This window comes from Sminthopsis crassicaudata, chromosome 3 (assembly GCF_048593235.1).
Source record: "Sminthopsis crassicaudata isolate SCR6 chromosome 3, ASM4859323v1, whole genome shotgun sequence".
NCBI classification, from domain to species: domain Eukaryota; kingdom Metazoa; phylum Chordata; class Mammalia; order Dasyuromorphia; family Dasyuridae; genus Sminthopsis; species Sminthopsis crassicaudata.
Window position 1 is genome coordinate 512,022,492 of NC_133619.1, and position 144,179 is coordinate 512,166,670.

The window sequence follows — 144,179 nt, forward strand, 5'->3', positions numbered from 1 at the left end:
TCTGTCCTTCTGAATTAGCAGAACTTTCCAGCTGAGGGATAGAAGCTTAGTCTACTGAAGTAGTAGTCAATAGTTCAGTAGTAGTCTACTGAAACTTAAAACAGGGTGAGCTCATAGGTATATTGCTCAGCCCCAAACCGAGGTCAGGAACCTGCAGAGATCAGATTGAGTATGGAGAAACAATCAGACATTGCCATGGATTTAACTACTTTGGGAGCACTGAAGGCTTAAAGGTCCTAAGCCTAAGGTATTCCTAAAACCGGAAAATAATTCAACATTCAAAGATTAAAGAAAGCACCATCAAGATTAGCTCATCTATTTTCTCTATCAGTGTGGGAAGCTTGTTCCTAACATAAAATCTAAAATCAGGAGGTATAAAGAAGCTTGAAAAAATGAACAAATAGAAAAAAAAATCCTGCCACCAAAAGTTATTGTGTTGTCAGGGGTATCAAGAAACAAATCTAGAGGAAAAAAAAAGCATGACTTCAAAATACCTTTATAAGCAAACCCTTAAAGAAATTAACAAGTTGGGCATAAATTCATCCAGAATTCCTGGAGAAGATATAGCAAGAGTTAAAAAAAAGAATTAGACATTTTTTATAAATGAAATGAAAGAACTAAACAAAAAATTGGGGAAAAATGAGAGCTATGAAAGAAAGAATTGGAAAGGGAAGTAACAGGTTGGCACAAGAGCTACCAAAGTTTACTCAATCAACAAAGTTAGTAAAAATTAGAATTAACTAAATAGAAGCTAAAGATTCCATGGAGACAACATGAAATATTATAAACAAAGCCAAAATAGAATAGAAGAAAATATAATGTATTTTATAATGTCAAAACAGCTGGCTTGGAAAATAGATTGAGGAGAAAAAAATTAAGAATTGCTGGACTACTAGAAAGTCATGACCAAAAACCAGATAAAAACCTAGACATCATATTTAAAGAAGTAAAATCAAGAAATATTAAATTTTAAGAAAGAAACTTCATATTTCTTAGAACTAGAGGACAAAGTAGAAATAGAAAGAATCCACCAATCACCTCAAAGAATCTCCAAAATTAAAATTTCAAGAAGATTATAGTCAAAATCCAGAATTTCTAGATCAAAGAAAAAAAAATACTACAAGTAGGCTGAAAAAAGAAGTCTGACATTAAGGTGCCACAGTCAGAATCATGACTTTTTTGTTGTTGAATCATTTCAGTCATGTCTGATTTTTTGTGATCCCTTTTGGAGTTTTCTTGGCAAGAATACTAAAGTCATTTGCCATTTCCTTCTCTAGCTCATTTTACAGATGAAGAAACTGAAGTAAATAGAGTTAAGTAACTTACCCAGGGTTACAAGCTAATAATTGGCTGAAGCTAAATCTATTTACTTATTTATTTGTTTGTTTGTTTGTTTGTTTTTTATGAAAGTAAATTTAAATTCAGAAAGATGAATCTTCCTTACTTCAGATCTGACATTCTATCCACCTCATCACCTAGCTGTCATATATGACTTAGTAGCCACTATTATGTAAGAGGAAAGAACTTGGAATAGAACATTTCAGAAGGCAGGGAAAAACTAACTATAATCCTGTAGGGGGAAAAATTGAATGTTTAATGAAATGAAATAGATAAAAGAGACTTCCAAACATTTTTCAAGCATTAGGCCTTGAGTGGTTAATTTTATTGCTTATGAAGGAAATGAGGATTTGAGTTTTCTCATATGAAATATTTCATATTTCTCACATGAAATATTTCATATGCATATGAAATTGTTAAAAATAGTTAAGAGTTACTAGAGCTTTGATTCTCAAACTTTTTGTTCTCAGGACCCTTTTACATTTTTAAAAATTATTGAGGACCCCAGGGAGTTTTGTGTATGTTGTTATGTGGGTTACAACTAGTGTACCATATTAGAAATTAACACTAATATTTATTTATTAGTCAAAATAATAATAAACCTATCACATATAACACAAATAATATATTTTAATGAAAACTATATATTTAAAAACTAGTTAGAATGGCATTGTTTTGCCTATTTTTTCAAATCTCTTAAATATTTGGCTTCCTAGTAGACAGCTGGATCTCATACCTGTTTCTTTATTCAGTCTCTTGCCATATGTTGTTTTGAAGAAAAACTGACCTCACACAGACATGTAATTTTAAAAGGCAGGATTTTAATAGGTAAATAATATTTTAATATTATTATGAAAATAATTTTGACCTCTTAGCCCCCACAAAAATATCTTGGATACTCCCAGGATTCCTCAGACTGCACTTTGAGAAGAATTGACCCTGGGGTAGCAAGTCAGGAAAATAAACTGCAGAGGAATTTCTGACTTGTTTTTTGCATCTTGTAAGTTGAATAGGAGGGAGATTTTTCTTCTCATCAGCTGTGGCTTTCTGCAGTAGAAGCAGCTGGCAGTAGGAAGGTTTGCAAGGAGACTGAGAAAAAATTCATGGACATTGTTTCCTGAACTCCAACTTTTTATGGAGATAGAGATTTGATTAAAGACAGATCAGCATTTGAAGAAGGTTGCTGCTGAGATTCTGAAGAACTGAGTGGCCTCCCTCTAGTTGTACAGGAAAGAGTTTGTCAGTGAGCATGACAGCGGGATAACAGATAAATCAACCACTAAAGCAAGGACCTTTTATAGAGAGCAATGGCAAGTAGAAGCTTTGAACCTGAAAAAAACATCTCTCCTTAAACGAAGCATCTTGTTTCATGAAGAGCAGCAATAAAAAAATCACAAGGTCTGTAGCACTTGAGGCAAAGGCTGCCATTTTTCTGCTTTCCTCACATATTGGTCCCTCCTCAATGATCTTAGTATTTTTTTATTCCCTCTATTGGCCATATATACATTTATGGAGTGGCTTACCTTGGGATTGGGGGGAATGCTATATTACAAATTCTTTTACTATTCTACTCTAATAAATGTTTTTGTCCTGAGGTAATGGTATGCTCTGGCTGACAGCCGAAAAGCAAATGCATCAATTATAGTTAATGAATTATAATTTCAGGATTTTTGTCCAACAGAGTACAGGAAACTTGGAATAGTAATTCAACAGGGGACTTAAGTCTCTCACCATCCTTGTGTTCAATTGTTTAAGTCACTTCTGACTCTTCACAATCCCATTTGAAGTTTTCTTCCAAAGGTACTGGAATGGTTTGCCATTTCCTTTTCTAACTAATATGACAGATGAAGAAACTGAGGCAAATAGGATTAAATGGCTTGCCCAGAATTACATAGCTAATATATGAGACCATATTTAAACACAGGATAATAATTCTTCCTGATTCCAGGCTAATCACTCTATCCATTGTGCCACCTACTTGCTCTTGCAATTTTCCAGAAAAAATTGCCTTTAACTCCTTTATATTTAAGAACTATCCTATTAATGTAAGCTCCTTGAAGATAGGGACTGATTTTGCTTTGATATTTTATCCCAGTACTTAGCACAGTGCTTGTCACATAGAGAATGCTTAATAAATACTTTTGTCATCATTCATTTAAAATATAAATTGATATATTTTATATTTTCAACATTCCCTCATCCCTTTCCCTTCCAGAGAGCTGTTCATTATAACAAAGTATTTTTTTAAAAAAAGGAAAAGGAAAACAGATAAGCAAAATTAATATATTAAAAAAGTCTGGCATTATTTGCTAAATTCCACTCCCATGGTCTCCTATCTTATGCAATGCTCTTTCCCTTACATCACAGTCTAGAACTGGTAAACTGTGATGTTCAAATTCTTCCTCAGTCTCTTACTTAGATGCCCCTAGGAAAAGTGACTGAACCTTTTTTAGCTTCATTTTTCTCATTTATAAAAAGGGACTAATGATGATGATGATGAAGATTATTTACATACCTCAGAGAATTGTTGCAGGAAGCAAAATAAGACCATTGTGCTGGTATATGTTTAACAGAAAAGAGAAAATGTATTTATGTAGTATTTTTAACTTTAATCTGCCTTATTGACATTTTCTTTATCACTTTCTTAAACTTAGACAATTAACAAAACAATCAAACCCTGATTTGTTGTGTTTGCCAATTTCTGATATGTAAATGTTCCCACTAAAAATTGCACAATTGGACCCTGCCAGTCTGAGATATCTCCAGCAGGTCCCTGCATCATACCATTGTATAAATATGCATGACAACAGTAATAATTCATTTTAATCAGATTTGTTTTCTATACCAGAAACTTCCTCTGCAAAGGAAGAACAATACCTTCTCTACAGCTTGCAGTCTTGGGAAATTACCTGGGGTGTTGAGGTGAAATGACCTGAACATGTTGTGTTAGAGATTGGACTTGTACCTAGGTCTTATTGTCTTTGCAACCAGTCATCTATATACTACGGGCACACTGATTTTAAATAATAATGATAATAATAATAAATAATGATATTCATATAGCATTTTGAAGTTTGAAAAACACTTTTCAAATATCTTATTACAACCTGGGAAAGCAAACATTATTTTTATCTTCATTTTACAAATGAAGAAACTGAAGCAGACCTGATGTTAAGTGACTTGCTTAGGCTCACATGATTTGTAAGTGTCTGAGCGTGGATTTGAATTCAAGTTTCTCTGAGTCCAGGCCCCGTGCCTCTTATGGAATCAGAATTATTCTAAATGATATAGCAGATATTTGACAGCCCTTCCAATCATTGAAGCCAGCTGTCACGGTCTCCATAAGGCTTCTCTTCTCCAGGTTCAACACCTCCAATTCCAGCTCCCATTCAATATGACTTGATCCTATTTTGGCATAATCTCAAGGCCTTTCACCATCCTAGTGCATTCACTATCTTATCAATGTCCTTCCTAAAATGTGGTTTGCAGATATGATATGTCAGGTATGGGGCTAGGGCAAAGCATGACAGGACTGACAGGACTGTTACTTTCCCTTTTTTTCCTCTAGATATTCTATCTTTCTTTTTTGAAGGTAGCATCATTAATCCTTAGTTCTTTAGGCTGTCACCTCACTTGGCTGACTTCTCTTAATGACACTCTAGATAGTGTCAGTATCACTATTCTCATTTAGCAGATTGGAGGGGAGTAGTCCTAGGGCCTATGATTCCATTGGTATAAGAAATTACTTCTGGTGAGTCCCCAGGTAAGAGTTTCAGGCATGAAAGGATTAAGTTCCTGAAGATGGCTTCCTTTCTGTTTTGGGGAGAGATGATAAAAAGTTGCAAAAGGCTAGAGGCTCCGTAGGAGAACTATCTAGCAGTGAAGGCTCTGTATAGACAGATCAGTGCAAATAGATAGATTCTCTTTTAGGAGAGCAGCAGTTCACTTGATGATACCACCAGAGGACATCAATTGCTCAAAAAGATCAGAAGTTTGGATTTGAATTCAGGTATTCCTGACTCCAAGTCCACATTCTATTCACTGACAATTGTCTAACTCTGGCCTGGTCATTTAATATCTAAATATATTTTTCATATATAAAATCAGGATGATAATCCCTATAGTACCTACCTTCCGGTTTGTTATGACAACCAAATGAGATAATGCCTGAAAAAGTGTTTTGCAAATCTTAAAGTGCTCTGTGAATGTCAGTTAGAATTCTGATTGTGACCAATCTCCGCCCTCAAGGACCTTATATATTTTTTTAATCATAAAATATAAAACTATTGACAGAAAACTCTTAAAGAAACATGCAAAACAATGGACAAAGTCATAGCTTTTAATGAGGTGAAACTCAATGAACTAAAAACAACAAATAGGCAAATAAAATATTTTAATTACATATCTTCTACCAGATTTGATCAGTCACTTGCTGCCTATGACCCTGTCTTCCTTTAAAGAAAAGAAAAAATAATACATGGACAATTGTGGTACAAGATAGAATGTTCTAGGGATGAAGGGAAGATTGAGATCAAGTGTCCCCAGAACTATAGGGTCAGAAGGGGTACCTTCAGCTGGGAGGATCAGGAATTGTTTTACTGAGTAGAGTACACTGACTTGATTTTACAAGAAAAAGAGAAGAGGAGAAAAAGACAAGGCAAGCCTGGAATGGAAGGCCAAAAATGAGATCATAAGAGATGTTATGCTAAATTCTGCAGGAAGAGTGAAAGGCACTAATGAGAAATAAAGCAAACCAGCTAAGGTACAGTCAGAACACATAGAGACTTAAAGCCTGTCAATTATAGTTTATAGACAGTAGGGAGCCAGTGAAGGTTTTGAGCAGTAGAGTCCCATAGTCAGACCCATGCTTTAGAATGGGTACTTTGTCAGATGTGTGATGGCTCAGTTGGGGAGAGGAAGACTAATTAAAAGATCTGGTGAGAAGGGATAACCACCTGAATTGGAATGCAATGTTAACAGAGAGAATGGGGCAGACGTCAGAGATGTTTGAAGTCACAATAAGACCGTGATTCTAGGGTGTGTGTGTGTGTGTATGTGTGTGTTTGCTGAGGGTAGGGGTGAAGGAGAGAAGAGTCACAAGTCTGGCTAAGGTTTTGAGCAAACCAGTAACTAGCAGTAAGCAAAAGTGGATTACCCCAGGGTAGCAAGAAGACTCAACTCTAATAACAGAGCCCATCCATATGGTTACTCCCTCTGACAATAACAATTTATCCCTGCTTACCTATCCTGTGCCATTCTTGCCCATATACTGCCATAAGTTCATAGTAGAAGTTAAGCCACCATTCTGGGGATTTTTTTTTTTTTTGTTTTCTCTTAACTTTATGAGGAAACTAATGGGCACATGGGCTATCTACTATTATCCTTTATTCTTAATATGTAACCAGCTCCACTTCTTTTACATTCATGTATTTCTTTGATTATATGCTTTATACCATTTCTTCCAGTCATCTATGTACTGCCATTTGTGTGATCATTTTCAAGACTTCAGAGACAATTGTGTTTCATGACTCATAGTAACAATGGATCAGAGTGTCATAAATTTAAAATTTAGAGGGACCTTATAGAACATGCAATTTTAGCTCCTTCATTTTACATAGTTGGAAATGAAAACAAAGATTAAATAGCTTCCCTTGTGAAATCAAACAATTACTGTTTGAAGCAGAATTTGAACTTAGAGGCAGAACAATGATAGAGCTCTAGGACTACAGTTCAGAAGAATTGAGTTCAGATATAGACTCAGATAGTTCCTAGCTGTGTGACCCCAGACAAATCATTTAATCTCTATCTGCCTCAGTTTCTCCAACTGTAAATTGGGGAAAATAATAACACTTACTCCCCAGGATTGTTGTGAGGATTAAATGAGATAATATTTATAAAGTGCTTTGTATGGTGCTTGGCACATAATAGGTACTTAATAAGAACTTGTTTCCTTCCTTCAAGTCTAAAGCCTTATTCACTGTATCATGTTGCAAGATTTTTTGTTAGGGTGGGTCAATAGTGGATTTTGGATCTGTGACTTCATTCGAAGTATATAGAACACTCAATGTAGAAATTTCTTTTGATACAAACCAACAATTCACCAGAAAGCAATAAATAGACAAAGTTCCCAGGGAATGGGGTAGGCAGGGGTGCGAGGGCAGGGAAGGAGTGAGACATGGTCTTGTCATTTGGGAAGACCCTGTGGGTAGGATTTGTAACATGCTTAACTCTAGGAGAGGAAACTACAGAATACTCATTACATATGGATCTGTGATTCTAAAATTTCATGGCTCTAGGATTCCATGCACTGAAATGCTATTCTTTTTTCTAAAATTTTATGTTTCTAAGGTATAACAGCTACTGACCATAATCACAACTTTAGGCCATCTTGAAAATAACCAAACCAGCTAAGATTCAGTTCTAAAAGCTGAGAGTTTGTATGGTAGCATTTTCCCTGGGCAAAACATCTAACATAATCAGTGTATTCTATTTCTTAGAGTGCCAGAACATTCTATTATATCAACCCATTTCACATTCAGGAAAGCCTAGGGCTCTTCCTCCCTGAAGAAGTTTCTCTTGCGCCTACTTTTTCATTTCCTATAATTCTGCTCTGGCTTTCCTATGAATCTTCTATTGCTCTAACTTTTAAATTCCTACCTAGGCCCCAACTTGTGAGTTGAGTGACAAAGTATAGACTTCCTCTCTTCTGTCTCCCTTCCCCTAGAATCCAATTTTCTTTTATCTCTCAGCAGCAGGAGTGATTCCTCTAATTATCATTCTTTTATACAAATCTATTTTAGCCAGAACTTTACCAATAGCCATACTCATCTCACTAGTCTAGTCTGCTCTAGTCTCTGATAATCAGAAATTAATCTGTCTCTCCTAACAAGCATTATAGGGGAAAGGACAGAATATTCCTCTCTGCTTCTCTCAAAAACCAGGTATATGATCTGATTTTATTTTTAAATAATATTTCATTTTCTCCAATTACATATAAAAATAATTTTTATCATTTAAAAATGTTTTTGAGTTCCAAATTCTACTTCTCCCTCTTCTAACTCCTTCCCACCCAACCCCTCTGGATATAGTAAGTAATATGAGGTAAGTATCATCTGACTCGATGTGCTCTGACTTTGCTCACATGCATTTTGCCCACCTCAGCTCTTTGGACATTAGCTTCATAAACTGTGGGTCACGACCCTATCTGGGGTCTCATAACTGAATGTGGATGTCACAAAACTATGATTTGTTATCAGTAAATATTTTATTTATATACCTATTTTATATACCTATATACTCAGAGTCACATAAAAATTTCTCAAGTGAAAAGCAGTCCCTAGGGGAAAAAGTTTAAGAAGCCCTGGCTTGACTATTTAGCATTTTGGTCAGTGTAACATAAAGTACTATGATTCTATGATTCTTACATAAAGGAGAAGGTTCAATACACCCACCTCAATCAATTGACAGACATGATAAGGTTTAAAAATTTTTATGTTTCTATATCTGTATTAAGGCAGCTAGGTAGCACAGTAGATAGAGCTCAAGACATCATATTGAGTTCAAATCTGGCTTCAGACACTAGCTGGGTGATCCTGGCCAAGTCACTTAACCCTGTTTTCCTTAGTTCTATAAAGTGAATCAGACAAGGAAATGGCACTCTAGTATCTTTGCCAAGAAAACTCTCCAAAAGTTAGATTGACACACTGGCTACCAATATATCTATCCTTTGTGTTCCCTTTATTAAGTGTGAACTCTTTAATTTAACAGAATTTTGGCAAATCAAAAGGCTAATTGTGTCCCTAGGGGTTTTAAACAATATGAAGATTTTAGCAGTTGTTGAATCTAGTTAAGAAGCAGTCCATTGATGACAAACTTCAGGTCTAGGCCTCTGAGACAGAATTATTGTTGGGAGAAGAGAGCAGAGTTTCTTTTTTCTTTTTCTTTTTTTCTTTTTTGCTCACTCCTCATTGACCATGTCATTGGAGAGAAGAAGCCAATAGGAGACAAAGCATCTAAATGAGAACAGAGACCCATATTAAAGCAAACAGACCCCCCCAAAGGAAAGTCTATGGGAGCAAAGAAAGACTCACTGAGAACAAGGACAATGTAAACAAATGTGGAAAGATTGCCACTCAAGGGAAAAAGCAGCTTTAAGAAGCATTATTGCTCATACCAGTAAAGAATGCCAGCTATGAACTCAAAAAAGGATTTCCAATAACCAAGAAATGGGAATTTAACCTTGGCCACATATATTTTCTATATGAGTGACTCACTGCCATCAAATGATCCAAGTTTAAGCCTAATGTCCCCCTGGATTTTTTGTATCTTTGTGTTAGTGTTCTTAGTGTACAAACTCTCTTTACTATACTATCTTGATGAATACCTTTCTAAAATCTAATTATTTCTTGCCAACCATCAGTGAGAAGCATACTAGTGGGGGATTCATGAGTGACAGGACAAGAAATCCTAAGTTGTCCCTAATTGTCAAGCTACCCTCTGAAGATGTGTTGGGTCATTGAGAATGTGAGTGTGAGAAGTAGCTCTTGAGATTCTCATAGGTGAGTAAACTAAGACTGAGAGAGAATTACAAGGTAGTAAAATAGCAGAGATGGAATTCCAATTTTAATCCTCTTGATTCCAAATCCAGTTTGCTTTCTACTGTCACATTCCTTCTGAAGAAGGGTCTATCCTCCCTCTTGTTTTTTGTTGGAAGTCACACGTGCCAGTCTACTACCTCCTACCATAGTTTAGACTTCATTCGTGTATCCTGGGGTCCCTGGAGGTAGGCAGGATAAATTCAGAAAGAGCAGGATGAGGAGTTAAGAGGGGAAGTGATTAAACCTTGAATGAGGATCTGGCAGGGGAGAAGTCAAGGCCAGGATGACCTTTTGGGAAGGCTGCACAGGTGGGGGCCAACAGCCCCTTTCACCAGGGAGGAAGAAGGAAGTTGGGGGTCAGGAAGGACACTGATGCTTCTGGCCATGAGAGAGAGGTTAGGAGTCTAAATTAAGCAAAGTGGAGGGAAAGGGGGGAGTAGAGTTGAGGAGGACAAAGAACATTTATATACTTTCATGTTGCCAAAACAAATTCTTCCGAACTCCTTCCCTAAAATAAAAATGAAAAATGAAATGCCCGTCACCCAGCCCTCTTGCTCAGATCCGCCAAGGGCGACGTGAGCAGAATGAAAAAAACAAAGGGATTTTAGAATCCAGCTGCCAACGGGAGATTACACACCGGAGCGGACATTGCCTTTTTTTTTTCTTTTCAATTATGAGTAATACCTTGCCCGCCCGTGGGCACCTTGCCACCATTTGGAGAACCGTGAGAAACTGTGAGATATGTTCCCCAAACACTATGGTACTTAGGTCACAAGAGATCTTTGTTCTCCCTGAAGGAACCCCAGGCCAAAAGCAGGAGTAGCTGGGAAAGATGATGATAAACTGGAAAGAGACCCTTACAGTCCTAAAAGCACAAAGCTAGAAAGCACTATAGCATATAGTCTGTATAGAATATTAGAGTTGAGAGGGTCCTTAGAATGCAGAATGTCAGTGTTGGAGGGAACCTTAGAATATAAAGTAAAGAAAATCAAAGGAATCTTAGAACATAGAATATCAGGGCTGGAAAGGAATTTAGAACTTAGAATCTAAGAAGACAGGATTAGAAGAGACATTAGCAAATTGGATATAGAATTTGGAAGTTGGAAGGAATACAGCACCCAGAATGCCAGAGCTGGAAGGGACCTTATAAAACCAAATGTCAGAGTAAGGATCTTAGGATATAGAGCAAAGAGTCTCAGAGTCATTTGGGACTGTTAAACATAGAACATGGTTGAAAGGAACATTAGAATATAGAACATATAATGTCATCATTGCAAAAGAATGTAAGATGTAGACACAGAATGCCAGAGCTGAAAAAGATTTTAAAACACAGAATGCCATAATTAGAATGCATGGCTCTTAGAAGGAGAACACAGAATATAAAACACAGGACATGAAATGTCACAGATGAAAGGGACTCTAGAACACAGAAGATTAAAGTTGGAAAAATACATTTAGATATAGAATGCCTGAGTCTAAAGGGATCTTGAAACATTGTAAAATAATGTCAGAGATGGAAGACACTTTTGAATACAAAATACAGAATGTTGGAGTTAGAAGGGAAATTTGAACACAGAATATGGATTTGTCGTTGGAAAAGACTGTAGAATATGGAACAAAGAATGGCAGAGCTGGAAGCCCTTCTCCTCAATGTTGATATTGTTATGTATCTCTCAATCTTGCAATACTCTAATCTGGGAAGAATCCCAATTACAGATGATCCATAGACCAATGGAAGAGTGTGTGGTGGTTATATTCATGTGAGACCAACAATGACTTTTGCACAAGAAGTCGCCCAAAGGATATTATCATTGAAGTTACTGAGGAGAAAAGCAAATACCACTAATAATGTGTATCAGGAGGAAAGCAAGTTTGTGCTAAGAACTAGAATATATATATACATTTACACATATGCATATACATAAGCATATGATAGAGTTGCCCTTCTCAAGAAGCTAATAATCTACTTGGAGGATCAATGTTATGACATAACAACAAAAATAAGCTAAGTATATTTTAGACTGCATTAATAGAAATGTCTAGATTGGCACTTGCCCTATCAGGCCATGCACAGATTATTGGTTTTGATTCCAAGGCCATTGAAGAAGTATATTTGTTCTGTGTAACCCCAGAAAGTCAAACTAGGACCAATGGTAATTAGTTGTAGGGAGAGAATCTTGGAATCAAGGCTGCCCAATATATTAATATTGTACCTCACATTTCTTTAACATCTTCAATGTTCTTAAACAAACCTCTGAGAGAAACATTTCAGTTCAACAGGCAACTGTTCTCTGGCACTATGTTGGCCATACACCTATATCAACCTGATATAGTGTTGTTGTTGAGTTGTATTTCAATCATGTTCAATTCTTGATGACTCCATTTGGAGTTTTCTAGGCTAAGATACTGGAGTCTTTTGGCATTTCTTTCTTCATTTCATTTTTTTTTTAATTTACAAAATATATGCATAGGTAATTAAACATTGACCCTTACAAAGCCTTCTGTTCCAAATTATCCTCTTCTCCCCTCCCCCTCCCCTAGATGGCAGGTAGTCCTATATATATTAAATATCTTAAAATATATTTTAAATCCAATATATGAATACATAGTTATACAGTTATCTTGCTGAACAAGAAAAATAAGATCAAGAAGAGGAAAAAAAACCTGAGAAAGAAAACAAAATGTAAGCAAATAACAGTGAGAATGCTATGTTGTGAACCACACTCTGTTCCCACTGTCCTCTCTCTGGGTGTAGATGGCTCTCTTCATTTCTTAACAATTGGAACTGTTTTGAATCATCTCATTGTTGAAGAGAGCCATGCCCATCAGATTTGATCATCATATTACCATGCTATTGCCAAGTATAATGATCTCCTGGTTCTGCTCATTTCACTCAGCATCAGTTCATGTAAGTCTCTCCAGGCTTCCCTGAAACCATGCTGCTGATCATTTCTTATAGAACAATAATATTCTATAACGTTCATATACTATAATTTATTCAGCCCTCATTTAATTTTACAGATAAGGAAACTGAGGCAAACAGGATTAAATGACTTCCTCAGACATAGCTAAGAAAATGTCCGAGGCCAGATTTGACTCAGATTTTGAATTAAAGATTTTTCTTGCAGACTCCAGCATCCTGGTGATATAATAATGGCAAACATTTCCATAGTACTTTTAATATTTGCAAAGTCCTTTATAAATATCATCTTATTTAATCCTCACCATAGTCCTGGGAAGGAGATGCTATTATTAGCCTCTCAGACATGAAGAAACTGAGGCAGAGTTAAGTGACTTACCCAAGATCATATGAGCTAGGAAGCATCTGAGACTAGATTTAAATTCAGGTTGTCCTGATTCCTGGCCCAATGTTCTATTCACTGCCATCCCTCACTGCCTGATAAAATCAAAACAGTTACTGAAGTCTATTGAGGGAAATAATGGGTACAAAGAAAAGTAAATACAAGATCTATACAAAGTAAACACAAAATAATTTGGGGGAAGGTAGCTTCATGAAGGATACCATCTTGAATGGAGGGATTCCAGTTCACAAATGGTAAAATTGAAACTTGGAGAACTTTTGGGATTTGGCCAAGGATACATAGTGAATTCAGTGATGATACTTAGTCTCAGGCCTCTTGAACTCCAAAAGTTTTGCAGTGATACCATGCTTCCCTCTGCAATATAGACTGACCTATGTTAGTAGGAAAGAATTCTATAAACACGTGAGTATTCAAATGGAAGTTAGAGGAATATGTTCTCTCACTGGAGGTATTCAAGCAGAGGACAGACAATTACTTTTTGTGACAGAGATTATTACTTCAGATATAGATCGGACTAGAACCTTCTAGGAAGTCTTACAGCTCTAAGATTCTGTGCTAAGGATCATATGAATAATCCAGATTGAAATTCAGATGCTAAATCTGAATTGTGTGGGCTGGAACCAACAGGGAGGTAATGAAAGAATTGAGATTTAATCTGGACTTTCATGAATGTGTAGAAATTAGATAATTGGAAAGGAGCTGTGACGGTAGAAAAAACCATTTCATGTATTGAGAATTGTATTCACAAGGACTAGTGGAATTGAGTCAGAGTCTAAATTTGAATCTTAGCTCTATTCATTTTCCTTACATATATAAAAAGGTTGGTCTAGATGGGAATAAGTGGGTTGAAGAGAGATGAGTCTTAATCTAAGGAATCTGTCAATTTAAAAAATATATACTTTGATAACTATATTTCAATATAATTAGTTTCCTTTGTCATGCTATGCATTTTATTTTATTCATTTAGCAACATGATTCTCAAGAGGGGTCCATGTACTTCACCAGATTGCCAGAGGGGTTTAGGACACAAAAGAGTTTAAGAACCCCTTCCCTTGATTATCCCTAAAGTCTCTCTAAGCCCTAGGTCCTATATCCTATGCTTAGCCATTTCTCTGTGCCCAAGAACCTTGGGGATGTCTGAAGGATATTCCCATTAGCATGGTGACAGTGACGGAAGCAAAGAGAAAAGAGGAAGTCCACTTTTTGGCCTTCTCTCCCAGCTCTGTGCACAAGGGGCTGCCTGGAGGAAGTCGTTAAGGAAATTCCCTGGAGTGGTTGAATTGTGTAGGTTGGCCAGAAGTGTGGATTTCCTTGTTTTTCTTTGCTTCTCTCCACCACTTTAAATATACTTTCCAGCTAGTTATCAAGACTCATTACTTTATCACAGGCTAGTGTTTTTCTAGGGCCAAAAAGTCCTGACTTCCTGGTTATGATCTGGTATGGTAGAAATAAAACTTGGCTTTAAATTGGGAGATTTTGGTTGGGTTGCCTCTTTCTTACCTGTGTGACATTGGGCAAGTCCCTTCGACCTTCTCAGCCTCAGTTTTCTCTCCTGAAAAATGGGGTGGGGGAATTGGATTAAATTTTCCTACTATTTATCTTACAAGTTTTGAGTCATACCTGTGTCTATGCTTTGGATTTTTTCCTTAGCATTGTATGTAAAAATTGATAAATATTAATAATCATATGGTGTTATTTGGGATGTAAAGCCTATGAAATAGTTGTTTTGAAAACATGGAGTTTCAAAAAATAAAGGATTAGTCTGTAACTTTCTGAGTTTTTTTTTTAAATGTAAATATACTGTGTGTGATTTGTACCACCTCTGAACTTTGGAAGCAATAATTTTACCATTATCTTCACTCTCAGGTTGTTTTTTTTTTGTTTTGTTTTGTTTTTTCTTTTTAAAGAAAGTAAGTAGACTTGTGATCATTTAATTTTAACACAATTTGAATTTTTTTGTTAAAATCCCAAGTGAAGCATCTGTTTAAAAAGGGGGGGGCAGGTAGGTGGCGGGTGGATAGAGTACTAGCCCTAAAGTCATCAGGATCTGAGTTCAAATTTGACCTCAGACACTTAATACTTCCTAGCTGAACACTGGGCAAGTCACTTAATCCCAACTGCCTCAGGGAAAAAAAAAAAGACTATGAGAACTATATATATAAAATTCCCAAATTCCAACTCCATCCTCCTGTGGTTTGAGAAAATCATTGTCCCAGGATGAGGGCAGGAAAGCAGCAAATGATTTTGATGACTGGCTTTGTTAGGAGAACAGGAGGGCCCTTGATGTGACCCAGCTTGCACTGCGGGAGCCTGGACACAGCCCATTCTTATTTCAGCAGGCAGCACAGTGTGTACATTCGATAACCTAAACTGAACTTGAGATCTGAATTGGGTTCCTGTTCTGGCTCTGTGATCCATGAGCCTTGTACACTTGGTAAAGTCAACTAAACTCTAGGAGCCTCAATTTGCTCAGCCAGAGAATGAGAGAGATGCTTATTTTCCAAATCCCTTGACCTTTTACTGAATTTCTATTTTTTCATCTGTAAAATGAGGTTAATAGTTCATAACATCAATTTAGACCAGAAAGTGACCTTAGAGGCCTTCTATTCCAACTCTTCATTTAATATTTGAAGATAAAAGGATTAGAAGACTTGCCTAGGATCACACTGCTAGTGAATAGTTGAGACATAATGTGAACCTATTTCACAAAGATGTTGTAAGAATCAGATGAGATCATAAAGATAATTAGCAATTTTTCTTTTCTTCCCTGGGATATAATAGAAAATATACTAGCCATTGAGTCAAAGGGTTGGGTTTAAGTCTCTGCTCAACTGTTTTACTCATTATATGATTGTAAACAATTCAATAGACATTTCTTAAGTACCTGTGTGTTGCGCTTAGTAGTCTGTTTTGGCAAATCTCTAGGATGAGTAGTTCCAGAGAGGGTATGGGGCTGCATTGGTGGAAGAAATTCTTCACACCAATAAAATCCTAAGTCCAGTCCCTTTTCCTTTCCCGGCTATATACTCTATAAAACACTGTCTTAGGTATTGTTGATATAAAATTAAAAAAAAAGAAATTATCTCTACCTTCAAGAAGTTTATAATTTAATTGAAGTAAATCACCTCTAAAAACCTCAATTTCCTTAATCTGGAAAATGATGATAATATTTATATTACCTGCTCCAGGCAAACCAAACACAAGACTCAATACTGGAACATTTTGGGCATCCCTTAAATTTCCTTATCACTTTTTGGACCTAACTTTTTTTGCAATAGCTAACATTTGTATAATGTTTTAGGGTTTGCAAAGGATTTTACATATATTATCTTGTATATTCACAACAACTCTATGAGGTAAGTACCATTATTACCTTTATTTTGTCTTTGATCTTTCTTTGCCTAAACAATAGATTGCTGTTTTAGGCTTGGAGTATTCAGATACAAATATATGGATGAATAAGGATGTGAAAATCCCAGACCCATGGAGTTAGTGCACTGTTCCGGTGTTGGAAGTCTAGGTTCTCATTTCTTTCACAGGGATTAATGTGTTGCCTTGGAGGAGGAGAGGAGATCCCAGCGATAATTTTTGTATATTTGGAGGAATAAGTAGAAACCTGGATCTAGGCTAAGAGTATAATCATCCTTGCATCCTTTTCTTTCTTCTGTTTGGCCCATAGATAAGCATAGCCTGGTTAGATACTTTTCTTCTTGCCCTTGCTTTCCTTCCTGTGCTTTCTTCTCATTCCCCTTTAAGTCTCAAATTTTACCTCGAATGAGTTAAAATGAGCAAATTGTTCGTTGTCTCTTATTTTTTGCATCATTATCCTATTTGGCTGTTTAGGGAAAGACTACTAAATCCTCAAAATTCCTATAACGAACCAGCCTGTATAATCAAAATTCTGGTTTGCAGAATACTTATTGGGATTAGTTAACCTATTGGCCAGATAATTTTGACATGAACCTGAATCCAACTTTACTCATATCCTATATAATGAGGATAGATCACATTCCACTTTTTTTACTTCTCTCTCCTCTCTCTCTCTCTCTCTCTCTCTCTCTCTCTCTCTCTCTCTCTCTCTCTCCCTCTCTCCCTCTTTCTTTCTTTCTCTCTCTCTCTCTCTTTCTTTCTCTCTCTCTCTCTCTCTCTCTCTCTCTCTCTCTCTCTCTCTCTCTCTCTCTCTCTCTCTCTCTTTCTTTTTCTCTCTCTCTCAATGGTAACTATTCACACGTGACATCCACTATATGTGACTCTGAGAATGGATCTCAAACTGCTTTAGGTTTCTTTCCCTGAACAGATGATTGAATAGAAATCCTTGGTAGGTCTTCCCAACTTTGGGAGCAACCTATGAGTTTGAGAAGTTAGGAGCTCCTATCAGTTGGTGCCAGCTGTACTGCAGGAGTGTTCCTTGAAGTTTCTACAATGCCTCTTAAGGGAGTCAAGAAGATACACCCATGCCCTGTCTTACAAAAGATATGGACTTAAAGGAATTGTGGAGAGTAAAGATGGGTTGGTCATTAGCCTCATTGTGCCATCTTAAAATGTTTAAATGTCAACTTCCTGGTAAAGTAAAATAGGAATTATGGGCTAATGTTTCAGTATCTGTCCAATAATTTCAGTCCACCAATGCAGGGAGGTAAAAAAGAATAAGCATTTATATAGTGCCTACTATGGGCTAGATACTGAGCTAAGAGGTTTTTTTTTTTAACAGTGATTTCATTTGATATTCACAACAATGTTGGGATGTTGGTGCTATTAATTTCCTCATTTTAGTTGAGAAAATCATGTAACAGATGTTTTGAAAGTGCCTTCGTGGAGGAGAGGAGACCCTAGCCATCACCTATGTAGAAACCTGGATCTAGGCTAAGAAGTTTAATGACCTTTAGTGAGGAGAAAATAAGAATCTATCCTATGCACCATGAATATTGAGTTTTTTTTTAAGTTTTTTCAGGGAAGCCCTAGAGATGAGCCATATTTAAACTTTAATGATTATTCACCCCTCCTTGGGATTGTGGGGTGGGTCCTTAAAGAATCAGAGATAATCAGGGTTTGACTTATTTCTTTAGAAGTCATGCTCCCCCAGGATTGAATATGGACCCTTTGTAGTAAAACCTCTTAGGGGGAGAGAGTACAGGGATGGCCCTGTAGAACACAGAACATCTGAATTGGAAGGGTCTTTCACACAAAACAAGAAATGTCATAGTTGAAGAAGGGACTTCAAAACTGTAAGAGACCTCTTTTTGGTTCTGTATTTTGCTCAGAACTAGGATTTCACTGGTATTGGGAATCCTTCTAATGTATCTTAGCATCTATGGGGACAACATCTGATCTCAGAGATTTGCTTGAGACAATAAGAGGTATTATAGCCAGGGTCCTACAACTAGAATGTATCAAAGACTGGACCGAGAAAATCATGTTGTTCTGACTCTAGTCATTATGCCAACCTACCTCAGGAAGGTCTTCAGAACATAGAATACCAGAGCTGCAAAGGATTTTAAACCATCAAACAAAGAATGTTGGCTTAAAAGGAGGTAGGAATATCATATATGGCATGTTAGAACTGGAAAGGATGTGAGAAGATAAAACACAGAATATTCAGGCTGGAAATAATTTATTCCAATAAGATCATTTTATAAATGGGAAAAATATATAAAAGGATGAGGTGGGAGTGGAGGAGCTGGGAGAGGGCAGAAGGCAAATGGACTTGCCCAAGGTCAAACAGTGAGTTAGTGACAGAGCTGTGGTTCCTGGTTGAGTTTCCTTTCTAGACTGCATTGCTATCTCTGCTTCCGTCCACCCATCCATCCTGGAAGCCCTGCCGACGTACACGGATGCTGTTTGTTTATCCAAGCCAGGAAGTCCCCTGTGTGGCCCCCCAGGGGCCAGGAAGGCCTAAGAGGAAAAAACAAAGGATGAAACCTTCAGGAAGGCCTCTTGCTTTCAAGTCACCAGTAACACCTTAGGCTTGAGGATTCCTTTGGCCTATGTGCTTCCAACTCACACACACACACACTCATACATGCCATATCCCCAGGCTTTTCCTAGGAAGCCAGAAGGATTTTGAATGACATGCAAGAGGATAGAAATATTGTGAGCTTTGGGGCAAGAAAGGGATGCATGACATCCCTCCCTTCCCCTTCTTTTCACCCCCAATCCCCCTGCAAAAACCAACAACAATAAAAATTTTTTAAAACTGAGCCTTTGACTATATGAAAGGGAGTTTGAATTTGCTGAACTAAAACAAATACAAATATAGCACCCATATCCAAGGTTTTTAAAGATTTATTAAAGGCCTTTCCTTGCAATTTTTTTCTACAAGTTAGACCTCATTAAGCCTCAGTTCTCTATCTGTAAAATGGGAATAACAATACCAAGAATAGCTACTTCACAGGATTGCTGTGAGAATCAAATGACATAAAACATTTTTAGGGGCAGGAATAGCTTACATTCTGTACCCTCTAAGTGCTTTGTCTCCTCTCCCCTGGCAAGACTCCAACATATACTTGTCAAGAACAAATTGCTTCTAAGAGATGGAAAGCCAGGTGAGAAGCAAAGAAAACAGCAAATATTTATTACCTCTTCAAGAGGAGAGGACAGGGCTGGGAAATGCTCAGGATCTCCTGCACCCATCTTTCCACTGTTCTGTATCTGATTCTCATACAGCCCCAGACTCTATGTGTTGTGATACAAGAGCCACCTACCTGCCAGTGGCTGCTGGAGGTCTAACTCAGACCTGTAGAATGGATCTCTTCATGTGAGAGGATGATAATGATAGAAGGAGACTGAGAGGCAGTTGCTGTTCTCTGACTTCTTCCCTCTTGCCTCCAATTTATTTTATTCCCAATCCACAAGGAACATCTGTGTAAGTAAAGGCTACTTTGCAACTCCTTCAAGTATTATGATCCACAGCTTTGGAAACTTGGAAAATTGACCTGCCCCTTCACTTAGGCATGGTCCTTAATATCTGTGAGCTAGAAAGGACCTCAGAGTTTATCTTTACAGCCTCCCTAACAGAGGAAGTACCAGATTCTCCTCAGTCACATGCAATAGGGGGTTCACTCCTGGAAGGAGAAGGTAGGGACAGGAGTCCGAGCTGAGCTTAGCTCCATCTCTCCACTCCATTCATCTCTACTGGGTCTAGAGAAAAAAGGTCTGAGATTTCTCTCTCAACCCAAAGTTTCCAGCAACTTTTCTCTCCTCACTGGAATAAATCCATGAAAGAAAGAGAGAATGGCTGGGCCAGTTAATGCCTCTTGAATGATTTCTCAAGTCCAAGTGAGCAGCCAATCTAAAGACTCCTCTTCTTCATGTGGAAAGCAGACCAGATACAGTAAATGAGCCTGCTTCCATTTATTTCATCTGGTCTGCTTTCCACATGAAGAAGAGGAGTCTATCAGTAACTAGAGGTTTTTGTTAGAAGCCAGATCTACCATTAATTAAAGGTCTTCTGGCAAAAGTTAGACAAACACTAGAAGAGATTCGCTGAACCTGCTTCCTTAATGGGTGATGACATGTAGTCCTGCTCCCCAACTTGGACAACTTTTTCTCTTTTAAAGGCCTAAATCTGGGATGGCATTTTTAGAAATTTTAGAAATCCCCAATCATCCTGGAATGAGATCTTTCCCTAGCTTATTCTCCTGGGAATCTCAGAATACCAGTGCTTATCTTGAAGTGAGGAAGACCTATGTTCAAATCCAATCTCAGAAACTTAATATATGTGGGAAAGTCACTTGACCCCCGTTTGCTTTCCTCAACTGTAAAGTGAGGATAAAAACAGTACCTTCCTCCCAAGATTGTTGTGAGGATCAAATAAGATATTTGTAACCTGATAGTACCTGACGCACAGTAAGCATTATATAAATGTTAGGTGCTACTATTATTATTATTCAGAACTGACTCCTTAAGAAGAAAACTGATTCCATTGTGGAGCAATTCTGATTATTCTAAAGTTCTTCCATATCTTGAGCCAAAATTTCCCCTCTTGATTCCTCCTACTGTTCCTGTTCCTGTCTTGTAGAATCACATGGAATGTTAGCATTCTTTGACTTTTTAATCTGGGAAGACTGAATGTCAGAGATGAAAGGTCCATAAAAAGGCTTTTTAGTTCAACTTGTCCTAAACAAACATTCCTTCTATGATATCATCAACAGTGTTTGTCCAACTTTTTGCTAGAAAACTTTGAGCTACTGATAACCTGTGAGTTGATTAATCAATAAGCATTTATTAAGCATCTATTCTAGGGATAGATGGTAGGCATAGAGACAAAAAATGACAGCCCCTGCCCTCAAAGAGCTTACATTCTATCAGGAGAAAGAGTATGTACAGGAATAGCTTTGTGCAAAAAGGAACTAACCAAAGCCCACCTTTATGAGCATATGCAACATGCTCTGTAACAATGTCCCTATACAGAAGAGACTGGCTGAGCCTGCTCCTTTAATGAGCTGATGGCATGCAACAGAAAAGTTCTGCTCCCAACTTGGAGCTTGCCCATTTATTATACCTGGTCTGTTTTCCACATGAAGAAAAGGAGTCTTTAGATTGGCTGCTCACTTGGACTTGAGAATGCATTCAAGAGGCATTAACTGGCTGAGCCACTCTCTCTTTCTTGCCTGGATTCACTCAGTGAGGAAAGAAGAATCTCTGGAATCCTTCGGTTAAGAGATCTCAGACCTTTTTCTCTAGATCAAGGTTATCATTCTGTGACTTATAAGCCCATAGCCTCACCCTAGTTTGTGTCTGTTTTGCCTTTTCTTTCCTGATCTTAGGTAAAAGAGTATTGGACTAGTCTATAACCTAGTGACTTTCAATAGGTTGGGAGAGTGGGTATTCAGGGGTCTGAGAGATGAAGTACCGGACTCAGAATCCAGGTTGTAGTCCTCTAGCTCACCCCCAAGAACAGATTATGATTTAGACCACAGTCTATGGGATGCTGAAGCCAAGAGGCAGGGTCCTAGAGAGGGAGGGGCTCACCCACCATGTCACATTGGGAAGGAACTAGTTAGGGCAAGTGCTTTGTAGAAACTGTTTTGAATTTGAGCCCAGTGTGCCCAGGAACTGAGATGGTATAGAACAGAATGTACCTCCAGATGATGGGGAAGGGACATATGTTTAATTTTGATGTTACTACATCTTCTCAGTCAGTATTCCTTTGTAAAAGCTAATAAATGTTAATTGGCAATATGAAACTGAGGTGCTAGTCACTGGTAATTGATATTGAGGACAACACATGGGAATGAATCTTAAGCTGAAAGCAAATGAGACCTGACCCCTCAGGGATATCCCTAGAAACCCAAAGGGAATATGTAACCTTGTTCAGGGGAGCCTGACTCATACTGAGTATTTCCAGAACTTTATGTGGGATAATATATTCCAAATATATTATTCAATATCCAAATATTTATTCATCTAAAAATATCCAAATACATTCAAAATAAGCATAAGGTAAATTTTTGTGTGTGGCGGCAGGGAGGGAGGGAGGGGGTTGGATGGGTGAAGAAGACACTAGCAACAGCAAAGTTTTCTTGTAGAAGAAGGCACTTGATTAGATTTTTAAAGAAAATAAGGAATCTTAAGTGGTGGAGAAGAGGTGAAAATGCATTTCTAGACATGAAATCATTCAGTGCAATGGTAGGTCAGAGACAGCCGATGGAGTTTCATGTGAGGAAGAATAAGAAGGCCAACTTGGCTGAACTGTAAAGTGCAGGAAAGGGAATAATGTGTCATAAGGTTAGAAAGGTAGATTGAAATTAGGATATAAAGGACTTTAAACATTAAACAGTGGAGTTTTTGATCTTAAGAGTAAATAGGGAGCTACTGGAGTTGATTCTCTGAGGCATCCCTTCCCCTTTTTAAAAGCTCTACTTGTCAGGAAATTTTTCCTTCTCCCATTTTATGTTCTATACTTTTAAGACTTTTTCTGTTGTCAGCCTCACTCCTGTTTCTTCCCCAATCCAATATTATAAATGGGCTTCTGAGGACTCCTCTGCTTGTAATGCTTTCATTCTCCTCTGTCTTGATATGAAGTTAATATCTATGGAAGCACCGCTGCCTAAGAATCAAAACATTAATTTAATGGAGTCAAGTTGTTTGGGTCCAAAAGGCTGAATTCTGCTTTTATTAAAAATAAAGCACAAAGCACAAAATCAAAATGTAAATATTATGTGGGAATATCTTAATCACCTAATATAAACGATAACGTTTTTGTAAAATGAAAAAAAAATTAGGCCTATGAATTTGTCATTGACACTGTCCTTCAGGGATGAATAAACTAGGACTTGATCCAGACTTTTCTGAGGAGATACATTTTGCTGGATTACAGAGTTCACTTGTTTGGCATTTCCTAAGTTCTTAAACAATCATCATTCATTTGTGGTGTCCCTACCTCATTCCTCATCCTTCCCTTCCCTTGACCTTTCAACCATATCCAGCTTTGGGATTCCTTGTGGTCCAGAAATTCCTTCCTTAGTGTTTGAAATTGTATTTGAAATGTTTTTCTTTCATGAAAACTTATCCATATCTCTGCCAAATACCTCATTCAGATTCTGTATTGACTTTATATGCAGAATGAAACAGTCATTTTCCTTCCCTGAAATGTAGTTTGCTTCTCTGAAAAATGAGAAGAATTTTAAGACCATATATTACAAGGGGAATACCTTCCTGTTTGGCAAGAACTCCTAGAGAACTTTGAAAGAAGTTTGACCAAAATAATGGTTTAGACAGGCACCTTACATGCTACATCCACAATATATTGTTTATAAGATGTAAATATTAAAGATAATATAATTTTTTAAATTATAAAAAAAGAAAGATTGTATCTTTCAAAGTTGTGGTTATAGGGAGAACCCATAATTAGGCAAGGTTTAGAGGAGATTATAAAAGACAAAACAGTTCAAATCATACAATACTAAAAAGCTTTTTCACAAACAAAACCAACATAAAATGAATATAAAATAGGATAAACATTTAAGTCATGAATTAGGGGGAAAAATCCTCAAGTATTTCTGAAAATTGTATCTAAAACATGACAGAGAAACTGATATTAGTATAAGACTAGAGTCCATTCTATATTTTAGACAAAATGCTCAAAAATTATGATCAAACAAATTTCAAAAGAATAAATTCAAACTACAAAAATCAAATAAAAAATGTCCCAAATAACTAAAAATGAGAAAAATGAAAATTAAAACAACACATAAGTATCATAGTTAATGTTGGGAAACCTTTGGAAAGATAGGTATACTAAGCTATGAACTGGACCAACTATTTTGAAAAACAATTTGGCATTATTCAAGAAAAGTTACTAAATTGATCATATTCTTTAAATGAGGAATTCCTCTATCGTGTATAATCTGAAGAGATCAGTGGCAGAAAGAAAACTCCTGTATATAAAAATATACATTGCTATATTTTTATAGTAGCAAAATACTGGGAATCATATGAAATCATCATATGAGGAATTGCTGAAGAAATCATTTGTATTTGAATGGACTGGAATTATTGTGGTACTATTTAAAATGATGGGTATGATTAATTCAGAGAAATATGGGAAATATGGACCGATTCAGAGTAAAGAAATCAGAATTGGGAAAATAATATCCAGACTACAATATTGTAGTAGAAGACAATATCAATATCAAAAGACAATAGAATTCAGATCATATCAAAGGCAATGACCAATGCTGGTTCCAGGTAACTGGTATTGCCTGGTAGCTTATAGGTGAGGAATTTTACTTATAGTCAATTGTAGTCCCTGATGTTTAACTTTAAAAAAATAAGGTAGGATACAGTGTGGAATAATGTGTGTTAAGAAGTGATCATTAGGTTAAAAAAATCCTAAGGGTATCAAGAAAACATGTAAATAAAAAGAAAAAAGACAAAATAAGGGAGTGGGATTGGACTTTGATGCCATTGTAGCCACCTTCCAGTTTTGACTTTATTTCTTCTACATTCAAGAGACCCTTTTCATTCTAATGTTGTAGATTCTATATTTTAAGCTTCTTTTCAATTCTGAAAATCTGTATTTTGTGTTCTAAGGCCTCTTCTAGATCTGAGATTATTTTCATATTATTATTATTATACTAAGGCAGAGTTTGCTTGACTCAAGAAGCTAAAAAGATTATGCAATTCTGCCATCTGCTGTTCATTTAGGTTATATATTAATCCAGCATTTATTTGCCATTAATTTTAGGATAATGTGGAAACTGGTTCATGTGATGATAGCCAGGTCCAGGATATTTTCATAGTTGAAATAAGGTAAGCTTAAAACCCAGAGTGGATGGATCAAGATTATCTCCTGCAAGGCGAATTTTGATGCTCCCCCTCTCCTTTCCCCAACTAGACTGTGAGTTTCTTAAAAGTAAGGGTTTGTTATTAGACTGAATAATCCCTAAAGAAGATTTACAGTCTTTGATCTGAACAGAAGCTGGTCTGTATATGAAGGATCACCTGTTGAGCAGGCCCATTTCTCTTTTGGGTCTCTCTACTCTCCTGCTAGTAGAGACTGATTCTCTGATGGTTGTTTTTCTTGAACCACTTTAGGGAAAGCAGACACCTTAGAAAATGGTCTGCAGGGTTATTTAGGTGTACTCCTTTGTCTGGGCTCTAAGACAGCTTTCTAGGAAAAACTTGTTTCAAAATTTCAATATTTGACTTTCCCCTAATTATATGTAAAAACAATTTTAACCACCCCCTGCTCTTGCTCCTGTTCCTCCTGGTCCTCCTCCTTCTCCTCCCAATTTTAAGTTCCAAATTCTTTACTTCCCTTCTACTCCCCTTTCTCTTCTCATTGAGAAAGCCAGAGATTTGATGTAGATTATACTTTTGCAGATATGCAAAACTTATTTCCATTTTAGTGATGTAGAGAAAGAAAACTGGTCAAAAACCAAGAAATATAAAGAAAAAAAGAAAAAGACTGCACGATGCTGCAGTCTGCATTCAAATTCCAACAATTATTTTTTCTCTGGAGGTGGATTGAATTTTCCATCTGAGTCCTTCAGAATCGTCTTGGATCCTTGTACTGTTAAGAATAGCTAAGTTATTCACAGTTGATTATTGTACTCTATTGCTGTTACCATATACAATGTTCTGGTTCTGCTTGCTTCACTTTGCTTCATTTTATATAAATTTTCCCAACTTTAGGAAAAACTTCTTGAATCTGGTTGCTGACTGATTCCTTAATAAGAATTTCCTGGTGTGAAGGAACCTCTATTTTATACTGAGAAATAAAAGTCATCATTTGTTAGATACAATACATATACAATTATATGTCAAAGTTAATCATAAGTGTATTTGTGATCTCATTGATATGAGGAGTTCCTTCAACTAAGCAGATCACAACCTATCTATACCTTTCCAATCTATGCTACTCTTATCCCTGTCCTCCCAAAAGTTCACCAGAGTGGGCCCACTCAATGCTGGAGGATTTTCTCACTTTCTCCTGACATTGCCTTTAAAGGTTTAAGTATAGCATTCTATTCACCTACCATGCATTGCTCTTTCCATGTGATTTGTTCATCTTTTCCTTCTGTTTTATATTTATGGTTTTTTTCCTGAGGCAATTGGGGGTAAGTGACTTGCCCAGGATCATACAAACAGGAAGTGTTAAATGTGTGAGACCAGATTTGAACTCAGGTCCTCCTGACTTCAGGACTGGTGCTTTATCCACTGCACCACCCAGCTACCCCTGTTACATAATTTTTGATAACATCCTTTACCCCTGTTCTATATCAGCATTTTGTTATTAGTTATATATTAGAATTTGTTCATACCCACTAATACTTTTTGTGGCATGTTCATTTTTAGTTCGCTAGGGGCAATGACATTCAGGTAACAACATTGATAAAACGTTTGTATTGGAAAGTAGAGCCTTTGTAATTATTAGGAGGTTCTTCTCCTCCTCACCCCCCCAAATCTTTGCAATTTTCCAAAAGCAATTCAACATGGTTTCCTCTTCCTTTTCAATTTGGGGCTGTTTGCTGTCCATATGTATTGTCTGTATACTGATTAGTAAAGGATGTGTTCAGCATTTCTGCTTTTTATACATTTGTTTGTGAGGTTTTTGTGCCAAGATACATGGTCAATTCTTGAAAAATTTTTTCACCTGAGAAGTATATAAATTCCTTTCTGTTTTCATTCAGTAATTGCCAGAAATCTATTATACTATTTTCTTAAATTCTATTCAGATAATTAACATCTTGCTTATAATTTTAAAAGATTTACCCAGGTCTTACAGTAAATGGAAAAGTTTTGAATACTGTGGACAAGTTCACTTACCTTGGCAGTATACTTTCCAGAGATGTAGACATAGGTAATAAGGTTGATGCACTGCCAGAGTTAGCTCAGTGTTTGGGAGACTCCAAAGGAAAGCATAGGAGAGAAGAGAAGATCTGCAGAGCCCTTGCGCTGACCTCATTGTTATATGCTTGTGAAAGCTGGTGCCCCACTAGGAAACTGAATTGCTTCCATGTGATTTGTGATAGGAAGATTCTGAAAATGCCCTGGCAGGATAAGATACCAGATGCTGAGGTCCTTTCTCAAACTCAGTTGCCAAGCATTCCACCTCTACTGCAGAGAGTGCAACTCCATTGAGTTGGCCACATTGTTCAGATGTCAAATGTACACATGCCTAAAATTGTATTTTATGGAGAATTCACACCAGACAAATGCTCACATGGAAGTCAGAAGGAACAATACAAAACCATTCTCAGGTCTTAAGAACTTTGGAATTGATTATCGCAGGGCCCAAGAGACCCTGGCATAGGACCACCTAGCATGGTATGACCTCATCAGAGAAGGTGCTGTGCTCTATAAGCAAAGCTGAAGTGGAGCAATTCTGAAGAAATATGAGATGTGTGAATTTAGAAAATCCATCCTAAATACTTACAAATGTTTACAGCACATTTGTGGGGCCGCTAGGTGGCTCAGTGGATAGAGCACCAGCCCTAAAATCAGGAGGACCTGAGTTCAAATCTTATCTCAGACACTTAACACTTCCTGGCTGTGTGACCCTGGGCAAGTCGCTTAATCCCAATTGCCTCGGCAAAAAGAAAAAAGTCAAAATGCATTTGTTCCCAACCTATAGTAGAGTATTCCAAACTTGTATTGTTCTGATCAATCACAAACACATTGTATCTTGATTCCAACATACCGTGTTTCCCCGATAATAAGACCTATCCTGAAAAATAAGACACCCACATACTCTTTAATATTCCGCTAAAATAAGCCCTCCCCCGAAAATAAGCCCTATCGAACTTACTATGAAAACGGTCATCATGGTGATCCCCTGCGCTATATGCTGCGTAGCGGTACCTTCAGTAAGCAGCGCCGCCCTCCCCTCCCGGGTGAAACGCACGTCGCACTCCGAGCTGCATCCAATCAGAGCTGCAGCAGTGAGCGCGTCATCCTCTTCTTCCCTGGTGATTTGCTTGCTGGCGCTACTGAGAGCAGCGCCGCGGAGTAGAGCTGAGACAGGACCATCTAAAAACTCGGTAAGTTCAGTAAGCGATGGAGAATAAAATAAGCACTCAGGGGGCATGATGGAGGCTAAAAGGGGCATGATGGAGGCTAAAATGGGCATGATGGAGGATAAAAGGGGCATGATGGAGGCTAAAATGGGCATGATGGAGGATAAAAGGGGCATGATGGAGGATAAAATAAGCCCTCCCCTGAAAATAAGCCCTCTGGTGTTTTTTAGTCCCAAAAAAATAATAAGACAGTGTCTTATTATCGGGGAAACACGGTAGTAATGTGTTCTTCTAGAGTGAAGGACAACAACCAACTAATTATGTCTAAAAGTGATACATTGAGTTTCCACATGTAGAAGAATGTTAAAAATCTCATTTTTAGTTTCTCTAAAAATATTAAGATATATATATTTTTTCTTTTTTTCTTTTTTTTTTTTTCTCCAGTTTAGCAAAGCCTTTCCCATACTTTTTTGGTTAGAGATGGGTTAGGTCAAGGACAAAAGGGAAATGGATTAAGGGTGATAACCAAACCTTGTATAAGTAAGATTATTGTCTTTCTTACTTCCAGAAGTGTTTGATTTGATGATTCATTCACCTAAGGGTGTCTTCTTCACATTCAAGATTAAAATACTGATTAAAGGGATGAAACCTTTTTCAGTTCTTGAGGGGGAGTGTGGTGACTGCATTAGCACCCTGGGTACCTTAGAATCGGCTGGAGTCAGGATAAGCAAAAGTCTTTATTCTTGGTCTTTAGTGGTAGAAATGAAGAGAGTGGACAAGTAGGATTTCTGAGACCTCACCTCTTCCTCTCCTGCCCAGAAGTGACCCTGGCTAGTCTCACTGCACTTCCTAGTCCTTTCCACAATTCTCTGTATACACCAAACGATTGGGCCAGCACAGGATAGTGAGAAGGGCCATTTTCCAAGCATATTCTAATAGAGTATTGTCCAATCAGTAATTAGCCTCAAGTGCTCTATTGTCCGACCTCAGTGCATTAACTCAAGAGTTTCAGCTCTTTACAGGGGAGTAACCCAAAAAGGAACTGAGTGGTGATTGTTGTTTTGGAATAACCTGAAATTGTATTTTAATTTGTGATGACATTTTCTTTGTTCAAGTTTCCTATAAATGTTCCTTCAAGTCATCTTTGGATAGAAAGTCATGTCCAAGATCTAAATGTTCCTTTTCATGATTAAGAAAGGGTTGATGAGAGAAGGATTATGCTTAATACCAATGAGTATAGTTGAAGAGATCTTTTTCCTTTCCCTTCTTCTCTTCTCTTTCCTCAGTCCCTAGTCATGAGTTTTCACTTTATCCTTTCTTTTAATTTCTCCATCATGCTTTACCCTCTAATAGTGGAATTTGTTTTGCTTATCACAATACCTTTAACCTACCCTATTTTCCTTCTTAAATTTTCCTTTCTTTTCTCCTTATCTTTACTTCCTTGCTGAATTTAATGAATTTCTACACCAAACCATGTGGGGGTGGGGGGAAGGGAAGAGTGTAAAGGAGAAAAGAAAGAGGGGAAAAGGAGAAAGGGAAAGGGAAAGGGAAGGAGAGAAAAGGATAAGATAGAGATAGACAGAGACAGAGACAGAAATTATTGAATATTCCTTTGTGTGGTTCAAATTAAAATTATGTTCATGGAATTCTGTTTCTCCCAATCCTTATTCCACGTCTATATTCTATATTTCATGAACCCTATTACTTTTTTCTTCCTTTTTTCCCCTCCCTGATATTTTTCCTTTATTTCCTATTTTCTTCTCCCAAGACCATCAAAACAGAACAAAATCTGCCCAACCTTGCCCCAGTTTTCTGTCTTATTTAATATTCATTACATACCTTGAAGATTAGAATTCCAGGAAAGGACTAGATTACAGTCTAGTAGTAGAAGAATTGTTTATTCTTCTACTACTAGACTGTAATCTAGTCCTTTCCAACTGGCCAAATAAATGTACTTCCCTTTTTATGTTTCTCCTGTTTATTAAATGTGTTTTTCAAAGATTCTACTCAGTTCTGGTCTTTTCTTGAAAGTCTTCTATTTGATCAAAGCTCTATTTTCTCTCGGTAGAATGATACTCAGTTTTGCTAAATATGTTATTCTTGGCTGTAAATTTTTATCATCCTCTTCCTTTTCATATATTATATTCCAAGCTTTTCTCTTATTTAAATGGCAATTGCCAAGTCTTGTGTGATACCTATTGTGTCTCACTGGTACTTGAACTCTTCTTTTTAGATACTTTCATTATTTGTTATGTAATCTAAATGTCTTGGATTTTACTTATAATCTTCTTGGAACATTTTTCTTTTTGAGTTTGATTCAGGTGGTGATTTAGGGATTCTTTCTTTTTTAACTTTGTCCTCTGTTTCTAATTTATTTGATATAGTACCCAGGCTTTTTTTTTTTTAGCTATGATATTTAGATAATACAATGACTCTTAGATTATCTCTCCTTGCCCTATTTTCCAGGTTAGTTGTTTATTATGATATATTCCTTATATTTTCCCCCTTTAAAACTTTTTGATTTTTTAAAAAAAATTCTTGTTGTCTCATAGAGATACTGCTTTTTTCTTGGCTCTTTCTAGTTTTCAGGAAGACTAATTCTTGGGTCAAGTTTGCCATCATTTGTTCTAAGCTAATAATTCTTCTTGACTTTATCTTCCCTACTTGTCATTTTATTTAGCATTTCATTCTTCTAAGTACTCTTATAGTCATTGCAATTATTGCTTTCTTTTCACTGAGTTTCTACTTGGACTTGCAGAATCACTCTCTCTTTTGGGGCTTTTCTTAATCCATAGTATTTCATCATTCTATTTGGCACTTTTCCTGTATACTCCTATCTGTACCCTCAGTTTCTGGTTTTGGGGGCTTTCTGCTTTGGTCACATTCTGTTTATTCCTGTACTATTGGATGGAATGGACAAGTCCTGCTTAGACCTAGATGGGGTGGCTAAGACTAAGCCTCCACCTTCTTCAGGAATTTCTGGGGTTTGGCTGGATCTCTTGGTGGCTTGACTAAAATTTTGGTCTTGGCCCTTATTTCTTCTTCTCCTTCCACAGTCTGAAACCTGAATTTGGCTCCATTTCTTTCTGTGACCCTGTCAGACCCCAATCAGATGTTGCTAAGGGCTGGTAGCATTGCTCTTGTAAGGCCCCAGATACTTTTCTTCCCTGGAGCTGCTTTGGTCCTTTTTCTCACTGTAATTCCTGACATGGCTTCAGGGTGGGCTGCCTGAATGCTGGCTTGGCCCTGTCTCCTTTACTGGCTTGCATATGTATTGCCTGTGCTCTAGGTTTGGCATGGGCTGCTTGGTCACTGGATTGGGCATGGGTTGCCTGGGCATTGGGTTAGCCTCTGTCTCCTTCTGTGGCTAGAGCCTAGGCCGTAGGGCTATGTGCTGGGTGCTCTTCTGGCCCTGTGTCCAGCTGTGGTTTTGGCTGTTGTTTTGCTTTCCCCCTTCTCTGGCTTCTCTTTGTTTGGAGCCTCTGCTAGAGGCTGTCAGTCTTTTTCTGAAGTCCTGGATAGGATGGGAGAGCTTAGAACTGTTTCTCCTTGGTTTTCTTCTTAATTGTTCTTTCTGGTTTATTCCTGGGAACTTTATTAGTGGGTGTGTGTATAAACATGTGTGCATGTACACATGAGTGTGTATGTGTATATGTGTGTGTGTTGGAGGGAGAAATTTGGCTTTCAGTTATATCATGTTTCCATGTTTTCAACACTTCCTTTTCAGGACTTTTATCTGAGGGACTACTCTCTCTCTCAGATTCTCAGAACTCTATATCTCTGTCCCACTCCTAAGTCTACTTTTCTCACAAAAATGTCTTTTTTAAAAAAACTTTTTTTTTTTTTTTTTTAAATCACTTTCATCAAATAAAAATGTCCACATAAAAAAAGACTGCCACCTAATGGGAACCAACACTCTGTGAGAACTGTGCAGAAGTTGTCTAGTGCTACTCATCTAAGCAGGACCAGCTGAGTTTGCTTCCAGTTTTCAGATCACAGAGAAAGGTGGTCAAGCCGCATAATACTACAGTGTTATAGTGCTCAAAATGGAATGAAATCCTTTAGACATGGTCAGATTGGGGCAGAGGAAAAGGGGACTACCGACTCTCTCACTCTGAACACTATAATTTTATTGGCTAACCTTAAGGTTGAGGAGAAAGGAATAAGCATTTACACATACTATGTGCCAGCCATTATGCTAAGTACTTTAGAAATATTATCTCATTTGAACCTCACAACAACCCTGCAAGATAGGTACTATTTTGTAGTTGAAGAAACTGAGGCAGAGAGAGGTTAAGTGATTAATCCAGAGTCACATAGCTAGTGTCCAAAGCCAGATTTAACTCCAGTTCTAGTGTTCTATTCACTATATCATCTAGCCACCTAATCAGCTCATGAGCTTATTATTATTATCTCATTAGTTTTTTTGGTTGCCATCTCATGATCCTGACATATTCAGCTATGTGAGTAAATTCAGGGGGGAAAAAAAGCATGAGCAGAGGCTAGGAGCATGGTAAGTATGGGGAAGAAGCTGGCAGTCACAGAGCATATTGGGGAATACAAGGATACTTTCTATTCTCCCCTTCACTTTTACCCTCATCCCATCAAGGGGCTGCTCAACACCTATCTCCTTCATGAAGCCTCTGCAAATACTCTGCCTCAAAGAACAGGAATGATAATTATTTTATTGTTACAGAAGGAAATTAATTTTGCACTAGAAATTGGTGGAGGCAGAATGGAGTAGTGGATGGAGCAGGGGCATAACAGAAAGATTTGGTTAGAGTCTGGTCTTTGATGTACTCTGGCTGTGTGCCTAAGCAATTCAGTGAAGTCCTCAGTGTCCCAGGCAACTCCCAAAGTTTCCAAGCAGATGCTGATTTCCACTTTTCTATGTGTTCTCTTCCCATGTTAGAATGGAAGTTCCTTGTGGGCAGGAACTATTTTGCTTGGTTTTGAGTAGGGTTTTTTTTTTTTTTTGAATTTTCAAAATTTTAAATCCCAGGTCCAGTGCCTAGTGATTTTTCATTCATCAATGGGGAAATGAAAGACTGTCACAAGCATGGAAAACTGTGATAGCAAAAGTACAGATATAAAAGAGAGAGTGATGAAAACTGGACTTTTGAAGAGGGATATAGAATAGTTCAATGTGATTAGAATATACTACATATGAAAAAGGGCATGTGGATGAGATAAGGCAGGAGCAAATGGGCTAAAACTAAATTAAGGAGGGCCTTGAATGCTAAGGTGAGAGTTTTATTGTATCAAATTGGAACGATGAAATTTAACCAGCATAAAAATGTATTAGGTTTAGAAAATCAGCAAGTTGTGTAAAGGTTTAAGAAGAAGCAGGTTTAGAATACTTTTATATGAAAGAGTTATGGAGAGTTTAGTTGACCAAAAATTCAATACAAGTCAAAAATGTGACATTCAATTCAATAGATAATAGGAAAGATTTTTGAAGTCAAAGAGTGACATGAAGACAAAGAGTGCATTATGAAAAGTATTGTAGAAGCTAGATGAAAAAGGAGATACTAGCAGCAAGAACAATCGCAGTGAGCAGTGGTGAAGAGGGGGTGCTTAACGTGTTGGAGGAGAGCAAGGTACAGGCATGACATAGACTAAGTAGGTAACGAGAACAGGATTTTGTTTGTTCACTGGATGTATATTGTTGTTGAGTTGGTTTTGAATCATGTTCAACTCTTTGTAACTCCATTTGGGATTTTCTTGGCAAAGAGACTGGAGTGGTTTGCCATTTCCTTCTCCAGCTCATTTTACAGATTTAACAGGGTTAAATGATTTGTCCAGGGTCACAAAGGGAGTAAATGTCTGAGACCAGATTTGAACTCAGGAAGATAAGTTTTCCTGACTTCAGACTCAGCATGCCCTCCATTCTGTCATCTACATAGATGTGTACAGAATTATTTTTCAGACTTAAACTTGTTGGCAATTTTACTTCTTAGATTCTGAGCTTTAGCTCAAAATGTACTCCTTGCCCTCACCCTAATTTTTAATCTCTGAATGCCAGGCTGTATATTTCCCTGAAGGCTGCCACAGTTGAGCCTCATCCTTTGAACCTGAGCTTTACTGAATTATCTTATCAATGCTATAAACCTTGGCCATTGATATAACAGTCAGAGTATTGGATGGGAGATCAGTCAAGTCTTTGAACTAATAATGTTCTTTATAAGCCTTTTTGCTAAGCAAAAAGTACCTTGTAGATCCTCTAGTACAGTTATTAGGCAAAACATAGATTTCATTCATTTCTATTTCTAGAATGTTTATTGAGTATATATTATGTGCCTACTCCTTTGATAAGTACTACATGGATAGAGCTTAAAGTTTGCATTTGAAACTCTATATAGTTCAGTCTGAATACTTGTTCCCAGAAATTGTGCCTGTAATTGTGGTAAGTGAACAGTGGTGTCTTGGTTATGATATGACAAACCAACTGTATGGGCAACTGTAATTTAAATTATGAAAGGTCTTAAATGGAAGAGTTTGGAGTTAATTCAATGGGCAATAATTTATGGGCATAATAGCTTCTTAGACAGGGCAGAGAGGTATTGGAAATAAGATTTTATTACTGTAATAGGCCTTTTGGCCATACTCACAGGGGAAAGTGTTTGAAGAGACTTGGAATGAGTACCGCTACTGTTGGCAGACTGCACTGATCTTGATTCTCAACTTCTCCATCTTTGGATTTATGGGAGCAAAAGACAGTACAGAAAGTTTGAAACTGAGGAGAAGGAAAAAGTGGGCAGATTACACAGCTGAATTATCTCAACATTATCATACAAACAACTTTAAAATAAGACTCAAATCAAATTTTGGAGTGGCAGAATCAACAAAAGGCCAGAATGAGAAATTTTTCTACCCTAAGAAAAATTAGGACTTTGGCAGAAGAATTCTGTGACAACACAATTGAGGCCTGACCAGAGCACATATATGTAATATCAGAAAGATTGACCATAGTAACAGTAGTACCAGCTTTAAGAATTCTCAGCTCAGAGATGGTAAGGATATTGGACAATTAGAAAGAGATTACAGGAGATCTGTTCTGGCACTGAGTATAGCTGGTACTGATTGGCAACTCTATTGCCCATACACAGTTCTGGGTTTTAGTTCCAGAGCAGAGAGGAGCACTTGTTATTGGTCACAAGGGAACAGGGGATCTGCTCACAATTCCAGGATTAAGAGGAACACCCATGCTTGTGCCTGCAGGGAAGCAGGGGCCCTTTCTGAGGAGAGACTAGAGCACAGACTAGGAGGGCAATGACCATACCCCTCCCCATATCACACCACCTTGGAAGCAATGAAAACTTGAAGATCCCTAAAATTTAACTCTGAAAATAGCTACATGAAAAAGTCTGAAGCTCAGGACAGCTTCCACACCTCCAGATGAGCAGAGCTCAACTTTAACAAAAAGTTCAAAGTCAAGAAATAAACTGGAACAACAAAAAAAGAATTTGATAACAAAAAGCTATGGTGGCAGAGAAGAGCAAGACACAAACTCAGAAGAAGACAATAATGTGAAAATAGTTTTGAACAAAGCTGCAAAGAAAAACACTAATTGGACTCAAGTCCACAAAGAATTCCTGGAAGAGTTAAAAGAAAGAGATAAGAGTGGTAGAGGAAAAATTGGAAAAAGAAAGAAAATGATACAGGAAAATTATTTTCTTTTTAAAAAAGAATTAAGTGTTCTAAAAGAGGCACAAAAAACCCAGATAAAAATGATACCTTAAAATACAGAATTGATCTAATGATAAAAGAGGCACAAAAACTCACTGAAGAAAAGAACTCCTTAAAAAGCAGAACTGGTTAAACAGAAAAAGAAGTACAAAAACTCTCTGAAGAAAATAATTTTTTAAAAATTAAAATTGGGCAACTGGAAGCTAATGACTTCATGAGACATCAAGGAACAATAAAAACAAAGTCAAAAGAATAAAAAAATAGAAGAAAATGTGAAATATCTCATCATAAAAACAAATGACTTGGAAAATAAATCAAGGAGAGAAAATTTAAAAATTACTGGACTACTTTAAATCCATGATTTTTAAAAAAGAGCTTAGGCATAATATTTCAAGAAAGTACAAAGGAAAACTGCCCCAACAGAAGCTAATGATTCCATGAGACATCAAGGAATGATAAAACAAAGTCAAAAGAATGAAAAAAATAGAAGAAAATATCTCATCAGAAAAACAAATGACTTGAAAAATAAATCAAGAAGAGAAAATTTAAAAATTGCTAGACTACTTTAAATTCATGATTTTATTTTTTTTAAATTTTTTTAAAATTAATTTTATAATTATAAATTTTTGACAGTACATATACATGAGTAATTTTTTTTATAACATTATCCCTTGTATTCATTTTTCCAAATTTTCCCCTCCCTCCCTCTACTCCCTCTCCTAGATGACAGGCAATCCTATATATATTAAATGTGTTACAGTATAACCTAGATACAATATATGTGTGTAAATCCAATTTTCTTGTTGCATGTTAAGAATTGGATTCCAAAAGTATAAGTAACCTGGGTCGAAAGACAGTAGTGCTAACAGTTTACGTTCAATTCCCAGTGTTCCTTCTCAGGGTGTAGCTGTTACTGTCCATCATTGATCAACTGGAAGTGAGTTGGATCTTCTTTATGTTGAAGATATCCACTTCCATCAGAATATATCTTCATACAGTATTGTTGTTGAAGTGTACAGCGATCTTCTGGTTCTGCTCATTTTACTCAGCATCAGTTGATGTAAGTCTCTCCAAACCTCTGTGTATTCATCCTGCTGGTCATTTCTTACAGAGCAATAATATTCCATAACCTTCATATACCATAATTTACCCAACCATTCTTCAATTGATGGACATCCATTCATTTTCCAGTTTCTAGCCACTACAAAAAGGGCTGCCACAAACATTTTGGCACAGATAGGTCCCTTTCTCATCTTTAGTATTTCTTTTGGATATAAGCCCACTAGTAACACTGCTGGAATAAAAGGGTTTGCACAGTTTGATAACTTTTGGGGCATAATTCCAGATTGCTCTCCAGAATGGTTGGATTCTTTCACAACTCCACCAACAATGCATCAGTGTCCCAGTTTTCCCACATCCCCTCTAACATTCATCATTATTTGTTCCTGTCATATTAGCCAATCTGACAGGTTTGTAGTGGTATCTCAGAGTTGTCTTAATTTGCATTTCTCTGATCAGTAGTGATTTGGAACGCTCTTTCATATGAGTGGATATAATTTCAATTTCATCATCTGAAAATTATCTGTTCATATCCTTTGACCATTTATCAATTGGAGAATGGTTTGGTTTCCTATAAATCAGGGTCAGTTCTCTATATATTTTGGAAATGAGACCTTTGTCAGAACCTTTCCTTTTAAAAATATTTTCCCAATTTGTTACTTCCCTTCTAATCTTGTTTGCATTAGTTTTGTTTGTACAAAAGCTTTTTAATTTGATGCAATCAAAATTGTCTATTTTGTGATCAATAATGATCTCTAGTTCTCCTCTGGTCATAAATTCCTTCCTCCTCCACAGGTCTGAGAGGTAGACTATCCTCTGTTCCTCTAATCTATTTATGATCTCATTCTTTATGCCTAAATCATGGACCCATTTTGATCTTATTTTGGTATATGTTGTTAAGTGTGGGTCCATGCCAAGTTTCTGCCATACTAATTTCCAATTTTCCCAACATTTTATTTCAAATAATGAATTCTTATCCCAAATATTGGTATCTTTGGGTTTATCAAACACTAAATTGCTATAGTTGTACCCTATTTTGTCCTGTGTACCTAATCTGTTCCACTGATCAACTAGTCTATTTCTTAGCCAATACCTGATGGTTTTGGTGATTGCTGCTTTATAATATAGCTTTACATCAAGTACAGCTAGACCACCTTCATCTGACTTTTTTTTCATTAATTCCCTTGAAATTCTCGACCTTTTATTCTTCCATATGAATTTTGTTGTTATTTTTCCTAGGTCTAAATTAATGATTTTAAAAAATAGAGCTTAGGCATAATATTTCAAGAGAGTACAAAGGAAAACTGCCCCAAGATTTTAGATCTTAGATCAAGAATAACCTATCCAGAAAAACTGAGTCTAATCCTTTTGGGTGGAGGGCAGGGAAGGGAGAGGAGGGAATTGATATTTAATAAAACAGAGGACTTTCAAGCATTCCTAATGAAAAGAACAGAGCTGAATAGAAAATTTAACATTCAAATACATGACTCAAGAGAAGTATAAAAAGGTATATATGAAAGAAAAATTTTACATTATTATGGGAAAAAATGATACTGTAACTCCTAAGAACTTTTACTAGAATAATTAGAAGATGTATCATCTGGACTAGCTCTCTGGAGGATCTTGGTATTCGCCCAAGTCCTTGGTCTTAGAAGAGTAGTGAAGAGGCAGGAACTCATGTGGATTGTTAAAAATGGAGTCCCTTTATTTCAAGTTCTCTCAGCCTTAAATACCTTAGTACAATTACATCACTACAACACATTGCACATGTGCTAACTATAAGCACCTTACAACAGTAAGGTTATTATGTAAATGTCTCTTTGTTGCAAGAATCTCTGCTTCAAGTAGAATACAGGTTGTCACACGCCCTGACTTCTCAGAAAGTCTGAGATGCCTCCAAGAGGAGATGAGAACTGAACCAGATATCATCAGCAGGTTACCTCTGGGCTGAAGGGTCTTATACCTCACCCAGAGTTCTCCCACTATCTGTGTCCCTCTACATCTCCCACTTTCTTTTAATTGAAACAGATATACATAAATCCATCAGCATGGGAGGAATCACATAAGCAAGTAGTAATATAACAAACGATATGAATTAACATATTATAGAAGACTTCCATGAGTCCTAGAAGGAGACATATGCCTCCTTCAGCAGCCAAGAGATAGTCCAAAACCAATCTATTGTCCTTCACTCCATGTCTCAGAGAATCCAATGATTTCTACAGGTTTTGAAGTTCTGCATTAGTCTCTTTAGTCATGAGTCAATAGCCATACACATAAGGTTAACTGCCATGTTCTTTCAGTGGTAGACATAGACAGAGATGGAACCACCCAATGTTTCTTGGATTTTCCTCTTTGTTTTGAGAGTCTTCTCTTTTTCTGTTTCTCTCTGATGGACAAGGCAGATACAACTTGTTGGCACCTTATTCCTTCTCCTTCTGTAGAGATACAAGCAAACCCTCTCCCCCCAAGCAGTCAACCTATTCGGTCCCTTCCATTTATCACTTGCTGGATCTCTCCACATCACCTGGCGATTATCTAAAGATAGTGGACACTGCCCTTCCAGCTGGTTATAAAACCTGTCTCCCAGAGTCAATGCATCTCCATCCAAAATAAAAAAATTAATAGCATACAGAGTTAAGTTTAGAAGTTCTCTAGGGTTACCTGTGGCTCCCCCTTTCTTTTGTTTTTGGAGGAGTGTCTTGATGTCTCTGTTTCTCCTCTCTACTATTGTCTGTTCTTGAGGATTGAAGGGTATGCCAGTAGTATGTGAAATCTGATACTGGGCACAAAAGTGTGCAAAATGTTTGGAAATATATGCAGGTCCATTATCTATTTTTATTGCTTGCAGCACACCTGTATTGTTCTCTCTAAAATGTAATATTCTCTGTTGAGATTTTCTTGGGGTCTCTAGAGGCAGCCTTAGTTTCAGTTCAGTAATCACCACAAGTGCAGCCAGGGATTAAAGTCCAAATCCTTTATTGTTTCCTTCAAAGTCCTATCTTCTTCACTTGGTACTCAGCTAGCTTTCTTAGAGGCCTATCTCTCTCCTTGGTTCCAGAGCTTGATTCTTGCCTCCTCTGTCCCCTGAATCTCTCCAAATCCAAAGGTTTGTGCTCCAGACTTCAGCCTCCAGCCTTCTGTCTGCTTGTCTCTGAATTTCTGAATTTCCTTGGCTGAGACTTCTAGCTTATATACTATACACTGAGTACAAACCAATCATTATATTACTTGGAAACCATTATTTGTTGTAGGATTAAATGAATAGTAAACTAGATTTAACCATTGTCTCCTCAATTACACTTAATACCTAGTTTCGAGTTCTGGCCCATAACTGTAGTAAGCTGTCGTCTCTAGAAGCTGCCGGATCACTCTCTGGGAAGAGATCTGCTGTGTCTACTCAAATCTTTCAGACAGATTCTTCTTCCTGTAACGAACCGTTGTTTCCAGGTAGTTGCTGTTAACTCTTGTCCTTAGAAGTGACTTCCCTTCCTGCAGAGAGCCCCGTCAAGCCTGATGTAATGCAGAGAGTCTTCTTCTTTCTCTGAGAGCTCTCTTTTATTCTCCCAGAGAATGGGCGTGGGATAATGCAAGGGCTTCTGGGAAGAACCACCCCAGCCAATGAGCTTGCCCCCTCTATCAAGTCAACCTGAGTTCTCACCTTGTAATTGTCCAGAAAACCTGAATTCTCACCTTGTCACTGTCCAGACAACCTCAGTTCTCACTTAGTAATCCTAACATCTCCCCCTTTCTTTTGATTTAGAACATAGGACAGTCATGACCTTGAAACATAAATCCATCAATATGGGAAGTATTACAGATAATTACATAAATGACCTTGAAACATAAATCCATCAATATGGGAAGTATTACAGATAATTACATAAATTACATAAGCATATAGTAACATAGTAACATAACACATGCTAGAAGTATATAACATAATCATAAATTGAAAATTTATAAATGTCCATAAGTCCATTGTCCATTAGTCTCATCTTGTATGAGGAAGTCCAATGATTCCTGCTGGTTTTTAAAGTTCTTTAACAGTCTTCTTATTATCCATGCTCTTTCAGTGTCAGATGTTTCTTAGATCTTCTCCTTTATTTTGAGATCTTTCTCTTTTTCTGTCTCTCTCTGATGGACAAGGCGAATATGACTCGTTGGCACCCATCTGATTCCTTCTCCTGCTGAAGAAATACAAGCAAACCCTCTCTCCCAGGCAGTTAACCGCTTTCTAAATCTCTTCTCATCATCTGACAATTACATTGGAGTTGTTTGCACTGGGCACAGCCCTGTTGGTTTAAAAGGCCTGTATTCTCCCCAAGTGTAATCCATTTTTGCAATCTGATTACCTTTTGACTGACTTATCAGGTAATCCCTTTCTGCCATGTGATTGCTTCTCTGCTGATTGATTAAATCAGAGTCCTGGCCTTCTAAAGGCTCTTTAGGTGTAACATCAGCTGCCATCATGCCCCAAGTCTTTTTTGCCTGGGGCCCTGGACCTGGGCCCCTCATCCCGTTTCCCTGAATTAGTTTACACTCTGATGCCCAATGGAGTCCTCTGTTGCATTTTGGACATGGGGTTTTAGGTCTTCTTTCACCCTGTCTTCTCACTGTATCTCCATACCTACACTGAGCTCTTAGATGCCCAATTTTTCCACATTGAAAACATCGCCGAGTTTCTCTAGAAGTCCCTTGCCAGGAGGGACCCTGCCTTTCCATATTCATCATTGTCCCGGTGTAAAAAGCATTTGTTCCCACTGTAGCACAGCGTCTTATGATCTCCTCTAAAGGAGCATCTTTGTCTAATCCCCATATAATTCTTTTGCAAATCTCATTGGCATTTTCCTTAGCCAGATGTCTGGTCATTATTTCTGTAGCTGAATTTTCTCCAATAGTTCTTTTGACAGCAGTTTGCAAACGTCCCACAAAATCTGCAAAAGGTTCATTGGGACCTTGCTGTATTTTAGTGAAAGCCTCTCCGCGATCTTTCTGTCCAGGGAGGACACCCCAAGCTTTTATTGCAGCCTTAGCAATTTGTTCATATATTGTCATGGTATAATCAGTCTGTTCTGAATTCTCTCCATACCGACCTTCACCAGCCAAGTGCTCAAAAGTGAATTGTGTGTTAACTCCTATTTCCAAATTGCATCTGACTTGAATTTTACATAATTCATGAAATTCTGAAAGCCATAATAAATTTTCTCCAGGTTCCAGGCATATCCTTGCTATGGATTTCCAATCATTCGGGGTTAGGACTTCATAAGACAAACCATCTAGTAACATTTTAACATAAGCTGATGTAGCCCCATAAAGGGTACAACCTTTTTTCAAATCCTTAATTTTATTCAAATCTAAAGGTGCATATCTTCTCCTTTTTTTACCTACAGAGTCAGTATTTTCAATCACAGGATATGCATGTATAAAATCACTTATATCCTGTCCTTCTCTCTTAGCTTTAACCAATGCTTTTTCTAATCTTGTCATAGGCTTAGGCTGCTTCACAGGCAATTCTGTTTGTGTTTCTGCCTCTTCCTCTCCTCCTTCTTGCTCCACCCATGAAGGGTTAATTGAGGGAGGAGATGGGAGGTGCTCCTGTTGCTCAGAATTGTACTTAACTTCATTGTTATCTGATTCATCCTTTTCACCTAGTTTAGTTGACACCTCCCCATTTTGCTCCTTCATCTCTTCCTTTAGAATAACATTTTTTAAAGCCATTTGGATTAAATTGTAGGTATGAATTGTATCTTTGGAAACTGAGTTTGGTCTGGAACCAAAGGGCAAAATGTCACAAAGGCAATTGTAGTGTTCACCTAATTGCTCTCCTACTAATTTCCACTCATCTGGATCCAATTCTTTTTCCAGAGAAAAAGAAGGACATATAACCTTCACAGTTCTTAAAAGTTCAGTAATCTCCTCTAAAATTATAATCAATCCTTGGCTTTTCATAATCTTGATGATGCTCTCTAAACATTTTCCTTGAACAGAAGGTGTTTGCCCCATTTCACTATAAGAGATTCCTGGTTTAGCCCTTAACAAGTTAAGTTCCTTATTTATCTATTAGCACACTCACTTAATCTTTAACAAAGTTTCCTCTTTACTCACGGTTCTGGGTCAGAGAGACTGAGATCTGGATGGGAGGCTTTTCTACTGGAATCAGGACTGTGTCTGTCCCTGTTCGGGTGCCAAATTGCGAAGGTCTGGTCTAGCTCCTCTTGTCAGGATAAGCAAAAGTCCTTGCCCCACGTGTGGACGCCAATTGTAGCGAGCTGTCGTCTCTAGAAGCTGCCGGATCACTCTCTGGGAAGAGATCTGCTGTGTCTACTCAAATCTTTCAGACAGATTCTTCTTCCTGTAACGAACCGTTGTTTCCAGGTAGTTGCTGTTAACTCTTGTCCTTAGAAGTGACTTCCCTTCCTGCAGAGAGCCCCGTCAAGCCTGATATAATGCAGAGAGTCTTCTTCTTTCTCTGAGAGCTCTCTTTTATTCTCCCAGAGAATGGGCGTGGGATAATGCAAGGGCTTCTGGGAAGAACCACCCCAGCCAATGAGCTTGCCCCCTCTATCAAGTCAACCTGAGTTCTCACCTTGTAATTGTCCAGAAAACCTGAATTCTCACCTTGTCACTGTCCAGACAACCTCAGTTCTCACTTAGTAATCCTAACACATAACATCTCCTTGTAGGATTAAATCAATCATACTGAACCATGCTAAATTAGATAACTATTGTCTCTATCAATTCCACTGACTTAATACCTCGTAAGAATCCTTTGTTTCAAGGTCAGAGTTCTGGTCCATAACACATGCCCATAATTGCAAATGCTTATATAAGGAATTCAGAGACCAGTTGGGCTGTCTCTTTTGCTGCTAGTATTGCAAAAGTAAATCCTGAAAAGGTGTCCATTACAACATGGATAAAAGACAGCCGACCAAAGGATTATAATGGATCATATCCATTTGCCAAATTTCATTACTTTAATTTTTGACTGGGTAATTGAAAATGGGCCAAATTGACATGAAATGGCCAAGCCGGGAGACTTATGAAAAATGCTTAGTAAAATTGATAAAGAAACAAGGGCTTGCAATAACCAGGTAACAAATTTTTTTAATGTTATTTATAATTTTTTTTGACATTATATATGTATGAGTAATTTTTTTTAACATTATCCCTTGTATTCATTTTTCCAAATTATCCCCTCCCTCCCTCCCCTCCCTCCCCTTGATGACAGGCAATCCCATACATTTTACATGTGTTACAATATAACCTAGATACAATATATGTGTGTAAATCCCATTTTCTTGTTGCACATTAAGTATTAGATTCCAAAGGTATAAGTAACCTGGGTAGATAGACAGTAGTGCTAACAGTTTACATTCACTTCCCAGTGTTCCTTCTCTGGGTGTAGTTATTTCTGTCCATCATTGATCAACTGGAAGTGAGTTGGATCTTCTTTATGTTAAGGATATCCACTTCCATCAGAATACATCTTCATACAACATTGAAGTGTACAGCGATCTTCTGGTTCTATTCATTTCACACAGCGTCAGTTGATGGATGAGCTCTTCTCTATGTTGGAAATATCCACTTCCATCAGAATACATCCTCATATAGTATTGTTGTTGAAGTGTATAACGATCTCCTAGTTCTGCTCATTTCACTCAGCATCAGTTGATGTAAGTCTCTCCAAGCCTCTCTGTATTCCTCCTGTTGGTCATTTCTTACAGAACAATAATATTCCATAACATTCATATACCATAATTTACCCAACCATTCTCCAATTGATGGACTTCATTTTCCAGTTTCTAGCCACTATTAAAAGGGCTGCCCATTCCTATTTAAAACAACAGCAACAACAACAACAAAACACAAGAAGGGGCAGCTAGGTGGCACAGTGGATAGAGCACCAGCTTTGAAGTCAGGAGAACCTGTACTCAGACACTAAAAACGTGTCGTAGCTGTGTGATCTTGGACAAGTCACTTAACCCCAATTGCCTCAGCAAACAAACAAACAAACAAAACCCCACTAGAAAACATAGAAATAAATGGAGTTTTCCTTGAAATTATAAATAACATCTATCTAAAACCATTAGCAAGGATTATGTGTAATGGGGATACACTAGAAGCTTTCCCAGTAAAATCAGGGGTAAAAAAAGGATTCTTTTTTTCTTGTTGTTCAATATTGTACTAGAAATGTTAGCTTTAACAATAAGAGAAGAAAAAGAAATTGAAAGAGTTAGCAAAAGTAAGAGGAAACAAAACTATCTCTCTTTGCAGATGATATAATGGTATACTTAGAGAATTCACTAAAAAATTGAAACAACTATTTAATAAAGTTGCAGGATATAAAATGAACCTATACAAATCATTAGGATTTTGATATATTACCAACAAACCCCAGCACCAAGAGATAGAGAATTTCATTTAAAATAACTGCAAGTAAAATCAAATCTAAACAATTAGAAAAATATAAATTGCTCATGGATAAGCCAACTTTATATAATTAAAATGACAATTTTACCTAAATCAATTTACTTATTCAGTGCCATATCAATCAAACTACCAAAAATTATTTTATAGAGCTAGGAAAAATAACAAAGTTCATTTAGAAGAACAAAAGATCAAGAATTTCAAGGGAATTGATTTTTTTTTTAAATGCAAAGGAAGATGGCCTAGCCATACTAGATCTAAAATTGTATAAAGTGGTAAACTGTTTGGTACTAGCTAAAAAAATATACTGTGGGATCAGTCGAATAAGTTAGGTACACAAAACATAGTAGCAAATGATTATAGTTATCTACTACTTGATAAATCCAAAGACTTCAATTTCTGGGATAAGAACTCACTATTTAACAAAGACTTTCAGGAAAACTGGAAAATATTATGGCATAAAGGGTTATACCATAAGAAAATTAGGAAAGCAAAGAATAATTTACCTGTTAGATTTGTGGGAAAGGGAAGAATTTATGAACAAATAGGAAATAGAGTACATTGTGAAACATAAAATGGATGATTTTGATTATATTAAAGTAAAAAGGTTTTGCATAGACAAATCAGTGCAACCAAAATTATATGGAAAGCAGAAAACTGGAAAACAATTTTACAGCCATCTGATAAAAGCCTATTTTTCCAAATATATATAGAACTAAGTCAAATTTATAAGAATACAAGTCATTACCCAATTAATAAATGGTCAAAGCATATAAATAGGAAGTTTATTGATGAAGAAATTAAAGTTATCCATAATCATATGGAAAAAATGCTCTAAATCATTATTGATATCCATGTATAAACATATGCCATGTTTATAGTGGCTGTTTTTTGTTGTGATATGGGAGCCAGTAGCTGCTGGAGAGCTAACTCAGACCTGTAGACTGGTTCTCTTCATGTGAGAAGATGATGATGATATGAGGAGACTGAGAGGCAGTTGCTCTTCTCTGACCTCTCTCCTCTTCCCTCCAATTTATTTAATTCCCAATCCACAAGGAACATCTGTGAAGGCTGCAAAACCTTCAAGTTTATGATCCATAGCTGTGCAGGCTCTGTAGGAGAATTGACCTGCCCCTTCACTTAGGTATGATCCTTAACAATTCCCTGTTTTTTGTTTTATGGGAGTGTGATTATCCCCCCTCCCCCACCCCAGTATAGTAAGTTTATGCATTAGTTGTTATCTAAGTTCACATGCTAAGATATCTGAGTCCATGCAAACAGCACTACAGCAGGTGTTAAATCTTGTGAGATATCATGGAGGCAAACTTTCAAACAGAGAAGAGGACTATAGTCAGAACAAGCATTTTTCATAAGTCTTTCATCAGTCTGCAGGCTTGGCCCTTTGATGTGTTGGCCCATTTAATTACCCTGACTAAAAAAATCCTTCTCCCAGGTTACCGAAGGAACTCTGGGAGGATCCTACTCACGAACAGTCTTCAAGCGCTGCTACTTCTTTGTTTTTTGTGTTTCTTATGTCCCATGTTTGGACGCCATATGTTATGATACGGGAGCCACCTGCCAGTAACTGCTGGAGAGTTTTTGTGGCAGCAAAGAATTGCAGATTTAGGGGATAGCCATCAATTGGGGAATGGCTAAACAAGCTGTGCTATATGAATGGAATAAAATACTATTATGCTATAAAGAAATGAAGAGCAATGGGCTTCAGAAAACTGAAAAACTCACATGAACTGATGCCGAGTTAAATGAGCAGAACCAGGAGAACATTGTATACAATAACAGGCCCTGTGCAATGATCAGCTATGATAGACTTAGCTCTCCTCAGCAATATAATGATCCAAGACAATTCCAAAATATTCATGATAGAAAATGCTATCCACATCCAGAGAAAGAATTATGGAGTCTGAATGCATATCGAAGCATGCTGTTTTCATTTTTTTTTGTTCTTTTTTTTTTTTTCTTATGGTTTTCCTCTTTTATTTTGATTCTTTTCACTATATGGGAAATGTGTTCAATATGATTGTATATTTATAACTTTTTTTTTTTCTGAGACAATTCGGATTAAATGACTTGCCCAGGGTCACACAGCTAGGAAGTGTTAAGTGTCTGAGGCTAGATTTGAACACAGGTCCTCCTGATCTCAGGACTGGTGCTCTATGCACTGCGCCACCAGTGTATCCAACAATTCAGCCATCTACGCCCCTAACAATTTTATAGGAGGAATTTTTTTTTTAGATCAAGTTATAGCACATGGCTACCGAAGTTCTTGTGATTCTATAATCAATCAATAAGCATTTATTAAATGACTGTTATGTATTAGACTACCATTTTTAGTATAAAATCAAATAAATTATGAGGGCAATTGCCCAAGGTTGTATTCTAAGTAAACACTAACATGAAAACTTCAACATGTTTCACCAAAGATGGAAGTTTGTCTGGTGCTGGACCGCCAACAACCTCCTATTGGCTGGACCTGATCTATATTCATTAATAATGAATCCGACTCAGCATATTACTAAGATGGCAAGGCAAGAAGTGAAGTAAATGAAATCATTCTGGATGTATAGAGGTCAGCTTGCAGGTAGCTTCATATCCACAGCACACAGTAAGTGCTTAATAAATGTTTTTGGATGGATTGATTCATGAAATATGCAAAGACACAGAGGAAATTCTTCAGCAGCTGTCCCAGGCTGTGGCAGATGTATGTCATTCTCTTAACCCCTCACCATGTCTAGAGGAGAGAGTGGGATGATGGAATCAGAGTTAGAATGGATTTCAATGGCCAGGAAATCCAATCCTGTAATACCCTCTACAATACACCCATTGAATGTCATATAACATTTATTTAAAACTTTTGGAGCCTCCAATTTCACTTTTAGAAAGGTTAGGAAGCTTAGAACACTGAATGATAGTTTGAAGTTGAAAGTTACCCTTACTCGGTCCTCCTCATTTTATGCGTGCAGAGCCTAAGGCCCAAGACAAGTGTGATGACCCGCTCAGAGTCACAGATATTAAATGACCGGGATTGAAACCATTCTATGGCTCTAAATACGTTAATATACTCTTAGTAGCTATTTTTTCTACTCATTAGTCCAATTTCATAATTTCAGAGATAAGGAATTCAAGTCTGTGTTCTGACTGAATACTGGACGGGGTTTCCACATTTTGCACTTGAGTGGCCTGGACCTGAAATCAGGAAAGCAGGAATTCGAATCCTGATGCAGATACTAACTAGCTGTGTGATCCTGAATGAGTCACTTAATCTCTATTGGCCTTAGTTTCCTCATCTGTAAAATGGGTATAATAGCACGTTGCTTGTGAAGCATTTACAATGCTATAGAAATATTAGCTACGGTTGTGCAAGAGGAACTTCATGGCTGAAATTTTTCTATTTTTACGAGGAAGAGAAACTGACATTCTGGCAGCAAAGTGGAAAAGGGATGAGAGAAAAAAGGGAAGGATCATCCCGGGCCTCAGTTTTCGGTCGGAAGACTTCTATTTGAAGGCACACTCGGTGTGCCTTAGCTCTCTCCTCTGTAAAACGAGGACGGACTGGACAACGTCTAAAATCTGTTTAAGAAGTGTTGGGCCATAACCTCTGACCTCGGGCGGCTCCCTTCCACTTTCCTACTCCTTGGCTCCGCCTCTTTCAGGTTACGTGCACACGTTTCCTAGCCAGTAACAGTCGGTCAACCCGGCCTCCGGTTTGAGCCCTCGCGGCCGCCGTAGTGCTTCGCCATCGTTGCCTGGGAAACTCTGACACCCGCCGGAAGCACTAGTTCTGGATCGCTGTGCTCGGAGACTCGTTTCCCGCCGGCGGGAGCTGTAGCAGTCGTGGCGGCGGCTGTAGCGTGAAGGGAGAGAGTTGGGGACTGATCAGTCCCCGCGCCATGGCGGACCAGCTCTACCTGGAGAACATTGACGAGTTCGTCACGGACCAGAACAAGATCGTGAGGAACCTGGGGCGGCGGGCAGAGGGAGGGGGAGGAACCTCTGCCTGGAAGGGGCTGGGCAGGTAGCGGCTGGGGGACTGCGTGCCGGAGGTTTGCGGGAGGGGACGTTTGCGTTTTGAGTCCCGGTGGCGCCGGTCACGCGCATGCGGGGCCTTCGCCTGCACGCCGTGCTGGGGAGTGGAGGAAGTGGAGCCGGGAAGCTGGAGTCCTCCACCTGGAGGCTATGACAGGGGGAGGGGTGGAAAGAGGAATCCGAGGGTCTCTAACTGAATTCGCGTTTGTCTCCTTAAGGCCTTAGTCTAGGCTTGCTTAATGTGCCATCCCCGTGGCTTCCCTAGTGACTCGCCCTCCCCGCAGAGAACCTTTGCACGGCCCGCCCCTCGTGCCTAAAATGCCCTCCCATCTTTGCTCCTTGTCTCCTCGTCCCGACTCTAATACTTCCTCAGTTCCACCGTCGCGCCTGTCCTAGGCCGGGCGCAGTGCTGAGCGCTGGGTCGTGGAAGAAAGGCAAAAAGTCACCCCTCTCTGAGAGTCAACCTGAAGGGGAGGACTGCATTCAGTGTGTAGAAAGCATACACTGGAGCAACCAGCTCCGAGGAGATGCTAGAACCTAGTAATGAAATAGAAGGAATGAGGGGGAAGGGCAGCAATGGGCTTGTTTGTTTCACGTGGCGCTGTCACTTATCACTGCCTGATACTGAGTCTTTCTGGGATGGATTTTGAAGAGAGCAAAACTCAGCCGATATTTACTACAATAAAAATAAGTTTATAAACACACAGTTATAGTTTATAAATACACACATAGTTATATTTTTAAAAAATGACAAAAAGCACCAAATGATTGCAGTTTAACTCTAATACAGTATTTCTCAAACTTTTGGTCTCAGGATCCTTTTACGCTTCTAAAAATTATTGACAATTTCCCAAAGAGATTTATGTATGGGCTATATTGATTGACACTTACCATATTAGACATTTAAATGGATGTTTAAAATTTAAAAATATGTATTCACAAACAAATAACAGCAATAAGCCGTTTATACTTTACCAACATTTTTATAGAAAAATAAGTTTTTCAAACCGAAAAAAAATAGTGAGTGAGAAAAGTGTTGTCACATATTTTTGCAAATCTCTTTGATGTTTAGTAGAAGACAGCAGTCTGTTACAGTTTGTTATTTTTGTTAAAATACATGAAGAAAATCTGGCTTCACACATCTAGGTAGTTGGAAAAGGAAGGAGTATTTTTTTTTTAATTTAAATTTTATTTTTTAATTTTATAATTTTAACCTTTTTTTCACAGTACCTATGCATGGGTAATATTTGACAACATTATCCCTTGTACTTCCTTCTGTTCCGATTTTTCCCTTCCTTCCCTCCACCCCCTCCCCTAGATGGCAGGCAGTCTTATACATGTTAATTATGTTATAGTATATCCTAGATACAATATATGTGTTCAGCACTGTACAGTTCTCTTGTTGCACAGGAAGAATTGGATTCAGAAGATAAAAATAACCTAGGAAGAAAAACAAAAATGCAAGTAATCCACATTGATTTCCCAGTGTTCCTTCTCTGGGTGTAGCTGATTCTGTCCATCACTGATCGATTGGAACTGAATTAGATCTTCTTTGTGGAAGATTTCCACTTCCATCAGAATACATCCTCATACAGTATTGTTGTTGAAGTGTATATCAATCTTCTGGTTCTGCTCATTTCACTCAGCATCAGTTGATGTAAGTCTCTCCAAGCCTCTCTGTATTCCTCCTGTTGGTCATTTCTTACAGAGCAATAATATTCCATAACCTTCATATACCATAATTTACCCAACCATTCTCCAATTGATGGACATCCATTCATTTTCCAGTTTCTAGCTACTACAAAAAGGGCTGCTACAAACATTTTGGGACATACAGGTCCCTTTCCCTAACGAAGGAGTATTTTAATAGACAATGTCTTAGGATTATTATGAAAATAGTTTAGACAGTGGATTTCCTGAAAGGTCTTGCTGGAGCACTGTTTTTATAAGACATTAAAATAGTCACATTTTAAGAAACAGTAACTTGTGATTAAACATTTAATTTCTCTAAAACAACCAAAACTGGGTAGCATTTGCCTAAAACCCAGGGGATTTTTCAAAGTTAGTATGTGTTTTGGTTAAGAACCTTTTTACTATTTGGGATGCCCTTAGTCTAATAGCCTTTGTTTACTAATCTAGGTAAATGCCAACTTTCTCTTCCCATGTCTCCTGGATACTTTGGATAGTTCCCTTGACTTTCTCACATTCTAGCAATGCTTGTTAGTTTTGACTTTATATTTCCAGTACATATTCCAGTATGAAAATAATACTGTTATAACTTAATTTTGGTGAATTGAAATGTGATTGAATATTTCAAAAGGAAAGGTGAAGCTTGTTTGTGTGAAAGAGAGAATCAAAAGTAATGATAAAGAATATGTGTTGAGTGTAATTGAAAGCAGGGATATAAATTTTGTTATACATGCCCTTCATCCATTAATTTATATCTTGAGATTACTATTTCCTTCCCTACTGACTGCAAATATGCCCATGCCTCTCCCATCCTCAAAAACTCCTTGCTTGAGATCATTCCATTCCCTGTTACAGTGTTATTTTTTCTGTCCTTTATAAAGACTGTCACTTTTTTCTTCTTCCTGTCTTAGAATCTGACTTCTGACTTTATTGTTCTGCCAGAATTTTCTCCAAAGTTACTAATGATTTCTTAATTACCAAATCCAATATGCTTTTCTCGGTCTTCATCCTTCTTGACTTTTTTCCATCCTTTAACACTATTGATCATCCTCTCTTCCTTAATGACTCTGTTTTCTTCTTTCAGCTCCCTTTTTTTCTCCTTTGCTAGATTTTCTATCATATCGTGCTCTCTAACCTTAAACATTAGGTAAAGCCTTAAGTAAAGCTCCCATGTCTTCTTGCTCTATAGTACTTCTGTTGATGATCTCATTAGCTTAAGTATTATGTCTAGGTTAACAACTTTCAAATTTGCCTTTTCCACCCCAATCTTTCTGCTAACCCCCAATCTCACATCTTTAAATGCTTTTTAGACATTTTTAAGTGGATGTGTAGTAGACATCTTAAACTCAACTCATCTGAAAAGAATTTATGATCTTCTCCTCAAGTCCTTCACTTATCTTCCCTATTATTGTAGAAGGCAGTAACATCTTTGTAATACTTCTGGCTCACAATTTAGCTCTCATCTGGGATTCCTCATTCTCTCATCTAACTCTTGTCAAGACCTATCAATTTGACCTTTGCAACAAATCTTGCTTGTTCCCCTTTGTCTCCTCTGACATGTCCACCACTGGGATAGAGGCCTTTGTCACTTGGCCTATTGCAGTAGCCTGATAGGTGGATCTGTCTACCTTAATTCTTTTCTACTCCAATTCATTCAGATACTAAAGAGACTTCCCTAGAGCTCAGTTTCATCCATGATACACCTCCCACTCATAAACTTCAGTTGCTTGTTATTGCCTTCACAATCAAATCCAGAATCCTCTACTCAAAATCCTTCAAATCTGGTTACCTCCTTCCTTCTCCATCACATATTCTTCCATCTAATAACACTGGCCTCCTGTCTCAATCTCCAGGCCCCAGGCATTTTCTTTGGCCTGGAATACTTTCTTCTCGTCTCTGTCGTTTCAGTTGTCTACTACAACAAAATATTCAGGATATATATACCCAACCATATTCAGGAAAAAATAAGAAATAATTTAAAAGGGTAGTTAATATTAGAATTAAGAGAGGCTGGGAATGGCTTTCTACAGGTGAGACTTTAATTGGGACTTGAAGGAAACCAGGGAATCCTTCAGATTGACAGGCTTAGGTGACTCATGGAGGTTCACACAGCAGGTCAGTGTCTGAGATAGAATCTCAATTTAAGCCTTGATTCCAAGTGTGGCACTGTCCAAAGCATCGCCCAACTGTGATGCAGCCCAGTACTCTTTCTCCTTCTTGGATTCTCCCAGAAATGATTTTGAGCCATTTTCCCATTTACCTTCAGCTTCTTTCAGTAACTAGAAAGTGTGTAAGACTAGCTGGAACTTGAGTCTTTCTGCCTCTAAGTCTAACACCTTGTCCAATATGCCACCTAGAATGGGAGCTCCTTGAGGGCAAAGACAGTTTTTCTTTTTGCTTCTACTTGTAGAGTTCATAGGAGCCTATTCTTGGGGCTAACCAATGTTCTGCCATCTGCACATGATAACATTTTGAAAATTGCTTTCTCTTTTAGGTGACCTACAAATGGCTTAGCTACACACTAGGTGTCCATGTCAACCAGGCCAAACAGTAAGTAACCAGATTGCTTAAAAACTTTTGTAAATACTTTTTTTTTTTTTTTTTTTTTTTTTTTTTAAATAAGCTCCAGGTTTCTTTCCCATTTAAAAAAAAAAAACTATAAACAAACAGTTACTGTTATGAATTGTAACTTATTAGTGAAAAAGAGCATTGGCTTTTTTTTTTTTTTCTAACACCTCTTCTGTTACTAGTTCCTGGACTATAACAATATGTAAGTGAAAGCATTAACTCATCAATTGTGAATTATCTAATGCTGTGGAATGTCACCCATCCATCCCTGCTTTCTTATTCTTTGTGCCTTTTGTCCTTTTTTCTGTGTAAATTTTCTATATGTTATTAGTTTTTCTGCAGTAAAAATATGTCTGACATTTATGTGGCTCTATGCAGTTTGCAGATTACTTGATGTTTACATAGATTTTCTCATTTGACCCTCACAACAATTAGGTAAGGTATAGATAGTATAGGCATTAATTATGTTTTGCTTATGAGGAAACTGAGACTTAAAATGATTAATTGATTTGCTGAAGTATCTCACAGTTTGTAAAAGTTTGAGATGGGATTTGAACCCAGTTTTCCTGACTTCAAGTTCAGCACTTTTTCTTTGACATTCCCCCACATTCTCTAAGTACTGCTGATTTCCCAAAACATACATTTCCTGAATATCTTTTACTCTCCTAGGTAGCTTCTATAAGTTATTAATGTCATTGTAGACATATTTCCATTATCCTTTGGGTAACTACAAATTTTGATTGGAGATTGTTTCATGATTTGTAGCTAAATGCCATGACCAGAAGACTATTGATATTTAAAAAAAGGTGGGCTTTTGTGACAAGTAGTACATTAGGATTATTAAATTCAACTTGGCTTTCTTACTTTCTTTGGTTCTGGACTCAACTCATTGTCCATCTGCAGTGTCCTCCAAGATAGATGTACTGGTGAACTACCTCAATGTAATTGCTAGCTAGATGCAATTCATTGTTTATACATCAGGCCTTCCCATAAATTTGATTTGTCCTCTGTGGATTATTCAGCTTTTCTCATTGAGTGTTTCTTGGAATTCTTTGAGGAGGTTTGTGGAGGATGGTTTCAAATGAGCATCAGGTAGACCAATATTTCTTCTTAGATTCTGTGAAAAGCATCTTCTGTATCAGAGATGAATGTGAGTGTTGGCAAGCAAATATCTCTCTTAGTGCTTGTCAGAGGATTATTGACCAGTGTTCATTTTGTTGTTGCATTTCTCAAAGAATCTTATGTAATCTTAACATTTTTGTGGGAGACAATTTGTTAAAGGAGAGTGTTTGATAATCATTTTGTCTCCTGAATTAAATGCCTTTTTATTTTATTTTTAAAAATAACAGCAAATAATGAGATCTTTTACTTCCTATATCTTTCAGGTAGTTGGAATTTGAAGATGTCTAGAAGTCTGTTCACTTTTAATTTGCCTCAAAGATACTGTTGTTATGTATATAGATATTTATTGTAAAATTCTTTAGCTAGTAGAATTTGGCTTATGGATCATTAGTTAATGATGTTACCCTAATCATCTTTAGGGGAATATTGATTTATAATTTTTTTCCAGTCATCTGTTATCTTTTCTTTTTTCAGATATTTAAAAAATTTGATCCCTCAATGCATTTTATCATTGTGTTTCCTCCATTATGGACTTATACTTGTCCTTGATTTGATCAACCTGCCTTTTTTTTTTTTTTTTTTTTTCAGGAGAATAAAAGTTCATTACATTTATATGCCATAATTTGTTTGACCGTACCTCAGTCGATAGGCATCCCTTGGTTTCTAGCTCTTCACTGCTACAGAAAGAATTGCTATAAATATTTTTGTATCATAGGGCCTTTAAAACCTTTTTGTATTATAGTCCCAAAGTTTAGTAACACAGTTCAGTAATTTTTTTTGGACTTGTTTTCTGGAATTGCTGGACCAATTCACAGCTTTATCAGTAGTGCATTAGTATTTTGGTTTCTCAGTCCCTTCAACAATTGTCTTTTTCCTTTTTTTTTTTTTTTTTAATCACCTGATGAATGTGAGGTGCAGTCTACCAGTTCCTTTAATCTGCATTTCTCGAATTATTAGTAATTTGAAGGAATTTTCATAATAATTTGGATTTCTTTCTTTGAAAACTGCTCATTCATATTCTTTGATTATCTATTGGGGAGTTATTCTTGTTCTTATAAATTTAAATTCATTCCTTATATGTTTTGATATAAGACTTTTATCTGGGGATAGAATTAGGAGTAAGTCAGAGACTGAATTGATACTGTTTCTCCTTACCTGGACTGCATTAGGGTAATAATGATCAGATTATGTTAAGTTTTGATTATTTCAGTTAATGGAATTATCTCTTGAGTTCACCTTTAATCCCTGAAAAGATCTTTAGAGGGAGTGGTCAAAGCTGGATTTAATAATTTTAGGAAAATGATTCTTCTAGGTTCCACTGATGTTTTAAAAATTTTTTTTCTAATTATTAGCATTATTATTTGTTTTGCTTCCCACCTCCTCCACACACACCAGGGAAGGGGAAAAAAACCAAAAATCCTTGTAACCAAAAGGCAGTTAACTTGGCCCTTTTTCACAGTAAAGTGATTCAGGCCAATTTCTATAGACTTGTGATGAAGAAAGCCATTTGTATCCAAAGAGGACTATGGAGACTGAATGTGCACCACCACACAGTATTTTCACCTTTTTTATTGTTTACTTGATTTTTTTTCTTTCCTAATTTTTTTTTCCTTTTTGATCTGATTGTTCTTGTTCAACATGACAAATGTGGAAATATGTTTGGAAGAATTGCACATGTTTAACTATATTGATTGCTTGCTGTATGGGGAAGGAGAATGGAGGAAAGTGGGAGAGAATTTGGAACATGAAGTTTTGCAGGGGTGGATGTTAAAGACTATCTTTGAATGTATTTTGAAAATAAAAAAAAATTTATTAAAATTTTTTTTTTAATTACAAAAAAAGTAACAAATAGGCAGTCAAGCAAAACAAACTTCTAATTTAGTTGTTCCTTATCTTTCGTTTGTTTGAATCAGGATGCTGTATGATTATGTTGAAAGGAAGAGAAAGGAAAATTCAGGAGCCCAGCTACATGTCACCTATTTGGTATCGGGGAATCTTGTACAGAATGGAAACTCTGTAAGTAGCTAAAATCTTTTAGTTAGTTGAGATATGCTTGAACTATGGGTGTTGTTTAGTCATTTCAGTAATATCTGATTGTTCACGACCCTATTTGGGGTTTTCTTGCCATGGTTTGCCATTTCCTTTTCTAACTAATTTAACAAATGAGGAAACTGAGGCAAGCTGGGTTGAACAATGACTTGCTCTGGATCACACAGCTTGTAAGTCTTAGGATGAATTTTAAGTCAAGTGATCTTGACTCTAGGCTCAACTCTATCTACCCCACCATATCTAGCTGAACTATGGATAATCTGTAGTTTATGGTACACATTATAAGATTGCCTACTAGAACACAAAGTGACTGAAAGATCAACAGATCCAACTTATTTATTTGATTTCTTGTTTCCTACTGAATTGTATGTTTTCTCCGTCTCCGTTAAATTATAAACATCTTGAGAGAAGGGACTCTTGGTCTTGTATCTGCAGCACTGGGGCCAGGGCCTTGAACATTGCAGCTGTTTAATCAAGGTATGAGGTATCAGAGAGGAGAAGGAGCTCAGCAAGTTGGGCCAGCTCCGATACACAGAGCCAGGAGGCTAGTGCTCTTATATGGGGCTGCACTGGTTCTCATGCACAGAAGCATCTTGGATTTCTAGATTAAATTTGATTTGTTATTAATCATAGTAACTTATTTGCAGAGTGCTTCACATATATGTTCTCAAGTGAGCCTTTATCTCAGTACTAGTAGGTTGGATTACATCATTGCTATTGATGAAGAAGCTGAGGCCTAGAAAAGTTACATGACTTGGCCCCCTCCTGTAGTGAGAAAATGGCAAGGTAAGGGGTCATGGCAAGTACTTATTAGGCACTTAGTAGGTGCCAGGCATTGTGTCTTCACAATTATTATCTCGTTTGGTTCTCATCACCCCAGGAAGTAAATGTATTATTGTCCCCATTTTACAGTTGAGGAAAGTGAGGTAGACCAGTGAAGTGACTTGCTCAGGGCCTCACAGCTGGTATATGTCTGATACTAAATCTGAATTCAGGAGTTCCTGACTAGAGGTCTAATACTCTATCCCCTGTTCCATTTAGCTGAGATTAAACCTAATTCCAAGCTTAGTGCTTTTTCTGTTACAGGGCATCTCACCATAATGATTTGATATAGTGAATATTTTAAAGTGGAAGTCTTTGCCATTTTGTTTCACAATTTGCTGTTGCTGTTTTCTGAAATAGAGAGGTCAAGAATATGTCAGAGTGGGGAGAAGACTGACATTAGAGCCAGGAAGACTTGACTTCAGGTCTCACCTCACAAACTGACTGACTGCGTGAATGGGCGAGTCCCTTAACTTCTCCATGCTCCAGGCATTCTTTAAGTCTGTCAATTGCAAAGAAAGTGCCAAACTGGCAGGAGAGAATTTCCTTGTCAGACAATTCCATGTATCTGTGAAATCACTGGGCCAATCCCTGTTCTCCAGAGCAGACAGTAAGGTGGCTACTTTTGCAATTTTCAGTTCACCTTTGTCCTTTAGACTTCTTTTTTCTTAAAACCAGGAGAATTAGGTCATTCTCATAAAAATAAAAGTCAGTACTATTTGTAATTTGATTTCTTACTCTTTAAGATTGCATTATTCATTAGTTGTTTTTGGCATGGTCTACCTTAGGAACCATGAAATAAATTCATGCTTCCCTCTAGAGAGATGGCCTCCAGAAAGATGACTACCAACACATTTGTACAGTCTTTATAGGTTATAAAGTTCTTTTAAATCTATTAGCCCATTTGGGTGTCATAATATCTCTAAGAAGTAGGTGGGGCTAGTGGTATTAGAAGGGAGGTCAATGAGGCCCCCAGAAGTTAACTACACACTAAAGCCTGCAGAGTAGATTAATGATGGAGCTAATGCTAGAGTCCTTGGACCTAGTTCAGTGTCATGTGACTACTAGCCAACAGAGGTAAGACTACTCTGTAACATATTTCTGCCTCACATGATTGGGCAAGTTATCAATATCTTTTAGTGATTTGTAATGATGTAGAATTCTGCATTATTGCCTTTGAAATTTTCATGGAGAGGCATAAGTAATCTGTAAATGTTCACTTTCTCACCAAACTCCCTAAATTGAAACCTATGAAATTTTTTATGTAAACATAAAAGTGGTTTAGTACATTTTTTAAAAATATAAGCACCAAGACAAAGTCCAAACATACATAGTTAATTAGGTAAAATTAATTAGGAATCGTGGGAAGGAAGTGTATTAGGATCTAGTGGTGTTGAGGTCCTTTTACAAACACTCTAGTAAAGCTCTAAAAAGTCACCAGAAAGAATCAGACAGAAGGCCAAAGGAAAACAGCTATAATCAATTTTATTCATTTATAATCAATTTTATTCAATTCAGGGCCACACAAAAAGACTGCTAGGCAGATGGATGCAAAAACTGTAAGCAAGACAGACCAGTAGGGTAGTGGTGGTGGTGGTGGTGGTGGTAGTAGTAGAAGAAGAAGAAGAAGAAGAAAATAGCTGGAAGAAGGTAGCAGGCAGGCAGTCTCACCCAGGACAAAGAGACTCAGTGAGGCAATAATTAGGAGTCCTTCCTAAGACATAATGGGAAATCAGCCCAGAGAAACTTTTGGGGCAGCTTATAGCCAAACATCAAAAGGAGAAAGGGCCAGGGCAGCACCTGTGCAGAAAAGCACTTGAGGTCTTGTAGGAGGCCTAAAACTAGTGCAGTTAGTCATATCAGATTGTAGTCTAACTGGAGCATAGTAAGGGATGGAGACAACTCTATCGTTGTGTCCTGGGTAAGGACCCAGAAAGGGCTAATACCAAAGTTGAGCCACCAGGGGACTGAACCAGAACCCAGGAATTCTGCAGGGTTTGCTTCGAGCCACCTCATCCAGGACCAAATAGGACAGGTACCCAGGCCAAGCCAGAAGACGAAATAAACAATGATTCAAGTACAAAGCCTTAAATGAGAACCTAAAGCTAAGATTAAGAGTAAAAAGAAGAAAATACTGAAAACAGTGAAGAAATACAATAAATTTAGAGAAGCCCAAGGAGTAAATACAGAAGAGGAGAGTAACATTGTAGTAGGTGCAAGTAGAGCCTCTGAGAAAGTAAGACCTGGCTACAACACTGAGGAGGACCTGAAAGACAGAGAGAAGGATGAGATACAAAGCTGATGCTAAACAAAATGGCAAGAAAAATCAGTAGTTGAGAATGAAAAGTGATAAACCTTATCTAGGAATTGAACACTAAAAGCAAGAATGAGCCAAACAGAGAGCAGCAACTTCCAAAAGTTGGGGAAAATAGAAGAAAATGTCACCAGCTGATCTGGAAAATAAGTCAAGTAATTCCTTTTTTTTTTTTTTTTTTTTTTTTTTTTTTTTTAAATTAATTTTATAATTATAAATTTTTTTTGACAGTATATATGCATGAGTAATTTTTTTATAACATTATCCCTTGTATTCATTTTTCCAAATTTTCCCCTCCCTCCCCTAGATGACAGGCAATCCCATACATTTTACATGTGTTACAGTATAACCTAGATACAATATATGTGTGTAAATCCAATTTTCTTGTTGCACGTTAAGTATTGGATTTCTAAGGTATAAGTAATCTGGGTAGATAGACAGTAGTGCTAACAATTTACATTCACTTCCCAGTGTTCCTTCTCTGGGTGTAGTTATTTCTGTCCATCATTGATCAGCTGGAAGTGAGTTGGATCTTCTTTATGTTACGGATATCCACTTCCATCAGAATACATCCTCATACAGTATTGTTGTTGAAATGTATAGTGATCTTCTGGTTCTGCTCATTTCACTCAGCATCACTTTATGCAAGTCTCTCCAAAACTTTTTGAATTTATCCTGCTGGTCATTTCTTACAGAGCAGTAATATTCCATACCATAATTTACCCAACCATTCTCCAACTGATGGACATCCATTCATCTTCCAGTTTCTAGCCACTATGAAAAGAGGTGCTACAAACATTTTGGCACATATAGGTCCCTAGCCCCTCTTTAGTATTTCTTTGGGATATAAGCCCAGTAGTAACACTGCTGGAATAAAAGGGTATGCACAGTTTGATAACTTTTTGGGCATAGTTCCAAATTGCTCTCCAGAATGGCCAGATTCTTTCACAACTCTACTGACAATGTATTAGTGTCCCAGTTTTCCCACATCCCCTCCAACATTCATCATTATTTGTTCCTGTCATCTTAGTCAATCTGACAGGTGTGTAGTGATATCTCAAAGTTGTCTTAATTTGCATTTCTCTGATCAGTAGCGAACACCCTTTCATATGAGTGGATATAGTTTCAATTTCATTATCTGAGAATTGTCTGTTCATATTCTTTGGAGAATGGTTTGATTTCTTATAAATTAGAGTCAGTTCTCTATATATTTTGGAAATGAGACCTTTATCAGAACCTTTAACTGTAAAAATATTTTCCCAGTTACTTCCCTTCTAATTTTGTTTGCATTAGTATTGTTTGTACAGAAACTTTTTAGTTTGATGTAATCAAAATCTTCTATTTTGTGATCAATAATGATCTCTAGTTCTCCTCTAGTCATAAATTCCTTCCTCCTCCACAGGTCTGAGAGGTAGTAAGTCAAATAATTCCAAGAGTTTTTGGATTATGCCAAAATCATGACTTTAAAAAGCCTGGTTACCATGTTTCAAGAAAATATAAATCTGTCCAGATTTATTAAAATCAGAGGGTTAAGTGAAAATAAAAGAATTTGTCATTCTTCTCTTGAAATTATCCTCCAGATAAATATTTTCAGGAACATTATAGTCCAAAAATACACACACACACACACACACACACACACACACACACACACACACACACACACGTCAAAAATCCTGAACTTTCATGTTAAAAAAAAAATTTACAAACATCCAGGTACCAAGAAGTCACAATTGGGATCACTCAAGACTTGTGAGGAGGAAACTGGAAATACAAGAGTCAAAAAAGTTAAGGTGTACAACAAAGAGTAACATATTTATCAAAACTGAGTATATTCTTACAGTGGGGAAAAATTATTTTTAACAAAAGTGGAATTAAAAACATTCCTCCTGTTTGAAGAGAATAGGAAATTGGAAAGGCAATTGCATGAATTCAAAAAAGTGTTTCTGATCATTTAATAGAGATTACATAATAATGAGCTATTTATATTCCAAGGGAGGAGAAGACACAAAAGACCTAATGTCTTCTGGAGTTTTGGAAAGTGTTTATTAAGGTAGGCAAAAAGCCTGGGGGTTGTTTAGTTCTTTGTTAGTCTTTTGAGAAGGAAATTTAAAATTAGTTTTTAGTGCAATGTTAATGCACCTTAGGAGAATCACATATAAACTCTGAAGGAGGGATAAAAAGAATCTCACTTTCATCTGAATTAGATAAGGAAGGTTGAATACATTCACAATATATATAGAATTTTGTGCAGAAATAGCTTAAACTGTATAAAGAAATAGGGTGAGGAGAGAGGTCAGGATTGGTGAGGGAGGCTGGCAAAACAAACTCTAAGAATAGATGAAAAGAAAGATTTAGAAACTTAAATAAAGACAAGGGATAATGGATTAGATCTCTTCAGTTATAGGTTGCTAGTGATAAGCAAACTCCTCATTCCTCTCCTTTATAACAAAGTGAATATGATGGAGAGAGGAAGAGAAAAAGCACAAGAGGACAAGATGAAGAGAAAAACAGTTAACAGTCATAACATGAATGTTATAAACTCACACATGAAAAAAAAAAAAAAAAAAGAGGATATCATTCATTACAAAGTAGGATCCAACATTTGTTATTTACATGAAAAGTATTTGAAAAATAAAAACTTGCCCAGAAATTAGAAAGAGGATTGGAGCAAAGTCTTATGCTTCAAGTCAACTTGTAAAAAAAAAAAAAAAAAAAAGCCAGAGGTTGCAGTCACATTGTCAGATAGTATAATGGTTGATATGAACACATAAGCACTGAAATTGCATTATACTTAAATAAATCAATATTTCCTATACATGCTCTAATTGTGTAGCATAAATACTTAAAGACAAGTTAATTGAATTGCAGGGGAAAAGAGTAAAATTGTAATATAGGGTATCTCATTTTATTCCTGTCAAACTTATACAAATCTAACAGATAAACTAGAAAGACATTAATGACTTGAATAGAATTCTAGAAAAGTTAGATTTGCTGGATCTGTTTGTTGTGATTAGAGCCAGAATTTAGAAACAGAATAGGAACAAAATAGGAAAAGAAAGGGATTTACATATTTCTCAACAGAGCATGGTACCGTCACAAAAAATCATGTATTAGGGGATTAAAAACCTCACAAATCAATGAAGAAAAATGGGAATATTAAATATCCTTTAACTGACCACAGTACAATAAAAATATATTTATTAAAGGCCCTTTGAAGTATGACTTTATTTATTTTTATTATTTTATAATTATAACATTTTTTGACAGTACATATGCGTAGGTAATTTTTTACAGCATTATCCCTTGTATTCCCTTCTGTTCCGAATTTTTCCCCTCCTTCCTTCCATCCCCTCCCCTAGATAGCAGGCATTCCCATACATATTAAATATGTTATAGTATATCCTAGGTACAATATATATGTGCAGAACCGAAATTTGTTGTTGTTGCAAAGGAAGAATTGGATTCAGAAGGTAAAAATAACGTGGGGAGAAAAACAAAAAATGCTAACAGGTTACACTCATTTCCCAGTGTTCCTTTTCTGGGTGTAGCTGATTCTGTCCATCATTGATCAATTGGAATTGGATTAGCTCTTCTCTATGTTGAAAATAACCACTTCCATCAGAATACCTCCTCATATAGTATTGTTGTTGAAGTGTATAATGATCTCCTAGTTCTGCTCATTTCTCTCAGCATCAGTTGATTTAAGTCTCTCCAAGCCTCTCTGTATTCATCCTGCTGGTCATTTCTTATAGAACAATAATATTCCATAACATTCATATACCATAATTTACCCAACCATTCTCCAATTGATGGGCATCCGTTCATTTTCCAGTTTCTAGCCACTACAAAAAGGGCTGCTACAAACATTTTGGCACATACAGGTCCCTTTCCCTTCTTTAGTATTTCCTTGGGATATAAGGCCAGTGGTAACACTGCTGGAACAAAGGGTATGCACACTTTGATAACTTTTTGGGCATAATTCCAAATTGCTCTTCAGAATGGTTGGATTCTTTCACAACTCCACCAACAATATATCAGTGTCCCAGTTTTTCCACATCCCCTTCAACATTCATCATTATTTGTTCCTGTCATCTTAGCCAATCTGACAGGTGTGTAGTGGTATCTCAGAGTTGTCTTAATTTGCATTTCTCTGATCAATAGTAATTTGGAACACTTTCATATGAGCGGAAATAGTTTCAATTTCATCATCTGAAAATTGTCTGTTCATATCCTTTGACCATTTATCAATTGGAGAATGGCTTGATTTCTTATAAATTAGAGTCAATTCTCTGTATATTTTGGAGATGAGGCCTTTATCAGAACCTTTAACTGTAAAAGTGTTTTCCCAATTTGTTACTTCCTTTCTAATCTTGTTTGCATTAGTTTTGTTTGTACAAAAGCTTTTAAATTTGATGTAATCAAAATTTTCTGTTTTGTGATCAATAATGATCTCTAGTTCTCCTTTGATCACAAATTCCTTCCTCCTCCACAAGTCTGAGAGGTAAACGATCCTATGTTCCTCTAATTTATTTATGATCTCATCCTTTATGCCTAAATCATGGACCCATTTTGATCTTATTTTAGTATGTGGTGTTAAGTGTGGGTCCATGCCTAGTTTCTGCCATACTAATGTCCAGTTTTCCCAGCAGTTTTTGTTAAATAATAAATTCTTATCCCAAAAGTTGGGATCTTTGGGTTTGTCAAACACTAGATTGCTATTTTTATTCATGTGAATCTAACCTATTCCACTGATCAACTAGTCTATTTCTTAGCCAATACCAAATGGTTTGGGTGACTGCTGCTTTATAATATAGTTCTAGATCAGGTACAGCTAGGCCACCTTCATTTGATTTTTTTTTTTCATTATGAAGTATGAATTTTTAAAAAATTAGCAATTAATTTAACTTCAAGTAATTATCAAAGTACAAATCATTGAAACGACCATCTGTTTCATTAAAGAAAATGTCAACATTATACCATTATGGGAGACAATAAACCAAAATTTATGAAATGCAACAAAAGAGTGCATAGGATAAAATTTATGTCTCCATAAGTGCTTTTATCAATGAAGAATAGAAGGAAGATTAATTAACTTAATATATAATAAATCCCACACACACACAAAAACTTAGGAAAGTAACAAAAAAATCCAAACGAACACAAAAAATTTTGAAAATCAAAGAGTTTTTAAAAGTTCACATAAACAAAGATTATTTCAAATAAAACTACTTTGCTTTTTCAATGAAAGATCAATTTAAAGCACAGATGTTCATCATCACCACTACTATTTGATACAGTTCTAGAAATGCTACCTATAGCAACATAACAAGAAAAAAGAAATCGAGAGAAAAAGCAAAGCAAGAGAGGAAACAAATATCACTTAATGCATATGATATGATAGTCTATCTAGAAAACGAGTCAGCTAAAAAATTAATTTAAATAATAACTTCAGCAAATTTATGTGTTATAAAAGAAATCCACATAAACCCATTCATTAGCAAGAATAGAGAAATCCCATTCAAAGTAACTACAGAATGTGTAAAACATTTGTGGATCTATCTGCCAAGATATGCACAGGAATTATAACTATATCTAAAGCATTCTTTATAGAATAAAGAGGGGCCTAAATAATTAGATATTAATTGAGCACATAGGTAGACCATTCCGATATAGCAAAAATTAAAATATTTAAATAAATATACTTATTTAGTAGAGTACCAAAGGATTACTTTATATAGAGCTAGAAAAATATTAATGAAGTTCATCTGGAAGAGAAAAGGTAAAGAATCTCTTGGGAAATAACAAAAAAAGGTGGAAAGGAAAGAAGCCTAGGAATTTCAGATCTCATATGTATTACAATTCAGTAACATTAAAACAACTTGGTATTAGTTAAAATTGAAGTCTCTGAGTGGATCACATTTGGTAAATAGCATGTAGAAGCAAAAGAACATAGTAGTATCCTGCTCTTTAAATCCAAAGATCACAGCTACTAAAGTAAAGACTTACTATTTAACAAAAATTTCTGGGAAAATACACCTGCAGAAATTAAGCATTCACCTATAAGCTCCATGAGTGTGTGTGTGTGTGTGTGTGTGTGTGTGTGTGTGTATCTTAGATTTGAAAGGTCATATCATTAACAAATTAGATGGATAAGGAAGAATATACATTTCATGGCTATGGATGGGGAAGAGTTTTTGATCAACCATGGAATAGGGACTATCACAGATAAAAAAAAAAAAATGGACAATTTTGATTACCTAAAATTTAAAATCTTGCACAAACCCAATTACTGCAGTTAAAACTATAAGGGGAACAGGTAAACGGGGGGTGGGGTGGGGATTTTATAGCTGACTTTTCTGAAAGTTTCCTGTACTTATTTGGTAATTTGAATAAATTTTGTTATCTTGATATTGTAGGTGTATGTGTGTGTATATAATAATTGCAACTGTACCATAATAGAAAACTGGGTAAAGGATATGAACAAACAGCTGTCAAAGGAAGAAATTCAGGCATTAATATGAAAATAATGCTCCAAATCACTAAAAGTTAAAGAAATATAACACTGAGGTTCTATCTCATATCTATAGCAAATTTAACAACAAAGGAAAATGAAAATTCTGGAGGGGCTGTGGGAAAACATGCATATTAATGCACTGTAGGTAGAACTGTAAGTTTGTACAGACATTCTAAAAAGCAGTTTGGAACAATTCCTTTAAAATAAATAAATAAGCAAATAGATAAATAAATAAATAAATGAATGAATGAATGAATGAATAAATAGATAAACTATGACACAATGACACATTTACCAAAAAGTGAAAAGCCCAAATGTTTTAATATTTAATATTTATGGTAGTTCTTTTTCCAAGGGCAAAGAATTGAAAACAGGGGAGTGTACATGGATAAGATAATGGTTGTATATATTATACATGTAGTTGGATTATTATTTTGTCAGAAATTATGGAGGGAATGATTTGTTGGTAAAACTTTTATGAACTGATGCTGAAGTGAACAGAACCAGCACAATTTAAATAATAACAGCATTGTAAAGAATAATAACTTTGAAAAGCTTTATGACCAATCTCAACTTTGTCATGATGATGCTTACTAGCCACCTCCTGACAGACTTAGCCAATTCAGGAATTTGTTTTTCTTGACAATCTTATTTTTATTACAAGAGATGTTCTTATTTTATTTTTTCCCCCCACTGGGGATATGTGAAAGAGGAATATGAATTAGGAGAAAAAGAGGTCAAAAAGACAGAAGAGAAGAGACCAGAAAGAATTATAGCTAAACAGGATAGATTTGAAAGTTACATGTTAAATTTATTGAAGACTGAAAAAAGAATATAGAGATTTGCAGTTTCTCATATAGTCTACTTTAAGTTTTTGGATTTGTCTACATATAGATGTGAAAATTCATGTTTGTTAGATTCAGAATGTAATTTAGAATTATTTAGTTATGGTTTTAAAAATATTTGCAATATTGAAATAAGCCTTGTAACTTTGCTAAATCTAATTTAGAAAGTTTTTTTTTTTTTTAAATCTTATTGTGTCATTTAGGACTTTCTAGTCTGTCTCAAACTTTTTTAACTTGTGCTAGTCCCCATCATGCATTTTATATTTAAGCCAAATTGGACTGCTTTTTGTTACCCACTATTTTTCATTCTTGTCTCTTATTAGAATGGATCCCCTCTCCTTGCCTTCTGCCCCTACTCCAGGACCAATAATCTGTTAAAGTTCCTCCCTTCTTTTAAGTCTCCATTTCAGGTGCTGCCTCCTCCATGAAGCAGGAACCTAATGTGTCCTTAAGTACTTTGACAGCAAAGTTTGTGCCATATTTATCTTTTTATTCTCAGTGCTGAACGTAGAGGTTATCACATTTTTGTGGTTTTCATTGCTGTCCTAATACTTATTCCAAGTGCTTTTTAACTATTAAGAGTCTTAAAATTCTAATGAAGATAAAATGTTATTTCTTTCAGTGCCACAAGGTTGCAGTAGTGAGAGAAGATAAACTGGAGGGTAAGTGTTTGAGTTGTTAAGCAAGTTTTTCCTCTTAAGGTACCAAAATGTAGGTATCATAAAAAGCTACTTTAACATCTGCACATAATACTTTCAGCTGTTTAACTGAAGAGTTCTGTATTCCTTTTATTACCAGCTTCTCAAACCTTTTAAAATATGATACTCCATCTGCCTAACCTCACCCTCTTATAACTTAATAACAACTGACATTTATATAGCACTTTTCATCAGAAGACCTCAAAACTTCTGATGGACATTCCAACCTACTGAAGCTCGATGGATTTTCTTACCAATCATGGAGAGACAGTAGCCTTTCATCAGTGCACTGTGCTCTTTGACAGATGTTTGGGAAGGAAATGAATAGAACTTCTCTGAAAATCCCAAAAGGCTTCATGTCACTTCTAAATTAAATGTTTGAGCACCATAATAAGACTCTTCTGTTTTGTTTTCTTTTTAAAACAAAAAATACCCCCCATTAGCCAGGAATCTATATTACCAGTGAGATCTCTGTTTTCTGCCACAGCATTGGATATTGTCTTTGCATGTAAAGACTTGTGTCCATACTAAATTTTCCATTGTTAGCCAAAGTTTGGCTAACAAATTTGATGTGTAACGATGGTAGTTACTTTTTCCCCTGTGTCTTTGCTTACACTGACATTCTTCTTGTAGCTAAAGCAAGTTGATGGGGATTGAGGTCATTTGCTGTAACCTAGTTAGATCTTTTTCTTCTGTTTTTTTCTTTATGTGATAGGTGTGTGCAGTTGTATTTGATCTGCAATAATATGTTTTATTAATCTGAAGGTAATATATATAGATTACATAGAATTACAAAGATTTAGAACTGGAGAAGACCTTAGAGATCTCCAAGCCCAGCCCCTTCTTTTATAGGTGATACTGAAGCCCAGTGAGATTGTGACTTGCTCAAGGCTAGAAAGTAATAGGTAGAAGATTTGGATTTGACCCCAGACTTTCTGACTCTGTATTCTACTGTCTCCTCAGGCAAGACTTATTTCATCATTCCTCAATGCTGGGCTCAATAGTCCTTTCATAATTCTTATATGCCTATTGATCATTGTTAAATTTATAATAAAAATGAAATTTAAATTTTAAAAAAAGATTGAGACTTTTTGTTTACAAAGGATTGGGCTCTTAAAATTTACAGCTATAAGGTGTTATGGGCCAGAACTTGAAACAAGGTACTGAATGGAATTGAGGAGACAATGGTTAAATCAAGTTTAGCATTGATTTAATCCTACAACAAATAATGGTTTCTTAATGATATAATGATTGGTGTATACTTGGTGTGGGGTATATAAGCAAGAAGCTCTCAGGGCCAGAAAAACAAGCGTACTATAAGGTCTCAGAGCCTCAGCCAGGATTCAGTCAGGGAGATTCAGAAGCCAGAGAAGGCAGGTGGGAGCTCGAGCTCTCGGAACCAAGGCCAGACTGAAAGGCTCTCCAGAAAGCTGCCCAGCCCCAGGAAGGAGATAATAAAGGATCTGGATTATAAGAAAGCTAATCAGGCCACAGGAAAGGAGACAAGACTTCGAAAGAGACAATAAAGGATTTGCACTTTAACCCCTGGCTGCACTTGTGGTGATTACTGAACTGAAACGAAGGCTGCCTCCAGAGACCCCAAGACCCCTCTTTATATTTTAAAGAGAATATTACAATAAGGCACCTTGGAGTTTATCTACTCCATTTCTTTTGTTTTTATTGAAGAAACCACAGGTGCTCAGTGCTTTGCTTAAGGTGGTAGAGCTTGCCATTACTTCCCCTTGAAACTCAGCCCTTCTTTTTACTCCATCATGCTGTAATCCTAGGAATAACTTTGTAGATTAGTCAGGGGGATTGTGGTTCTACTTCACAGATGGTGAAACTGAGGTGAAGGTTTCCAGGTCTTCTGTCTCTGGTTCTGGTATACTTCTCGCTATATCATGCTAAATGTCTTCCCAAGAAAATAGTATCTCAGTGCAGAGATGAATAGATATGAATTTGTATTGGTTCAGACAGATGTGACCTTCAGCAACCTTGTTCCTCCCCAGCAGTAGACTAGACTACAAATCTTCCAGTGACTGAGGGAAAGAGAACCCATGGTTGTCATCATCACTCATCAGTTACTGTTTATTGAGTGGCTGCTGGATGTGTGAGATGATAGTGGGTTCTATACTGCCTGACTCACTACCACCTACCTTGTCAAAATGTCCCTGTTTGCAGACAGATGAGTTGATGTTATTGCAGAGGGACTTGTTAGCCTTTTAAAGCTGTTGGACTACCACAGACTGCAAATGGTTTAATGCAGAAGGGGTTCTTGTTATATTCCTCTTCGTGCCATGAAGACTATGTATTAACAGCGTGCTCTTCCTGTTGACTTGTAGCAGTGAAGTCCAGGCTTGCTGTGACTGCCAGCATCCATGTGTACAGTGTCCAGAAAGCAATGCTCAAGGACAGTGGGCCTCTGTTCAACACCGACTATGACATCCTCAAAACCAACCTGCAGAGCTGCAGCAAGTGAGTGCTTTAAACCTTCTCTGTGGGCTTCTTGGCTAATTGGTCTTGTAAATTGTTTGCATAGTGGCTCCCTCTTAGAGTGAAATGTCAGCTATGGTTAAACCCCTTTTCCCTTACAGGCCAGCCAATATTAGGTTTGCTAGTGCATTGTAAACTGGGGGAAAAAACAACAAAAACTCTTGTGTAAAGGAAGACTGGATTTCCCCAGACCCCCCCATACTGAAATCCCAGTGGAGTTCCTATATACTTTTCTCAGAATTCCAATGTTTTAATATAGCATACCACAAAATGATTATTTACAGAACTTCAAAATTGTCGTGGATCTTTAAAAAAAAAATGATATAGTCTAATCCTTTCCTTAAACCTGGAATCCCTTCTAGCACAGACTCAGAGAATCTTAGTTTTAGAATAGTTCTAGGAGGTCACCTGGCTTACTTACCCCAAAATAGGAATCCCCTTTGTATCATCCCTGATGTTTGAAAGGGTGAGTTTGGGCTAAAAAAAATCTATAATTCCTTCAAGAAATTTCAGTTGTCTTCCTAATAAGTGGTCTTGCAGTCTCTCTTTGACCATTTCTAGTGATGGGGAGCTCAATAATGAACAAGGCAATTCCTTCATTATAATAATTAGCAAACATTGATTGAGTACCTACTATATATAGAATACTTGTGCTAGGCACTGGGGAGGATTCATGCTTTATACAAAACATGGTCCCTGGCCTCATTTGATTCACATTTTACTTTTAGTCAGCCTAACTGGTAATATATAAGGTAAAAATTAGAAATTTGTGTGCTTTGTTTTGTGAGAATTGAAAAAAAAAATTTTTAACTCTGATAGGGGACAATTCTATTGATTATTGGTTTTTGAAAAACATTTTGTATTATAATTTGGAATGATATGTTAGCTTTCAAAAACCAGTCCCCATGTTGAAACAGCATGTCAGCAAGCAAGAAGAAAAGGAACTCAAGCAATCTGAAAGTGCAGTTTGCTCAGGGCCCCCTAAAATAAACAAGGCAAGTGGAAAACTTGGTAACAGGAAGCATTCTAATGAAATTTCACTTAAACTATTCCCAGTAGAAATATGAAATATGTATCTTCAGTAAAGAAGTTTGTATTTAGCTCTGAGAATTGTGGGTCACCAGGGAACTGACTCATTTCTAGGATTGTTACATGTGTTTGAAGAAGTGCTATGGAATCAAGAGAGTTGAAACTAGAACTGAGCAGAGGGCTTTTGCATCCTGGCTCTGATTTACAACCCAACTTGCTCTTTGCCCTGTTGCCATTTCCAGCCCAATCCTTAGGCTGAGAGATATAGACTAAGAAGGGAATAGATTGTCACTGACTCAATGGAAGATAGTTCTGTGAGATATAGCCTCTTTGATTGAGAAATTGAAATTTTTCCATTTTTACTTGTATAAGGGAGCAGAGTAGCCAGAAAGAATGAATAATGAATGGCATTGCCATTAAGACTATTCCTAGTTTTAATTGGAAAGGATTATTTTGTATTATAGGTTCTTAAAAATGATTTGCATATAGGAAACTTATATTTGTGTCTTATACTAGTCTTATAATATAAACTTATACCAGTCTAATAATAATAATAGCTTTAATATTCACAGTCATTTTGAAAGGTTGGTGTTACTGTCATCCCCATTTATGTAAGAAAACTGAGCTAACAGGTTCAATGATTTACCCAGGGTCAACCAGCTAATAAGTGTCTTGAGGCTGAATTTGAACTCGGGTCTTCCTTGCTCCAGGAACAATATTCTCTCCACTGTACCATCCAGCTGTCCTATAGCTTGGAGTGTCTTTTGAAACTTTATAAATAATAAGTAAATTTTAATCTGTCAGCAAATCTTGAAGCTCGATCTTCTTGATGTCCTAGATAGCTGCCACCTTACCATCTTTTCCATGACTTTGGAGTGATTCCCAACTGAGGGGCCTGAAGCCATTATTCACTCTTTGCCCTCTCCCTTCCCAGGGATCTTCATAACACTGGTAGCTAGGTCTGCCTAGCACCAGAAGGCTTACAGAAGACTTTCTTTATAACTCCCCTCTGGATGGAAGTAATATGAATCTTTCTTATATGAGGGTAATCTTTTTTTTTTTTTTTTTTTTTTTTTAATATTTTAATAGTTTTTATTTACCAGATATATGCATAGGTAATTTTACAACACTGACAATTGCCAAATCTTTTGTTCTAATTTTTCCCCTCCTTCTCCCCTCCCTCCCCCCCCCTTGCGATGGCATATTGACCAATACATATTAAATGTTAGTGTATAAATTAAATACTATACATATATATATATATATCTCCAAACAGTTGTTTTGCTATACAAAAAGAATCGGACTTTGAAATAGTGTACAATTAGCCTGTGAAGGAAATCCAAAATGCAGGCGCACAAAATTAGACGGATTGGGAATTCTATGTAGTGGTTCACAGTCATCTCCTAGAGTTCTTTCGCTGGGTGTAGCTGGTTCAGTTCATTACTGCTCTATTGGAACTGATTTGGTTCATCTCATTGTTGAAAATGGTCACATTCATCAGAATTGGTCATCATATTGTATTGTTGTTAAAGTATACAACGATTTCTGGTCTTGCTCATTTCACTCAGCATCAGTTCATGTAAGTCTCTCCAGGCCTTTCTGAAATCATCCTGCCGGTCATTTCTTACAGAACGATAATAGCCCATAATATTCATATACCACAATGTATTCAGTCAATCTCCAATTGATGGGCATCCATGTAGTTTCCAGTTTCTGGCCACCACAGAGAGGGCTGCCACAAGGTCTCTTTCCCTTTAAGATCTCTTTGGGTCAAAACTGCACAGTTTGACAACTTTTTGAGCATAGTTCCAAATTGCTCTCCAGAATGGCTGGATGTATTCACAACTCCACCAACAATGTATCAGTGTCTCTGTTTTCCCATATCCCCTCCAACATTCTGCATCACCTTTCTAGCCATTCTGATAGGTGTGTAGTGGTATCTCAGAGTTATCTTAATTTGCATTTCTCTGATTAATAATGACTTGAAGCATCTTTTCATATGACTAGAAATAGTTATATATGAGGGTAATCTTTTACAAAATGTGGAAACTGAGATTCAGAGCTTGTCTGACTCTCCAAGATGACATAATAAATGGCAGCAGACTTTGAGTCTTCCAATTCTCAGTCTGTTCTGTGCTCTAAAGTTGGGGAGATGCAAAACATTAGGGAGGAAGAAATCACATGCACTCTTTCATGTAGAAAATGAACTTGGTCTTTGTTCTAAAGATTGGGAGAAAAACAGCCTCTAGTTTCTTTGTTTAGTTCTATTTTTGTTTTCTTTGTGTAAGGATTAAGTTCATGAAGGTTACTCCTTTTCTGATGCTGACCTCATAAATCATCAAGAAAGAATCTGCGTTCTTTGTTACTTTTTTACTTTTTTTTTTTTTTTTTTTTTTTTTTTAAGATAGCTCCTGAACTGGTAGATCAGGGGATTTCTATAGACTTAGTTTACCTAGGATTTTTTTTTTTTTTTTCTTTTTAGCTTCATTTTTTAGCAAAGGATTTGTATCGTGTTAGTTATTATGGAAAAGGTGGAAAGCTCTGAGCTACATGATCTTCCAGTGGAATCAAGTGGCTGTATTCACAGCTGTGAGAAAGCAAATTGGCCAAGCCTCAAGAGAAGTCGGTAATGGCTGGATGTCAGCTTGGAAGGATGGCTCTGGTGGATGGTCCCCTAGGGAGTTTTGCTGCTTAATGTCTCAGGCAGAGAAATAGAGGCATCTTTATCTAATTTGGAGAAGGTCTAGTTAGGAGGAGTAGTGAATATATTACACCACAGAATCCAAAAACATTAGAACATTAGAATGAATATAAGAAGATGAAATTCATTAAATATAAATGTAAAGGCTTATATTTGGGTTCAGAAACTTGATTTCATACTCACAATATGGGGAGGTAAGGTTATATAACAATTTGAAAGAAGTCTGGGGCTTTTAGTGAATTACAAGTTCATTAGGAAGCAGCAGCATGATCTTGTATCCAAAAAGCTTATGTGATCTTGAATCAGGTGGGGCAGAACTTCTGGAAATGAGAAGGTGATCATTCCACAGTGTTTGTCCTTATCAGACCACATTTGCTATGTCAGGTTTAGTTTTTAACACCATGTTCTGGAGTGTGACTAGAAGAGTAGTTAGAATGGTGAAGTACCTGAAGTCCATATTTGTGAGGATCAGGTGAAGGAACTGGGGAGGTCAAGCCTAAAAAGAGGGTAGGGATGGAGAGAATTAACATTTATATATCAACTGCTATCATCATATCATCCAGTGTGTTTACTAATGACTTCTGTATCATCATTTAATCCTCACAACAATGCTGGGAAATAGATATTATTGTTATCTCCATTTTGTAGCTGAGGAACCTGATCAATTGACTTTATCAGGGTCATCCAGCTAGTATTGAGAACATATTTGAAGTCTACTACATTACTAACTGCCTCCAAAAAGAAGACTTAGGCAGGATATGAAAGTACTTGAGAAGCTAACTTTTGTTTTGGTTAAATAATTTTTATTGATATCTTTTGTTTTTATATCATCTAAATTTCCCTTCTACTTCTTACCTATCAGAGAGCCATCCTATATAACAATTTTTTTTTTAAGGAAAGAAAAAGAAGGGAAAAAAATCAGCAAACTTGATCAATACATTGAAACAGTCTCAAAATAGATAGTGTTCCATACCCATGGAATCTCCTACCTCTTCCAAGGAATAGAAGGCAATGTCTTCTCAAATTTTTTTTAGAATAATATTTATTCTTTTGTAATTTTTCAGCATTTGCTTTTGATTGGTTTATATTGGCTTTGTTATTTCCATTGTATAATGTTTTGTTGGCTCTGCTTATTTCACTCTGTATCAGTCCATCTGAGTCTTTCCATTCTTCTCTGCATTTATCATTGCAGATAAATGTGAGATTTAATGACTAACATTTGTTGCCTCTTTTGAGTGTTTTAGTCTCCTTGTTAGACTATGAAACAATTGTTTCTTATTAACAGTAATGTATCATAATTTAACATTTCTTGTGGAAAAAGGATTAGATTTGGTTACTACTTAACCAAAGCAACTCAAGGTACTTTTGGACAATTCTTTTCATTAGAAAGTGTTCTTTTATATTGAGCTAAAATCTGCATTTTTAACTATAAACCTGTTGCTCTTATTTTAACCATTAGAGGGCAAGCAGAACAGATCTTATAACTTTTCTAGCAAAGGCCTTTTGAATATTTGATTATGTTTTCCTTAAGACTTTTTATCTATATTTAATATGTCCCTTGCCTATTTGTTCCATTGTTGCCCAATTTGAATGTAAACATCTTTAGGACAAGGGCTTTTTCTTTTTTGCATTTGTATAGCTAACTCCTACTACTGTACTTTATAAATACCAGACATTTCAGGTTTTGTCAAATTGAATTTTTGAATGTAACAAAATTGTTGTATAACACCATATTCAAAAGAGCATCTGGTATAATGTCAATTTAATTTTTTATAAACCTCAAATTATTTGAAATATCCCACTTTTAATTTACTCAGATGCATAGATATAGTTTAGTTCAGCAATATTGAACTGAATATTCCATAAGAAAGAAATGTACAAAAATGAGATTGTTTCTTGATTAGTCTGTGCAAAATATTCTAGCATTGTTCTGTACTTGTCCTGGTATTCTTACCCATGTATTGCTATAAAAGAAAATTAAGTGTAGTGAAGGGATATATAGCCATGGGTTTTTGGAGCTGGATGATTCAGTTGCCAACTACTTCTTTGTACTAAATTATGAATAGCATTAGCAAAGAAAATAGATAATTGTTATTATGGATTTAGGATTAAAAGCCTAGTGAAGATATTCAGTTTCACATTAATAGTAGCTGTACTAAGGTTTTTTGTTGTCATTTGCTGGTTTATATTCCATTCTAGATTGGGTTGCTTTTCCATAAGAAGGGATAAATAATTGGAATTAATTGAGAAGTATTCTTTTGGGGGAAGGTTAAGATGGAAAGGAAGGCTGAAATTGGCTTCATAGTGTCTTGAAATTTCTTGTCCCAGGTTTAGTGCCATCCGATGTGCAGCTGCTATTCCCAGAGCTCCTGATGAAATTTCCTCTTCAGAGAAACTTGGACAGGCTGATCCTCAGATATCAAATGAAGCCCTATCCAGCAGTGGGCCTACCACCAATGGCCATGGTCCTCCTGCTACTAAACAAACCTCACAACATCCCAAAGGAATTATGGGAATGTTTGCCTCCAAAATGGCTTCCAAATCCCAAGATGCTAACAAGGAGACTAAAACAGAGTCAAAAGAGACAACAAATGTAAGTTAGTCATTAAATCTCACATCTTCCCTGGGTGATGTAAGTTTGTCTTTTAACATCCTGCTACTTAAAATATTTTAATTAATATTTTAATATTTAATGATAATTTAACATCAACTTCAGCTTGAATCTAGTTATGCTTGTAGTTTTTACTTCATAGTGAGAGAAAGAGCATGATATAGTGGAAGAAATGCTGAGTTTGCAATTGGGAGACCTGAATTTGAATTCTTGATCTGCTCTTTGCTAGCTTTGTGACCCATAGCAAGTCCTTTGACTTGTTGGCCTATTTCCTCCTCTGTAAAATATGAGGAAGTTGGACTGGATGGTTTTTCTGCTCTTTACCCATGATCCTCTGGCAGACTAGTTTTTCTCTTTCTATCAGGTTGGAAAGCTCATAGATTTACCCTGTAAATATTCTTCCTTTGTTCTCTCTCCATTTTAGTTTATATAAATGCATTGACTTTTATAAGGTTCATAAATCAATTGGGTGCCTGCCTAGATGTGTTTTCTTATTATCTCACCTACTTGTTTTGTACACATCTACTATACAACATTTTGATCAGATGTTTTAAGCATCATTAAAGAGAAATTTGGTTGTATAAAATAAAAAGCAGCATTTCTAGCAAACTAGGGAGATTTATGGAAGAAATATTTCTAAAGGTCTGAGGTTTCCATTTTGTGAGTATTATCTCTGCTAGTGTAGACCATAATAATCTCTTTATACTTTACTGATTATCTTCCTCAGTTGCTGCGGCTTAAAAAACAATTTTAAGGGTGATGCACTTAGTGATAAGGCTTTTTGCATGTAACTATTATCTAGTCTTCACCCGGGAGATATTGGGTCTTCTGCTAGGCCTCTGTTCAGGGCTTTTGTGGCACGATGGGGACTGGGTGGACACACAGATTGTGTTCCACTGGTACAACTCTAAAAACATGACAGTTAATCGTGCTTGTTTTCTGAGAGTGATACCAGGGGAACATCTACAGAGGGTATTCATTTTATTATTTTGTTTGATCTTGCAATTGTCTTATGGAGTAGGACTCGGTTTTCTCATCTCCTAAAGCAGGGTTGATAAATTGTATACTATCAACCTCATGGGGTTATTAAAGAAGTGTTTTGTAAAATATTTTATAAATGGGAGCCCTTTTAGTGTGATCTATGGATTAATAGATTACATTAAATAACTACTAGGAAATGGTGGAACTATAACTTAAGTCCCGGTCCTCTGACTCTAAATATAGGTTCCAGAACAGCTTTAAATACATTTGCTAATTATATCTCTAGAATGGGTTTCTAAGAGGAACCTGGAAGTTTTTCTCAAATCTTTAGTAGTTGTTAGACCACTTATACTCTCCCATCTCTTGATGTTATTGTCAGTTGGTTTTCATAAGTCTTTTGTCTGAACCATGGAGATCCAATCTGATTTATGAACTCTTCCATGCTGAATGATGTCAACTGATGGTAAAGAGTACTGCATAGATGGGATGAATTTGACACCAGAATCATGGAAAAACTTTTCTGTTCTTTCAGACATCTTCAGCAAACAACAAACCACCAGGAAAAGGGAATGTGATGAGCAACTTTTTTGGGAAAGCTGCTATGAGTAAGCATGTCTGTTTTCTAGATGTTTCTGATGATGAATAGATTTAAAAAAAATTTTTTTTGACCTCTGATTTTATTAGTATAGGGAGCTCCCTATTATGGTACAGATTCCTTCTGCCAGACCAGCAGCTTCTGAGTTGAGCGCACATGCGTGTGTGTGTGTGTGTGTGTGTGTGTGTGTGTGTGTGTGTGTGAGAGAGAGAGAGAGAGAGAGAGAGAGAGAGAGAGAGAGAGAGAGAGACTGATCCCAGGCTCTCCACCATCCATTATGCCAGATTTCCTCTAGATAAGGATTCTTTATCTTTTTGGAGTATAGACCCTTTTGGGAGTTTGGTCAATCCTATAGACTTCTTGTAATATTTGTAATTGAAGAGAGATCTAAATTTTAGTTAGAAGTTAGTAAAAATAAAGATGTAATTTTTTTTCCCCATTCAAGTACAGACTCCTGAAATCTATCCACATACTTGCACATGTGGATCCCACATGAAAAACTCTGATCTAGTTCAGTCCTTTTACTTTAAGGAAAACAATGCTTCTATGTTGTTCATTCCTTTATGATTTCTGTAGTGTTTTGCTTATAGTAGTCCAGCAGTATAATTATTGCAAGTGGATTATTCCATCTGATAGATGAGGAATCGGAGTCTCAAAGAGGAGAAATCATTTTCCCAGGATCACATGGCTAATGAGTCAGAAATGCAATTTGAACCTACATTTCTGATTCCAGATGAAGGGTACTTTGCATCATACTTATGCTATGAATAAGGTCATACATAAATGGCAAATCTGCTATTCTTTTGGGTACAATCTTTAATACTAGTCTTTGGGTGCAGCAGGAAAGACAAGCATGCAACCAGCAATTTTTTCCCCACATTTACAATCTGTATAACTTCCAGTGTGTAGCTGAAACTATCATTTACAAAATTTAGTGCTGCTTTTATTGTTTCCCCCTTGTCTTATGCCAGGGGACAGCAAACTCTGTTCTACCACAACATCTAACATTTTTTATTGTAGTGCCTGGTATTCAGAATGAACTTTTGGAAAGGACAGATGGATTGTTTATTCTGCTGAAGAAGTAGCGTGACCAGGTGTTTTTTTTTTTTTTTTTTTTTCCTTCTTTTTCTGAGGCTGGGGTTAAGTGACTTGCCCAGGGTCACACAGCTAGGAAGTGTTAAGTGTCTGAGACCAAATTTGAACTCCAGTCCTCCTGAATTCAGGGCTGGTGCTCTATCCACTGCGCCACCTAGCTGCCTCCAGCCTGACCATGTTAAATAGGCCTTAAAGTGGGTAGAGATTGGGCAATGTCTTTATTATCAGTAATTCCATCTTCTATGTCATTTTTAGAGAAGAGAAATCCTGGTTAGTGTGAGGAGTGAAAAGAAAACTCCCATTAGAGTGAGATTTGGATTTAAAGATCAGTCATGGAATTTTAGGAATACCCCTTACCCTTAGCCATAAAATGGTTTACTTAAGCATAAGTAAACTTATAGTACTACCTACTTTCTAGGGTTATTGTGGAAAGAAGCACATATTTTGTGCTATGGAAATGTGATTTTTGTTTGTTAATATAGTTATGATATTTTTACTTTTTGTTGTTTGCATTTTGTTTTCTTTTTCATTTCATTTTTCTTGTGTAACATGATAATTGTGGAACTATGTACAGAAGAATTGCACATGTTTAACATGTATTAGATTACTTGCCATCTAGGGGAGGGGAAAAAGGGAAGAAGAAGAAAATTTGGAACACAATGTTTTGCAGGGGTGAATATTGAAAACTGTAGATGTTTTGAAAATAAAAAGCTTTTAAAAATATAGTTATGGGAGCAGCAAGGTGGTGCAATGGATAAAGTGCCAGTCTTGAAGTCACCTGAGTTCAAATCTGGTCTCAAGACACTTAACATTTCCTAGCTGTGTGATTGTGGGCAAATCACTTAACCCTAATTGCCTCGGGGAGGAGGGGGGGGAAGCAAAAAAAAAATATATATATATATATATAGTTATGATAGAATTTTAAAGTTAGGAGGCTCCTCAGAAGTCATCTAATATAATTTTATTAAAAATTATTGAATCACTTCTAGGACATCCTACCTCTTTCTCTTCCCCACTCCCCAAACCTTCTTCCCTCTCCCCCCAAGGGTATTCTCATCTCTGCTTGTATATTTCTGGTTTTGTGAGCTCTCATTGAAGTTCATTCTGCTTTTGGAAGGTTAATTACTAGGCAAGTTTTCATTTTGTTGCTCTGTAATCTGTCTCCCTGATCTCTCATCATTTTTTCATATGAAGGTAAAGAGACTGTTAGTCTCAACAGTAAAGGAGCCTCCAACCAGATGAGACAGAAAATGCTCTATTCATGTTGAAGCTAAAATATTAAGTTTACTGCTTGCTTATGTGTAGAATATAACATATTTTTTGCATCTTTGTTGAAATGTGCCTGCCATGTAGTTGGACAGGCAGCCCACCTAGTTGTCTTAGACAATTGATGCAGGCAGACAAAGATCAGAGCCAAGAATTGAGCAAGGGGGCAAGCATCCGTAAACCCTGTATTTAGAAAACTGCATATTGTTTGCTTGCATTTTTGTTTTCCTTCTTAGGTTTTCTTTCTTTCTTTCTAGATCCAATTTTTCTTGTGCAGCAAGATAACTGTATAAATACGTATACATATATTGGATTTAACATATATTTTAACATATTTAACATATATTGGACTGCCTGCCATCTAGGAGAGGGGGTAGGGGAAGCAGAGGAAAAGTTGTAACAGAAAGTTTTGCAAAGGTCAGTGTTGAAAAATTACCCATGCAGTTGTTTTGTCAATAAAAAGCTATAATAATAATAATTTTTTAAAAATAGAAAATTGCATAACACTTTAGGTGATCCCCAACTAGTATTCTCCTAGTGAAACCTGTGGGCTACAAAAAGTCTACATTCAAAGAAAACTTATTCATGGAGAAGTGGAAAAATTCATAGAAGATAGATAGGAATAGACTTTGTTATGCCCATGACTTCCATGTGAAAAATGATAAATCCTTGAGGACTGCATGACTAGAAAATAAGTGTTTCATTCATGGAGAGAGATAAAAGATGGATAGCCTGAGTACTACCTTGGTGCTTCTGAGAGAATCATTAGAAACTTTTTCTTCTAGAAACTTTGGGGTGACTCCTGTGGGGTGTCTAGGGGAAAAAAAGGCATAGAAATTAGTGATCCAGGAAAGTGTCACCATCACTGAAACATACAATTTGATAAATTGGAAAATGTGTCTCTACTTTTGGCCTAGCTTTTGGTTCCAAAGCAAATTTTGTGAACCCAATATTATTCTATATATGCAGGTTGGTTTTGTTTTTGTTTTTGTTTTTTTTTAAACCCAGCCCAAACTATCTGCAACCACTGTGTGCCAGGCCAGGCTAGACTGTGTGCTGTGATGGTTTCCCACAGCTAGGCCTCATTGTTTGAATTTGTGCTTTGGTGCATCCCTAAGAGTTTCCCCCCTCCCCCCTTGTCCATCTTAATTTGCATTTGCCCTAGTTTGGTGCACTACACAATAGCTATTTGGATATTCTTTTATCTTCTAGCCAGTGAATTATATTGTAATGGGCTGTGCTTCAGGGCTGGTATTTGGGCTCTGTTCTAGAATCTATGTGTGGATGATCTTGCTTTGCCATTTAATGTTAATTGCATTTCTTTGGTGACATGAGATTTCTTAAAGAGAAAAGAGATCTAGTGTCAGGTCCCAGCCATAAAGAAGGTGAGACCCTACCACCCACATTTTAATTTGGTCTGAAGTGTGATGCTGGACCAGTCCATCTTTCAAATTCACAAACAACTTCATGGCTGTTTTCTTTTGGTTATTTCCTTATTTCCTTGTCAATCTTTAATGATTTTCTGACATTTTATTGAATACTTATTATGGGGGGAAATCCTTAACAGAAGTTGGGAATGACAGTTTTGGAAAGTAGAGAAAATAAAGATGTTTAAAAGATAAGGTTTAATCTGAATAAACATAAAAAACTTTGTTTAGGTTAAAAGAAATCAACTGTGCAAGGATGATGGAGATGTAGTCAGATAGCATTTAAAAAAAAAATACTTGGACATTTTAATTACTTTAAGCTCAGTATGACTTAGTAGTGTCATTGCCAAAAGAGCTAATATGATCTTAGGCTTCACTAGTAGAAGTATGAAGTCCAATAATCTTACTATCCTTTTTCTTGATTATTTCATATTAAGGGTATTTTGTTTAGTTTCTCACTTCCACATATTAGAAGGAATATTAACAAAATCAACTATATCTGTTTAGGAGAGGCAACCAAGATGGGAGGGGACTTGAAAACATTTCATAAAAGATAAGAGAAAGGACTGGGGAGATTAGGCCAGAGAAAAGAAGACAAAATAAAGGAGTGACTTGATTCCTCCCTTGAAAACATTTCATAGAAGATAAGATGGAAAGGACTGGAGAGATTAGGTCAGAGAATAGAAGACAAAATAAAGGGGTGACTTGATTCCTGTGTTCAAAAATTTTAAAAGACTGTCATATGAAAAAGGAATTAGTCTTATCTATGTGGTTTCATCAGGGAAAAGAAGGCCATTGGCTAGAAGATAAAGGGATGTGAGTTTAGATTCATTTTAGAACTTTGAAGTAATACGATAGCCTACCTTCTTAGGTCATGGATTCCCCATTACTGGAATAACTCCAATGGGATGGACGAACCCTTGTTAGGAAAATTGTAGAGCCTTGGTTATGAATTGTATTATAAACCCTCTAGAGAAAATGAAGGAAAAAAGCTGAGGAATGGTTCACATGTATAAATAATAAAATTCTCAATGATAGTGATTAGATTTCTTTTCTAAAAGAACTAAAACTCAGATATATGTACACACACACATACACACACACACACACAACTAATACTGATTATTTATGAGGTGAAAGTATTGACTGGTGTGCTTGATTCAAGAGGTGATAATAAGGTAATTTAGTATTGCCTGACAGAATAATATTGCCCTTAAATTGTATATATATAACTTATCCTGCTGTGTTCACAGATAAACTTAAAGTCAATTTGGATTCAGAACAAGCAGTAAAGGAAGAAAAAACATTGGAACAGCCTACAGTTTTCTGTCGCTGAACCAAAGCTGGCATGCACTGGAAGCCTGAAGAAACCCTACAAGAAAGTAGAGCCTGTTAAAATGCAGCAAAAGGAGAAAAAAAAGGTAGGAAAGTTTTGTGGAGCTTGGTGGAAAAGTATCTCTGCTGGGGGCCAGGAGGTCTGAGCTTGAGCTTATTGACACCAGTGGTTTTTCGGTGAGTGATGAGCCTTCCTTCGAACCATAGAATAAATCCATATGGCCGGAGTGAAGTAAAAAGCCAATCAGTACTAGTGTATTTTGCTAGGCCAACCCTTTGAGGTCTGTATCATTGTTTCCCCACCTTTATTTTAGTCTTATAGTCATAGTCTAAGAACACCTATTTTTTTCTTTTTCTTTTTTTTTCTTTCTTTCTTTTTTTTTTTTTTTTTAAATTTCAATTTGCCAATTGAAGGTTTACTCAGGGATACTGTTTCCAGTCAAATTTAAGAGAAGACTTTCTGTGTTTACTTTTTCTATCAATGAGTTTTATTTTTCAAGTGGTAAAAAGGTAATTAGAAGAGAAACTAAAAAGCACGTAAGCTATTAAAAATGGGTCCAGGAGTTTGAGACACTACCTCATAGTCGGTAGCAGTAAGTCTGTTGAAAGAACCTCTGAGCGACTCCGTCAGGACTGATAGGCCCTAGAAAGGTCTGACTTTTGTGGGGAGGTTGGGCCTGTTTATTTGCCAGACGGATGTCAGCCAGTTCTCCTGAGGTTTCAGGCTGAGCTAGAGCACTATCCAAGGGACTTCACCTTGCCATGAACAGGTGATATGGATGGATTAAAATGTTCCCAACTGTGGGTACACTACTCACTGTGATGACTGTTGCTGGCTCTATAAGTGGGGCTGGCAGAGTTTCCAGGGGCAGGAGGTGGGGAAGAGCTATTGTATACTAGAGGAATGTCTAATTTACAAAGTATACTGTACAGAACTTGTGGTTTTTATACTTCTTGGTCTTTGAGCTTTGTGAAAGATAGTCTGCTATCTCCCAGTTAGGGACTGGGGGTTTGGATCTAAGTCTTATCCCAAGTCGAACTTCTGTAGTTCAACCCCTTCTATATTTTATGTTCTCAGGGATGCTGTCGGCATTCTTAAAAGCCTTTTGGGATTTGGTGGCCTTTTATAAACTCATTCCCAATGCCACTAGAATATATTGCCACATCTTTGCTTCCTTCCCTCCACTGGACTTTGCCAGACATTGACTTAGCAATAGTTTAACATTGTTAGGGAAAGGGTAGAAATATACTTTAGACTACTTCAGAAACTATTGAATATAGAATCCCATGATCTTCATTGAAGCCCCCTTTCCTTTTAAGTCCATATTTGTTCAGTTTAGCATAAAGAATAAGTACTTCTAAACCTCATCATCACATAGTGTTTCCATCTTGCTCCTGATAGTTGAGATAAGGGCATTCTTATCTCAGGCTTTTAACTCCATGAGTTCCTGCAGGAATTTTTTAATCTCTTTGGAACTATTTCTCTCAGCTATAAAATAAGAGGACAGGATAATTAGATCATCTCTAAGGTCCCTTCTAGATCTAAATCTTATCCCCTTCCCTTCTCTAGAACCTCTTGTGTCTGCTGAATTTGTGAACCAACAGTTATATCTATAATAACAGAGGTCCATCTGTCCCTCTTAAGTGGGTCATTACACATGTCCCTCCTCAAGGTACACTAATTATATACTTAGCATAATGGAATCATATGTTGTAATATTTATGCAAATAGCCATATTATTTTTTTTTATACACACACACATGCATACACACACATATAGGTAGGTGGATATGCACATATGTACATGCACGTGTGTGTATATACATATATGCATGTCTATCAATATGTATGTGCAGTATATGTAATATTTTTCTCAAAACAATCCTGTGAAGTCAGAGAACATTCCATTTTACATGAGGAAATCATCTGGGTCATGGACATAGGGGTAGTAAGTGGCAAGGCCAGGATTTGAACTTAAGTCTTCTGACTCCAAATCCAGTATTCTTTACTTCATATTAATCTGTCCCTTCCATCCAAAATACTCAAAAAAGATCTGCTTTTTAACAGACTTGTGAACTCATAATTGATTGTTTTGACACATTTGTTAGTGATAATGGGAAAGACATTTGAAAAAAGAGAAGAGCAAATATGTACATTTTAACAGTGATAATTCTAATTCCCATGAAATTTTTAAGGTGATTCAGAGTTGGCCTGCTGAGAGAAGGCACCCTTGGGAATCATGCTGTAAAGGGACTTCAGTTAAGAGGTCACTTCATCCTTCTACTTATCTACAGACACAGTTGCACCTAACCAGATAAATCTTGTTTTTGTTTTTTTTTTCTAACAACCTCTAAGGAAGTTGTTTTTTTTTTTTTTTTTCACATTTATATAAAGGATTATGAGGTTCTTAAAGTCCCATGGTCCATATCTTATACATGTTTTTGTCCCTTACAATGCCTGTCACTGCTCACCTGTTCATTGAATGAATGAGAGGAGTCTGGCAGGATGCATAGAAGTAATTCCAGAGAGGCTTTGAAAGGACACTAAGTGAGAGAGGAAACTCCTCTGATCAGTGGCAATGGCAATGCAATTCAATTCTAGTTGCACTTAAATAATTGTCTAGTTTTTTTTTTTTTTTTTTTTTTGCCTTGAGGCAATTAGGATTAAGTGACTTGCCCAGAGTCCCACAGCCAGGAAGTGTTAAGTGTCTGAGGTGAGATTTGAACTCAGGTCCTACCACTTAGCTGCCCCTGTCCAGTCTTCTTTCATTCTTTGTCTTGTTCACTTGCCCCCAATTTCTCTTCCCTCTTTGATGAATATTTTGTGAGCTTTATCAAGCAAGACTGATGAATCATTTCAAATTGAAATAGATTCTTGCTATATGTAACATTTTCTGTTTTAGAAAGCAGAGGCACTTACTGAAATGCAAAGAAACAATCAAAATATTCTTCCATAAACCTGTGACACATTATCTCACTAAAATACATAAAGCGCTTGCTTACAGATTATTTTAGTAGAGAGGCACACGTGTAGGGGGAACAGATCACCAAGGTGACTCGGTGTCTGGTACTGCAGGCTCATCTGGGGTTCTCCTGCTACTCCTCTTGAGCACAGTATACTTGCTAAGTGGTAGATGGTTCCCTTACTCACTGCTCTCTTGCAGCTCAACCCCAATTACTGGGGCCGACCCTCTTCCCACCAGCTGCTCTTTTGAAAGACACTATGGTTGTGGGTAGGACAGGGAGAAGACATGCAAGGGAGATGGTGAGGAGAAACATGCTCATTTTTATTCTTGGATGGCAACAGGGGAAAGCGGGCTGAACTCTCAGATGATGAAGCAAAAGAAACTGAAAACCTGAAGAAAAAGAGGAGAAGAATTAAACTTCCTGAATCAGATAGCAGTGAAGATGAAGGTGAGAGTTATTCATCTTTGGTCTGTGGGATTGAATCTTTGCTATGATCATTCATCTTTTGCTTACTTATTATATAGTTATCTAGGCTCCAAAAGTGACTTTATTTTAGGTGTAATAAGAAAGGTTCTTCTAATTAGAGGCACACAATTAAAAATCCTTCCTTGGTAAGCATACCCTATTCTTGTTCAGATTTAAATAATTGGAAATTCTTTTGGACTGCTGGTTAAGAAAAACAAAGAAGCAAAATTCTCCTAGCTAGATGGTAGGATAGCACATGTAGTTGAATCCTAGACAATTTTTTCTGAGGGATTCCTTCTCCTCTAGTAGATTTATATCCTAGGTTTAATGAACTCTGTTAGCTGCCCCTTATCTAGAAGGATGGATTGCTTATCTATATTGCCAGTGGGACAAGCCCTGTGTTGACCTCTGGAGGTAAAGATGCAAACTTGAAAGAGACCTTACACTCTTAATAGATAGAGAACACATTTAAAGGTACTTTTTCAAAGGGAATGGTAGTGTTCATCAGAGTAGGAAGTGGGAAGCATAGTAGAGAGGGGAGCACACTTGTATTGACATAATGGCCCTAACTGAGTTGCAGATGATGGCCTGAAGGTCTAGGGAACTCACAGTTAAGTAGCTTAACTCTATCCATATAGTCTCTGAAGGCCTGGTTTCTAGGTCATAGCAAACACATCTTCATATGAACCCAGGTGCAGGCAGACTTATTAGAAGGTCATTACAATAGTCTACTTACGAAGAAGTGAGGGCTTGAACTCAGGTGGCAGATGTGGGTATAGAGAAAAGGATTTAGATACTGAGGAAACAAAGAATCCAGGATCCTATTAGATATGAGGAAAGAAACACAGAAAACGTGGGTGATCAGAGAGTCAGTAACACCCTTAACAGAAACAAGGTAGCAAGGAGAGTGACTTCTGGAAGAAAGATAATGTGGTTCATTTTCAACAGGAAGATCTAAATTCAAGTTTTATTTCAGGAGCTTATTAGTTATTTGACTAAGCAAATTTGATTTCTCTAAGCCTAATAATAATAGGACTTATCACCCAGGATTTATGTGAGGATAAATTAAGAATATTTGTGAAGTGCTTTTAAAACCTTAAAGCTCTGTATAAAATGCTATTGTTAATTAGTTAAGTCACAGTTCAATGATTTTTTTTTTTTTTTTTAGGTATAGTTATGATTACTACCAGTAAACATGCCTAACCCCACAACCCCTCCAGTAATTATTTTCCTTTTTAAAAAAACTATGCTAATTTGATGGTGTAAGGTAGAAGCTCAATATTGTTTTTATTTGTATTTATTTTTATCATTAGTCATCGGAAGCATTTTTTCATATAGTTATGGTTAGCTTGAATTTCTTTTCAGAACTACCTTCTTACTGAATTAAACTATTCATTAATCATTTGCCTATTAGGGAATGACTGTGACCTTAGATATTAGTGACTTTGTTCCTTTTATCAGTGTTCCTTATATCAATTATGTATTAATTTCCTGTCATAATGCATTAAAAAATTACTTCTCACTATTCTTAGAGGAATAAACTAAATGAGGTGATGGCTTTGATTGTATCGAGCACTTTTTCTCAAGCAAGTATAGATTTTGATCATTGAATCAAAGGACTAATACTCAGGAGACTAAAATGGTTAAGAATGGTTAATTTCAAAAAGTGAGAAGTACAAAAGATATGGATGGATAACATTCCATAGAGCAGACGCTCCAGATTTCTTCTATCAGAGATGATTTTTTAGAATCTAAAAAAATCCATAGGTATTTTTAAGCATGAAGTTTTTTCTTTCTTTGTTTTCTTCTCCCTCCCTCTTCCTCACTTTTCTCCTCCCTCCCTTCCTTCCTTCCTTCTAGAAGCCATTTTAAAATTATCTTTATAAGATCTCAAACTTTGATTTTTTTTTTCATTGTTTTGCTGTGTGTGTACTTATTTCGTATTTCCTCATGCAGCATATTCTCAGCAAAACTCTAAATTAAGCAATGGGTCTTAGTAAATATTCCCTACTAGTTCACATTGGACTCTACCCTTGCAGTCTCTACATTCTCATCTCCTTAGTTCTCTTTTATGTAATTGTTCTCCAACTGTTGGTTTCTTTGTCCTGAAAATACTCAGCAGTCATAGAATCAGAATCTTAAAAGTTGAAAAGCTCTTAGAGGTCCTCTAATCTAATCCTCTCATTTAACAAAAGAATGAACTGAGGCTTAAAGAGTTAAAGAGGTGACCCATGGTAGTGTGCCTAGTTAGTGATATAAACAAATGTAGTACTCAAGATTTCATGGACTCTCAGAGCACACCAGTACAGTCCCTGACTTAGAAGAAAACTTAAATGACATTTTAGTTATTTTTAAATATCTGTAGAGGCATGGAATGAAGACCAGTGGAAGAAAACTGCAAAAAGGTAGATTTGGGCTTGATGGTATTTAAAAAAACCCAAAACAGTTTGAACTCTCCAGAAATGAAATGGGTAAGCTTGTGAGGGTCAGTTCCTCATTGTTGGAGGATTTCAGGTAGAAGTTGAATAGTCATTTTGTATTGAATCAAATGACCTCTGACTTGGGAAGTGTTGATATTCTGTGGGGGCTGCTTTTCTGTTTTGTGATTTCCTCAATATCAGAAGGATTCAGGTAAAAGGTTGGGTGATAGTTCATTGAAGATTGTCAAAGAGAATTCATTCTTTATATTGGAATTTTCAGTCCCTTCTAACAATTTTTTGCCATTATTATGATTCTCAGACCTAAAAAACCTTATACAAATAACTTAAAGTCTTAGTAGACATTTCCAGGTTTTCTAGTGCTGATAAATTAATAGAATGAATTGTATGCTTGATAAAGATGTTTTTAACTTGAAAAGTGATTGGTTAGGTGTCTTGATTTAGTCTTTTAAAAGCCAGTTTAAAAAACCTAGAAATAGATTCTAGGAATGAATTATTTCATTAAGCTATTAAATAGCTTTTCTTTGACTGCTTCAGTTCAACAAATATTATTTTAAAAATTTTATCATTGAGTTTTATTTTCCATTCATATTCTTGGAATAGGTATTTCTGGGAGCTCTTTGAATTTACATGCCAGCTCATTCAGGGTGTTAAATTCCAGTGGCAGAAAACTGATACCAGTGCTTTGAATGTGGCCAGAGAGTTATCTTCTGAAAGAATTCCTCCAGATAATCCTTGGATAAATTTATCTGTTTTATAAAAAATCAGAACTTTTCACATGTGAAAGAGCAAACAGACTCACTGCTTGGCTCAAGAGGACAGCACTAGGAATGAGTGGGAACTTCAAAGAGGTCCAATAAGCTTCATGTCAGTAGAAATGTCCCAACAAAGCACCATGCTCTTTCTTGGCTTGGAATCATGACTTCAAGAAGTGGGATGATTGTGGTTCAGCTTCTTACACCTTGATTAGCATGGATTGGATTAGAGAGCACCTGAGATTTTTTTCTACCTTGGGCTCTGGTGATCCTATTTTTGTTTTATAAGCAGTAAAAAAATAACAACAAAATGTTCTTTAAATATGGGGAATAAAAGATTGGACATCAGTAAAAAGTCACCTCTGCTCCCGAAGTTACCACCATGAGGAGCCTTAGATACTAGTTGAGAAATGACTTTAATGTTTTTATGTTTCATAAGCAGTTTCTCCCCACCCCCCCCACCCCCCCACCCCCCCAAGGCTGGGGTTAAGTGACTTGCCCAGGGTCACACAGCTAGGAAGTGTTAAGTGTCAGATCAGATTTGAATTCGGGTCCTCCTGAATTCAGGGCTGGTGCTCTATCCACTGCGCCACCTAGCTGCCCCTCATAAGCAGTCTTGATGAATTTTTCAAAAATGCCAGAGCCCTTGGTTTGCTTTATAGATGTTTTAAGTTTCTTCATTCTCCAGTCGCAAACGAATTTGTTCATAGCTTCTAGCATTCATTTTCCTGACACAATAGCATTCAGGTAAAGATACAGATGGAATTAGTTCAGTGGATCAAAATGCAGTAGGGGCTGAATGGGAGAAGACCTCTACAGGGACTCCTCGAAGACCAGGAGGTCTGAGAGGGCTGCTGGGAGAAAAACTTCTAACAATCCGTAATTCTTTTGAGAGATTTGACTGTGGACTTATTTTATTATTTTTCTTACATGTAATTTAGGTTAATGGTATATGTTCTCTGAGGGCAAAGACCTTTTTTAGTCATTTTGATATGTGCATTATGTAAATTGTTTTTTTGAATTTAAAATACCAAAAATAATAGCATTTCCATATCTATAGCAGGACACAAAGATGAAACCATGAATATATTTCATTTTAAAAAGCCTATAATAAATTCTACATACTATTTTATATTTTTGCACACTATATTTCAAAACTGCTTCTTTCTGAGATTCCTTCTCTTCTATGGATTTAAAAAAATTGTTTCAATGGCTTTTCTTCCTTTTCCTGTTTTCCAGCAAATAAGAGACAGCAAAAAATAATACAAAAGAATCCAAAAACATCTTTCTGAAATAGAAGAAAACAAAGATACCTGATATCAAAAAACAAACAACCACAACAAAAAAACTGATCTGGAAATCAGCTTATGGAGAGATTGTTTTAAAACCAATTAATTAATTTATAATAAGAAAAAAAATGTCAGTAAGATAAAGGGGATCTATTAGCAACTAAGACTAAAAACTATTTTGGAATAAGCGTCAAAACAATGAAAAAACAGTGAAGTAACAACAAAGCCCCATGATCCTTTTCAACAACAAAAGCAATAAATACAAAGTTTCTCTCTTCTTCAGGATGTGATCTAGCTTCCAAAAAGGTAATAATGAATGAATACACAAGATATTTAAGAAATGACAGCAGGAAGCTTAAAGTATCTCTATTGCTAATTCCTCCTCCCTTCAACCCCATTTAAAAACTGAAAGGAAAACAAAACCCTTATAAGACTTATAAGTATAATGAAGCAAAAACAAATGTCCAAAAAATGGAACTCTTTTTGTACCATGTAGCCATCTAAAAATACATAACATGCTCCATCCTTCTGAGGAACTCCTGAGTTATGATTGGTCATGGCATTGATCAGAGTTCTCAAGTCTTTCAAAGCTGTTTTTCTTTACAGTGTTACTGTCTTTGTATAATTGTTCTCCTGGTTCTGTTGGCTTTACTTCTCATCATTTCATAGTATCCAAGATAATTTGAAATTCCTTTTGCTTGCGACTTGTTTCTTCCCAGTCACTATCCTCCTTCTTAATACCTTTTTTCTATCTTGTCTCCGTTAAATTTGATTTGTCTCTATCTCAGGCTCTACTTTGTTTTTGATGTATTCAACAGAAGTATTTCAGAGAAGAGTAAGGTTCTTTTGCTGCCCACTCCCTTACCTTGTCTTCCACAGTTGTGTACCCTTTTCATATCCCATGAGAAATGGCAAGTTCCATGCCCTTCTTCCTCTTTTCTGTACTCTATTTTTTTTTTTTTTTTTTTTTACCTTCCATAAAGGCAGCACAGAATGCTGAGCATGGAAGCTGGAAGATCTGAGTTCATTTATAGTTTCAAACTTCCTAGCGGTATGACCCTGGGCAAGTCAGTGAACTCTGTTTGCCATAGTTTCCTCAGCTGTAAAATAGTGATAATAATAGCACCTATCTTACAGAGTTATGGGATTCAGATGAGATAACATTTATGAAGAATTCTGAGTAAAGCACAGTGAATGGCACATAGTAAACAATATAAATGTTTATTCTCTTCCTTTTTCAATCCCCTTTACTTTCTCCATTTAAAACCCTCAGAGCAGAACTAAGCATACTTAAGATCTCTGGGTCGTTTGTTTGTTTTTTGAGTTCATGACTTTAATATCCTTTGAAAATATTAAGGTTTTGAAAAAACAATTAGGATGTTAGTTTTTCATCTTCCTACAGCTCCTTCCATTTGCTTAAATTTACCACTCTGAGATATTACCCTAAACAGTTGTCCCATTTCCTATTGCCCTTGGTCTTTTAACTGACTTCTTGGACATTTTAGTCACTGTAGTTTCTTATTATGTTTTGTGATCATTATTCAGTCTAGTGAGAGCTTCAGGGTTTGACTGGAGAGGTTTGTGGAAACTACGGAGTCCATCTCTCTGTTCAGGCAGCTGTCTTGGCCAGAAACGATCTCAGCAAATATAAGCAACTAAGTATACATTCATAAGTGATACATTAGAAAACCAAAGTGTGATCCAAGTTCTGAGAGGGAGGAGTGTTTGGTTAAGAGTCGTGTAACATGTTTTCTTTCCCCTTGGGGAAAAACAAAACCAAAAACATAGTTTGTCCATTTTAGCACCTATACTTTACCTTTTAGCACCTTTAGCAATTTATAAGTTGTTTGTTTTTCTGCTTTCTCTTTCTCCTATTTGAACTCCTTATTCTAATGTATCAGTTTAAAGTCCAATATTCTTCTGGGATGCTACCCATTGTATCCCATTGTGATTCTGTGTCTTTTATTCCAAAGTTTAGTATTTCAGTTCATCCTTGCAGTGGATAATTTATGATTTTGTGCTGGCTGCTGCTCAGTCTTCTTCACTTTTGCAGGTCATTTTAGTGTTTGCATGGTCATAATTTTTAATACTGATTGACCCAATCAGTGGGGAGAATGGTAGATCCAGATTTTATGTTGAATTTGAATCCAGGCATGAAATTCAGGGAGTAGGTGAGGCAAAACAGCCACTCAGTCCTCTGCCCAAAAATTTCATATGCTGATTGAGCAATAAGTCAATTGAGGATTTTTGATCTCTCCACTCAAGGGTTTTGCACATTTGCTAAGATAAGATCTCCTCAGTGACACTGTCCTTCTTGTCCTCTGATAGAAAGGCTTCTATAGGCTAATGCTTTCCCTCTGAGATTACTCTGTGGATTTTTTCTGTGGAAATCTTATGTATATCTGATTATTTATATATTGCCTTCTCCATTAGAATGTGAGCTCCTTAAGAGCAGGGAACCAGTTTTTGCCTTTCTTTTTATCCCCTGTGCTTAGTCCAGTGCATGGCATACAGTAAGCGCTTACTAGATGCTTACTGACAGGCTGATTAACCATGTTTTCCGTAACAATTTCTCTCTCTTGCTAATCTCAGTGTAGAACATTTTTCGAGAGTGAAGAACAGAGGGACAATGGAAGGGAATGCTCAGAATTTGAAGAGCTGAGTTCAAGGCTATATTCTCCTACTTTCAGTAAAGTAACCTTGACCATGTCCTGCCCTTCTCTAAATCTTAGTTTTCTCTTCTTTAAAATGAGGATTTGGATTAGATGATCTCTTAAGTTGCCTTCCTTGGTACCACAATAATAATAATTGATGATATTCATGTTGCACCTTCTTACAGAGTGCTTTGCATATGTTATATAGTGAGGTCCCTTCTAGTTCTGATCCTTTGGATGTGTTTCCATAGTCACATATGTTTTAATTCGCCTCTGAAATTCTATAAATTTGTGATTTTACTAGAAAAATACAAGCCTCAGGTTCCAACCATAGACATATAATGATGCCCCTGTTGGGGAGAAATTCGAAATAGGCCTTGTTTGAAGGACATTATACTTGTCAGTGGCAGAGAACCATTCAGTGCATTCTACTATTTATATGCTCCTTTCATTTAAACAAAAATCAACTTAAAAATATACTCTCCTGCTTACTATCTGGCTGGTAAGGAAAAAACTTGTGTAGTTCTATTTTTATTTGTATGATGCCAACAACACATGTTTTTTTTTTTTTCAAAATTTTTATTAATGTTGAATTTAAATACAAAAAGAACATTTTTCTGTACCCAGCACAACATGAAAAGAGGATTCAGTATAAAACCATGAATTTCCATTTCATGCTATTTTCTTCTTCAGGGGAAATTGTAATAAAAACTATACATCATTTTCACAGCTATTCTAATTTTCTGTGCTTTCTTTTTAAGTTTTCTTTTGTTCTCTGCTGTGCATCTTTTTTTTCCCCCTACCTGCCCTGCTAGAGAAGACTACTTATTGTTAGATACAAAGATGCACATCTATATAAAAACAGACTATATGCTTCTGTTTATCAGTTTTTTCCCTAGAGGTGGATAGCATTTTCCTTCATAGGTCCTTTGTAGTTGATTTGAGTATTTTCAATACTCAAAATGACTTATTCAACTTTTTCTTAGAACAATATTGCTGTTAACTGTAACAATGTTCTCTTGGTTTTGCTTATTTCACTTTTCATTATTTCATGCAAGTTTTTCTTTTTCTAAAATCTATTACCTCATCATTTCTAACACATGTAATTTTTAAGAGAGATTGACCAGAAATTCCATTATTGGACCTAGTAAAGTCAGGTGTAAGCAGAAAAAGAATATCCAGTTCTTATGTGTCTAATTGGTTTTCATTGTAGTTGTGCCAGATTCTCCAGGGGCTTATGAAACTGAGTTACCACCTTCAAGTCCTCCTCCTTCTCCTGTTCCTGAGCCAGCCCTGAAGATTGAGCCAGAGCCTCCTTCCATTAAGGTAAATGTCTGTGGCTGGGACTTGCTGTTGCCTTTCAATCTGACTCAATCATCCAATGTTCTAAAATTTCCACAGGCCTCTCTCTGCCATACCACACATACTATTTGGATAATTGTGGACAAGTCAACACTGTGAATCTCACTTTCCTCATCTGTAATATGGGGATAACAGTTTCACTATTGACTCCACAGAGTTGTGAGGAGAGTGTTCTGTGAACATTTAAACATCATATAAGTAAGTTGTCACTGCTCTTCTTACTATTGTCGTGAATTTTTCTTCAATTGAAGGCCTTTTTTTAAATCTACCCACATGTCCTTAAATAGCTGTCATCCCACCATACCAGGAATTGTGCTATACTTTTTCCCTTCTCTTAGATTGGGGTTTTTGGCCAGAGAGAATGAGTTGGTTTGTACATGAGTCCTTGTAGCCATTTTTCCATGTGTAACCATTTGCCCCAAAAACAGAATAGTGGGGAAAATAAAGAGTCCAAATTAATTTGGTTCATTTTTACTGGATTCTAACAGCTCTCTTGTAGGAAGGTTGAGAAGTATCATAGTTTAGCAAATAGGAAAAGAATAATAGCTTATTATGATTTTACAGATCCAAAAATTATATGCTTAGCGATTTACAGTTAGAATAGTCTTCAGCAGCCATCTAGTTTAAGCTCTTCATTTTGCAGATGAATAAAATGAGGCTCACATGAATAAAATGAGGCTCACATAATTAACTCATCCAGGATCATATATCTAGTAAATGATAGAGCAAGGATTTGAAAGCCAGATCTTCTCCTGCTAAAATCAGGACCCTTTTTTCACTGTTCTATGATTCCTCCTTTTCTTTTGTGGTTTTATAAAGTACTTAAGTAGTTTCATTTGACCTTTACAATAAGTCTATTAGAAGAGCAGAGCAGATTCCACTTTCAATACCCAATTTGACAAATGAGGAAGATGGATGTCCAAAAAGAAAATCAAAACATTCAGTCACTTGGTAACTGGCAGAGTTGGAATTTCAACCTAAATCTTTTGACTAAAATTTGGGTATCTACTTTCTACTCTGTATTATCCCTTTTCTCAATAAATTCATTATGTCTTACTTGGACTTGCTCAGTATTCTTTGTTTGGATTCTTGGCTACTGGTCTCATTTCTTTCCAATTCAGCCTGCATCAGCTTTCAAAATAACCTTCCAAAAGAACTTGTTTGATGATGATACTCTCACTCAAGAAGCTTCAGTGACTCCCTACTGCCTATAGGATCAGTCAATCAGTAAACATTAGGATGATGTCATTCTATGTGCCAGGAACAATAGTAATAAGTGGTGAACATAAACATAGAATCTTGAAAAGGGAGTTTGATTCTGCTTCAGACACTGGCTGTGTGACCCTGGGCAAGTCACTTAAGCCTATTTATCTCAGTTTTCTCATTGGTAAAAATAAGGATAATCCTAGCTATGATTAGCACCTAGAGTGGTTTTAAGCATAAGATGAAATAACATATGTAAAACTCTTTGTAAATCTCCATAAATGCTAGCTACTACAGTAAGGGTTGTACTCTTTTGACAGGAGGAGAGATGGTTTTTCTTTTTGTCTTTATTAGGTGTTTAATAAGTGCATGTTAATTTAAATTGGAAAATATGTATGTATATTTGATCAAAAATATTCTATTCCCTAACTGAAGATCCTGCAAGGTTGTATCTTGGGGTAGAAGGACCATGAGAAGCTATCTCCAGAAGAATTAAATCAGTATGGGAGCAAGAAAACACAGGACTTTGGATTCTGAATTTAAGGCTGTATTCTGCCACTGATTAACAGTTTGTTTAATGTTACTCTTCTGTCTTCACCTTCTTTCTTAGTCCTCATTGATCATTAATCATAGATTTAGAGCTAGAAAGAACCTTAGAGAATGTTGAGTTCAAACTTCTCAATTTATAGGTGAGTAAACTGAGGTTGAGGGAGGTGAGCTTACTTGCCTAGAATCTCACAGTGATTAAGTGTCAGGAATCAAAATTTGGACTCAGATCTTATGATTCGCAAGTGTTTAGACATTCATTTTTGGTTTGTAATCTTGCAGTATTATCTGTAGCTCCTCACACTATACTTTCCTAGGCTGTCTCCCTATCAGCTCTCATGGGTTTTATTAACATCTTCTGCAGATAATTCCCAAATCTACATGTTCAGCCTTTATTTCTCTCTTGAGCTTTTACTTCTGGAATTGCCTGCTGTACTTTTTTTTTTTTTTTTTTTTTTTTTTGAGGCTGGGGTTAAGTGACTTGCCCAGGAAGTGTTAAGTGTCTGAATACCGATTTGAACTCAGGTCCTCCTGAATTCAAGGCTGGTGCTCTATCCACTGTGCCACCTAGCTGCCCCTGCACATTTTGAATTGGATGTCACTCCAGCTTAGCTTGTCCAAAACAGAGCTCATCATCTGTTCCCCTCCCAAAATCCCTCCTTCCCTATTTCTACAGAGGACACTTCCATCACTCAGGTTTGGACCCTGCGTGTTATCCTTGCTTCCTTACTCTTTGGCACCCATATTTCTGATAAATCGCTAATCTTGTTTTTTCTCCCTCCACAATATATCTGGCATTTGTTCTCTTCTATAGTCTCAGGATCCCTCTAGTCCAGGCCCTCATCACCTTTCACCCAGACTGCGACAGTAATATGGGACTGTTGAATCCTTTCTGCCTCATCTAAGAGTCCGTTGTCTCTGGGTCTCTCATCCTATCCTCAGTCTTTCAACAAGTATTTTGCTATGTGCCAAATACTGTGCTCTCAAGCAATTGAAGTTCTGATGGGGACACATGTGAGAATAGATGGAATAATTAAAGTAGTCTGGGAAAGATGACTACAGCATTTGTCCTTAAAAAGGGCTTCATGTAAAAGATGGTGCTTGAGCTGCATCTTAAAAATTCAAAGGTGAGGTGTATGTAATAACGTAGTGCTGTCCAGGAATAGGCATGACCAATGCAAAGGCTCAGAAATGGGCCAAAGTACTATGGGTGAGGAACAGAGAAAAGGCCTTTTGGGTTAAATTTTGGAGTGTGAAGGGAAAAAAGGTAGATGACCAATAAACCTGAAAAGGTTAGGGCTGGATTGAGAAGAATTTTTAAAATTTAAAATTTAAAAAGGAGTTATATTTTATTCTTGGGGCAGCAGGGAGCCATTGGGTTGATTGTGTAGGGGAGTGATTTGATTATATTTATGCTTGAGGAAAATCTCTTTGGCAGCAGTGTGTAGGATTGGAGAGACATGAGACAAGACCTCTTATGAAAGTATTATAATAATTTTTTTGCAAGAGGAGCTGAGGGCCTGACTTTAAGATGTGAGTAGAATGAGTCTAAAGAGAGATGTTATAAAGATAGAACTGGTATGACATGACCACTAATTAGATATATAGGATGAAAGGAAAGTGAGGGGAGAAAGATACTGATAAGTTGGCAAACTTAGAAGACTAGAAAGGAGGATGTAACTTTGATTTTGAGGAAAGAATGAGTTTAGTTTTGGATATATTGAGTTTGAGCGATCTTGAGGACATCCATTTGAAATATCCAGTAGACAGTTATAGTGATGTGGGCCTGATGCTGAGGGCAGAGACTGGTGCTGGAGCTCTGAATCTGTGAGTTAGCTGCATAGAGGTGATGGCTAATTTCATGGCAGTAGAAGTTTCTGAGAGTGTTAAGTTGTGAAGGTTTAAGACAGGTCCTTAAATTTCCTTAAGGAACACCCACAGTTAGGAGCTATGATAGTAGAAATCATGAGTTTTTGAAGAAGGTAGTGAAAGAGGCATTAGAAAGGGATAAGAAGTAGGAGAGAGAAATGTCATGAAACCCCAGAAAAAGAGAGGAAATCCAGAGGAGCAGGTGCATAACAGTTTCGAGACCAGAATCCTCTGCCCTTTCCATTAACCTAGCTACAAAGCAGGTGCTCTAAACTTTTTGTGGCCAGCCTCCTTTGATAGTCTGATGAAGCTTGTGGACTGGCTCCTTAGAATGAACAGTTTTTACAGAAATTCTTAATTGAAAGAAATGCTAATTTTCAGTTAAAAGTCAGGGGAAATAAGATGTATCCAAATTTACAGTCTGTCTTTCCCCTTCTTCTTCCTCTTCCCCTCTCTTCATGCCCCTCTCTCTCCCTTCCCAACCCCGAAATCTATTTGTCAGTTCCATCCAGGTTAGAATCTCTGTACTAAAGGTGTCTGGCCATCTCCCTCCCTATTTAGCAAACTCCAAGGTCGTCTTCTTTCTTCTAGGATCAAAACAGAAGCCTCTTCTCTTTGGCTTTTAAAACCCTTTGCAACCTGGTCTCACCCTATTTCTACAACCTTTTTTAAACTTACTCTCTTTTCGTGTCCTGTGGTCCAGCCAGATTGGCCTTCTTGCTCTTCTTCTGACATTTCCTGTTGCTGCTGAACCTCACTGTTCAAGGTGCCTGCACTGCATGCTGTCCTTCCTTCTGTAGAATCATAGAATCCTTCCTTTTCTTTCCAGCTCTAAAGTTGTAGGTGGCTTAGTTTGTAAAATGTCATTCTCTTTAAACTATTTATTGGTCAGTTATGTTTGCTTTGTCTTTTTTTGATTCTTCAGGCCACGAGTGGAGAAAAGAAAAGAAAACGGAAGAGAGTATTGAAATCCAGAACCTTCCAGGATGAGGAGGGCTGCATGGGTAAGAGGCATAAAGTCCCCAAATACAGGAAAGAGGGCTGGCTGGTACTGAAATGGGATGATCTGTATTTTTAAACAGATCATTGATAGAGCACCAGCCCTGAAGTCAGGAGGACCTGAGTTCAAATCTGGCCTTAGACACTGAACACTTCTAGCTATGTGATCCTGGGCAGGTGACTTAACCTTAATTGCCTCAGCAGGGGTGGGGTGGGGGGGGCCGGAACGATCATTGAGATTAACCAACTTATTATCGAGTCAAGAAGAGTGAGAAAAAATTGGGTGGCAAGAAACCTTCTCCAGCTTTTCCCTTCATTTGTTCTTTTGAGGAGGGGACTTTTCTTTCAGAGGATTTTAGCCTTAAAGCATGAAAGCACCTTAGAGGTCAGCTAGCCCACCCCTCTCATTTTATAGGCAAAGAAACTTAAACCCAGAGAGTTGGTGACTTGCTCATGGTCACACAAGCCATAAGTGGCAGAATTCTAGATTTGGTTTCAACTCTAAAATCAGCACTTTTTCCATTGCATTATCCAGTTTTCCTTTTGTTTTATGTTCTTATTTTGAGGGGTTATGAGACAAAATAGCAAAAAAAAGTGTTTCTAGAAGGCTCAAGTATGAGTTCTTCCTTGTATGATTATTTTAGCCTTATGGCCTGATATCCAATGAAGTTTCCTGTATTCCAGCATTCTACACACAGAGAGTTCTAGCATCTGCCCATATCTCTTCCACTGCTCTTGGTCCAAGTATCCTAGGATTCCTAATTCTGACAGGGACTGTATATACAATCAATGTGCTATAGCCCTAGAGCCACCAGAGTTAGGGGATGGAGACTTTGGTGCCTGACTGTGCCTTTAGCTAGCACTGTGATTCTAGGTTAGTTACTAGTTTCTTCTGACAGATGGAAATCATGATTTTGTTAGTAGCGATGCAAATGTTATTGTGAAGAAAGTGGTTTATAAATCCTAAGGTGCCATGTAAACATAAGCTAATTTGTTAACAATTAGATCTGATTTTATTTGTATTTTTTTTTTTTTTTTTTTTTTTTTTTTAGGTAGAATTGTCATTTTTATTATATTAGCTTGGCCTACTCATGAGCAATTAATATTTTTCCAGTTGTTTAGATCTGATTTTATTTGTATGAAAATATTTTATAATTATGTTATTTAGTTCTTTGGTTTGTCTTGTTGGGTAGATGCCCAAATATTTTATTTTTTCTACATTTATCTGTTGAGTTTTTTTTTTTTTTTATTATATATATATATATATATATATTTTATAATATTATCCCTTGTATTCATTTTTCCAAATTACCCCCCCTCCCTCTATTCCCTCCCCCCGATGACAGGCAATACCATACATTTTACATGTGTTACAATATAGTCTAGGTACAATACATGTGTGTGAATATCATTTTCTTGTTGCACAATAAACATTAGAATCCGAAGGTACATGCAACCTGGGCAGACAGATATTAGTGCTAACAATTTTCATTCCCCTCCCAGTGTTTCGTCTCTGGGTGTAGCTACCTCTGTCCATCATTGATCAACTGGAAGTGAGTTGGTTTTTCTTTATGTTGAAGATTTCTAGTTTTCATTTTAAAATTCAACTTTCTGTGGAGCCCTCTCATAGGAAAGAAGGCTTTTCCCCCCAGATTATTAGCTAAGCTCATTATTCATTATTTTAACCAAGTTATTTAACTTTTGGGGGGGCCTCAGTTTTTTCTTATGTAAAATGAAGAGATTGGACTAGATGACCTATTATCTCTTTCTGTATTCTATGATCCTAAGTCTTCCAGCAACATCCATTTCTTGCTGCATTATTTGTTCTTTGGGAAAATACCCGTTAAGTGTTAATTGCAATGTATACTGTTAGAAAGTAGTATTTTGTTAAATTACCAAAACTTGTACTCTGTTTCTTGACTTTGCCTTTCAGTGCCTTTTTAAGCATTATGGTTTCATCATTAATGAGGGTGTATGTGTGTGTGTGTAAATTTTTTGGTCTTCTCCTCCCTTTAGGAAAAAAAAGAATAGAAGTGGGACACACACTCAGCCCAAACTTCTCTTTCCTCAATGCCAAAAAGAGAAGCAAAATTAAAACATGGCCATGTAAAGGAAATGAGTTCACTGGGGGTTGGTAGCTAATTCTTTGTGGCTTTGTTCAAAATCTAGCTCTTCAGTTTTGGCTAGGTGCATGCTGTGGGCCTTTTTGCACTCCTCAGTCCAGACAGGATTGTTAAAGAGCCTTGGATACAACAATGAAAACTCTGCTCCTCCAATAGAGATTTTTTCCTCCTAAAATGTTTGAGTCCAGAGCTTAACCTAATGCATCTTGGCTCTTGTTACCAACAAAGGACTTTTGCTTTTCTTCCTTTGCTCAGCCTATTCCAAATGTACCAACACAAGGGGACTTATCCCTTCTTGATCTTGGCTGAGCAGAATTTGTCCTGGTGGTTTTAAATGGCTAGCTTTTTCTTTTTAATTCACTTAATAGTAAAGGCAGGGAATTTAGTCCCTTTGAGATGTATTTGGAAAGTTCCCCTCCCCCAGGATGAAGGGAAAGGCCAGACATGTGGATTTTTAACTGCATACCCGGCAGTGAGGGAGAAATCAGATGTTATCCACACAAACGGTCCCTTGTTATGCTAGCTCAGAAAAGCTGCATATGCAATGTGCTACAGGAAAGCATGAAGACTTCAGAGAAGTTGTTGATTCATCTTCAGAGTGTAGGGAAATTGGATCTCCTAAGGACCCTGGGTTCAAATCCTGGTTTGGCTACTTACTACTTCTGTGACCTTGGACCTCTTATTCTCAGCCTCTTTGAACCTCATTTGGACTTGATGATCTGTTTTCTTCCAACTCAAATGAATCTGTAAGGTCTGAACTTTCATTAGAGTTTTCCACTTTTTTGCTTTCCTTAGTATTGGAAGTAAATAATTGAGAAGGTGTGCCTTGGATGCAGAGCCATCTTTTCATCTTTTAGAAAGCACCATATTCCAGTGTATGCAGATGCATCGGTGGAAGTGTTAGATTGTTCTGTATTCTTCCCAAAAGGAAGAATGAGGAAGAATGTTTGAGTGGGAGCTGAAGGGAAGCAGATTCCAATGCATCCTAAAATCTTCCTAACAAGTAGAGTTCCCTGGCCATTTCATAAGGTAGTAAGTTCCCTCAAATTCTTAAGGGATGTATAAGTTCTAGTGATGGATCATGATCTAACTATTCATGTAGAAATGATGTGAATGATCCCAGTCATAGTAAACTAGAGTTGAGAGGCCACCTTCCAGATTCCTTTGTGAAGATCTGCTATATCACTGTCCTCTGCAGAGAACTGTCCATGACTAATGATTCTGTTATTTTGGGGCAGCCCTAACTACCTTCAGGGATTTTGTAGAAGAGATTCATGCTTCAAGTAAAAGTTAAGAGTACATTTAATAATGATGATCCCCATTTACATAGTGCTTGAAGATTTTTATAAAGCACTTCCCTGCAATGGTTTAGTGATTTTGATAATCAGGTACCATTTTGCTGTTAAGATGAAGGAATTGAGATTCACAGGAGATGATTTGTCTCTTTACTCCAAGTCTAGAATTCTGCTTTAAATTGCCTCTCACAACTTTTCAGAGGATCTTTGAGGTTCCTTTCAATTTGGAATTTCTGTACTTTACAAAGAGGGACAAAAATAGATGGCAGCCTCCCTTATCCTGATGTTTCCCATCTTTACAGAAGATACAAAGACAAATAACTACAATGTTAGGCATAATGTATCATATCCCCTAAAAGTTTAGAGGAGGGAGGAATTACTCCAGTTGAATAGAAACTTGACAAAATGAGGTTGTCCTGACTAGTTTGAGATTGCCCTAGGCACTGCATTGTAGTCATGTTGGCAAACAAGGCAGCCAGAAACACATTTAAGCTCTTTCATTCCATATATTAATGAGCTCATTGACTAGAAAGTATAATTAGTTTTTGTCAGCTGCTCTTATTTGAATAGAGAATCACATGTATTCAGAGAAGAGTAAAACTCTAGATCTTAGAGTTTTATCTTAAGAGATTGCTACTAATAAATGCACTTTCTCCTGTTTTCCCCTCATAATATGCTTAAAAGCTTCCTAATATGAGATGCAGAATTAACAGAAACAGTCCCTGGTCAGTTTTCAGAAGTTGATGATCATATTGCTTCTCCAGGTGGGGTACTGAGAGGTGGGAGGTGGATCAAAATTGTTAAGCACATAGGCATGTGGAAATCCCCTGAAAATGGATTGACTTGTCACAGAGTGCTGGTGTCTCATTTAGCAGGAATCAGGAAATGAACTTAGGCTTTTGAGAACAAATGAGATTCTCTGGAAACAAGCAACCTTTACACACTCAGAATCTGTTCTCTGGGATGATCTCTAGGATTATGAGCTTGTCAGAGGAGTATTGGGCCAAGCTCAAATGATCTTCCCCAAAGAGTCTTAACAAAAGCAGAGATAGAGTGAAATAGGAGTCAGAAGATGTGGGTTCTATCCTATCCCAGCTGTGACCTTCCTACTTTTGTGCTTTTGAGCTTGCTTTAAGCCAAAAACTTCACAGTTTATTGAATTATCTTTTGATCTCAGTAGAAAAACTCTATAGAACATTAGAATTTACAGGGATCTTAGAGATCATCTACTCTGATCCCCATACCGAAAGTGTGACATAGTAACTGAATAAAACTGTTGTGATTCTAGAATGGATTAATATAGGCATGCTGCCTAAACCAAGGGAGTTGATAGACTTCCTGTTTCCTGTCCTACTTTAAACATATCTCTGAGAATATTGTATTTATTTCTGAGCCCTATATTTTAAGGACATTGACAATTTGGAGCTAGTCCAGAAGAAGGTGAGCAGGCTAGTGGGAGACCTAAGGACCATATTATATGAGCACAGATTAAAGAGACTGACATTGTTTAATTTGTAAAAGAAAAAGAAGAGAAGGAAATTTAGGAACAAGATAGCTGTCTTCAGTTCTTTGAAGGGCTGCCATGTAGAAGAAACAATAGGTTTGTTCTGTTTGGCTCCATAGGGAAGAACTTGAAGAAGTGAGAGGGAAATGCTGAAAGGCACATTTGGGTCTGGAAGGAAAAGTCTCTTTATAGATAAAGCTGCTTAAAAATAGAATAAATTGACTTGAAGATCTCTCATCCTCAGAAAAAGTCCCTTAATTGTCCCATCCTCTCTGGCTATTTATTATCCCACATATCACCTCCTTTTTGTGAGAAGGCATCTCTGTCTACAATAGGTATGACTCCTTCTTTTCCTCTTACTTTCTTCACTCTCTACAGTTTGGCTTCCAGCCTCCTCATCCCACAAAAATGGCTTTCTGCGAAATTACTTACAACCTCTTACTTGCCGGATGTAATGGACTTTTCTCAGTCTTTACCTTTCTTGATTTCCCTTCAGCCTCTGACACTGTCTTAACATGCTCTTTTCCTTGATATTTTCTTCTCTTTGGTTTCTATGACACTGCTTTTAATTGGTTCTCCCATCTGACTGCTCCTTCTCAGTCCTCTTTTCCCCTTGGATCTTCATCCAGGTTTCACTCAAACTGGGTGGCCTTTAGGGGCCTATCCTGGACCACCTTCTCTTCTTAATACTTTACTTCAGCTCCCATAGATTTACTCATATTGTTTCTACACAGGCAATTTTCACATCCACCTCTCCCCGGGCTTTTTGCTGACCTGCTCTCCCTTGTCTCCACCTGCTTATTGGACACCTTGAACTCTAACCTGTCTAAAACTAGACATTTCCCCTGGAAACCTATCCCTTTTTTCAATTTCCCTGTTACTGTCTAAGATACAACCATGTTCCCAGTCATCCTTAGCCCCTCACTTTTTCCTCACCCTGCATATCTATCTATTGTCAAAGCCTGATGATGTTAACTTCCTAGCATCTCTTCCATATGTGTCCTCCCTTCCTCTCGGCCCACTCCAGCCTAACCCTCTGCCTCTTTCTAAGGTGCAGGTGTGACCACGGCAGCCCCCTACTCAGTCAGCTTGTGATCCATCCTTTTCTTGGAGATCAAGGTTAAAGCCTGCTGTTTACTTTTTTAAACTCTTCCCCCCCTCCCCCCGCCTTTGTCCAAGCTTTATTGCATCTTAACCCCCACCACACACACAGACATGTCCTCTCTCCCTGCCCATGTCTGTCTCTTTGTTTCCCCAATTTCTGTCAAGTTCTGGCTAAAACCTCCCCTTATACAGAAAGATTGTCCTGACTTCCCTGATGCTGGTGCTTCTCTCTGGCCCTGTCATGGCATATGCTGTATGCTGTTGTGTGCAGGTTGTCTTCCCCATTAATCTGTGGGCCCTTTGAGAGTAGGCACTGCATTCCCAGGGCTGATTTAGTGCTGGGAACATGCTGGGTGCTTAATAAATATTTATTGACTCACTTCTAACTCATAAGATTTAGAACTGTAAGAAGGAAGTTCATGATCATCCAGTCCACCCCATTCTGTTGAAATCTGCCCATTTGTGATGCCTTTTGTATTCTTTTTCCAACAACAGTGACAGAAAAGACTTATGAGAGTGAGTCCTGCACAGACAGTGAAGAAGATTTTAAGGTGAAGACCACATCCTTACAAAGACCTCCCTCTATCCCCGTGAAGAAGGAGCTCAAGGAGGAACGGAAGGGCCTCAAGAAGGGGGCCGCTACTCTTGGCAAAGCCCACAGACAGGTGTCCATTACGGGCTTTTTCCAGAAGAAGTAAATGGCCTCTTCCTGCAAAGGAGCAGATCCTCCCACCCAGCGTTCACAGGGACCTCCACTTCGGCTTGCTTACTGTGTAAGTGAGCATAGTGAGCTCCTCGGTGCATACTTAAAGGACATCTCCCAGAAGCCAGAGACCAGCAGGCATTCCAAAGGCTGCTCGCTTCTAGCGACACTCTTATTTTGTTTATAGTACGCCTTCGTGCTGTCCGAGTAGAATCTGCTCTCCGTTTGGAAGAGACAAGTGACAGACTTGTCCAGGAGGTCCTTTGATGGCTGCTACATCCCAGCCTGTCTGCCCCAGGGATGTCCATGGCTGCTTTTGTGTTCTTCCTTCTTGTATGGGGCATCTCCTTGAACTTCACTGGATGAATTCTGGCCCTTCTTCTCTTCTACTCTCCTTTGCCTCACCCCCCTCAAAAGAAAGAGAAACTAGCCATTTTCTTTCTGCCTTTAAATCCTGGTTGGACTAAGTTAGGCTTGTAACAAAAGTCTCCCTATCATCCTCTTTTCCTCTGTTAGTAAGAACCCTGGCCCCTATCCCCCAACAAGGAGACAGATGACTAGTGCTGGGTCCTCTTCACAAAAGCCCTCTAGATCTTTGCCTACAACCCATGGTTTGGGAAGGGCCCCAGGCAGAGCTTACAAAAACATTTTATGGTTGTATTTGAATCTGTAAAAAGACGATTAAAGTGAACGCTGAAGTCGTCATCTTCCTGGGCACAGCTAGTGCTTCATATTCTGTGGGGTGATTTTAATTTTTTCTCTTCCCCCTCCTCTTTCAGCACTTAGAAAGTACAGTCTGACTAAGGAGCACCCTTCCTGTGCACAACAGGCACTGAGGATGAAAACCTTCTGTTCTTCTGAAGGAAATGCAACCTCAGGACAGCTTGGGGAGCTACCCCAGGCTGGGTGCACACGCTGTCCTTCTGGACCTTTAGTTTGGACCACTGTGTATTTGCCTGGGAATATAGGGGTCACAGGGAGACAGCCTAAAGGAGAAAAGGACATTGCAGGTCAAGAAAGCAAGAGAACATTTTTAACTTGTTCTTTTGAGGGGAAAATTCTTTAAAACAATCAATAAATCATTTATTATAATTGTATTTTTTTAAAGTGATTTTTCTTACGGCTAATGGAGTGATCTGAATAGATTCAACCAAGCGTGGCAATTGCTAACAATAAGCTTTAGTGAGACATGTACACGGTCCTGGCAGAGCAGTCTTCCCCATTTTGAGTAACAGACGAAGCCTTGGAGACGTCTGACTTGCCACTTACGTCCTGAAAAGGAATCATTACAGTGGCTGAGGTAGTAGGTAGTGTAATCAGCTGTCTGCTATTTAAGGTGAGGGTTATAACTGACCCCAGGCTTCATAATGAGCTTCATTAATAACCTTCACCTAGGGCTTTCCAGCCAAACTAGCCCCAAGGGGCACTATTAAGATGAGGTTTTCAGGGTGAATTTTGGCATTATGTGTAAGGACATTAGTATATTGAGGCCTGTGGTGCAAGCTGAGTAAGGGTTGGCTTATCCCATAACTGTTTCTTAATGGGAATGGGGCCTTTGTTCAGAAAGTATGGGAAACCTGGACTCTTGAGCGAGCCTTTACAAAATCTGTTACCTCTGAAGAAAGAAGCCTGTTAAGATGTTTATTTTTATTATTAGTGCTGAAAGTTTATTCTAAACAGTAACATTGAATTAAAAACCACTAACAGCAATATAAGCTATTTGAATATTGTACTGGAAATCATTGAAAAAGCTGATCTTTGAATTAGGAAATCTCTACTCTGTTAAAAGACAGTCTTGCTGGGATCATACAAATCCTGTGATCTCTGCTACATGCTTAATGAGCAACCTAAATATTGAACTGTCTGCAAAGCTTCCCCTTATAAAAACAGCTTAGCAAGTAATCTTAGTGTGTGTTTTTTTTTTTTTTTAAGGTAATACTGTACCATGTTGTTCATACAAGTTTGATAAATTTGAGGGGTTGTTTTTTAAAAATGATTTAAACTGAGTTGTCTAATGTGTTCTTTAATTTGACAGGACAGCAGCAATGTGTGCAGTTATTTAAACTCTTTAACAGGAGGCAGACTTGTTTTCAGTTTATAAAGGTTAAAACTGTACACCCTGTGGTCTGAAAGACAAGCTGTTTGCCGCCTCCATCATTTTTTGTGGCTCTGCTGGATGCCTCTTCGTTCCAGCTAGCATCAGTTTTAATTCATTTAGGACAACATTCTCTTTGCAATCATGTCCTCAGACATTGTGTTAGCCCTGCCTGGAGTGTGTCCAAGGTCATTGGCTGGTTGCTGCATTGTTTTAAAGCACTATACTGGCTGTTCATCTAGAAATCTAAAGATTGGTAAAATAGGGAAGAATTTTTGGCCCTTGTCTTTAAGTCAACAAATATTTAATGAGCACTTATACTTTCTAGAGTACTATGCTTGGTATTAAATATGGAAGAAAGCAAGTATAGAAAAATTCTCTGCTATCTTGGTCTTATAGAAGATATAACCCCATTTGCATCACACAAATGATGAATACAAAATTGTCCTTGAGAAGTATGCAAACAGTACTTCAGAGAGAGGCCATTCCTAGCCACAGGGAATCGGGGAAGGCTTCCTAAAAGAGGTGATATTTGGGTTAGGATTTTTAAAGGATGAGAAGAATTTAATAGGTAAAGAGAAGACATTTCAAGTTTGGTGACCATCATGAATGGAGGCAGAAAGACAGCAAATACAAAGGGTGTGTGTGTGTGGGGGGGTGTAAATGATCTACTTTGGCTTGAGGAAAAACAGTCTGGAAGAGGGGAGTTAGTATTTGATGTAACACATTTATGAAGGGCCTTCTGTGTTCAAGATTCTGTGCTAGTTAGTAGGATGAGTTAAGATTGTACTCAGAAAGCTGTGCTGGATTGTGGAGGATCCTAAAAGTGAGGCTAAGAAATAAGGGGTGGTTATTTATTATTTATCTCTCATAAAGAAATAGTCGGGGCCAAATCCATCCACTGGGGAAATTAGCCTGGTACCCATGGAAAGCTGTGGTTTACATTGAATTTGGAGTCAGAAACATGGGTTGTGCTACTGACTTGCTTTATGACCTTGAGCAAATAATTAAGCTGGTCTGGGGACTTTGTCTACTCATGTGTAAAATTAGGGAATATTTTTGAATCCTATAAAAGAATATATTGATTTCAGAATAGAGGGATTAATGGAAAGAGGGTGAAGCTTCAGTACTATTATCAATTTCCTTTGTAATCTTTTGTATTCTATTCAAAAAAGCAGTTCATAAATTTTACCAGACTGCCGAAGTGTCTGATGAACACAAGGTAATTCCAGAATTTTACTGGTGACAGTTTGAGAGAATAGTGAGACATCCAAGTGCTAGAGATGTCCAGGATGCATTTCAGAAGGAGTTTTTCCTATTTCAAGCAAGGGGAGGAAATTCAGAGGCGTATATTTACTGGCAGAATGTATTGGATTTTGTTTTACTCAGTGGCTATTCGAATTTTCATTGATTTAAGTTGGGCCTTGTATGTATTGTACATTTTATCTATTGAAAACTTTTGTCATCTCTTCTCCTTTGCCCCCTCCTCTTGACATCATTTAAATGAGTTTATGTCCTGGATACACACAAATATTGATGAATAGCAGATATTCTAGAAAGGCTGTGGTCCGTACAGTGCCTCTTTGATATATTAAAAGGTGTATCATATATAGAGAAAATGAAACAGTAAATTTTAATGAGTTTAAATGAAAGTTTTACAACTTATCTACTTTAATTTTTATGCCAGCAATCAGCCTAGAAGATTGTAGTGTTTTTGTTGATTTTTCCATTACCGTGGCCAATTTTTCTAGTGAAATAAATCATAGTAACATTAACCACAGCTCATATTTCAGCAGCACTTCCCTACTTATAAACTGCTTTATTCAGAACAACCCAGTGGAAAGAGGTAGTAAAAGTGTTATGGGTTCCATTTTGTGGATGAGGAAAATGAAGCCCAGAAAAATGAAAGGACTTGCCTGACCTAAAGCCATGTAGCTAAGCAAATGACCAGGCCCAGATCCTTTGGTACTAGATTCTCTGTATTTTTTTACACTCCACACCTTAAAAAGGGACCTAGAACCACTCAGGTTTAATAGAGTGTCTTTCTTGAAATGACCTTGTAAGGTAAGGAGTGCAAGAATTTCCCCCCCTTTTCACAAATGAGGCGAAGTTGGTCAGTCCAAAGTCTCACAGCCAGTAAGTGTCAGGGCCAGAATTCAAACCCAGATCTCCCTCCCTTCCCATGATTTTTCCATTCTTCTGCTGGTACTCTTCTCTCTAGTGACACAAGGCAGCAGAATTGTCTTCTTCCTGGGGAATCTTTGTTTCTCCAGCAGGGACGTTCATTGTACAGGACAGCACTGAACAGAAGGGCCATATAAGGAAGCTAAATAGTTTCCTCAGGACATAGGCAGAATGAGTGCATGGTAGTGTGTTTGCCAGAAATGTACTCTGTTAGGACTCGTTTGGGTAAACTTGTCTCCTTTCATTGGTTATGGGATCTGAGGATGCTGTAACACGGTTTTTACCACTATGGAACAGAGTGAGGCTGCCTCGTCTTGTGAGAGGTAGTACTGCTTTCTGAGTTACTGCCCTGACTGTACCCTGGAGGTCTTATAAATTAGTTAAGGCTGTCACCATGCCCTTTCTGAAGGGCACGTTGTACCCAAACTGTCGGTCTTTTGGGTTGGATCTAGTTACTCACTGCTAAATGACGTTGCCTTTCGTTCATATCTGTGTCCAGGTTCTAATGTTCTACCATGTAGGCCACCCACACACTGCTTGCCATGGTCCTTAGCCAGAGAAAAACTTGGTAAGTCTTCCGACCTCCTACTTTTTTCATCTCATAATCCCACCTTGACCCTCCAATTTCTCCTCCATTCCAAGTCCCAAATGCTGTCAGACTTCTTATTCCCACCCATCCCCACCCTCTTGCTTGTCTCCTCATTTCTTGAAATATTACTCTTTTATCCCAAGAGCTTTTTATGGCTAGACCTCCTCTAACTTTTTTTTTTTTTGCCCTTTTCTGTGTTCACTGGGACATTCTAAACTTTGAAATTGGTGTGAGCAAAGTCAGGGAGTTCAAATAGTTCATGTAACCAGAATTAAAGTAGGGAGCAGTCCTCCTATTTTTATTAAATACTACTTGTAAAATGCTATGCTAAGCTGTGGGATATAAAATCAATAAAAATCCGCCCCTGCCCTCAAGAAGCCTACATTCTGCCTAGTAGATGAGATGTAGAGATAGGTACATGTATATGACAGCGTGAAGAAGGGGGAGGAGGTGCTAACCACTGAGAAGATGTAGAAAGGCTTCCTCTAGGTGATGGTACGGGAACTTAACTTTAAAGGAAGTGCCTATTTTAAGGAGATAGAGTCTATCCCAGACATTGTGAGAGGCATATAGGTACTAGGAGCTGGCTCAATGATTTTGGGGAGCAGCAAATTGGCTGCTTGGCCTGGGAGATGAGGGCCATTAGCCCTGAAAAGTAGGAACAATCAGTACTTTGTCCTAGAGGCTGTAAGGAAGTGCTAAAGGTTTCTGAACAGTGGAGTGATGCAGAAAGGTACATCCCAGGAAGGTTCCTTGGCAACTGCGTGAAGGACATTAGAATAGAGAGAACCTGAAAGCTAGCAGTCTAGGGAGAAGCAGTTTTTCATGGAGGAGCCAATGATGGCCTAAATGGGGAGGCACCTTGTTAACCTAGAGAAAGGGACAAATGTGAGATGTTAGGGTGGTAGAATTGGCCAAGATGGGCAAATGATGGAGGGAAAGAGAAGATTTGAAAATGAGTGTGTGCTTGCAGATCTGGGTAGCTGGAAGGAAGGTGGCATCTTCAAGAGAAACTAGAAAGTTAAAATGAAGTGAGTTTAAAAGGAAAAGATGATAAATTCAGTTTTGGACAAATTGAGTTTGAGATGTATTTGGAAATGAAGATGTCTTGTTAAGCAGGTGATAGCAAGATTGTAGAGCTGGAAGGGACCTCAAAGGTCACAATGTCCAAACCTTGCATTTTATAGATCTTAATTTGTAAATTGAGGTCTGTGGAAATTAAAAGTGACCTGTCCAAGGTCATATGGGTAGCAAACATAAGTAGAACAGACAGTAAAGTAAGATAAATCCAGGGAGGTGCTAATGCCCTGAATTGAAAGGAACCTCAGCAGTTCCTTGATCTAAACTCTATATATTGTCCGGAATTCTACCGTGTCTCCACAAATAACTCACTAACAGGGACAGTCCATTCACTCTACTTTTGGAAAACTAATTGTTAGAAAGTTGTTCTGTATATCAAGCTGAAATCTGTCCAAACAAAACACATGACAGTTCTTCTGGTTCTTGAAGGATCCTCATCTTTCCATTTAGTTTCCCCCAAGCATTCCAATGTAAATATCTTTGGTTCCTTCTGTGACATGGTTTTGAATTCTCTCATTATTTTGATCACCTTCTTTGGACAGGTTCCTTTCTAAAATATGGTACCTAGAACTGAATATAATATTCCAGGATGGAGTCTAAGTGGAATTTATTATCCCTTCATTCTATGGTTATATTTACTATCTAGCCTTATCTCCTTTTGTATTTTGGCTTCTCTGATATACTGTTGATTCTTTCACTTTTCAGTCCACCACAACAAAAGCACATTCCACAGAATCAGTGATTGGTTATATTATAGTAAGGATTCTTTTTAGGGGGGGTTTGAGCTGGATAGACACTGTGGTTTAAAAAAAAAAAAAACTTGTAATTCTGTGAATACTTAAAAGATCTTTTTCACAAGAACTGTTATGTAGCCACATTTCCCTCATCCTGTACTTGTGTGGTTGATTTTTTAAAAAAATGTTTTTCAACCTTATTTCACACAATTCTCCTTCACAAACTACATTCCAGCCAAACTAGTATATTAACTGTTCCTCAAACTTGACACTCTCTGCTACATTCTCACAAACTGCCTTTCAGGCCTGGGATGCTTTTCCAGAGTCCTGGCCTTCCTTCAAAACTTGCTGTTCTCTCTCCATCAGTTTTACTTTGACTATTCTTATCTGGGTACATTATGTATCCCAGTAGAATTTGCATGCCATTCTTTGAGGGTAAGAATTCTTTTTATTTGTATTTATATCCCCAGCAATTTGCACAATGACTTAAATACAGGTGGTTAATATGTTTGTTGATTAAAACTTGACTCTCAGTGTCAGACTTTACATTTATCCGTATTTGATTTCATTTTATACCAGTTCTTCTTGAATCATTGTCAGTGACTGGTAGCACGTTGTAAAGGGATATATTTATGTTGACAATGTATCTAATAATGATAGCTAGCAAAAAAATTAGCATTTTAAGGTTATAGGACACTTTACAAATGTACATTCATAACAATCTAGCCCAAGAAAGCCCTGAAAGTTAGAGGATTGGAGGTCTTAATGAGAGCAAAGGATAGGTTGAAGAGAAAAGGTTGAGGCAGAGGGAGAGATGGAATGAAAAATTAGAGATTTGTAAGAGAGTAATGACTAAAATTCCACAGGATGAGAAGGTATGACTGGATTGCTGTTTTTACCATTGGAGAGGGAATATCCACATGCATGAGTTAATGAGTACACTAAAATATACATTTATATCATCTTGATAAATTGACTCCTTAATTCTGATCTGTCAGGAAGATCCTTTTGGATCCCAATTGTGTAATGCATTCAGCACAGTGTTGCTCTCAGTTTTGTGTCAACTACAGATTTAATAATAAGCATCTATGCTTTCATTCCAATTAGGAATGCTTAATAGATTAAATAGAATGGGATCAGGAAGAACTCCCTTAAAGTGCATTAATGACTTCCTTCCAGTTTGACATCCATGTGCTAATAAACACTTTTGCCCTTTCTTGCTTTGCTGTCTTTAACCAGTTTTGAATTCATCTATTCAGTTTGCATCTTTCTTACATGTTCACTAGAACAGCCTAGGTAGCCTGTAATACCATTCCTCCAATATACCAGTAGAGCAGTCTTGTCAAAAGTTGAGATTAGGTTAATGATGATAAAACTATGTTGGCAAGTAGTAATCACCAGTAACAAATCAACCCAAACAACAAGCATTCATTACATGCTTATTATGTTGCAGGAACTACACTAAATTTTGCTATGGAATAAACAAATAAAAAAAAGCCAGTTCCAGCTTTCAAGGAGCCACATCTAATAAAGTCTACATGAGAATAATTATATACAAAGATATAAATTAATAAATTAAAAAAGATAAGCCTGAGGGAAGGTCCTAGCATAAAAGGGGATTCTGGAATGGCTTGTAGAAGGTTGGTCTTTTTGCTGAAACATGAAAGCCAGGGAAGCCAAGAGACAAAGAGGAAAAGAATTCCAGGTCTGGGGGAACCCAATGAAAATGAAAAGTTGAGAGAGGCAATTAGTGTCTAGTGGAAGAAGAGCAAAGCAGCCAGTATTACTGGGCAATAGAGTGTGGTGTTGCACTCAGAAGGAGCTAGCATCAGATTGGATAGAGGGGAGTTGAGGAGTAAGGGATGACACAGTCTGGATGACCAGGAGGGTGGTGATACCCTTAGGGATCATAGGGAAATTAGGAAGAAGATGATGTTTTGGCAGAAATAAGTGAGTTCAGTTTCGGACGTGCAGACTTTGAAGTGTCTCCTGAACATCTGATTCGAGATGGCCAATAGAAAGGAAAGCAATGCAGCAAGCTAGTAAGCACCTGCTACCTGCCAGGCGCCGTGCACTTTACAAATGTTATCTTGTTTGATGCTCACTACAGCCCTGCAAGAGAAGTGCTTTTTTAACCCCAATTTACAGTTAAGGAAACAGGCAAACAAGTTAAATGACTTGCACATACCCAGTGTCTGAGACCAGATTCCATGCCCAACTATCAAATAGCCTGTTGCCTCTAGTGTGAGGAAGTTTGAAACAGGAGAGGAGAAAAGAGGCTTGGCCTGGACAAATCTGAGACAGCTGCATAGAGACTATCCCTGAATCCGTAGGAGTTGATAAAACCACCTTGGGAAAAAATATAGAGGGAGAAAAGAAGATAGCCCTGGACAGAGGTTTTGTGACACCCACCCACAGTAACTGGACCGGTTTTAACCTTAGAGCTAGCATAGCAAATAGACTGATGCACTCAAGACAAGGCTGGAGGAGAACCAAGAGAGAACAAATATTTTTTTCTTACAAATCATCCCTTTTTTCAAGATTCCAGAATTCTGACAGTAATTGAAGTCATGCTCACTAGGTTGTAGTTGAAAGAATACATTCTTCTCCCCTACCCTTTTTAATGTTAGGACAGCATTTGCTGATTACCAGTCGCATTCTTCAATATTTTCTTAATATTTTTACTTATGTCTTTTTTTTACCTACATTTCCAAATACATTTCTTCCTCTCCCCTATCCAGAATGCTAAACCTTGTAACAAATCAGACAGAAGGAAAAAAAAGTTACAAAACTAACCAGCACAGTAATGAAGTCTGACAGTTTATGCAATATGTCATACCTCTGATTGCCTACCTCTGCGCAAAAGTGAAGGAGATATGTTTTCTTAACTCTTTTTGTGGGCCCGGATTTAGTTATTATAATTGAAAAACATTGGGTTTTTTTTGCTCTTTCCTTTGACAGTATATATTGTCATTATGTATACTGTGTTCCTGCTTTTACTTAGTTTACTTTCCATTAATTTACGTAAATCTTCCTATGCTTCTCTGAGTTCTTCATAGACATAATTTCTTGTTGTTTAGTAATATTCTCTCATTTGTGTACAAGTTCTTTAGTCATTCTCCACTTAATGGGCATCTATTTCATTTTATTTGCTACCACAAAGATTCTTAGATCAATATTTTGTTGTATTACAGGACGTTTCTCTCTGACCTGCATACTCTTCCCCCCTCCTCATCCCCTGAGATAACTGATAGCATCTCAGCAGACATCCCCATTGATTCTTTCAGCCTTCCAAATGGCTAGTTCTCATTTTAAGTAAATTTTTGGAGGATTCTTTAGGATTCTCTAAATATACTATCATATCTGCAAAGAGTGATATTTTATCTCTCTATTACTTATTCTGATTCCTTTAATTTGTTTTATTTTTTGTTAAAACCAACATTTCTATTACAATATTGAATAATGATAAGGGACATTCCTATTTTGCTCTAATCTTATTAGGAATGCTTTTAGCTTCTTCCTATTACAAATAATGCTTGCTGATGGTTTTGGATAAATGCTGCTTATCATTTTAAGGAAAACTTCATTTATTCTGATGCTCTCTAATGTTTTTTTGTAACAGGAAGGAGTGCTATATTTTGTCAAAAACTTTTTTTTACATCTATTGAGATTATCATATGATTCCTGTTTTGTTATTGATAGGGTCAATTATGCCAGTAGTTTTCCTTATATTGAATTAGTCCTTCATTCCTGCTATAAATCTCATTTGGTCATGGTGTATTATCTTGTTAGATAAATTGAATTCTGTTCCTAGGATAAGAAGGGTGCTATTCCAAGTTTCTTGTGCAGCTCAGAGCCTTAACCTTTGAGCACAGGGGCCTGTAGTGTTTGGTGTCTTGCTCACAGCAGGGGGTAGCCTTATCTGCTCTCTCCAGGCAACCAACTGGTTTCCCAAGCTGGCAGTTTGCCTTCTGAGCTGGCCCTGGAGGCTGCTCCACTGGTCTATCCTGCTACTGAGCCATGACCGGAGATCTCAGCTGCTGATCTGCTGTGATTAAGACTCTCTCACTGGCTTTCCCAAACGGTCTGAGCTGGGCTGAACACCCCTTTCAGTCCAGTGAGACTGGAACTTTGTTGAAGTCCTTTAATTTATCTTGAGCTGGAGAGTGGTTTCATTCTGTCAGACTCTATTCAGAGGCTAGGTTTCATGTGGGAGAGCTTGAGCAATTTCCTTGCTTCCCTCTGCCATCTTGGCTCCGCCTCCAGAACTCCAAATATCTGGGCCTGACCACTTGAACTAAATAAGATTTAAAGTTGGAAGATACCTTAGAGTCCAACACATCCTACTTCCTCATTTTATAGATAAGACAATTGAGGGTGAGAGAGAGGTTAAATTACTTGTCCAGAGTTACAGAGCTTTATTTTTCCCTTTTTGTTTTTTAACAAGTAATGTTTTATTTTTTCCAATTACTTATAAAGACAATGCTTAGCATTCATTTTAAAAAATTGTGTTCCAAATTTTCTCCTTCCCTTCTGTTCCCTCCCCGTCCATAAGACCTAATAGTTTGATATAAGTTATATATATGCAATCATGTAAAACATTTCCATATCAGTCATGTTGGATCACACAGCTTTCATAATAACAGCTTGCATTTATATGGTGCTTTAAGGTTTATAATGCATTATATAAATATTATCATATTGTGGCCTTTAAGTTGGTTGCTTGTTATCCTTCATTTCTGAAGAAGACCAAAATGACATTATTATGTTAGAGCTAAGTTACAGTGTGTCAGGCTGTGGCTGATCAAACCAATATAAGCTTGGGATGCTCTGCCATAGGTCAGTCACAATTAGTCCCTATGGACATTTGGGGTGAACCCTCTAGCTTTGTGTGTCTAGCATTTCTTCTGAGTTAATTCAATCTTACTTTGCTCATAGAGCACAGCACCTTCTCTGATAAGGGCACACCATGCTGAGCAGTCCTGGGCCAGTGTTTCCCATGTCATACAATCAGTTCTAAAGTTAAGAGAGACCTTGAGAGTGTCCTTGTATCAGTTTTTCTGACCGCCTTGTGAGTACTTGCCCTGTTTGAGTTCTCCATAAAATATGTAATTTTTTTGTCCAGTATATATTTGAGCTTAAGAGCAGTTTATATCTCTTTTTGAGACTTCTCATAGGCATTTTGCCATTGCTGTCATCTTCTGGGTTTGTTTTCTGATCCTCCCTATTGCTATAATAGCTTTCTAAAGTCAGGGCTCTTTACTTTTTTGGTTCATTTTTAAAAACTGAGTTTGGCTTCTAAGGCACAAACTTATCCCAAGCTTTCCCCCCCCCACCAAGGAGTATTGAAAATACTATGAAAGTGTTCAACCCATCTCTCTAGGATCATATCCTAATTACTAATCAGTGTAGCACCATCAGCACTGAGTAGTCGAAATGCAGCATAGGTCTTTGGCCCATAAATAGCTTTCAGGGCATCATAAAAGCACTTTGGATTGATACTATAAGCATAAAATTTAATTTCATTTGCCTTTTTACTGAGCCAAGAAACCTGCATTTCTCCAAGCTTCACCTGTACTGTACTTTTAGTGGAATTAAATGCTACCTTCTTAGAAATGGATGAACTATCCTGCAGGAATTTGTGGAGTTCTCCTTGAGGGAGTTCTCATTTTTCACTTTGCAGCTTCTGAATTTTTCCATCATTTTCATCAAACCAGCCTTAATGTTTGCAGCTGTTCTGGCCCAGATGAGCTGTAACACAAATTTCCAAAAACTGCCCACTCCTTTGTTCCAGTGTTGTCAACTGTGTGTTGACTCAAATTTCCCTCCAAATTAGCACAAACTGTCCCACTCATTGAAGTGTTCTAATCTGTTGACATTAATTCTTCTAGTAGTCTTTTTTTTTTTTTTTTGCCTTGGGACTGCACTTCTGCTAAATGCAAATATTTAGCTTGCAGAGGATAAGTCTATGATGGATCCATTGCCTTTGTCTCATTCTTACATCCTACCTCTTCTCTTTACAGTCACATAGTCTATTAAATGCTAATGTTTTCCGCGAGAGTGCATCTACAAAGTTTTATTGCATTTCAGTAAGTAGAAGACACATTGGTGATGAGAAGGTTGTGAGGGGCACAAGTCTTCAGTAATCAGTGACATTTCTGTTACTGTTTCCAGCTCCATTCCTCTCTCTGTACTTGATAGTCTGAGCCTACTATAGCATTAATCACCCAGATTTTTCTTTGACTTTATCAGGGTTCATTACGTTAGGAGCCTAGGGGCTTTTATGATGGTGTGGCCTTTCCTTCCAAGTGGCAGTCACTTTGTTATTACCTGTCATTCACTACTTTTGGAAGGCATTCAAGCTTGGTGACTAAATTAATTGTGATTTCAAAACCTACCTCAGTTTCATCTCACTCCCCTTCTTTATGGCCACTCCAGAAGAATGTGTGTCCAGTTTTTGACTTCTGCAAGCTGGCCTTCATTTGCCAGCCTCGTTTCATTCAGGGCTGCTATTACATTCGGATGTAATGCTCACCGAGTTCTCTCACACCCAAAGCTCCTGATCTTTCAGGCCTACTAGATTTTTGTGTTGTCTGTGAGGGTGGGCACATCACAGGTATTGATGATGAGTGAGATCATCTTTGCAAAAGTTTTTGTATTCATTTTGGGGGGGGGTTCGACTGCAAAGTAGGATTTCCATCTGCTGTGGTAATCAGGCTAGGATTGGGTGAACTGAAAATTTTTAAGACACCTTTTCTAGCCCCTTCCTCATATCAGTGCAATCCTTAAAAGGCTGTTCAGATACCTAAGGGACTGCTGAATCCCACTGCTGCTTCCAGTGGGAAGATGAGTTTATGGCCTGAGCCGCTTATATCTAGGGTTGTGACTACAGCTCCCAGTGTATCCACACATGCTACTTCATCACTTACCTGTCACCACAGAACTTTAGTTAGAAATGGTAGAATAGTGTGGGTCATCTTTTTTGATTCATGCATAAACTGGATTTAAATGAGGCAGAGTTGCACAAAGTTGTCAGCTTCACTCTCCCTTCCAGAGTCACCAGTTCAGTGGCAGGACAGAGTCAAAATGACTGGTGATGGCTTGATGTCATATGGCTTCTTTGATGTCTAACCAAGCCCTAAGTGCTGCACAGCACCTGCTTCAGCTGCCTTCGTGGCTGTTGGAAAAATTTGTTCACATCTGTCCATCCCCCTAGGGGAATTCTTCACATGACTGAGATAGATACGGCACTAATTCACTGGTTTGAGATCCCTCACTTATCCTAAACCTGGTTTATTTCATCTGCCGAAACAGTTTTCTACAGTGTGGCTTTTTGTAGCCATAGATAAGAGGTAGATTAGATGGACCCAAAGGGGGAAAACAGCCCTTAAACCACAGGCATTACTCTTCACCCAACACACCCAGCCTTTTTTTTTTTTTTTTTTTTTTTTTTTTTTTTTTTTTTAACACTCAGCCTTTCAATAATGCAAGGAGGTAGGTACCATTCTTATCCCCATGAGGATAACCAAAAGAGGAGGGATGACCCAAGGTTGCACAGCTAAAAAGTGTCTGTGGCTATATGTGAACTCGTATCTTCCTACTAAAGTCCAGTGTTCTGCCCCATTTTGCCACCTAAATTTAGGTCATAATAGTGAAGTGATTTACCAAAGTCCCATAAAGCCAGGATTAAAACTCGTGCCTCCTCAACTCCTTGGGAAGGTAAGCAATTATACGTGAAGCTATATAAAGCATTTCCATGTGAGCCATGTTGTAGAACAAGAAAAATGAAGTTTTAAGAGAGTGCTTCCATTTGAGCTCACAGTCCCTCAGTTCTCTCTCTGGAGGTGGATAGCATCAGTTTCTGATGTGACAATATTAAGGGTGTTGGTAGCTTCCCCCCCTTCTAAGCCTTCCATAGCCGTCCTGTGGTTCCCACAGAAGTGATTGCTTCCCAGGCTGACAACAAGGGATGGCCTGGTAGCAGGACCAGAAGCGTGGGGGATTGCTGCCCCTCCTAGAGTTCTTGGGCTCACCTTGCCGGCCTCAGTTGGTGGTTGGTGGTCATGTGAAGGAAGGTGGATCTCTTTTCCCAATGATTTTTCCCTGTGATGATGCTCACTGTGCCTGAGTTGGAAGCAGCTCTGGTGGTCGGAAGGACGTTGCTCTTCCCAAGGCTCTCAGGTTCAGAGTCCCAGGCCATTGCCACTTGGGCCTCAGGAAAGGTGGTAATGATGCTTTGACTTGCCTGAGATAAGCTGATTCTCTTCTCCCTGTCCCCTAATTTTCCAAGTCTCTTTCTCTCAATACTTTGCTGCTTTAGCCAAGCTGGCTCGTCTTTCCTGATGGGGGCTATTCAGCCAACAGTTGATGGAGAAGATGGTCCTTTTCCCACAGAAGCTGCTTCTAGAACAGTTATCCAACTTAGCAGAGCACTTTGGAGGTTTACAGAGAACCCTCAACGTGGATTATGGAGGTAGGAGTTTGAGACTGGCCTAGTCACTGACCAGTCACCTCCCCTCTCTAGGAGGCTGTTTCCTCATTTGTACACTGAAAAATGTACTAGAACCAGGTCTTTCCCACCTTTGACATTCTGTGTTTTGAAATCCAATGTATTTTTCAGCTCTGGCATTTTGAGTATATTATGTTTTTATAAGTCACTTTAGCAAGATTTGAAATGCAAGAATATCTTGTTAATTCCCAGTTAACCAGAAAATTTAGTAACTAGAGGATACCCCATCTCCCTGTACAAGTCAGTTGATTAAGTATTTAATTTCTGAATCAGGATGAGTAGTTCTCATTGGGGAAAAAAATCCACTTTTTGAAAATGCCTTTTGCTTGATCCCTTATGTGAAACTTAGCTCCCAAGATTGCCACATAGCTCACAACTCTACCATGCCAAGATATGGACCTGCAGGTGGAAAAGAGGCCTCAGGATGCTTTCTGTTGCCAGATGGCAACAGTCCTTCCTTAGGCCATTGGGTGTTTTCTATTTTTAATCCATGAGCTACTGCTTCAAAGTACATCATACATGTAGACTTCCCAGGTACCTCTGCATGTGTACAATAGTAATTCACAAAGCTATAGATGTCTACTATTTTTAAAATCATATTTAATTTAAAATCATATGGTTGGAAGGGACATGATTCTTGGCTCACTAATCCAAGTCATATTCAAAAAGATTCCTCATTATAATATACCTGACAGTTGGTCATCTAGTCTTTTCTTGAAGGTCTTTGATAAGCAGGAACCTGCTATCTCCCAAGGTACTCTATTAGATTTGGTCTATTCCATTTTCAGGCAGCTCTAATTATTAGGAAGTTTGTCCTGATATTAAGACTACATTTGCCTTTTCCCAGTTTCCCCTCATTGCCCCAGATTCTGTCCTTTTCTCCCTAATCTCTGCCCTTTGGAGGGAAGAATGGTAAAACAGGGCTTCTCAACACTTACCTCTATCTCCATCTCCTAGCTCCTTTGGGAGGAGGGCTGATGTCCTCCACTCAAGGATAAATATTTTCATATTTAATTGGCCCTTTATGATCTAGTGTTTTTAAACACGTATGAGTCATCATCCAAATCCCATTCCTTACGCTTCACTACCTTATTCCTCATTCTTATCCCACTCAATTCTCCTACCTCAAAGTTCTAACCAAATACCACCCACCTCTTTCACTGTACCCTCTAGAATTCCTGTTCTATAGGCAAAAAACTTCCCCACATCTTAGATTCCAAAGTTCTTATATCGACTAGTTCTTATTGAAACCTGGCTCTCCCAATGATCATAGCCTCTTTTGTCACCCTTTCCAGCATTATAACTTATTCCCTTTGACTCACTAGTCAAGGTAGGGGACATAGAATACTTCTTGCTTCCCTTTGCTACTTACAGGTTTTCTCCCTACCTCTATTATTCAATAATTTTCTTCCTTAGAAGCTCATCAAAATCCTTGTAGTTGTTGTCTACAGACTTCCAAGTCACTCCCCTTCCTTCAGTGAGTCTAGAGTTTCTCTCCTTCCCAAGCTGTCATACGTGTGGAATTTTCTCTTAAACACCTTAACCACTCAGTTCCTCAACATACTCACTTCCCAGGAGCTACTCCTCCACTCCATCTCAGCCACATGCAAAGATGGTCATACTTTGATGTTGCCATTACCCCCAAATGAACCACCTCCATATCTAAGAATTCTGAAATCCCTTTATCCAATCATAATTTATTAGCTTTTTACCTTTGTCTCTTCATCCACACCATGACTTCCCAATTCCTTGACCCCTCAGTTCTTTCCCACTAAACCCACTCTTTTCAAAGGTGCCAGTGATCTCTTAGTTGTCAAATCTAATATTGTTTTCCCCCTCGTTCCTCATTCTTTTTTTATTTCCTGGCAGCTTTTGACACTGCTCATCTCCCCTTCCACCTTGATAACCTCTTTTCTCTAGCTTTTTGGAACATCACTCTCCTAGTTCTCCTATCTGTCTGATCACTTTTCAGTCTCCTTTGCTAAATCCTCATCAAGAACACACCCTTTACCCATAAAGTGTCCAGGATTGTCCTGGGCTCTCTTCTCCTTTTCTTCTATATTGTATCATTTGATGTTCTTATTAGCTCCTTAGGATATAATTGCCTTCTCTATGTTGACTTTTCTTAAATCTACATATTCTACTCCAACCACTCCTGCTAACCTCCAATCATACTTCTGCAATTGCCTTTTAGACATCTCCAGATGTTCAGTAGATATCTTAAACTCACTGTTTCCAAAATTGTACTTGTTATCAAGTTCTAAACTCTTTCTATCTCCAAACTCCCCTATTTCTGTAGAGGTTAACTCCATCATCTCAGTCCCTTAGGCTTCCAACCTAAGAGTCAACCTGTATACCTATCTCTTACTCCTCCCTGTCACCCCCCAAATCCAGTCTGTGGCCAATGCCTATCAATTTCACCTTTGTCACATCTCTCCAATATAAGTGCCCCTTCTCTCCACTGACATTACAGATATGAAGATCCACTCGACGGCAAATAATGAATAAGAATTAAGAAACCTCTTGATGAGAGTGAAAGAGAAGAGTATCAAAACTGGCTTGAACTTTAACAAAAAAAACAAAAACAAAAACAAAACAAAACAAAAAACCCCCAAAAACCTAAGATCTTGGCAACTTGTTCCATCATTTCCTGGCAAAAAAAGGGAGAAGAAATGGAAGTAGAGTCAGATTTTATATTGTTGGGCTCAAAGATCACTGCAGATGGTGACTGAAGTCATGAAATTATAAGATGTTTGTGCCTTGAAAGGAAAGCGATGGCAAATCTGGACAACATATTAAAAAGCAGGGACATCAAAGCAATTTTTCCATGGTTTTTTTCCCAGTAGCAATGTATGGCTATGAGAGTTGGCCTCTCAAGTATGGTCCATCCATACTTACAGAAATTAATTCAAGAAAAGTTAAATATTGAAACTGAAGCTTAAATTCTTTGACCACATGAGAAGATAGAACTCATTAGAAAAGACCCTGATGTTGGGAAAAATTGAAAACAAAAGGAAAAGGGAATGTCAGAATGAGATGAATAGATAGTGTCATGGAGGCAACAAACAGAGCTTGAACAGACTTTGGGAAATAATGAAGAACAGAAGAATATGGAGTCCTATAATCCATGAGATCACAAAGAGTTGGACACAACTCAACAACAATAACGACAGAGATTAAATGACTTGCGCACACAATAGTAAATATGCGAGACAGGAGTCAAACGCAAGACCTCTTGACTCCAAACCTAGCACTCTATCCATTATGTACACTTATTATTGTTCAGTTATTCAGTAGTGTCTGGCTCTTCATGACTCTATGGACCACCCTGCCTATGGGTTTTTCTTGGTAAAAATACTGGTGTGGTTTGCCAATTTCCTTCTCCAGTGAGTTAAGGCAAAAAGAAGCTACATAACTTGCCCAGGATCACATAGTGATCACATAGACTCAGGTCTTCCTGACTCCAGGCTCTGCTTAGAGGAATGGTAGAGCATGAGTACAAACGTGGGACAATGACAAATGGCCTTTTGCTGCACCATCCCATAGCCAGTGTTCCATCTGGCTCCTGCTTTGGCTGTAATCTCAGTTAATCCATGGAGACTGGGATTGGTTCCACAGCTCAAAGGAGGATTCACATCAAGTCACAGAATTTAGGAGGGACTTCTGACATCATCTCATCCAAAGGGTTCTTCCTTTGGAATCCACAGATAGATTTGGAGGCAGGGATCCACAAACTTGGACAAGAAAAAAATTCCATCTTTATTTTTTTCTAATCTTTGGTTTTCTTTGTAATGTTTTTTCTTTTATACTTTTAAACATATTCGGAGAAGGTTCCATAGATTTTTCCCATCTTCCAGAAGGGTCATGGCACAAAAAAGTTAAAAAAAAAATCCCTGGGCTAGTCCAAACGCTGCCTCAGTGCTTGAATCCCATCATCCTTGACAAGTGGTCAGTTTCTTAAAGGCAGAAGGGTTTCTTTAGTCCAAATTTCCTGCCTAATGCTTTGCCCTTTTCCACATTATTTCATTGAGCACAATTGCCATCGTGCTTTTCCTTGAATATTTCCCATTTTGTTAAACTCACTATTTTATGAAGAAGGATATTCCAGATTTAAACAACTTTGATTGTTCCTGATTCCTCTTCTGGGGCTGTATTAAAATAGGATCATAAGATTAAAGGTCATCTTGTCCAACCCCTTCATTTTACAGATTGAAGTCACTGAAACCCAGAGGACAATGATTTACCTAAAATCACCTAGACAGCAAGTGGAAAATTCAGACTAGAACCCAAGTCCTCTGACTCCCAATCCAGTGTTCTTTCCACTGAATCACACTGCTACATAAGTCTGTTCTCTCTTCTGTATGCCAATTCTTCGTGATGGAAGGCTGCCATTTTATTATCTCTAAGTATTCCTTTCTATAGGCTAATCTTTAATTCCTTTAATTGATTCTTATATGACATGGTTTTAAGTAAAGTCAAGCCAACAAGCACCTTCTATGTGTTAGGCATAGTGCTAACACTGGGGATACAAAGAAATGCCCCCCAAATGTTTCCTGCCCTCAAGGAGCTCACAGTCTAATGGATGAGACAACTTGCAAATGACTATGTACAAACAGGAATAGAAAAAATCAACTGGAGACAAGTCTCACAGGGAAACTAGTGGAAGTATGAGGGTTCAAAAAAAGTTTCCTGTAGAAGATAGAACTTAATCTGGGACTTGAAGGAAGCCAAAGAATTCAGGAGGAGATGAGGAGTGAGAGAGTTCTGGGCATGGGAGATAGCCAATGGAAATGTGTCATGGAGATCCCAGGGCTCTTATAGCCCTAGGTATTCATATACACATAGAAAGAACATCAAATGATGCAATATAGAAGGAAAGGAGAAGAGAGCCCAGGACAACCCTGGACACTTTATGGGTAAAGGGTGTGTTCTTGATGAGGATTTAGCAAAGGAGACTGAAAAGTGATCAGACAGATAGGAGGAGAACTAGGAGAGAGTGATGTTCCAAAAAGCTAGAGAAAAGAGGTTATTAAGGAGGAAGGGGTGATGAGCAGTGTCAAAGCTGCCAGGAAGTAAAAAAAGAATGAGGAACAAGGGGGAAAACAATATTAGATTTGACAACTAAGAGATCACTGGCACCTTTGAAAAGAGTGGGTTTAGTGGGAAAGAACTGAGGGGTCAAGGAATTGAGAAGTCATGGTGTGGATGAAGAGACAAAGGTAAAAAGCTAATAAATTTGATTTTGTCCTGGAACATACTGCCTTCCTCTAGGTTGCTTTGGACCAGACTTGATGTAGACGCACATCTGGGGACCCTGCTAGAGCCCATGACTTACAAGCAAATGCCCGTTAGAACCACAATCTCAGTCATCGGCATTCACCCAAGAGTAGTCACTCTGTAACCGTACCCTGAGTCACCTCTCTCCCTCAGAGGCTGAGTCTTGGATTGTGTTCAGAGATTTTTTTTCCAATTGTGTCCTACTCTTTGTGACCCCATTTGGGGTTTTCTTGACAAAGCTATTGGAGTAATTTGCCATTTCCTTCTCCAGCCCATCTTACAGATAAGGGAACTGAAGCAAATAGGGTTAAGTGACCTGCTCAGGATCACACAGCTAGTCAGTGTCTGAGGCTAGATTTGAACTCAGAAAGTCAAGTCCAGCTCTATCCATTATGCCACCTAGCTGTCCCCTAGAAACCTAGCCTAATTCTATTTAGGAAATAACAAAGAGCTCTTTATGTACTTTAGTGTTTGCTGTGGGCAAATTCTTTTACTGCACCACACATAATACTGACCTTGAGTGATTTTAAAAATATGCATTTTGTTCTGTAGAGCACTACTTAAAGAAGGAAATATGCAATGAATCCTATTTTTTCTAAATTGCAAAAATTATGAAATTTTGAATTTGAAATAGTTTAATGGAGTCAGCACAAAAAAAGCTTTCAGAGTTCTTAAGTGTCCATGTTATCTAAGGATATGCTAGTAAATGTTTAGCAACTAGTTCTTAGAAAAAGTTTGTTTCATCTGAACCATTAACATGTTTTTTCATCATTTTCTTAGATCTAGACCAGAGGTTTCAGACTTACAGTACATGCTGCCACAAAACTCCCAAGGCCCAAACCAGATTAAAATATATTTGGGAAATGTTTAGCAAAATAAATAAAAATGCAATACAACACAGATAATGTTAATTTGTGGTTTTTTAGTAGGGATCTGTTTGTATTTGAGTTTGACATCACTGTCTGGATCATCCACAAGACAATAAATCAAGCCCTGATACATTAGTACTTGCCCATATCTGAGATATAAATGATTACACTGAATATTTAGCAATCGATTCTCATTAGCCAACCTATCCCTGAATGTTATTACTCATTTTACAGAGGTGGAAAGTTGGGCCCAGAATGAGCAGATGGCTTAACCAAACTATCTGAGTCAGGACTAGAACTTATTCCTCCTGACTCTTAATCTATTTTTTTTTTTGAAGTGATAAGAATTGAAGTAGATGGCTGTGAAATAGGAGGAGCAGGGTTCAGATTTTTATTCTGACACTCCCTGTATAATCTTGGGCAAATCACATCACCTCCTTTTGCCTGTATTTCCTTTAAGGGGTTTGAATCAGAAGATATCCGAGAACCTTTCCGGTTCTAGATCCTGTAATTCTCTGTACCTCTGAAGGCCTTCCAGTTCTAGACCTATGGTCCTCTAATCCTCTATTTCTGAGGGTCCCAATTCTTAGTCTCCATGATTATATGTCCCTTTGCTACCTCCTGATATTGCAAAATTGACTTAATGGAGATGTACGAGGTATTCTAAGTGGTAGGTCTCCCTGCAACAGTCTTGATGCACTGTGTTATTAGTGCTTGGAGGTGATCCTGGGTTTTCTGAGGCCAAGGAAACATAAGCTCCAGCAGATTCTACTAACATGGAAAAGCCTTGAGTAGCATCCAACAAATCTATTATCCAAAGACCAGCCTAGCCAAGCAGAGAGTTGAATCCCCAGAAGGATGGCCACCAAAATGTGAACTATTTTTGGCTGTAGCAACTCTATTAAATCAATCAAGGTGTGGAAGGACCTGCAATCTGGGAGAAGATGGGTAAGGTCAGAATCCTTGAAGTAGGCCATAGTGACCCATCTAACCAAGTGCTAATAGAGCCTGAGTATCAAAGCAGACAGATTATAGCAAAGCCTGTTACCATTGAGACTGGGGCTGGATTTCCTGATTTCCCATTGGCCCATCACCTGTCAAGTTCCTTTGGTGCTATTAAGTTCATATTCTCCTTTAATTAAATTTCAACTCAAAAACAGTTTGGAGTTTGAGCCAGTGGTCTGAATGTTAATTCTGAGTTTTGAGGGGAACATTTTCAGAATGAACCTTTGTCTACCTTCCCTTTTCTTTTGATAATAGCCACATAACTCTCTCTCCACGAGGGAAGCTCCCTCAGGCCCCTTCCCTCGGTGATGTATGGGCTGTTTGGATAGAGCCCTGCCTATAGTTTAAGCCCATCTGTTTTCTCCATTCCACCCCAGAGCTCTGTCCCTCTGTGGTTTGCGTCATTCCCGGAGACATGGGCCAACTCCTGCTCTCCTCAATCCACCCATTTCAGTAACTGTCTCGTTTCAACACATCCCCCCTCCCCCCTGGGGTGCCAGATGTGAAGGGTCAACTTGGCAGTAGAGCTGACACAGCGACACCTGCCTCCTGAGACAAGCCAGCTGGAGCGGCTGGGCACAAGTTCTGCTGATCCAGGTCATTCCTTGGGGGGACTGGGAGGGTGGGAGTTTTCACCCCCAGCAGCCTTCTCACCCCTGAGGCTGCCTCATGGGGCCCATGAATTAAGGTTTTGTTATTTTGTTTATTCAGAGCAGCCTGAGGTAGCAGGGACAATCCCAGGGAGAACTTCTACCTTGCAAATTTGGGCTTGTCCAAATCAAGCCAACAGTTAGAAAGGACATCTTCCCTGTTCCCTGCTGAAGAGCTCCCCAGTCAACTCAAAGCAAGAAGTTTTTATAAAGAGTGACAGTGGGGGAAGCGAATGTAAATTGTTAGCACTACTGTCTATCTACCCAGGTTACTTATACCTTCGGAAGCTAATAATTAATGTGCAACAAGAAAATGGGATTTACACTCATATATTGTATCTAGGTTATATTGTAACACATGTAAAATGTATGGGATTGCCTGTCATCAAGGGGAGGGAGGGGATAATTTGGAAAAATGAATAAAAAAATAAAAAAATAATAATTTAAAAAAAAAAAAAAAAAGAGTGACAGTGGGCCAGATGCTGTGCTAAGGGCTAGGATTGTAAAAATAGGCAAAAGCAATCCCTTACCCTCAAAGAGCTCACCTTCCGATGGGGGAGACAACAGTGTCTGTACAAGTACACACAGAGTAAATTGGTGGGAGAGGGTCCTTAATCTCAAGTTCTTGAACTTTTGAAATACCTACCTATCATGCATTGATCCATCGATCCATTTACCCATTAATAGAATTTTATCTATTTATCTCTGCCTCTCATCTGCCCACCTGCCTATAGATAACTAGATGGCATTATAGTTGGCGTCCTATCTATTCCTATCCAATGTATTAAATTTAATGCTTTTAAGAACAGGTTTTTGAGGAAGGGTCTACAGGTTTTGCCAGACTGCCAAAAAGGTCTATGACCCAAAAGAAGCTAAGAATTTCTATGTCTAAGACAATAAGTTTTAGAGCGGTCAGGTAGTGCAATGGATAGTATGCTGAGCTAGGAAGCCAGAAGATCTGAATTCAAATCTGGCCTAAGATATTTGGTAGCTGTGTGACCTTGGGCAAGTCACTTAACTCTGCCTCAGTTTCCCCATCGATGAAATGAACCCCAAACAGTGTCACAAAGAATCAGTCGTGACTGAATAACAGCAATAATTTTTAAAAACCTTAATCATAGAATTTCAGAGCCAGAAGAGGGCAGAAGATGTTTTTTGTTTAATCCTTCCTAGTAAATATTCCAGGACATTAATATCCATGTGACCTTAACCAAGTACCTTCCTATTTCAAAGTCTCAGTTTCCCTGTTTGTCAAATGTGGATTATGATATAAATGCATTCTACACCTTAATCATTGTGAGGAGAGCAACTTTGGGAACTTTAAAATGCTATGCAAATTGGGGTTTTTACTGTTATTTTTATGGGAAACTGAGGCCTGTAAAGAGAAGGTTGTGTTAGTGAGACAGAAGAAGCTGCTTATGCTTTGGGATCAGAGAATGTCAAGTTCTGCTGCTCCAACCTTTATGCCTTTTCAGAGTCGATCTCCCATACCTGGAGTAATGATGATAATGATAAGGATAATTGCTAGGCTTTGTAGAACCCTTTATAAATAGTCTCTCATTCTGTCCTCACCACAGTCATGGCTTGTTGTGCTGTTATCCCCATTTACAGATGAGGAGACTGAATCACAGAGAGGTTAGATAACTTGGCTGATCAGTGCCTGAAGCTGGATTTGAATTCAGGGTTTCCTAATTCTAGGTTCAGCTTTCCATTAGCTTTGGCTCACTTGGCCTTTACTTTAAGGTTAGAGTCCTTAAATTGAGACTTATCAAAAATCTTAACTTAAAAGATCAAGATCTCCTTCTATATTCAGGACCATCTCCAGTCGTCTTGAAGTCTGTCTGGCTCAGATGGACTCAGATGGCACTTCCCTCATTTAAATGTAATCATTTGCATGTTATATTACCTCCCTGATGTCATGGTCCTTTGAGAAGGAAGGACAAACTACAACAGCTGCTCAGGTGAAAGAAAAGTCCTTTGGATGGTCTTGTTTATTTCCTTAGTGCTTTCTCTCTCCTCAAATTATATTGCATTTGCTTGTAATGAATTACTTAGCTCCAGGCTTACATGGACTGGGAGATAAGCCCTCAAATATCATATCTTGTTGTTTCCTTAAGCTCCCACTCAGAATTTACTCTGGAAAATCTCCTATGTCTAGATCTCTCCTGATAGGTGTAAGAGGATCTCTCCAGAGTTCTTGTAAAAGTACTAAATGTGCTTGTAAATGTCCCCTTCAGAACAGCCTTTATTTTGCCCCGTAAAAAATGTAGAAAGTGGAAAAGACTGGCAGAAGTCCATAAATAAATGCAGAATTCACATCAGTGATCCTCAAGCTAGAGCAGAAATAATACAATTTTATTCTTTTTGGTGGGTCCTTCCTTTCTACAGGGTCCTAAAATCCTCAAGATATAGCATATCATCCCATGTTTTGTAATTCTCTCAGAAAGGAACTGAATTTGAGGTTGCCAGTAAGGCAATGCCCAATGCTTCTGATATTCTGCTGAGTCTACTTTCCCATAGGGCTGCACACTATCTTCTTCTCATTCTGTCCTGGGACTGTACTTGTAGTACTAAGTTCTTATTTCCTAGAAAACAAACACAATTTAGGGCTGCTGGATAGATAATATTGCTGGAAGTAGCTAGTTGGGGCCTGAATTCAAATTTGACCTCAGATTCTAGCTGGGTGACCTTGAGCAGGATCAAATGAGAGTATTTGTAAACTGTGCTTGGCATTTGGGGAAATCTTTGTCTTACTCCACAGAAATCATCTGAAGACCTGGATTTTACTAAAAGGAAAAATTGGGGCTGTTAGACAGGCACCCCATCCCCCTTCTCATCAAACCCACACCATCCTAATAACCCTATAATGGTGAAGTACCAAGCCCAGACTCCTTGTCTCTCCATATTGTGACTTGATTTCTTTGTAACACTGTCTGGGAACTTTTCTCTAAGACCATATAAGTAAATCCATTTCTGCCCCTGTGGCAAGGAAGCTATTAATGGCTCTCTAGGGAGCTCTCCAGACAAAAGAAAAGTGAACAGAAAAAGAGTCAGAGAAGTCTGTCTGTTCCCTTTTATCAATCAGCACCGAGAGGATTTCTGCACATTCCATCTTCCAGGAATTATCTGATTCATTTTGGGGGTAGCCCCTATTCCTGGTAAAAGCTCTTCAGAAAATACCAAAAGGTGGCTCCAACCAACTGATGATGGAGACAATCCTAGTCAGGAGGCTCCATTAGGAGATGCCTTCTCACAGGGGGTCAATGAGCAAATAGGTGTTTGTATCCTCCCTAGGGAGATGCTTTCAGAAGTTTCAAACAAAGGCTCACTACTGAATAAAGTCATTGGGCTAATCAGATAATTCCCTTCATCAGTTTCTTATATATAGTTATATCTTCTCCTTTCTCTTTCAATATTTGTGGACGTGAACTCCTTAAGAGTAGGGGCTGTTATTGTTTAGTCTTTGTATACCCAGCCTCTAGAATGAATCCTTATTCATAATGGACATCTTATTAACATTTATTTAACTTATTAAATTATATTATGTGATCTTGGGCAAGCTGGATTATTACTACTACTAACTACTACTACAACTACTACTACTACAACTACAACTACTACTACTGCTGCTGCTGCTGCTGCTGCTGCTGCTGCTACTAGTCACTCAAGTCACTCAACCCCCTCGTGCCTATTGTGCCCATTGCTGTTGGAGTTTAGAGCAGCTGTTCTCAAAGTCTGTTCTGAAGACCCATGGGTGTTACCCTTGTTGGGCATCTATGCGGTCAAAACTATTTTCCTAATAATAATAATTCCTAATAACAATGTTACTTGCCTATTAAAATACTACTCTTCTTTCCAACTATGTATCTGTGTGACACTGGATTTTCTTCATTTACTTCAACCAAAACAACAAACCGCACAGTCTGAAAGTGAAGCAGATATGAGAAACCAGCTGTCTTCTATTAAGCCAGACATTAAAGAGATTAGCAAAAATATGTAAGACGATGCTGCTCTTCTCACTACATTTCTTTTAAAAATATAGTTGTTTTTCTTTAAAAAATGTTATTTATCTTAATATGCAAATGAATTGAATTAATAAATACATATCTGAATTTTTTTTAGTTTTAATGTTTAATGTGGTATATATGGGGTGTGTGTGTATATATATATATATATCCCACCTAAACAAAACCTCTTTTGGAAGGGTCCTCAATAATTTTTAAGAGTGTAAAAGAGTCCTGAGGGCAAAAAGTTTAAGAACCAATGTTCTAGATCATTGATTCCCACCCCCATGCTGTGATCTCCCAAATCATCAGTCAGCTTTTAAAAGCTCATAAAAACCCTCTGGAAAGGTCCAGAGATTGAGTTTGATTTCTAACTCTCTGGATGACCTCAGGCAAGGGAGCATGCTTCTGTAGCGATTAAAGGTTTACAAAGCATTGTCACCAAAAAACGCAGGTAAGGCAAGTATTACTAACTCCATTTTCCAGATGAAAAAACTGGTATTGAGAGTGAATTGCCAACACAACTCGAAAGCGTCTGAGCCAGAATTTGAGCCCGATATTCCCTTCCCCACTCCAAGCTTACACTCTCTCCATTATACCCTGTTGCCTATACCACGCCCAGTGCTACCATCACAGTGTTGCCAAGAATCACTGTAATGCAGTCCTCTTCAAGGCCTGCTTAGGATTATAGTATCATATGATGATTATAGGCCTGGAAGGGCCCTTACAAGTCATTGAGTCCAAGCTGAGGAATCTTATGGATACCTTCCCAGAATAATGTTTTTAATCTCATTAAATAATTTAACTTCAGGGCAGTTAGATGGCACAGTGGGTAGAGCATCAGCCCTGAAGTCAGGAGGACCTGAGTCAAATCTGGTCTCAGACACTCAACACCTAGTAACTGTATGACCCTAGACCCAATCACCTCAACAAAAATAATTAATTATCTAATTAAATTAAACTAGTAGGATAGCAAAGGAAACCAATTATATTGAAATAGTTATCAAAACAAAAAAGTTCTGAGGTTGTTAATGAAAAATAAGTTTCTACATTAAGCAGCTAGGTGGTGACAAAGTGAAAAAAGTCTGGAGTTAAGAAAACCTGAGTTAAATTCAGTTTTAGATTCTTAGTAACTGTGTGACCCTGGACAAGTCTGCCTCTATTACTACTACTGCTGCTAGTGCTACTGTTGCTACTGCTGCAAAATTAAGATTTGGCTGAGTCCTCTTCTTATTTTAGTTTAAATGATTTGCCTAAGGTCACATAGTAACTAGAATAGCGAGAATTTTAATTTGAGCTCCTTAACATCAAGTTCAGAACTCTTTACCCTACTCTGTCTATACTACCTGTTTAAAGTCCCTGGTTCTAATCTGCCCTCAAAGAGGCCTAATGAATAGGGAATTGGAGGCCCTTATTTAAAGCCTGATCCTGCAGTACAGAGGCCTGAGGATAGAAAAAGTTTGAATCCCTACTGATTGTTTCCTTTGTGATGTTTTCTTTTCCTCAAAATGAAAGTGTGTATGTACATTGTAGCAGTGTTATGAGGAAAGGGCTTTTTAAATCTTAAAGATCTGTGAGAAAATAGGTTTTTAAAAAATTACATTCTATGGTGAGACTAATGAAAAATGACTTTCTGTATCCCAAAGAGATCATAAAAGCAAAAATGTTTGTGGCAGCTCTTTTCGTGGCTAGAAACTGGAAGATGAATGGATGTCCATCAATTGGAGAATGGTTGGGTAAATTATGGTATATGAAGGTTATGGAATATTATTGCTCTGTAAGAAATGACCAGCAAGAGGAATACAGAGAGGCTTAGAGAGACTTACATGAACTGATGCTGAGTGAAGGGAGGAATATCAAGAGATCATTATACATGGCAACAATAAATTTATGAGATGATCAACTGTGATGGACGTGGCTCTTTTCAACAATGGGATGATTCAGGCCAGTTCCAATGATCTTGTGATGGAGAGAGCCATAGGCACCCAGAGAGAGGATTGTGGGAACTGAGTGTCAATCGCAAGATAATATTTTCACCTTTGTTGTTGTTGTAGTTGTTTATTTTCTTTTTTCCTCACTTTTTCCCCTTTTGATCTGATTTTTCTTGAGCAGCATGATAAATGTGGAAATACATTTAGAAGAATTGCACATGTTTAACCTATATTGGATTACTTGCTGTCTAGGGGAGGGGGAGGGGAAAGGGAGGGAGAAAAATATGGAACACAAATTGAAAACTATTTTTGCATATATTTTGAAAAGTAAAAAGCTATTATTTAAAAATGCTGTAACCTTAGAAGAATTAAAACTATAGGAAAATTAAAGGATAATGAAAAAATTCATGGTGGATCTATATTCATATGTATAGTGGTCAACTTCTAAGCTCTGTACAAATGCCAAACTTGGTTTTTTTTTCTTTTTTTTTTTAATCATTTTTATTATTCGATGCTATAATGGAGCAATAGATGACTTGTGATGAATGAAAGGTTTTTCACTATTGAGTTGCCAATAAAATAACAAATACTTGTAGGATCATATATATTGGAGCTAAAAAAACAAAACCAAACCACACCCCTTAGAATCCGTGGATAGTAGACACCTCATATGTGGATGAGAAAACTGAAACTAAGAAAGATTGAGTTCCTTGCCTACGTCAGGCACTTAGTAGCATTATTTGAACTTAGGTCTTTGTGACACCAAGCTCTTCACTGCTTACTTATAGTAGGCACTTAGATGGAGCTCCAGATCTGGGGTCTGCAGACAGGGTCCTGGCTCCAGTGTTTTGTATCTGTATGACAATGAGCAAGACACAAGGTTTCCCATTGTGACTTGTAAGATATTGCTTGGAGTAATGCGCTAAATTTAGAGTAAGGAGACCCAGATTCACAACCTAACACTTACTAATTGTGGGACCTCTAAGCAAATCTTTCCTCAGTCTTAATTTCCTGATTTTTAAAGTGGGAACAATAATACCTATACTTTATAGAGTTGCCACAAAGAAAGTGAATGAATGAATGCTGCATGTATTAAGCACTTAATGTGTTCCAGGCACTGTTACTAAGTTACTACTAACAAATAAGAATCCCCCAGCTTCAAGGAGTTTACATTCTAGCAGGGGAAGAAGACAACAGCACGGTGGCCAGGGACGAATGTTTTGGACAGGAAAGGGAGAGGGAGGGTGATTGGAGTTATAAGACAACTGATTGAAATTTCCTTTCCAGGAATGGTTGTGTTGATTTGATTTCTGTTTTCAGAGCTACAACTGGAAAGATGGGAGGAGTGTTCAGGCACATGGAAAATGTGCCTGGGAAGTGATTATGGCTAAGTTTGGCCAAAATACAGTGAATCAGGCAGAAGCCCAGAGTCCCAGGGTGGGAGGTGAATACTGGAACACTGGATTATGGTACTCTTAATATATTTTTAAAATTGATACAGGGTTTTTTTGTAACTTTTTAATTTTTTGGTAGATAATAGTTTATTTTTTCCCAATTGCAAGTAAAGATAGTTTTCAACATTCATTTTTATAAAGTTTATAAGATTTGGAGTTTTCTTCCTTCTTGTCCTCCTTCTCCAAGACAGTAAGCAGTCTGATGATAGGTTATATATATACAATCATGTAAACATATTTCCACATATTGTGATAGAAGAAGCAGAACAAAAGAGAAAAGCCACAAAAAACAAAAACAACAAAAGGTAAAACCAGTATGTTTTGATCTGCATTCGGACTCCATAGTTCTTTCTCTGGATGTGGATGGCATTTTTCATCATGAGTCTTTTGAAATTGTTTGGATCATTGTATTGCTGAGAAGAGGTCAATCTATCATTGTTGATCATCACACAATGTTGCTGTTACTGTGTGCAATGTTCTCTTGCTTCTGCTCACTTCACTCAGAATCAGTTCATGAAAGTCCGGGTATTTTTTTAAAATCAGCTTTATAACACAATAGTACTCAGTTACATTCATATTACACAACATTTTCAGCCATTCCCCAATTGGTAGGCATCTTTTCAATTTCCAATTCTTTGCCACCACAAAAAAAGCTGCTATAAATATTTTTGTTTATGTGGCTCCTTTTCCCTTTTTATGATCTTCTTGGGAGACAGACCCAGTATTGATGCTGCTGGATCAAAAGGCATGCAGTTTGATTGCCCTTTGGGAATTAATGATGTGTTTTGTTTTTATATCACATTTTCCACTGTATCCCACACACACCTCTCTTAGACATTAATAATAAATAATAAAAAGGAGCAAAAATATTTTTTGTATAACTAACCAATACATCAGTAAAGTCAGGCATTAAATATAGTATTCCATATACTCATGATTCCCCACCTCTAAGTAAATAAAGAAAAGTGTTCTTTTTTTCTTCTTTGGGACTAAGCTTGGTCATTATAATTTCATAGCAAGGTCATGACATTTTGAAGATGGCTAGGAAATAATATGTAGGTCTGGGTTCGGAAGGCTTACTAACCAGGGACCTGGGTCCCCAGGATGAGAGGTTGAGGCTGGAACACAAAAGCAATGACAGCTTGAAGATGGCAGGCCACCATGCTCAAGTGCTTTGTAAACCTACAAACCTGGGGTTATAGACATGTTAACTGTCCCCATTGTGCTCAGAACTGGGCTAGGTACCATGATGGTAGTAAGAGATAAAGGCAATATCTCTGCAAATCTGGCTGGAGAGATTAGAAGCCAGTGTGTGTGGAATGATGCCAGATGGTGCAGATATCAGAGCTACACTGTGCAGTGTGGAAAAAGAGGGGCTCTGCAAGGGCTTAAGAAGAGAAAGTTTGGGGAGCGATCAGAGCTATCTCAGGGAAGGCTTTCTACCGAAGGGGTAATTTGAGTTGGGCTGTGAAGTAAAAGCAGGAATTCAAGTCTGGTGAGAAGCAAAAATGGTATCCTCAGGTCAGGAATGATGAGCAAATGTGCAGAAGTAGTTGGGGACATAGAATAAGGGGAGGACTGTCAATGTGAGACAAAGATGGAAAGGTAAGTTGGTTCTGCAGTGTTTGTTGTTGTTCAGTCATTTCTCACTCACATCTGACTCTTTGTGATTCCTTTTGAGGTTTTCTTGGCAAAGATACCGGAGGGGGTTGCCATTTCTTTCTCCAACTCATTTGACAGATGAGGAAACCGAGGGAAATAAGGTGAAGTGACTTGCCCACACAGCTAGTATCTCAGGTGGGATTTGAACTCAGTCTTCCTGACTCCAACCTGGAGCTCTCTCTACTGCACCACCTAGCTGCCCCTCTGTATTTTCGTATACCTTAAATGCCTGGAAAAATAATTTGAACCTGTAGGTAGCATTAGGGAACCAAGTAGAGAAATGATCAGCTCTTTGCCTAGTGGAACAAGGACCCCAAAGAAAGGATGAGCAAGAGGCTGAGTAAGGAGCAAGAGGAGTAAGCCCCCCTTTTCTTCTGACTGCCTGCCCCTGTCCCCTGCCTCCCCCAGGAAATAACACTGATACTAACCTCGGAAGCCTGGTACTGAACTTTTCATTTAATAATGTACATGGAACATTTAACTTGGTTATGTCTTAGTTTCTTTAACTGTAAGGTGGGAAGAACAATGCCTGCACTTCTTGTACCAAAGAGCTCTGAATTTGGAGTCGGGAGATTTGGGATCAGTATTGATTCTCCTATTTACTAGCTGTATGATCTTGGCCATTTAATCTTCCTGGGCCTCCTCCATGACAGGATGCGGGCTGACTAGTTCATACAGAAGATCCCTATCTTCTATGAAATGTGAGAATGTGAGAACATTGAGGGTACAGGACAGAGAAGACAGGAGTCAGCGGGTTTGAGTGGTCTAGATCTGTGAGTCATTACTATTTTTACATTATTGTATTTTGATAGTGATTATTATTTGAGATCATAGAATAATTATATTTAGAAATGGAAGAGACCAGAGATACCTTTGCTAACTTCTAGATGGGCATTTTTAAGATTTGCAAAGAATTCCAAATTCATGATCTCTTTTGACCCTCACAACCACGCCTGGGATTTAGGTGCTGTTGTTAGTTATCCTCATTCTCCAGAAGAGGAAACAAAATTAAAATGACTTGCCCAAGATCACACAGCTATGAGAAACAAGATGGGAATCCATTTTTTAATATCTCATGCTCTTTTGACTTCACCATGTTGCCTCACAGAGAAGGTTCCTTGAGTGGGAGGTGTTTTCACCTGGTGTCCACTGATCCTTAAGGGGTCTAGGGATAACTGGCAGGGGGTCTGTGAGAAAAAATGAAATCTTTGATTTTGACTAACCTCTTACTGAAATGTAATATTTCTTTCAATTATTTGAAATCATGATTCTGAGATGGGCTCCTTAGCTTCACTAGTCTGCCAAAGGGCTCCACGGCACAGAAATGGTTTTTTAAAAGTCATTCTAGCCCAAGCCTCAAATTTGACAGCAGAAATCTGAGAGTTGTTAAGTGACTTGCCTGATGTGACATAGGTAGGAAGTAGCAGAGAGTTAGGATTCAAATCTAGGTCCTTTCATTCCAAATCCAGGATTTCTCCCCTTGTAAGCAAATTCTACTCAGTTGTCATAAACGTAGGAGTTGTTTTTCCTGGTGTAGTAGGCAGAATGCTGGTCTTGAAGTCGGGAAGACTCCTCTTCCTAAATTCAAATTCAGCCATTGATATTTCCTAGCTGTGTGATCCTGGGCAGGTCACTTAACCCTATTTACACCTCAGTTTCCTTCTCTGTAAAATGAGCTGGAGAAAAAAAATGGCAAACCACTCCGGTATCTTTGCCAAGAAAACCCCATCAGGGGTCATGAAGAGTTGGCCATGACTGAAATGACTGAATAACATTCCTTCTCTGTCTCTGTCACACACACAGGCACACACAGATACACATAAACATACACACACCAGCAGCAGCAGTAGCAAACACTGCCAGGTGCACAGTTGAGTTTTTCCAAATTTCAGGAGCAAGGAATGAATGAGGGCCAACTGGCTGATCCCAAAAGCCTGTCCTCACTAATTCAATCTGCAAACGCTGACCAGGGACTGTTTCAGGGCCCAGGACCAGGATAGCAGGCGGGCTGAGGCGGCTGCCTTGGCTCTGGCCAGGACTGGAGCCGTGGCCAGGACGAGCTGAGGCTCTCCATATGGCCTCAGGCCTCATCCCTAGGTCCCCGTGGTTTGAGCTTCTCACAGGTCCTGCTGTGGGGAGAAGGGTCTGGGGGTCCCAGCCAGCTGGGTGCATTTGTGTTATTCTTTAGATAAGGGATGGAGAAAGCTCATTCCTGGTGTTTCTAAGAAACACTGAATTTCAGATTTGGGTGGAACCTGATGATTGATAAGCTGACTTTTTTATAGTCAGGGAAACTAAGGAGGAGTAGCAGTTAGGGACTCAGAGGGCATAGGTTCAAATCTCAGCTCCACCTGTGTAACTTTGGACAAGTCCCCTCCCCCTTTCTTCTCTGGCTTTGTTCCTCATCTGGAAGAAGACTGTTTGGATTACATAATCTTCAAGATTTAAATCCAGTTTTAAATCCCCAGATTCAGAGAGGGTAATGAACTTGGCCAGAGTCACCCAGCAGGGTTGTGGCAGAGCTGGGACTCCTTGTCCAGTGCTCTTTCTCTTACACCATATTGCCTCCCTTGCTCCCCACCTCGTACTCAGAAGGGTCACCTCCAGGTTAGGCGGAGGCCATCCTGCCTCCGAGAAATAGTGCAGGTGACCTGCCAAACCTGCACTTATACAGTTCCCCAGGCGGCCGGCCTTGTTAGGGCTGTCCATGTGCCTTCTCCTGTTTATGTGTTTTGGCTTGGAGTTGGTGCTGCCAGACCCCCTTGCAGAGGTCTGGTGAATGAGAGGGAGGGGATCTGCCAATTCTGTGCAGCCCCAGTGGGAGGAGGAGGACCGGTTTTTCTGCTGGTCACCTGAGTTTCCCAATCTCCCCTTTGGACTCAAGAGGGCAATGATTCCTTCTTCTGCATCCCCTACAATCTGCTTCCCAAAGCTGGCCTTTGCTCCCTGGAACCGGCTCTCCCTGCCCTCACACCTGCTCAGCATCATTTCAGATCCCTTGGAGGTTTTTAGATGTTTGGAGGCTGTTGCCTGCCCCTCCCCTCCTCCCACCTTCCAACCAGTCCTCCAGCCCTCAGCGAATTTCTCATTCCTGACTCCTGGGACACATTGCTCTCCTGTTCTGACCCCACCATCCTTCCCCTGTTTCCCCTGCAGGCCTCTCTCCTCCGTCCTGAGAATAAGCACTAGTTTTCCTCTAGTTTCTGCTCTCAGCCATCTCTGATGCACAGAGTTCTGTCCTCTTAAAATAAACTAGAAGAGCTACAAGGACCCTTGAGCGGTCCTTCTATGTGACATGAGAAAACTGAATGATTTGTGTGGGTCACTCTTTCTCCAGCCTTCTTGGAGGCTTAGGCTGGATCCCTCCTGTGCTTCATGCTTACAGTATTTGTGTGTAAGTCTTACCCTCGATTCTCCTTCAAATTGTAGGGCAAAGGCTGCCTTTTTTAAATTTTAGCATCTTTTAACGTACTTAATATTTGATGAATAAACATCACACCTACACATATTTGATGAAGTATATTATGTCAGAGGTGGAAGAATCCTTAGAACAGCAAATGTCAGAGCTAGAGAAACCTTAGAACACAGAATGTCAGAGTTGGGAGGGCCCTGGAACACAGAAAGTCAGAGAAGAGAGGGACCTTAGAACACAGAATGTCAGAGCTAAAAGAAGCCCTATGACACAGAATGTGAGAGCTGGAAGAAACCTAAAAATCATCCAGTTCAACCAATTCATTTGACAGATGTAGAAACTGAGGCTCAGAGGAAAATGAGAATGTGCTAAACTTAATACAGCTGGTTTGTATTCATATGGCACTTTAAGTTTGATCTCTGATAAGAATCCAGCACTCCTGATTTCTTTGGGACTTTTCCCATACCATTTTGCTTTAATCCAGACATAAGCCTTCTTTCAGAAGACTGGTCACAGGGAAGGGGTGTGTCCATTTACCTGGAGAGAGAGAGCTACTATCACACTCTGAACTCCCCCCCCCATCTTAGTGAATCTAAGGTTCTATCCACTTAAGATTCTGAGGTGCTGTGATTCTAATATTCTGCAGGTCTGAGATTCTGATTGTCAATGATTTTAATAATGTTATTCTGATATTAATCTGAGAATCTATGATTCTCAGTTTCTGGAATTCTATGATGCTGTAATCCAGCAGCCTCTCATCCTGAACTTAGAACCTGGAATGTCAGAGCTGTTGCTGTGTACAATGTTTTCCTGATTATGTACAATGTATAATGCTTTTTCCTAGATCTGCTTGTTTTACTCAGCATTAGTTCATGTAAGTCTTTCCAGACCTTTCTAAAATTAGCCTGCTCATCATTTTTTTTTATAGAGCAACAATATTCCATTACTTTCATATACCATAACTTATGTAGCCATTCCCCAAGGGCTGGGCATCTACTCAGTTTTCAATTTTTTGCCATTACAAAAAGTGCTACTATAAATAAGTTTGCACAAGTGGATCCTTTCCTTTCTTTTTAGTGACACTGCTGGATCAAAGGGTATGCACAGTTTGATAGCCCTTTGGGCATAGTTCCAAATAGCTCTCCAGAATGGTTAGACAATACAAAAGATTGACCACATATTAGGGCATAAAAACCTAAAAATCAAATGCAGAAAGGCAGAACTAACAAATGCATCCTTTTCAGATCATGATGTAATAAGAATTGCATGTAATAAAAAGCCAGGGAAAAACAGACCAAAAATTAATTGGAAACTAAATAATCTGATCCTAAAAAAGGAATGGTGAGATAA

At 37.8% G+C, this 144,179-nt stretch overlaps 1 protein-coding gene across 1 annotated transcript; it reads left to right on the top strand.

Moving 5' to 3' along the window:
- Positions 1–49,675: 49,675 nt before the first annotated feature.
- On the top strand, positions 49,676–108,471 carry POLD3 (DNA polymerase delta 3, accessory subunit). The gene is given in 13 exon segments (XM_074304066.1): positions 49,676–49,865; positions 54,125–54,180; positions 57,234–57,336; positions 68,490–68,529; positions 70,908–71,040; positions 77,117–77,381; positions 78,913–78,985; positions 84,017–84,087; positions 84,089–84,181; positions 87,404–87,512; positions 95,880–95,992; positions 100,572–100,650; positions 107,167–108,471. Coding segments are annotated over 13 exon segments (1,398 nt in total). The 5' UTR covers positions 49,676–49,805; the 3' UTR covers positions 107,370–108,471.
- The last annotated feature ends 35,708 nt before the right edge of the window (positions 108,472–144,179 follow it).